The following is a 121,896-nucleotide window of genomic DNA, read 5'->3' as shown; positions in this document are numbered from 1 at the left end:
GTCCTCCTCCTGTCCCACCACTGTTTTTCCATATGGCCTGGAGCCTTCTTCCCTCTCTCAAATTTAGCTGAAATGAGCCAAATTCAGAAATCACGGCAGGGAGGGAGGAGGAAGAGATGGCACTGGGCAGACAGGCAGTGCGATTGCGTAAGCTTCACTTCCTAAGGAAATGAGGCAAAAAAAGATTCAGACGCCCTGGTCGAAGCGATAGAGAAATTTGTATTCCCGTTTCCCTTGGCAGCAGCGCTGTGTTGTGACAGGCAATCTTTTATCACTTCTCTAAACAAAGCACAGCTGGGACCGTGTGATAAATCTTCCACTTGCCCAACACCGCTACTGAAATAACTCAGAAGTGTTAGTTCAGAAAAGGACGTGCTGCATTTCTTCCCCTTATTAGCAGAAACAACAAGCCTGCGTTTGATAATCTGGCCTGCTTGGAAACGCCAACCCTTCCATTTTCCATTTGAATGAACAAATGGAGCTCTCTTGTGCTAATCTCGCAGCGTGCCAGGGAACCCAGGCCCTCTCTGGTAGCTCCGTCCTATAAAGCACTGAAGCTTGTAGCATAATAACACAACTTCCAGGTGCATTTGGCTTTTCAGGAGGTACATGCTGTTGCCTGATAAGGGTGTCTGTTGTACTCCGCCTTCCCATTAAGCGCATCACTGCAGATAAAACTTGTTGCAGAAGACATGAGCGCAAGGATTGCTTGAGAAAACAGGCTGGAGGGAAACCTGACGGGAAAACAAAACCGTTGGTACCGGCACAAGCAGAAGCTGCGCGGAAAGGGGGCAGCAGGGGCCAACGCTACATTGGGAAAGGAACCGTGAGCTTTTAACGACAGATTTGTGTGTCCTGGCAAAATACTTCCTCCCACTCGCTGTCCTCGCCTCACTGCGACTGCAAGGCTGTTGGTAGTGCTGGTTTCCCCGGGTGGCTTTGTAGGCGAAAACTGGGCTGGTTTACTTATCCAGCTGATATTTACTGCAGGAATGCATGCGTTAGTTCGCCTTTTTCCCCTGCTTTTGTTCGATTTAACAGCTCGACGGGCTTTTTGCCGAGAGCCCGCGTCCCGCGGGGCCGCCCCTGAGGCCCGCACGGGAGGCGGCCCGGGCCGCAGGCTCCAGCGCCCGCCCGTCAGGCTGGAAGTCCCGGAGCAGCCCGCGGGTCGCCTCGCCGTCCCCTTCCCGACTGCAGAGCAAGGCTTGCCGCCCAGCCAGACGCGCCGGGAAGGACGGGGCTCGCTGCGAGGCGCCCGCGGGGCCGGGCTGGGCCGCTGACGGGGAGGGCTTCGGCCCTGCCGTTACAGAACGCGCTGCCTCCCCCCCCGGCCCTTCGGACGCCCCGAGGGGGAATCTTCGCCCCGGCACAGCGAGGCCTGCCGGGATCGCTGCTAGCGAGGGGCCAGAGCTTCTCCCCGCTGGGCTCCGGGGCTGCCGGACCGGGCCGCTCCCCTCATCCGCTCAGCGCCGCCCCCCTCAGCGCCGCTCCGCCCCTCGCCTCGCCGTGTCCCCGCGCGGCCGCCGTAGGGCGACACGTGGCTCTCTCGCGCCGCGGCCGCGCGGTGGCGTCGCTCGGCAGCGCCCGCGTAAGTGGCGGCGGCGGCGGGAGGCGGGGGACGCGGGCCGGGACCGGTGGTGGTGGCGGCTTCTCCCGCCCGGTGTCTCCCGCCGGTCGCGGCCGGCGCTCGGGGACGATGCTGCGGCTGCGGTGGGGGCTGAGGGCCGTGAGCCGCGGCCTCTCGGCCCCGGGGAGCGCGGCGTGCGGCGGGCCCTGCCGCCGGCTGCGGAGCGTACGTACCCGCCGGGCCGCCGCGGCCTGCCCTGCCGCCGGCCTGGGGGAAGGGGGGGAGGCCGCGGGGGAACCGACCGCCTCGGCTCGCCCCCTCCGCACCCCGCCCGCCGGGTACGGGCTCGGGGCTGCCGTGCGGGCCAGCGCGCGCTTCCCCGCTCCCTCGGCGGCCGGCGGGGCCCTGGGGAGGTGACCCCCGGCCTGGGTGCCTCCCTCCGCCTGCCGCTCCGGGGTCAGCTGTCGAGGTTTGCCTCGGGGCCTTGCTGAGCCCTGTCTGCTGCTCTGTCCCTTGCAGTTTCTCACCATGGCCGAGGATTTGAGAGCAGCGGTTGCCAGCCAGGCGAAGAGACTGAGCAGCAGCAGCGAGGTGCTGGAAAGGCTGGAAGAAAACGGACGTCAAAATAAAAGGTTGAAGAGAGATGCGGGTGAGGAAGATGCGGAGGATCAGAATAAAAAGTCACCCAAAAGGAAGATTGTGTTGTTGATGGCATATTCAGGGAAAGGCTACCATGGGATGCAAGTAGGTGGTTTGGCGAAAGAATGTGGCCTGCCTTTTTCTCAAGTCTGTTAGGCTTATAACTGTGGTCATCTATCACAGGCACCATCACAGGCTTACAGCTGTGGGCTGAGTAGGGAGGCAGGAACAGCGCATGCCTGGGTTCACATGGTTTGGTAGTAACTTGAATAAAAAAAGTCAGTGGTACATCTCTGATACTTGGTGATTCTAGTGAGTCTGCCTTTAGTGCAGAGCGTCAGCAGAAGGTCTTTCAGAGACTGTGCTGCAGACAAAGCTCCTGGGGAGACGGAAAACATGGGCACTGTAGTTCTGTGAAATGCTGTCTTGTGATCTCCTTCTGACCAGTGCTCCAGCTGCTGGTCGGATTTCAAAGCTGCTGGGCTAAGTTTTCTTTAGGTTAGACCTCAGGCTGTCTCACTGTCTTGTGCAAAACACGCAGATTCTGGAGCGCTGAGCTGCGTATTTGAATGAACCAAATTTGCATCTATGTTGCTGTCTCTCTTTTAAAAAGATTATCTGTACTTGAAGACGTTGTAAATTGCCCTTGTCTGATTCACTCCAGTGGGGTGGCTTGTAACAGTTTAGAAACAGGAAAACTGTTGCAAGGGCACAGTGTTCGCGTGGGGCATGTCGCTTCGTCGCAGTGCCCCAGCAGCAGCCCTGCCCGCGCAGGGACGGCCTGGTGGCACGCGGTGCAGGGTGGGCAGCGAGAGGATGGTGATGCTCCATCTGCTGCTCCTCTCGGCGAACTGCACGCTCCACGCCCGCTCCTGAGGCGTACTGTAAAAGCTCCACAGGGTAGTCGGTAAGACTGCACATAGAGAGGGAAGGGAGTCTTCCATGCTCGTGAAACAAAGTCGATTTGTTCAACAGCAGTGAACCGTAGGCTTGCGGGCACACCGTGTGCGTGCCTCTTGGCTCTACTGCTCTCGTAATCGCATGGAGGTGTCGGGGGTGGGGTGTGCCTTACACACAAGTGGAGCTGCGTGTTTCTGTTACAGCTCAGCTGTGAGTTTAGTGCAGAAGTCACTGGAGAAAACAGTACTCTGCGTTATACGACCGCTCAGGTGAACTGAGTAAAAGAACCCCATCTAATTTGTGGAAGCAGAATCTGCAGAGGTTATGTTTGGAGCAGCGGCTGTTAACTTGCAGGCACTGGAACAGCATGTCATTGGTGCTGCTTCATGCAGTTGAAGGAATAGTCAAATACCCTGTTGCTGAAGTATTGCAAGTGAAATTAGGAATGATCCTTTACTTGCAATAACAGTAAAAGGTAGATCAGAATGTAGATGTTTTATTAACACTCCGTGGCAAAGTATAGTCAGTTTTGTTAGAGAATGGCAGTTCTTGTAGGGCTGTAACAGGAAGACTTTGAAAGCATTTCACAACAATGCTCAGTTAACAAAATTTTTCAGTTATTGTCTGCAGTTGTCCAGTTATTACTATTTGTTCTATTTATTATTTTTACTATATATCCTCTTTCAGAGAAACGTGGGATCTTCACAGTTCAAGACAATTGAAGATGACTTAGTATCTGCCCTTGTTCAGTCAGGCTGCATCCCAGAAAACCATGGGGAAGATATGAAGAAAATGTCTTTTCAACGGTGTGCTCGAACAGATAAGGTATGTTGGTTCGGGCCTGCGCTCTCATAAACTCTGGTGTACCCCTGCCAGGGCTACTGGGATTGACTGGTAAAGTGTTGTCTAGAGTGAGATCCAATAGCAAATACTATTCACAGTGAATGTTGCTTGAAACTTCTCCTTTCATCTACTACTAAACTTCAGTACAAGAAAATATTTAGAAAGTGCAGGATATTGATTAGATGTTGTTTGTAAAGCTGGTGCTTCCTACCTAAACCTTGTCTGTTTGCATTTCCATCACATTCATCTGCTCCAGCCTCCCAACCTGCTGCTGCTCCTCGTTGCTGTGGCTGCCTGTCTGATGTGGTGCTTGAGAGTTTAGCTGCATCTCCGTTGTTTTTAAGCCTGCCACAGTGGGGTTCCAAGTCTGAACTGGAGTTCGTGGCTGATCTTACATATAAGTAATTTCTTTTCACTTGGTGCTTTACTTAATAGCAGTAAAATACAGTGAGATGTCATGGAAGGGAGTGCAATGTTCTGCTGTCTAACATTGCTAAGCTGCTGTATGGCTATACAGCACGAGCAGGTCTTCCAGGAGTACTCTGACTTGGATTTCTGCCTGTGGCCTTGCCTTTGCCTCACTTCAGCCGGGAATGACCAGTGAGAAAAAGGAATAAACTTGTGCTTCAGCTATTTCAATTCTGCAAGTGCTATCCCAGAGCTTCCAAGGTACATAATTATGCGTGTGTGTGTGTGTTTTATGGTTTTTATAGGGTGTGTCTGCAGCTGGACAGATTGTGTCGCTAAAGGTCAGGCTAATAGATGACATCTTAGAAAAGATCAATAACCATCTTCCTTCTCACATCAGAATTCTGGGTAAGGATACTGCAATGGGCAGAGAAAATGTTTTCAAAGCGGAGCTTTTTCCTGCAAAATGTCTCTCCCTTACTGTTATAATTTTACTCATGAACGGTTTAGTTTTAACACAAATCCATACATTTCTGTTAGTTTGAAATTAGAGTCCTGTAAAATAAACCTATCTTTTAATTGTATTTTATTTAAAAAATATTCTTATTGGTAGGAGCAAGATCACAATCGGGTTGTAACCTACTGATTCAAAAACCTAATGTAACTTTTAAAACAAGGTCTGAAGAGAGTCACCGGGGGATTCAACTCCAAGAACAAATGTGATGCCAGAACCTACTCTTACATGCTGCCAACATTTGCCTTTGCCCATAAAGATGATGATGTGCAAGAAGAGGTTTATCGACTGGACAAAGAGACCCTCGAAAAAGTCAATAAACTGCTTGCATGTTATAAAGGGACACACAACTTCCACAACTTCACATCTCAGAAGGGACCCAGGGACCCCAGTGCCAAGCGGTACATAATGGAGATGTACTGTGGAGAGCCATTCCTGAGGGAGGACATAGAATTTGCAGTGATCAAAGTGAAAGGTCAGAGTTTCATGATGCACCAAATAAGGAAGATGATTGGCCTGGTGATAGCTATTGTGAAAGGTTATGCTGCTGAGTCTATCATAGAGCGCAGCTGGGGAGAGGAGAAAGTAGATGTCCCCAAAGCCCCAGGACTTGGGCTGGTCTTGGAAAGAGTACACTTTGAAAAATACAACAGACGTTTTGGAAATGACGGGCTGCATGAGCCACTGGAGTGGACAGAGGAGGAGGAGAAGATAGCTGTTTTCAAAGAGCAGTATATCTATCCTACCATTATCAACACAGAAAGGGAGGAGAAATCCATGGCAAACTGGCTAAGCACCCTCTCCATTCATGACTTCAGCTCTTCCGCTGTTGAGATGCAAGCTAACAACAGAAATTCAAAGGTAACGATCGAAGCCGTTATTTTATCAAATGGAAGGTGTCAAGTTGAAGTGGCTCTTCCCTTAGTAACATTTTTGTTTTCCAGGAATATGTCATCTGGAGTATGAAATGTGTATTACCTTTTCCGTCTTTGTGCACTTGATAGTGGAATGAACTATACGAAGCGTTATTTTTGCAGGGTTTTGCATGGGGCAGTGGAGGGAGGGAGGAAGGAGTGCTTTAAAGCACAGGCCAGTTTGCAGAATCGTAAACTGGCAATAGAATTGTGGACACCTTACCAGCCTTTGCTATTGTGAAGCAGTTTGAGAGACTAGTTTTCAGGTTGACAGCTTCCCTTTAAATACGTGATGGCTCTTTGTATTCTCTGATTTTGGGATAATTCTCACTTTGTGTAATGCCCTGTTCACTACATATGGTTTGGCATGGGGGGGTGGGGCGGGGAGGAAATTTAGGATCAGCTTTCTTAAGTAAACCTGCCATGAACTCAAAATGGGTCATCAGAACAACTCCTACTGAGTGAAATGGGATATTGCAGAATCTGATTTCTGACAACAGGAACTGCTGTCAGCTGTAAGTTGCAATCAGACAAAAGGTGTAGAATACATTTTTAACAAAATTTCAATTCAAGTTAAAGATACTTTTTTTTTCCTGGTTGGCATGTAGAATAGTGTCACAAGAAAAGAGTGGAAAGATGTTTGGAGCGTGCTAGAAGTAGGTTGGAAATTACAAGAGGAATCTTGAGTCAAACTCACAAAGTATTTCTTCAAATTGACAACCACTTCAGTGACTTAAAATACAACAGTGCTTGGCTGGACAAGTCCCTGAGCAATCCGATGTAACTTTGAAGCAAGCCCTGCTCGACTGGGGAGTTGGACTTGATGACCTAAAGATACCTTACTGTTCTGTATGTAATCCACATTTTTGTGGTCAGAGGGCTGGCAAATCCTCAAAGGACGAATGATGGACAGGGCTAAAACTTCTGTGTAGTGCAATTCAGAAGAGAATAATGACCTTTTTTCTCTTCTGGAGTCCTTAAAATTAGCTTTATTTTGTGTAGATAATGATCCTGCTCTGAAGAACATTAGGTTTAATCCTGTCTCTGTCATTTTTTGTGTATGAGAAAGAGTTTCAACACAGAAAACTTACAGCCTCATTGAATAGTACAAGCAAGATACCAGAAATTTTTCAGGGTTATTTTTGTACTCATGGTAATTGTTTTTCTGAAGTACTGTGCTGTATGAGGACATTTGTGACAGGAGGTTATGACAAACGCCACATTAGTTTGGTTAAATGGGACCCAGAGAGACCATGTGGTGCAGGGAGTCCTTACCCGGCTCGGGGGTCTTGATGGTGTTGACAGGACTTGGCGCTGACTGGTGCAAAACCACTGATGTGTTGCTAGCAGGAGGCCGGTCTGCTCGCTTTAGATAAACTCCACCAAATACAGTTTCAGTGTCAGAGTTAGCACAAGCTGTCTGGAGAAGGATAAATAAGGGATGGTATGACAGACTGCTTTGAGATTTTGCAGGCTGTTTGCACTTCAATGAGCTGTGCTTGCTGTTATGAACGCAACTGTCCAAGTCTCTTGGAATTTGTTTTGTACTAGGATATTAAATTGTCAATGTTAAATTCATGGGGTTTGGAGGTTTGTATGTTTTCAGCAAGTGGTGGTGAGGGGAAAAAAAAAGGAGTAACTACAGGCATATTGTCATGTTAGCCTTTTGTTATAAAATCCTTTGATGACAATCATATATCAGTCAAAATACTTGCTTCAAAAAATTACGTAAACTCTCCAAATTTATTGCACCATATTGACTTACTCCTGAAGGAGTAGCTTCCAGTTGAGAACTCGGACTTCAATTTCCTTGTAAGTTGCTAACATTTGTAGTGTTTCCCTCATTCATTTTTGAACAAGTGTTAGTGAGCCCTTGCATATTTCTAGTACAGTTTGGACATAAATTCTCTGCAGCAAAGTTCTCAAATCTGGCTTTAGACAATGTAACAAACTTAGCTTTTGAGAGACTTCCATGAAAAAAGCACTTGTTAACTTGTTTCACCTGCATTTATTTTAAACATCAGTATTTCACGCTATTATCCCACTTCAAAGTTTCCCACATATTGCAGGTTGTAATCATGCAGCTGTAAATATAAATGGGAATAAATTCATTCTGCTGGGGAGTGTAATCCAATGTACAATTTTTTTGCTACAAGCACCGTGATTTGCCATCGCAGAAGTTTGTTACAATAGATAGGTCTAAGACATGAAGTTGGGATCTTGCCCCATTTTGTTGTACTTTTGGAGAAGTTTAAAGCCAATGTCTTTGATTTAGGTCAGTCTCTAGGTGTAAATGAAATACTGGCAAACCATTTTCCATTTTACTTTACAGAACAGCAGCGATCTTGAAGGCAGTGATGGTTGTGATGATGATTCCGACTGAGCCAGTACATGGCTGGAGATGGGACCCTTACTGCTTGCAATTCCCTTTGTCTACAAAAAAGTGGCCTTTTAAAATTCAAGAATCCAGTAAAGCAGGGGGTTGTGTGCATGCAGAACAAGAACCGGACACCCAGGAGAAACTGGGTGGGGAAGACAATGCAGCAGAAAAAGTAAAAGAAGCTTTTTACACCACTGACTGATTCACCTGACTGATATACTTGAACATAGTGTAACAAGAAAGGAGCTTTCTAAAAGAATCTTGTAATGCAGGATATCTTAATTGCTATTTGAATGATGTTTTTATTGTATGTTTACCTGGAAAATAGTATTTTAAGTATGTATAATCTGTACATAAAGATGGGGCAAAACATTTTTATATACTCTTTTTTGATTGTTATTATGAAGTTATGACTCCATGAACGTTTGAATTTTATTATTATTTTCTTCACCTTTACTTAACCTGACCTCTAAACACCATTAAGCTTTTATTTTCCCTGTCATCCATGACTTTCCTGTGGAGTAACACGCATGGGTTAGGACCTCATTATCATGCTGACTGCTGTGAATTCTTTTGGTATTGAAACAAATTTTCTGTGTTTTCTAAAGCTTTGCAAGTCTAAAAGAAATGATTCCTTACTCAGTAAGAGGTCTTAATTTTGGAATGTGGACTGAACCACATGTGTTAAGACCAGACCTTTTCTTTGGGAGATGTCATCCTCCCAGTATTGCCCACGTGCCTGGGAAGACTCGAGAACACAGAACCGCAGCTACGTGTGTAATTGGGCTTCTGCTGCCCAAGGTGTTGTTTCACGGACCTGTACTCGAGATGTGAGAAGATGTAAATTACTTCTTAGGGCTGCAATTCAAAGTGTGCAGCTGTGAACGTTCTAGTGTTGCCTGTGGTGGATCACGAAGTGTGTTGCTCCTGGTTTAGTGTTTCTGGTTTTAGCAGAAACTATCTAGCCATCTGCTAGATTTGGGGCTGAATCAATTTAGCATGCGTGGAAGCAATGGTGCTGACATCCTCTGGGCTGTAATCAAGTCTGCACTCACTCTGTGTCTGTGGATTCTTGAATCCCATCAAGCTGCTCAGAACAGAGGAACGTGTGCAGTGGTACAGGAAGCACATGTCTGAGGACTGTCTTCCTTTGGGAATCAATTTTAATTTTCTCTCTTTTGGGGATATGCATGCTCTGGAGTTCTTGCTCTCCTTTTGCCAACTGTGGCTTGACTTCTTGTTTCCAACCCTCTGCGGAGGTGGTGGAAGAAGAAACGAGTAAAGGCAGCAGTCTCTCTGCCTGCAGAACACTTCTGGAAGGGGTGGAACAAGACTCTCCCAGCATTCAAGTGTGAGTACGAGTACTTGATATGCTTCCATCGCTGGGTCTGTATGGAGACTTGCTTTGTAATATGGTAGTTATTGAATATGAAGAGTCACCTCTGCCCCTTCATTCAGTGGTTTCCGGCCAAAGCCTCTCATTTTTTGGCTTCTACTGGAATTATATTTTTTGACCACAGCACAGCTGTCCCTTAAAAAGGGATTTGCTTGTTTATTCTATCAGGGTTTTAATTAGTGCTTTTTGTTTTATGGTGAAGGCCTTCATCTGTTTTATCAGAGCGAGTATATAAAAGTGTTCTGGAGATTTATATTCCTTGTTGGTTCATACTTTTGACCTAATCTGCATTAGTCTTCTATCCAAAGCTCTATCTTTCTATCCCTTTCAATCTGAAAAAAAATACCTTTATTTGCTTATAATAAAGGCCCCAAAACTGACACGTATTTCAGTTGAAATCAGTGAGAATTTGTATTTATAGCCTTGGGAGAAAACAAAATAATAATAAAAAGGATATTTCTTCCCTCTTGGTATGTGTGCTTTTATTTCATGGGGGTTATTTATTTGGTATTTCAGCTCCCATTTCAGTGGAGGACCCGAATTTAAAAAATCACAGAGGTGGCGTGCACTCCGCGCCGGCCTCTCTGGAAGGGCGCAACGCTGAGCCGCCCCACGGGGAGGAAGATGGGGGCGGCGCGCCGCGCGGGGCCTGCAGCGGGGCCCTTCGACGCCTCCGCCCCGACGGGCCCTGTCACGGGCCCGCGCTTGGCTCTTCCCTACGGGTGACCCTGCGTGGGGCTCCGCGGTGCGGCTTCCGAGCAGCCTGAGGAGAAAGATGAGGTTTTAAGGCAAATTCTCCACGGCTGCTCGCGCTTAAAGCGGCCATACGGGAGCAGCGCTGCCTGCGCATGCGCCGGGCTCGGCGGCTCAGATTTCGCCCCCCCCTTCGCGGGTGGGACCGTCGGGCGGGGGCTGCCCCTCCCCAGGTCAGAGGGGAATGGTATCGCTTAGCGCCCGGCGGGGCGGGGCGGCCCGAGGGGGCGGGCGAGCGGCGGCTGCCGCCTTGGCCGCGGCCGTCAGGGGGCGCCGCGGTGGCCGTGGCGCGGCAGGGCCCGGCGGCGGGGGCGCGGGGCAGCGCGTGGTGCGAGGGGCGGGCGCCCGGCGGGCCGGAGCGGTGGCGGGGCGGTGGAGCGGGACACCGAGCGGTGTCAGGGACGGTCCGGGTGCGGGGGAGCGGGACACCGAGCGGTGTCAGGGACGGTCCGGGTGCGGGGGAGCGGGACACCGAGCGGTGTCAGGGACGGTCCGGGTGCGGGGCAGCGGGACACCGAGCGGTGTCAGGGACGGTCCGGGTGCGGGGGAGCGGGACACCGAGCGGTGTCAGGGACGGTCCGGGTGCGGGGCAGCGGGACACCGAGCGGTGTCAGGGACGGTCCGGGTGCGGGGGAGCGGGACACCGAGCGGTGTCAGGGACGGTCCGGGTGCGGGGGAGCGGGACACCGAGCGGTGTCAGGGACGGTCCGGGTGCGGGGCAGCGGGACACCGAGCGGTGTCAGGGACGGTCCGGGTGAGGGGGAGCGGGACACCAAACGGCGCGGGAGGTGGGCGAGCGCTGGGGGCGGCGGCGCGGTGAGGCGGCTGAGGGAGCGCTCTGCGCACCCCGGGGCCGCGCCGGGGCCGCTGGGCTGGGCGGCGGGGTCCGGCTTTCTCTGTCCTGGCAGACGGAGGCCGTGAAGAGAACCGACCGGGGGTGCCGGGGCGGGGGGGGTCGGGCGCTGCCTGCAGCCGGCTGGGAAGCTGCGGCGGGGAGGCTGCGGGGGCACGGGAGGGTGCTCGGGAGCATCGCGCAGCCGGGGAGGTCTGGGCGTGCGTTGCCCTTGTCCACTCAGACAACTTCATCTTTGCCCTAAAGCTTCTTCGCAGCCCGGCCGGGAGCGCCGCGGACGCTGTCAACGTCTCCAAGGCAGCGTTCGGCCCCCTCCTGTGTTTGAGTTGATGGCACGCGTGGCTGTGATACCCTGCACGCTCAGGATAAATCGTTCTGCGCCTCAGCCGGCGGCGCTTTATGGAACGGGAGACGCGGGAATTGCGTGCGTGATGCCAGGCGTTCCCCCCAGTCATTCCAGGCTCCGTCGTCGCCGGTGCGTGCCCGGGTGGGTCGGAGAGCGCTGGCCTCGCTGGGTGCGCGCGCGGGCCGGAGCGCCAGGCGACTCTCCCGAGTCCTCTGCGAAGGACGCGTGTGCCCGGCCGAGCCTCGGCGTGTCCTGCGGGAATCCTCTGCGCCGGACTGCTGGAAATGAAGCAACTGGATAAATCGACTGGAATGATAAAGAATTCAAATGGTGAAATTGAATTAAAAGGTCAATGACCGTTGAGATGAACTCTCTTTATAAAAGTTGGGCAGGAAGCAATTCTGTGACCATAAAAACCATTTCGTAGCAAAATAAAGAGAATGTAAAAGTGAAATCAAAGGTAAATGTGGATAGAGCTTTGGAAGTGGTAGACCGATGCACCATTTTATTGATAATGAGATACTTTATTAGATTAACTTTAGTTCCAGAATGGTACTTCACATAGAGATTCATAATTAGTTTTGATAACAGTTTAAAAAAAAGTCACAACCTTTAAAATGACATTGGTACATCTAGTACATATATTAATGATAAAGTATTTATGATCAAATCTTAAGTTTCAAGCTTTGTAATTAAAGATAATTGCTTTAATGAGCTTTTCTGTAATTGTAACATTATATCTAATACCAATTATTACACAATTTAAAAACCCTCTGGGGAAAACCTTAGAAATCTTAGTGAGTGCTGCACATCTCATTTTCCATGCACTGGGCTTAAATTTGTACCCTCTGTGGCTAATTTGTTGTTTTCTTTAATTGCTGTTGTTGCATGAAATTTTTCCTTTTTGGTCATTTGATACCCTGATAGAGATTGGTTGCCTAGCTATCACCTCTCTGTAGGATGCTGTTAAAAAAGATCTTTGTGTTGCCAGGTTAAAGAGTGCGTAAGTACATTCTAGACTGGCGTGCTGATTGATTTGCGTCTTCATAGCTTTTAGGTATGCTATTGTATTGTGGTGTGATAGAAAGTTGGTTTGACCGACTGTGTAACAGTCTGTATTGCCACTTTCTTTGGTTCTTTTTGATATTTCACTGTTTTAATTACTGAAATTGCAGTTTTTAAAAGTTTCTTTGCAGGTGGAATGCCTCCTGTTCCTCAAGTGGCTCAACAGATTAGTCAGGAGCAAAACCAACAGCAAAATGGACCAAACTTATCAAGTTTGCATAGTTCCTTACCTGCTCCACAAAGTGGGAACCCAGCTTTTCTTCAGCAGGTACAACCAGCGGGCTGTGATAAGCAGCATGTGATTCTGGTCCCAACTCCAGTTCCCGTACAACAACAGGTACCAGATTTGCATATTATATTGTATGCGGCTTTGAACAGTTGGGTTTTGTGTATTGTAATTGCTGTTGTCATCTATTCTGCACCATTCAATAGTCTGTCTGAATACTGGGAAGAGATTTTCCTCAGAAACAGCGCAGTAACATCTGTCTCGTTAAGAAAATCTAGACAAGATTAATTTTTGGCACTTTACCGTTACTTTCCCGTGAAATGTTTCTTCTGTGAAGACCATATCTGTTCATTTATGTCATTTGCGGCATCTACCCAACTCTCAGTTTAAATATGCTTGCACTGGATTTTCCTTTTCATTCCATCAAATTCATTTCATGCTTCAGAGTAAATTTCAGACATGTGTGGAAGGTCGCAGGTAAATGTTACGAGGTGCAGCAAGAGGGAAGAGCATGCCAACCTCTCGCTGTGTCCTGGCAGTGTTGCCCTTTGTGTTTTCTGTTGAGAATTTGTGGATGACAGAATTTATTACTCCAACCTGTGGAGAAAGGAGCAAATAATTTCAGTTTTTGCAAAAGACTTTGCCAAGCACTAATAATTTGCTTCAGATAGCTGTTGTATAGCACAGCTGGGTATAAATTTTTCTTTACAATAAAACATTGTGTTCATTTAAATTTAGAATGCTCTCTAGATAGCTGTATCTCTCTTTTGGTTTTAATTAGTGGTGCAGACATGCTGTATGATTATTCTTGAAGAAAGAAAAAGAATGAGAAGGAATCGGGAAGATTCTCTAGGGGAGCAGAATTGGTTCCTGTAATGAAATCCTAGAAGGAGATTTAATTAAACAGAATCAATTATTTTTAATTTTGTGCAGCATATTTAGAATAAGGGGAAAGGAATCACAATGAAAATTTGTGCTGCTTGTGCTTACTTGCCAGCAGTTGCAGAGTGCTTACATGTGTTAATAAAAATGCCATAAACTAAGCATATTTTTATATGAAGTTTTTCAGAGAATTCTGTCCATCTGCCATCTGGCAGAACATTTCAGTTCTGTGAAAATTCTCTCTAAATCAGCTCTGCTCTTCTGATGAGATGTAGAGGTACTACATTTTAGGAGGAAAAAGTAAAGTTCTCAAGACTGAGTACCACCGCATCCCAAACTTCTCTGCTGATTTTACATAATACCGCTGCATCACAAAGTCCTTCAGAGACTTTATGTAAATCTGCACAAGACGTGTTGTTCATTATCTTTTAATAAAGTGCAACTTCAAACAGCATGGAATGTTTCCAAGGACTGAATAATCATTTGCATTGGTTATTCATGCAACATTTTTTCACAGTGTCTCTGTCTTGTTTTTGTGTTGTGCAGTAGGAAACATAAGTTTAATTATGTTTACTTGAAGGAAAATGAAATTCTGCAGCGAGTAACGGCACTGAGGAAAGAAGGTTTATGGTCTCCGAAACGTCTGCCCAAACTCCAAGAGGCTCCACGGCACAAATCACACCATGATTATCTTTTGGAAGAAATGCAGTGGATGGCAACTGATTTTGTTCAAGAAAGAAGGTGGAAGATGATAACTGCCAAGAGAGTAATCTGAATTTGATATTTTCAACCAGAAAAGGGGGGAAGAATAGGCTACATTTTCATGGTTAGGATGGGATGACTGAGGATGTGTGAATTTTGGTTTGCCTCTCCACTGTGTTTGTGAAGTTTGGGCAGTACTAAAGGGACTGTGCTTTTTTTCCTTCCTTTAGGTATATGCTTTTTAGATAGAACAGAGTTAAAACTTATTTTTGCGGTTTTATTCAGCTAATTTTAAGCGTGGCTCGTCATCATGAGGATATGATATTTTATAAGGAAACATGCAAGAAAAGAGAAGAGAGACAACTGAGGGCTGTCGCTGCTTTTGCTGCTAGAGAAATTGAACATTTCTGGTCCACCATTAAACAGGTAAATGTAAAAAACTAAAAAACAATCTAAAGAGGTACAGAATAAAAACCTATGGGACCATAACAGCGAGAATCTTACAACTGAGCTTTGCTCAGCCCACGTGCTGAATATTATCAGTTGGTAAAGATAGCTTCACGTTATGGTTGCATGAATAATTTCAGGCCTTATATGTCATGAAGGAGAGTGCTTCACCAGTTCTAGCTGGTGCAGCTGGCTCGCTGCAGACGTTGAAGTTTTGATGTGAGTTATTCTTGGGTAGCTCTTGCTCATTATGTGAATGGCATCTATTCATGGTCAGTTTTGTAGACACCGTTCTTTTCTTTGAGTGCTCTGCATTGTAGCTATGTCTGATGCCTGTCTTACTGTTGAAATGTTAAGTAATTCATAGCTGTATTTGAAGCTAAGTGCGTTCATGTTTGTCAGTTCCTTGTGCTCTTTTTTTACCCCACTCTCTCTCTATTTTAGGTGGTACATTTAAAACTGCAAGCAGAGTTAGAAGAGAGGAGGAGGAAAGTATTAAGCTCAGAGAACATCTCAAAAAAAGGTAGAACCTAGGACTTTTTTTTTTTTTCAGGACTTTTTTTTCTTTTGCATACTGGTAGTAGTAGTATAAGCTTACCAAAAAAATGTTTAGGAGCTGGTATTTTGGTCGTGGTTTTGAGTCATAAATATATCTTTTCTCTAGCTCTAACTTCTAGTAGCTTACTAAAGCTTTGATGAATCCAGTGTAAAGCGTTTTTGTTGCTGAGCTCTTTTTTTGTATTAGGGTTTAGTTTTCTGTCCCTCGGGGGCCACGCATGAGACTGAATTCACTGAAACTATCATGTGTGCACCTGTGTCCCACTGCAGTTTGCCCCTGTTTATATAGTCGTTTGACAAACTGGATTTTATGTTGTTCTTATAGTGTAGAATTCTTGTGTTCTTTAGACCCTGGCTTAGCTGTAAATGGCATCAAATCTGTTGATGAATTATTCATCTCAGATATGGCAGCACCATGATTTTTATTATTTCGTGCAGAAATAAAAGACTCTTTGAATAAGAAAGAGAGCCTTCAGAAGGAAGGGGTGCTTCCAGGTCTTCTCTCATCTACTACGAAGAAATACATGGCAGATTTAGCAGACGCTGCTGCTGCTGCAGAAGCATTGTTACCCAAAGGCAGTGCTGAAATCTCAACAGCAGTAAGAAGTGATACTCTGTCTTTGTTGTGTGGCACTCTTAGGGGGTATCAGAAGACTGGAGTAGAGTGGTTGGCAAAGCTGTATGAGATGAATCTCAATGGCATTCTGGCTGATGAAGCTGGTCTTGGGAAAACAGTGCAAGTTGTTGCTTTTTTTGCACACCTGGCATGTAATGAAGGTATGAAATATTGTAGATATTTTATAAATCTATATTTTTAACAGTTTGTTAGTGAATGTGTTTTCAGTAAGAGAAAAAAAAAATTGCTTTCAATATGTATAATTTAAAGAAATGTACCTGGAATAAATTTTATAAAAAAGCAGACACAATTCCGTTTGTTGTTAGTGCATGTGTATGTTGTTTGTGTATACACAGTTGCCTTTTCTTGCAAGTTCTGAAGTGGTACACAGTCGTTTCCAGTCATGCTGTACCTTTTTATCTCTGTAGGTAACTGGGGTCCTATTCTTGTTGTTTCACAAAACTTTAATGTGCTGAAGTGGGAGACTGAACTGAAATGCTGGTGTCCTGCTTTGAAAATTCTTCTGTATCTTGGAAACCCACAAGAACTTTTTTTAAAAAGACAGGTATTATGGAACACTGTTTCATCTACACGTGTACTGGGTAACGTAAGCATTACACAGAACATACCAGCCTGAGTCATGTTTATCTTCAGTATGGTGATACCACAGCCTGCTTCTTTTCTCTCATATGACGTGGCATACTGCAAGAACGAAGATAGCTCCTCATTTCGTGAATGCTGGTTCATAAGCAGAGTTCGATATTTACCAATAAAATCTGTTTTGATGACCAGCAATGCCTGGCTCATTTTTGTATGTTGTGTGCACGTAGTTACCAGCATGATGTCCCTTTGCACAGATGTTTTTCACTAGTGCCTAATCTCTATATGGGAAACTTGTATCTTTGCTCCAGTGACTGGTACTCCATCTTAGTATTTACAGAAGTTTATGAAGAAAATCTGTTGAATTTAGCATTTGTTTTGATGAGAAATTGATGTGTAATCCAGAAGAAGGAACGGGAAGTTTGGTGTGTATTTTGTAGCTTAGAAGCCATGTATATGTTTCCAGGCTTCAAAATGTCACTAAACTTATTTGCAAAATAAGCTTCTTCCTTCCCCCTCTCTAATTTTTGTATTTTGAACTTCCATAGTTACAAAGTACTTCTTGGGTTCCTCCATTCATGCTTTTAAAACATACAAATTTTATCCCTCCTTTTGGGATGATGTGTCTTTTCCAGTTACTTTTCAGTTTCTTTCTGTGTTGGACTCCTTCATATAATCTTCGATTTACTAGCAATTTTTCACTTCTCTCTCAAGTTTGTAGAATTGGGCCGTATATATCATATAATAACTTTTTCTTGCCTTGTGACCTGAGCAAAGCAAAAGAAAATTAATGAAACTTCCATAGTTTTGATCATTTTTATTCCTTTAGTTCAGTGACTTTTCATTCTTGCAATTTTAACTTTGTGTCTTGTGTTTCTAATTTTTTTTATTTGCCTTTGAAAGCAAATAGTAGGATGCTAATTCACACATTGACAGCTTCTGCAATCAAGTCCATAATTTTGATACTTCCAGGTAGAATTTACCTAAAGACTGACACGTATGAATCTTAGAGATTAGAATTTATCCATTAAGTATGAATACTATTGATAACCTGTAACAACAAGTGTGGGTATTCTGAAACATGTCCAAACTTTTCAAGGAACAATTTAAAAACATGTAAGGTAAGATGGCTTTTCATTGCCAATAGTTTGTGGACAACTAGGAGACTTGGTCTACTGTGTTTTGTGGGAAATGTTTTTTCTTCATTAAAAAAAACAGTTTCTGTTAAAGATGTTTTATGTAATGTTTCAAACATCAGAACTAGAGAGTTAAATTGAGCGTGCTCTTCCCTTTTGGGACTTTGAAAGCTTTGAAGAACTGCACTGGGATAAAGCGAAAGATAATCTATTTTAATCTCAGAAGAAGAAACACTTAATAATCTTTGCTCTGAAATCCACCAGAAAAGCCTTTAGTATTATTGTATTTTTATGTTGCAGGAATGGACTGACCTCAACAACTTTAATGTATGTATTGCCTCCTGCAAGCAATTCTTTGAAGACTATGAGGCATTCATGAAAGTACAATGGAAGTACCTAGTTTTAGATGAGAGGCAGAATGGTAATAATCTGACAGAGGAGCACTGGGATAAAATATTAAATCTCCGGAGGTGTGGAGCATTCATTAAAGATTTTCTTCTTGCTTTTGTCTATCGGTTACTTTCTGAAATAATTTCAGTACTTATAACTGCATGGGTTTTTTTAATTTTCTTGCTGTTATATAATTTATATTATGAAATAGATCTTGTTATCTTCATTGTTCACAGTCATCATCGTTTACTTTTGATGGATATGCTTCCACCTGCTGCCTTAAAAGATCTGTGGGCCATTGCCTGTTTCCTGATTCCAGGGATTTCCGAATCCCATCTGGATTTTACGAAGGTACCATCTGCAGAAATGAATGAAGATCATCACCAGAGAGTGGCAATGAGACTGCAGAGAGTACGTCCCACTTGGGGATAGTGTCTTAATGCTAGTATCTCTTTCTCAGAGGAAATACAGTTAGGAAGTTATTGTTTTGTATTCTTTTAGGTAGTGCAGTCGTTTATTTTGCGGAGGTCAAAAATTCATGTTGAGAAGCAGTTACCAAGGAAATATGAGCACGTGCTGACATGTACTCTTTCTAATCGGCAGAAGTCAATGTATAAAGACATCTTGTCTCAACCAAGGTACATCTATTAAGTATTTCTTAATTGTTCATTCATAGTTGCAGTTAGGAACCATTCCAGTTACGGAAAGAGAGCTTGTTTGCTAGTATGTTATTTTTAAATGAGTCATGGGCAAGCCTAAAGATTAAAGCACGTGGCATAATCATAGTGCTGCGCAGGGTAATCATGTTCTGTGCTAAGTGGTAATTGTATTCAGCAATTTCTTCTTTCCACGTTTGGTTTTTTATGTCTAATTGTTTTACAAGGTGAAAAGAAGCATAAATAAACAGTATTTGCAGATTATGGGACAAAACACTGTATTCTGTATTTATAACTTAGACAATCAAGCGTGTGTCAGTTTTTGTCTAAATTTAGGTCTTAAGTTATTTAGGAACTGAACATTCTAGGTTATATTTTAGTTTGCTTTTCTGATGGGTCTACTTTGTATTTTCCGGTGAATTTGATAATTTAAAGTGGTATTTATCCAGGCATTAAAACACAGCCATAATATTGGCAGTATGTGTTCCATATATTACCTAATGTCATTTTCATTTGAAATAGAGCGGCTGTTTGAGAAACTCAGGTTTATGATAATGTGGGTTTTAAAATCAGAGTTTATTCTATAAATTATTAAAAGTTTGTGTGAATTTGTGAAGCTGGAGGAATGGAAGACTGCATTTTTAAACTCATACGTTTCTAAGTTTGATAACTTGGTGTTATCAGATTGATTCAGAAAAACAATTTGAGCATGCAGAAAGACCTAAGCTCCTAAAAAGCCCTGTTTTTAAAAGATAATTTAAATTATATTTTAATTTTAAATAACAGAAGTCAAGAATGTCTTAGAAGCAGGCACTTTGTCAGTGTCCTCAACATTCTGACACAGCTGCTAAGGGTGTGCAACCATCCTGATCTGATAGGTCTCCGGCTTCCAAGTTCTTCCTTTGTATTAGACACACTGGAGTTTACAACTGCTTCTCTAGTGCTGAACGCATTAGGATGGGATCTTTGGAAGGTGAGTAGGGAAGTAATTCTCTTGTGCTTGACTTGATTTGACTGGGAGAGCAGGTGGCTTAGGACATAAAATTTCTTCCACATAATTCATGTTCCAATTAAATTTCAAAATCTGAATTGCTAATTCATTTATTTTTAGAAGCAACTGCTAAGACTATAAACAATAACCACTGACTTTATGATAGTACTGAATTTAGTAGGTGTCCTGGGAATTCGCTGTCTCTGTCAAAGAAGGTCAGACTGTTTTTCAACATTTTCTGGTTCTGCTTAAAGTTCCCAGTTAACCAATTCTGGTAGGTCTTGGAATCAAGGGAAAGGTGCCATTCTTTTCCTGTCCTGAGGAGCCGTAAGGGAGTAGTTAAGCTGTGTACAGCTCTGGAGATGAGAAGCTGTATCAGATTCCACAGTTTAGTTATAACTGTAGCCTGTTTGTGAAAGTTACATTGCAAGGGATTTAATCGTTTTTATTCTAGTGGTTTCAGCAATACTAGAGGCTTAAGAAAGACTGGACAAAGCTAAAACAGTAGCATTATGTGTCCCGGGAAATTTGAGTAGTTACTTCTTTACGCCTTGTGGAAAAATCATCTGGGGCAGGGGGACAGGGTGAGTGTCAAAGGCTTGTGGAGGAAATAGGGTTTATGTGTCCAGGCAGGAATGGATGAGTCTGGAATGCCAGTTCTACAAAGGCAAATGTTTTGATTACAAGCATTGAATTAACTGCAGGGCTTGTAACTTGAGGGTGCTGTCCTGGTTTTGACTTTTGGTAACATGAGCTTAATGCTCTATTTTCGTGGTGTAGGTTGCTGAAAGCTTTTAAAGTAACGGCAGCTGCTCTCTGCACAATCCTGTGACACTTGGCTCTTCTATGTTTTGGTTTAATTGTGGTATCAGCTGTAAGCTTTTTAATAATTCTCAGATAATGTGGTATTATAGATACTATTTTTTTTTTTTTTACTGCAAATGAATGGTAGTAGAATATTTCTTTAGGTTGTTTTTTTTTCTTCTTTTCTTTTTTTTTTGTCACTTTAGCATACAGACTGGTCTCTCTTTGATGTGATTGGGATGGAAAACCAAATGACTTGCTACGAAGCACAAATACTGCCAAAACTGAAGGTAACTAGGAAGCTTATTGAAGAGATCTACTGTTCTCCTTCGTCACACGGACTTGAGCCGGTGAAGCTCAAACCAAATAGGTATGCAGTGTTCCAGTGATTGATTCATCGATTTTCAGTAACAGGGGAATGTGAGCAATATTTGTGGGGGCTGAGAGGGTTCATTCAGAAGCGTCTGTTTTTCTTGCTGTCTTTTATTTCCAAACTGATTGCTGCTAAAGACTGTGTGCCAGTCTCCTGAGGGAAAGCAGGCTGCTTTTTACCACTTCATAGTTCTTTTCATTTATGAAGGCTCAGTTGTGATCTTTCCTGCCAAACTCAATAGAGTTGAAGTCTGTTGTGTTTTTGATCAAACAGTGGAAGTGACTTCTGCAGGAGAGTTTCCAAAGCAGAAGAATTAAATCTTCTCCTTCTAATTAATTTTAAGTCTATGATGTGCTTGCAAAGCACTTAAAGAAGTCTTGGGGAGGGTTTGAGGGGCGGAGGGGAGGGAAAAAAGGTGCTCTGCTAAATTTTGACCTTTTGTTTCTGCTAGTGACTCTTCTCTCTGAAGAGCAGTTGGGAGGGTTCATTTTTCAGTCTTGGAGCAAATGTAATTCTGCTGTAGAATACCTCAGAGCAATGTATACTTAAATATTTTACAGTACATTAATCTGACAAAAGCAGAATATGGTTACTGAAGCCCAGGACGGCTTGTGTAACAGGTGGCAAGAAGGATGTCCTGCGGTACTTCTATTAGGCAGTTCTGCCAGAAGGGAGCTTTGTCAGATAATGAAATGTAGGAATTGGGAGCTATAGCTAAAATATATATATGTAAAGCAGAAAAAGAACTCATTCTTTTGCCATTTAGACAGCTTTAGTTTCCCTGAAGTAGTATACATGAAATCGTTCCTGTGAAGTCAGCCTTTACAATTGCAGTATGTTTTTAAAACCAGACTGTCTGAAGATGCATGGAAGTAGAGATCCCCAGCTTTTCGTGCTTATGTTGCACCTAGCCATAGTTAAGACTTAGCTCCATTAAGAAATTTGATCCTTATTAGCATCTTTTGGGGAGTTTTCCTGCTGTCTCCAGACTCCAAAGATGATTAAGCAGTATGGGAGATTGGTCATGCTTGTACTGCCCCCCCCCCCAACAGTCTTTCAGAGAAGACTGGAGCCTCAGAGCATTTGATGTACTTTGCATTTTACAGTATATTGTCTCTCCTCTGCATGTTGAGAGAAGCAGAATCCCTCCTGCTGTGTGCTCTGCAGCTGCGTACCTCTTCTAGCTCAGATTACTGACTAAAGTAATTAGTAATTTGCTTTTTAACTTGATTTCCTATTAGAACTTTTTGTACTGTTGTGTAGAAGAAGGGCTTAACAACTTCCTCATGTATGTATTTTTATGTGTAGAAAGATGATTTGTTAATTTTTAGGTTATTTACACCAGTGCAGTATGGACAGAAACCCGAAGGTAGGACTAGAGACTTCTCAAGGTCTCAGCTGCAGCAGGCAGTGAACACAGCAACAGTTATGGGAGATCATCATGTGAAAATACAAAGACGACGACTTGCCATGTTTTCAGAAAGTCAGCTTAAGAAAGGTGTGTTGTACACATAATAAACCAAAGCAAAGTTTGTACATTGTCAAATCAAATGAGTACACATGTGAAATACCAGTCAAACTGTATCTAGGAAATCATCCTGGATTTTTATAGGTCTGTCAGTGATACTGAGGGGAAGAACATTTCATGTGTAGTTTAAGAACACCCAGTATCAGAGGGAGACCTAGTCTGTTTGCAGTTAAGTGCAACCTAAGAGTTATGTCTGGAGTAAAATTGCCCTTCATTGGAAATATGGCACACTAGATGCGTGGGATAAGCATTCAAATCCTGCAGTGTACAGTGAGGAAATTCTTACTTTTAAATCTTGTACATTTTTTGTCTTCTCTTAACAGCCAACAAGATAGTACTTGACTCAATGGCTTCAACAACTGGAGCACAAGTGAGAACTGCTCAGCCAGAGAAGCCTGTAACATTACAGTTTAGAGGGAAAACATTTACATTGTCTTACAGTCAATTCTGTGGACTGATTGGTGGACAGTCTCTGAAGCATCAAGGTAAGGTGCTACATGTTTCTGTTTGCATCTTTCTCTCTTTTTTTTTCCCTTCCCCCCCCCACCCTTTTTTTTTTATAGAGTGAATCTTTTGCCTGTCTTTAAGTTTGTTTCTTCCTCGAGGAGCATGAAATTCAATAAAACTCATTAATGACCTCGATCTCAATTTTTTTGGCTTTTCCATTTCTTAACTATTCAGAAATTGAAATTCTAGAAGCTACAATATCCTTATATTGTAATATCATGTGTCTGTGAAATTAAATTATTTTTCTTCATTAAAATAGTTTTCTTGTCTTGCTGCTTTCCTGGAAAATTGAATTTATTAATGTGACAGTGGATGACTTGAGCACCAAATCTAAATCAATATCTACATTTTCGTGTCCAATTCAGGTATTATGCTAACTCTTTATATGATAGAGTATATACTTGATCTTGAACAATGTATAGTTTACAAGATTCATGTGTGCATATCTGTTCACTGAGATAGTCAAAGCTTTAATTTTTAAATCGCATAGAATATTGTCATCAACTGGTCTCATCCATCTGTACTACTGGACTCTACAGTGGTAGTTTGAAAGTCCCATTATATTTTTGCCAATAGGCATGAAGTAGGAAAGCAGATTTATTTTTTACTAAAATACCAAACCTAACATCTGTCCTTGTATTACAAATACTAGTTTAATTGTCAGCTTTTCTCCTGCTCACTTCTCCTTTCAAAATCAGTCATAGGACTATCACATTAACCAAATTAACCTTATTTTCAACTTTCTTTTGCATTAATTTCTGTTTTGCATAAGCTTTATCTGGTCAAAATATATTCAGAAAATAATTTTTAATTTAAAGGGTATCACAGAAGAAAAAAGACAGCTAAAAGAACACCTGGACAAAATATATTTTGTGAATGAGCGCCGTTGTTCCAGAACCCCCCTGTATGGCAGAGACTTGTTGGAAATTTGCGCTTCGATCAGTGAAAGAAAAATCTCTCAGCATTGTTCTGCCAGGATTAACAAATGGCGCTGGGCTGGCTTTGCAAATTGCCTTCCGTATTCAAGTACTTCGGAGGTTCTAAAGGATCCATTGCAAGAACTCATTCTGACATTGAAGCAGCAACAGATCGCCCTGAAAGATGTTGTTACTAGGTAATTGAGATAAATCCGTCTGCATTCTTTGCACAGTTTTGATGGTTGTATGCTACCATCCAAACCAGGGTATTTATATAAAGTACTGTAAAATGCTAAAAGTGATACATTAGTTGCCTTGTTTTATCCTTATTGCAGGCTAAATGTCCTTTATGCGTACTATTTGCATCCCTGATGTATAATTTCAGATCATTCTAAGATTTTAAAACTCTTAATAGTTCCATGGCAATTGTTATTAGTTATACAGCAATTCTACTTTATTTTGACATGTATTTTTTGTGTGAATGCTTCCAAAAAAGCAGGAGTTGTAAGTCAGCTTATCTTGGTAACTTTACGGATAGTTGTAATTTCCTCGTGTCTTGTTCTGATCTTGAGTGTTTTTGCATTTACTTGATGTTAACATAAAACTTCATCTACTGATTTACTTTCAATTACCTTTAGCCAGGTCCTTTATGCTTCCATAAAGCTTCTCTATTACTGTTTTTGAGTAGTTAATAGCCCAAGCTGTTAAAAATGGTATGTTAAAGTTTTGGTTTGTTTTATAGAGATCTGTGCGTATTGCCAGCTGTAGCTGTTGCTCCTCCACGTTTGTATGTTGCAAATCCTCCTTACACATACACCCATGAAATGAAGGTCTTGAAGTTCAGTCTAAAGGAACAGATGCTTCCCTACTTCCATTCAATGCAGCAGATAGCAAGGCCTCATTTTCTACACTTTCCAGATCCCCGACTGGTGCAGCGTGATTCAGGTATTAAAAAAAAGCCACCTGTTGTAACTGTGTGAATGTGCTTTCTCTAATTGTTGAATGCTACCTGCAGAACCTTCAAGTTCTTATTTTATATAAACAGGCAAGATGGAAGTTCTGGCTGTCTTGCTGGGGAAGCTGAAAGCGAGAGGACATCGTGTGTTGATTTTGACGCAGATGATTCCAATGCTTGATATACTGGAGCTTTTCTTGAACTTCCATTTTCTCACATACATAAGAATTAGTGAGAGTGATGCTCCCAGTTGGCATTATCTGGTAAGAGGACCTCTTACTTAAGTTAATAGAGAATATATGCTCTTATTGGGAGGGAAAATGCTAAAGGGATACATTTAGTACAAATACATTTGCAAAATTCATTTGCATAATTTCATTCATTCTTTAAGCAAATTATATATGTGGCTGTAGCACAAAATATGTAATTATATATGAAATATGTCAATCATGTTACTATTTGATGAGGCATCCAGGGCGTTTCCAAGAGGTATGCCACGAGTTGTCGTTAGTAATGAGCAATTTGTGCTTGAAATACAAACATTTTATTTCACAACAGCATTTCGATTAATTGCTTTTGCTTTCATTATCTGTAGCTATCTACATTGTTAGGTCTTTAAGGGTAATTGCTGTTTTTCTGTTGGCATTTCCTCAGCCTTACTCCAGGGGCTTTGTTTTTTGTAGAGTGCCCTGGCATTGCCTGAGGATAAATTGAAAGTATGCTCATTTCCCTCCCCAGTAAGATTCTCAGTATCCTCTGGGGCCTACAATTTGAGCAAACATTAACAATGTACTTAAGTTATTATTTTTAAAATTTTATTTCAAATTGCATTGTTAAGCTTTCTGTCAGATGCAGTGTAAAACATAAAGGAATACTTTGCCTTAAAGCAACACAAGACAGCACAATGGAAGGGATTCAATTTGGTCAATAGACAAGGCAAACGATGAAGCACGCACAGAATGTCATAACCTGATCAGGTGTACTTGGTCATAGGCCATAATGTGACTACTGTAATAGATCTTTAGATTTTTGTCTGTTTGACTGCACCGCAAATTAATAGTTTTAATGGTACACAAATTAATTTTGAATTGTGTAGATCTATAATGTGGGCAGGCAGATAACTTAAAATGTTTGCATGCTTAATGTAGGTTGGGGAAGTAATAAGAAAGCAATTTTTCTGATCTCATTCTGTACAAAAGTTTGCTTAGAGATTTATGCTTTATTAATATGAATTTGTAATTAAGTTGCTTCTCTCCTCATTTTAGGAATCAATAAAAAACTTCAATCAGGACAAGCGATTCTTCTGTGCTATTCTTTCTTCCCACACCCCTTCCACAGCTGTCAGCCATGTAGATGCGAATGCTGTTGTCTTTTATGACACTGATTTAGATCCACTGATGGATACAAAGGCTAAAGAATGGTGTAATAAAATTGCAAGAGACAGAGATGTTCACATATACAGGTGACTTTTACACTAAGAAATAGTATAGGTGGTTTAAAATCAAAAATAGAGGGAAGATGTTTTTAGGTGAAACTAGGATTTTTAGTTGAGCTCGTCCTTTTAGTTTAAGTCATTTGGTCTTTTAAGACCCCTTTAAAGATTGGATCAGTCAGACATACTTCTTCCCTCCAGACTAAAGGGAAAATGAAAACCCTGCCCTGTCCTTTCCCTTATTGTATCCTCCATTCCTGTCTTTCCCTCCCACTTCCTTCTTGTAAGCCATCTGGATTTCTGTGTTGGGACAATCAAAACAAACATTAGTATCTGTGGGTGTTTTCTGCTCTTGATAAGCAATAAATGTCTTTCTTGATGGTCTATCATTTGATTTCAAATCCACCAATGATGAGATGCTGATGATCATGTAGTTCTAAGAAGTATTTGAAAGCTTCTTTCAAGTTACTGTTTCTTTTTCTGGAAGGACGTGCTGAGAGGAGAGGAGATCTCTTGTTTCCCTTACACCACTGGCCAGGTATGCATGGGTGGTGCTGTTAGCAAATACCCTGCTGTTGTAAGGATTTTTAAAAAATTCAATTGTATAGAAGACAATGCTGTGTATTGTTCATTTTGAAAATAAGAACTTAAAAGAACATAGTGTTATGACAATATGAAATCAGATGTAAAAAGAAAGCTTTCCTTTAAGAAACTAAAAAAACAAATACAAAACTTCCTATGAAAATACCTGATGGACCCTAAATGAGTGTTGGTGCTCACTGCTGTAGGCAAGGAGCGTTAGATAATGCAGCAGTTGAGTTTCAGAAAGTGTCACCATTTTCCAGGGAACAGTATTTAATGAATTTCTTTGTTTTACAGGCTTATAAGTGGTAATTCTGTCGAAGAGAGGCTGTTGAAAAAAGGTATCAACCATTTGATTCAAGAAGTGGCAGCTCAGGGAGATGATTGTTCAACAGACTTTTTAACTCAGGTACTGTAACCTTACGCATGTGGGTGGTTCTTTAATGATATGTGAAAAATCAGTGGTTTACTAGATCAGAGTCAGAATTTTAAACATTATCTAATTTTATATTTATTTTCAGACTTGTTTTGGGGCCAGTGGTATGTGATCACATTTGAAATCAGTAAGAAACCTGAATTGTTAACTCCTATAGAAAATCAGAAGATAAAAATATCTAGAAAGGAATCTGTGTTTTTTTCAATGATAAAATTTCACTATTTTTGGCATTGTTTTAATCAAACCAGAACATCTCCTGCAGCAAAAGGTGTCAAATGTATCTGTAATCTGACTTTTCTAAACTCAAATTCAGAATGATTAAAAAACTTTTGACATCATACATTGTCTTACTGAATACTTGAACACATGTTTCCATAATGTCTTTAGCTCTGAAAATGGAGAAGAGAATTCCAGAATGTTTACTGAAGAGACACAATCTGAGATAAGAGATGACATAGATTCAGAGTTGCATGAGTCAAGAAATATGATGGTTCCTTCACCGTTAGAAGAGCTAGCTAGCTTTGTGGATCAGGTACGATGATTTCTCCTGCTTAATGTAAACCTTTAGAAATATTTGAAATTTACGTTCCTATGCAACAATTGAATGGCTTTCAGAAAGTGCCTCATTTCCACTCCATTTACATGAAACTGTTCTGTGCAAACTTAAATACTGAAAAACAATCCTGGGAGTTATTCTGAGCTTTTTGATATATCTGTTCACGTACTGAAACATTTAAGTCACCAAATGTTCTCCTCAGGATTGTGAAGTGCATTGAACTAAATTGTATCCTGTGATATAAAACTGTTTTATAGTCCTGTGCTTTGCCATATACTTGTGCTTTTTCTTAAAGGCCTTGGGTCTGTTTCTTCTTAACAATGAAATTACTATTCTTAGCATTCCCTAAGTTCTGTGGGATTCTGAGTATCTCCGTTTCCCTTTTGCTAGTTGTGCAGAACCCAGTTAGCAGCTTGCTTATTAACAACCAGTCAAGAGTGTGCATAATAACTCAGATGGGATTCTCATTTATTTTTTCGGTCAGGAAAATGGAAGCCAGTAATTGGAGCCTATTCTTGGTGAGGCTGGTGGGACGTAAGCAGACTAGCTAGGGACAAGAATGTCAGATTTTTGGTCCTTAGGTCTCTTTTCTACCTTAATTATGGTGCTATTACTTGCAACTAAAGTAAATAAATTTATTAGTTGGGGTTTTTTTCCTGCTTGTTTTTAAGTCTCTTGTTATTTATGTGTTTCTAATTCAAAAGCTAAATAACTAGGAGTGTGTCAAAATGTTTTTCTGAACAGCTTAAGCCAATTGAAAAGTATGCGTTGAATTTCTTGGAATTGTTTCATACTTTGAATGATCAAAAAAACCAGAAAGTCAGCAAGGTAAGCGACTATATTTCATTTCCCAAGTAATTAATAAAAATGAAACAGAAAACCCCAAATGTTGTCAGGTTTTCTTTTTTGTTTGTTTATGTGGGGTTTTTGTTTGGTCTTTTGTTTATGAGCACTGAAATTTTGCCTGAAATGATCGTGGCCTAAAAACACACTGTTTCCTAATTAACAGGTAGACACATTTCCCTCTGTCTCTACTGGCATGAGGCCTTACCCAAGAATGAAAACTCCATTTAACTAACTTTGCTATGACTGCTGGCCTACAAAATGTGAATTTATTATGTAGTCATTAGACTCAAATCTGTGGCAATTTACTGCTGTTAGCGTATTTATTGTGAAAAGCAGTAATATTTTGAAGTGTACAAATTTTCTTCCTAAAAGGAGTCAAAAACTGCAAATACAAAATGGGAGTATCCACATGCCAAGGAGCTGGAAAAGGCAGAAGAAAAATTTCAGCAGGAAGTGAAAGAGGAACTCTTAACCTATACCAGAGAGGATGCTTATAACATGGTAACAGAAAGGGCTCTCGAAGTCTCTGCTTTTCAAAGAAGTTGCGTGTTGTGACTATGAACCATGTCTTCAAGGATGTCTGTTGGGTTCATATGGCACTGGTCTTGTACCCTTGCACAAGTATTGTGCTCTTGAAATTGAAGCTGTCACTCTGGACAGTTTTAACTGTGGAATAGCAGGTTGCTGTTTTAGCAGGAGGACTGTCGGTTTGTAGGTTGACTTGGAATTGCACAGTTATGTATCAAGGTATATAATAACTGAAGGAAGAGACTGAGAAAAATGTGCTGCCTTTTGAAAATTAAGATTAATTCCTTAAAATATGTGGGTTTTTTTCCTAACTGTTTTTTAATTATAGTTATTGCAAACAAGCTTATATTTCTAAATGTGGTGTTCTGGGCTGGATGATGTATTGAGGTGTCAAAAATTCCTTGTTTCTCACACAGGAATTTGTCTGTGAAGGCCTGCATGGAGTAACAGAAATAATGCCTGTAAGTCAGTAGCCTTTATTTCGTCTGAAGGAAACCTTACCTAAAATACTTTAATTAATGGCAAGCTATGGGTTGGTTGTTGTTGTTGATCTTTTGTGTTGGGGTTTTTTTTTTGAAGCTTTGGACTCCCCTAGTTCCACCTGAGAATCATGATGATGTCTACACTGACTCTGTTGTGTGCCTGATGTACAGTAGTACTCCGATTCCAGAGTCCCAGCTTCCACCTCTGTTTGTCAGGAGGGGGAATAAGCGGCAGAGAACAGATTTGTCATGTAAGTTGGATTCGAAATTTCATGGGAAAGTGTGGTTATGTTTTTGTGCGAAACCATATGAAAACTCTTTTGCAAGAACATCTTTAAGTTTGTTTAAAAAAATTAGTCATGCATGTACCATTATCTCTGTTAAGCTTGAAATTGCTCAGACAAAATGATCAAATGTAGAGTGAGAACAGAGGGAGTGCACTGTGGAAACTTGCTATTGTCCTTATGAATTGGAAATACAGGTGAATTAAATGAGCAGGAGTAAAGCAATGAGACTCCTCTGTGTCCATTTGGTCTGTTTTAAAGCTTATTTTCTTAATGAAGCGAGAAGCTATGTAAAAATGACTGATCCAGTCAAATACTGTACTAGGGCACCATAGGTTGAAGGCACCTGCATTCAGAAAAGTACTGCAAAAGGCTTATCGTTAGTCAGATGATTTTCAGCAATCATTTTTTTGACATGATCTTGTTGCAAAAAGTTCCTTTCTCACTGAAGATAACAACTGTCTCCTGTCATTTAGCTTCAGGTGAGAGAAAGAAGAATTGCCATAGAAGGTTGGTTGTTCCTCCACCTTCGCTTTTCGATCGAGTGACTCCAAGAATATTGAAAACACGACAGAAGAGCAAAGCTCAGAAGACCCTCCTCTTGGTAAAACAGCAAGCCTGTTTTGCAAGACCTTTGTCAGCTCGCATCAAAACAGCTGCTGATGTGGGGCGAGACAGTCCCGCATGGCTGACTGCTGAAGACTTGACACTGTTAAAAGTAAGTTGGTATTTTGTTTTTATTGACTACAAAATCTTTTTACTTGGAAGTTTATTACAGCATCCATAGACCTTGATTAATACAGGATTATGCATGCTTGTGCACGTACGAAAAGCATTTATTTGAAACATTGCATTGGTTTGATTTCTCTCTGCCTCCTAGGCGGTGAAACAGCTACGGGCACCGCCTTTAAACCTTGCTATTGTGTCACCAGCACAGACAGCAAACTGGGACTTTGTCAGCGATCTTGTTAACTCTTGTAACTATGTTTATCGCTCCCCAAAGCAATGCCAAAATCGCTACATAACAGCATTTGCAGGTCCAGGAGAAAAGGTGAGTTTAAGTTGAAAAGGGCATTACACTATGAAGACTTCGGTGGGGTTTTTTGGGTTTGGTTTTTTGTTTTGTTTTGTTTTTTAAATTCCTTATTGCTGTTAGTGGACTTACACAAGTGTTTAGTAAGCAGAATCATAACTATATTTTAGAATTTTGAATAGCTTGGTATACAAGCAAATGCTAGTAAGTATCTTCCCCTGTCAGTATGACTGCTATGGGTTATATTTATTATAGTTTTCGTACACTTAAGAAAATGAATTTCACCAATGCTGTGACAATGATATGACCTTGGATGTATCACTTATCACCATCAGTATATTAAAAATAAGTAAGGGGTGCTATTTATTTTAACTTTAAGTGTCAGGATATGAATTGTCTTCAGTCAAGACTATTGCAACCTATGATTTTCGAGACAGGTCACTTATGACTGCTTATTTTTGGTAGCTAAGCCTTCAATTTCTATTTATTCCAGAACATAGGTGGTTATCCTCTTCGTGTTAGACAAGCCTATGCTAAGGACCATATTTCTGAGCGTACTCAAATCTATATGAATCACTTTGAGTTGATGACAATGACTGCTAGAAAAAGAAGTTCCTCAAATAGGTTTCTGTAAGTTTACGTCTACTGTCAATGATAATTTTTTCCTAGATTTAACATTTAATCAGTTTAGTGGCCTGATTGATTAAATCTTTTTCTTTTAAGCAGAAATGTATTTCACAGTGGCATTTCTTGTCAGAGGTGCTCTGATGACCTTCAGCCTTAAGTTACAGTAGTGCGTGTACCACCAAAGAATCAAACCTGTGCTTGTGCTGATGTAAAGAAAGGCTTGAAGGGCTTCAGTATTGTTCCCTGTGATTTACCAGGAGGGTCAGCCCAGGCTTTCCTCAACTCTTTTCTCAGGTCTAATCATACAGCTGTCAGATTTGTAGGTAAAGAAGGGGCTGGAGTTCTCTGCTAATCACCAGCTTTGTCAAATCTTAATTGCAGAGTCCTTTCACAGAATTTTAAAACTCTTTGTGTTAAAATGCCATCAATATTAAAAAGTTGCATAAAAATAAGCTAGCTTAAGCTACTTCATTTACTTTCAGCACAGACAACTATGAAAAGCTGCTACCTGTGTCTGAAGGTGTTTCCATCTGTGCAGAACCTATGACGATGCAGGAAAAGGTCCGTTCAGTTTTTCCAGATGACTTCCATTCTGTACCTTTTTCTCAATAACTTTTCAATTCTTTCCAGTTTCAAATACTTTTTAATTACTTTTTCTTGGAAAAACAATGAAAAAGGCTGGAAATAAGGAAAAATTACCCAGGTTTTGCAAGACTCAAAATTTTTCAGTATGGTTTTTTACTGCCTAAGCCCCTTTATCAGTGCATCAAAGCTACCAGCTATCAGTTGTCCCTGCCAGATCTATTCCCTTACTGTATTGTGGTTGTCTCATTTTTTGGCATTTTAGCCACATCAGAAGCAGGCAACCGTGACATAGAATAACTTCTTGTCAGAATTTTCTGCTGCAATTATTAGTATAGACAATTAGGAATTCATTTCAGGAGAAATATTTACATGACTTCATGGCAACAGTCATGTTTTTGTTCTATTCAGAATTAAAACAATTAAAAAGAAACCTATTGCTGTGATTTCTGCCTCCCTTCCCTTCCTCTGCTTCTCTTGTCATAGGTGTTGACTGAGGAACAAATAGCTCCACAACTGCAGGAGCAACAGCCTGGTCAGAAGCAAGAAGAGGAACAAACAGTGGAGCAAATTCAAAGCCAGTGTCGGCCACAGGGGGAAACGCAGGTGAGAAACAAATCCGCAATTGTGTGGTGTGTGAATTCCATTCACTCCTGCAGTTGCAGGCACAGAAATATGTTCCTCCCCGCCGAAGGGATCTGTAAGCCCAGATTCATGTGCACTTACGGCATCTGTTTTGACTTTGCTGAGGCTGTGTGTATCAAATCTCAGCAGATCTGGAGAACTGAGTAACAGGAACATTTCGTTTTATCTGAGCTCAGCTGAGTGGACTTAAATGTTACTTAAAAAATACGGTCTTGTTGTTCAAGGATATGATAATACTATTCAAAGAGTAATTATAGACAAGCTCTTTCTTAAAGATACAGGATTTTGGGCCTCATTCCAAAGTGGATTTTATGATGCTGAAAAAGGAATTCCGTGTAGAGAGAGGAACAAATGTAATTTTATGGTACTAATATGATTGTACTTGTTCAGTGTATTTACCTCCCTCAGTGGAAGACATAAAACTTCACACCCTCTTTTGTCATCACTTTAGAACGCTTGTAAATGTTGAAAATACATTGTGTTTTATGACATTTCAGGCTTCAGGAGGTGCACTCTCTCCAGCCATAGCTGCATTTCAGCAGGTGCCCGTGGTACCCACTATGCCAGCACAGCTGGAGCCCACAGCCCCTGGATGGTTTTTTCAAGCAGAAGCGTTTGACAGCAGCAGTTGTAACGGTCACTCTGACAGCTGTGCAGTGCTTTTTGATGACTCCGCTTATATCAGGTAACCTTCTACTTCTGATTTTCAGTTCATTTTTGCTACTGAAAATAAATCCTCAAATCTTTGTTAAATAGCATTGCTCACTTTAGAATTTATTGACGGTAAGTGAAAATGATGGGAGAATAGCCTTTCAGAAGTCCTTTACTGTTTAGAAAACAGTATATCCCCAGCTGCTGTGTTGTTTCAGTGTAATTAAATTTTAATTACATAGAATTTTGAACAGTCATCTTTGTGTGTGTATATATATATATATATAACCAATATTAATCTAAAATTTAATTTTAGATTCAGTAGCAGAAAGTTCCAGGACCCCATGGTCGTGGTGCCAGCGCCAGCGTCATCCCCGCGGCTGTCACCGTGATGGCGGGGTGCAGGTCCCCGGCAGCCTCCGACCTCTGCGCTCCGCGAGCTGGGCACCTCCTGCGTCAGAAGCCCGCGGTGTGAACGGGAGCCGAGTGTCGTTACCGAGCAGGTGCCAGTTGGGTTTGCTTTGTGGCTGCCCTCTGCCCAGCTGTTCTGGCAGTGTTCTATTGCAATCCAGAGCAGCACTCGGCTGCTTGCTCTTCTCCCTTCGCGCCGTACGAGGGCTGTAGCGCCGGTGCTCCAGGTCGTGCCCCACGCAGGCAAGTCGTCTTTGTGGATTTTTACACTGAATCGTGAAGAAAAGTGTCAGCGCGCTGCCTGCTGAAGGCCGAGTGGCCGTCACCTGCCCGGACCGAACCGACTCCCGGCGGGGCTACGCCACCCCCGTCTCTGCACGACAATAAAGGCTGATGTTCGGCCCTGTCCCCGAGTCCCCTTCCTGCGCGTGCTGTGCCGCGTTCCCGCCCGTCTGTCCCGACAGGCGCCGAGAGCTGCCCGCAGCTCCCGCTCGCCCGTCCGCCAGCACGACCCCGGCCAGCCGGGCGGCGGCAGGGCCCGCGCATGCGCTGTCGGCGGCGCAGGCGCAGCGCGCACTCCGGCGGGCGGGGCGGTGGCGCAGGCGCCGGGCGCGGAGCAGCAGGCGCGGTTTGTCTCCTGCCGGCGCTGGTAGCGGCTGCCGCTCCGGCCGCCCCCCGCCCCCGCTTCCTGTGAGGAGCGAATGGAAAGTCCGGCCCCGGCGCCCGCGGTAAGTGGTGCCCGCCGGGCGCGGGGGGTCCCGGGGGGGCGGCCGGGCCTCGCTCCGGCCCGCCTTCCCCCCTCCCCAGCCCCGCAGGCCTCGGGCCCGAGGCCCGGCGGCACCGGTGCTGGCGGCGGGGGGGGCGGCCGCGGAGGTACGGGCCTTCCCCGCGCCGCCGTGCCCGGGGGCGGGCAGGGCCGGCCGCGTCCCGCCGCGGCGGGAGGGAGGGGCGAAGCGGCGGAGCCCCGCGGCAGCTCGGTGCGTCTGGGCCGGGCGCTCTCCCTGGGCCGGGCCCGGCGCGGGCCGCCCGCGCGGGTCGGGGCTGGCACACAAAAGGCGGTCGCCGCTCCCCGGGCGGGCGGAGGCCGGCGGCGGCAGCGCGCTGGTGACGCGTCCCTATCAGCGGGCAATTAATGAAGTGTTTTCACTTGGGCCGTAAGCGTTAGCGAAGTGTAGGTGATTAAAATAATAAGAGCTCGTTCTGGCGATGGGTGATACCATCTGAGTGCTCATTATTTGGTGTCAGGGCTGCGAGAGAGCCACAATGCCGCGGAGCGGGGAGTGTTGTGAATTCCGCTGGAGGGGTGCCCGTGAGGAGCGGAGCGGCCTCCCCCTCCCCTCGAGCTCCGCCGTGCCCCCCCAGCAGCCCCGACCACCGCCGCCGCTTCCCGGGGCCGGGCAGGGGCACACCGGCAGCCCCGGACCTGCCGCCGGACCCCGCGCTGGGAGGGGGGGGGATGCTTCGCGGTGTGGAGCGGAGGCGCGGACGTGTGCGTGGGTCTGGCCTGGAACGCCAAACCGAAACTCTTGTCTTCAAAACAAGAGAGAGATTTGAAATGGAAAAAAAAAAAAAAACCCACAACGAAAAAAATCTGGTTTCATTTTTCTCTGGCTGCTCCTGCTGTGTGACACCCAGCACTGAATCTGCGGCTCGGTGTGTGTTGGTGGAATTTTTTTTGTGTGTCCATAATTGAAATACAGAACCAGAACTTTTTGGGAGTTCTGGATAGCTTGGCTCCATAAACAGCTTTTCAAATGAAATGCAGATTTGGATTAATTTTCGTCTCTGTAAGGAATTAGTGTTCTGAAGGAAAGAGAAGGCAGAGTTAAGTATCAGGTTCGATACTTTTTCAAACATCCAGATGACTTGGTAGGAAGACTTTTCATGATGCATTTTTTTCTTCAGGAGCTAGAACAATAAAGTTGAATAGTTTGTGTCTGTTTTTATCATAGTTTTAGTTATTGAAGAAACCTACTGCACATTTTAAGTAACTGTCGTGGTCTTGAGAACATCTTCTTAAGTGTTAAAAAGCACCGAAACACTGGGAATAATGAACCCGAAAAAGAGTAGATACTGTTGATACTAGAGACTGTTGATTCTTGAAGTTGCACAGAAAGGGAAAAAGTGTGTTTTTTCAAATTATTTGAAGTCATTCTGACTAGTAGAGTGGAACATATTACTTGTAAAACTACTCGATAGCACTAAGTTAGCTAGAGAAATGTATGAGGGGTTTAAGTGGGCTTTTGCGGTGATGAGAATTTCAGATAATTTGACTGCTGATGTAAAGCATTTGAAGTAACTGCAAAGACAGGATAACCGAGTTCTTACTGTCAGGTAGTCTTTTGAATAGTGATGAAATAGTTGCAGTTACAGAAATATTTTTACTTTCCCTGAATTTCTGTTTTTGTGTATTTCTTTAGAGTGTACTGTAAAAAACCTAGAGCAGTGAGAATGCACCATGGTAGTGGTCCTCAGAATGCCCAGCGCCAGCTCCAGAGGTCCAGGTCCTTCACGGGCAGCGAGGGAGAAGAGCAACAGGCAAATTTACCCCAGTCCCCCGCAGCTTCTTTTGCACCTTCTGCAAGTCCGTCTGCGCCCCAGTCCCCCAGTTACCAAATCCAGCAGTTTATAATGAGTCGAAGTCCAGTAGCTGGGCAGAATGTGAACATCACACTGCAAAACGTTGGACCGGTGGCTTCAGGAAACCAGCAGATAACGCTTACCCCATTGCCAATTCCGAACCCAACATCACCGAGTTTTCAGTTCAGCCCTCAGCAGAGGCGGTTTGAGCATGGATCCCCATCGTATATTCAAGTTACGTCGCCGCTGCCTCAACAAGTTCAATCTCAAAGCCCTACGCAGCCAAACCCGGTGCCAGTGCAAACGTTACCAAACGTTCGAGCAGGCACTCCAGGCCCTGGCTTGGGTATGTGCAGCCAGAGCCCGACCAGAGGATTTGTAGATGCTAGTGTGCTTGTGAGACAAATCAGCTTGAGTCCCTCAAACGGTGGACACTTTGTGTATCAGGAAGGACCGGGAATTGCACAAATTGCTCAAGGAGCTGCTGCACAAGTACAGCTTCCACCTTCTGGGACATCTGCTACGGTGAGGGAACGCAGGCTTTCACAACCTCATTCGCAGTCTGGTGGCACCATTCATCATCTCGGTCCTCAGAGTCCTGTAGCTAGCGGAGCCAATATGCAGTCTTTGACTAGCCCGGGCCACATTACGACTACCAGTTTGCCTCCCCAGATCAGCAATATTATCCAAGGGCAACTCATGCAACAGCAGCAGCAAGTGCTTCAGGGACAGCAGCTGGGTAGACCCATTGGATATGACAGGACTTCTGGTGGATTGATCGCAGGAGTTGGAGGACCTACTGCATTTGGAATGACGTCACCACCTCCTCCCACAAGTCCTTCACGGGCCACTGTACCACAGGGGCTGTCGAGTCTTCCTCTTACTCCTACGGTTAGTACGGCGGTGAAAAAACAGGCCAAAAAATTGGAGGAGATTCCTCCTGCCAACCAAGAGACTGCTCAAATGAGAAAACAGTGTTTGGATCATCACCACAAGCAGATGGAAATTCTTAAGGAAACTTTTAAGGAATGTTTGATAGAACTGTTTTTCCTGCAACATCTTCAAGGAAATATGATGGACTTTTTGGCTTTTAAGAAGAAACATTGTGTTCCGCTGCAAGCATACCTGAGGCAAAATGACTTGGATCTGGAGGAGGAGGAAGAGGAAGAACAATCTGAGGTCATCAATGATGAGGTAAGAAGTGTGCTGGTTAATGTTTTCCAATAAAATCGTAGATGAAGTTGTGGAACCTGGATTGTGAAACGTTAGAGAGTGACAGTACCTGAAAAATCATTTTTACTTTAGGAAGTATGTCAGGTCTGAGGGACTGCAGTTCTGCTAGGTAGTGTGATTCGACAGGTCGGTTTGAGCGTGCTGTTGGATGTATGTATGTACAAGAAAAGGACAGAGAGGTGAAGGGAGCTTTTGCTGTACTAGTTAGTAAGGAATCCGGCATGCAGATAAAGGTGGTCTTGGTGTGGAAGCTGTTTTAAGCTATCAGGATGAATATGAACAGGAATCATAGGTTAAATTTTGCTTACTAAGACGTGCACAGACCAAAAAAGAATGAGCAAAAAGTCTTACAAGAGGTTAACCTTTATTTGACTTGTGTGACTTCTAAGCGTAGATGTTACTGAAGTTCAACATTGCTGTGGCAAACAAAAAAACTGCATTGATCTAGTTACTCAGAACATATGAATCATAATGTATATGGGTCCATAGTAATCAATCAGGTTACTTAGGCTGTCTGAGCGCTCTGTGCATGTGTTGCTCTCTGAATGGTTAAACAAATGCACTTACAGACTGGACATTAACAAGTTAGCTTTGCAATTTACTCAAAGGTTTAAAATTGCTAATTTGAATTCACTGTTTATTAATGGCGAAGGACTTGAAATAGCTTGAAAAGCTTGCCACAGGCAGATGCTGCGCGAATTTTGCTGCGTGTTTGTACCGACTTGTGTGGCTCTGGAGCTGCAGCTCCCCGGTGGGTGCGGGAGCGGTGCCTGTGTTGTGCAGCGCCTGCCCGCAAGCCTACATGGCGAGGGGTTGCAACAGGGTGGACGTAACTGATGAGTGCTGCATCACTTGGCACTCATAAGTACCGTTTAAACATAGAAATATGTATGGGTGTATAGTTGACAGTTTGTAAAGAACCAAACCAAACCTGTTATGTAAAGAAACTCGTATTTCTTTGAAATATCTGTCAGAAATTAATGTCTTCAGTGAAAATTGGTGACTCTCTTAGGTGTGAATCATTAGCAATCATATCTTCACCTGGAATTTGTGGGGAATTTTAACAGTATAACAGCAGAAGTTCAATTTGTTCATTGCTTTGTGGTTGAAACTTCTTGACTAGGGAAGATACATTTCTGCCTGTGATAGTTATTGATAATTTTGAAGGAATCACTTCTATATATAATAACGTAAAAGCTAGCCTGTTACTGTAATTTATTGACAATGGACATTAATTTTTTTTTTTTTTCACCTGGTTTGTATTTTGTCAAATTGTTTAGGTGTTCTTGTTGGGTTGCGTGTTTGTCAGCTGAAATACCAGGTATTTGTAACTACAGTACGCACCTTTTTAGAGATCTTTAGCGGTGTAAATTGTACAGGTTCATTGAAGTCAGTGGTGCCACTACAATTTACGTCAGCTGAGGCTCTATCCCTTGGTCTTTCGGGTTTGGAGTTTGCTGTACTTCGCTGCCTTCTTGCAATGGATTGTCTTTGGTTTGTGAAAGCCGCTTGTCCGTCTGACTGCTGGAGAGTTTTGCAAAGTGCAACAGCAAAAGTCTTTACTTGTTTTCGAATGATGAATCATTTTGAAAGATTAAGACATCTTTTGAGTATGTTCTTTCTTTGTATTTTTTTGTTTTCTTTTCTTTTATTTCCCCCTCCCCCCTCTCTCTCACTTTCTGCTAAAGCAATGCACTTCATCCCTTGCCTGGAAAGGCTGATCACTTTGGGAATTCAAGGGGAGAGCGGATGGTGGCTGTGCTCATTGCTTGAATAAATGTTGGAGCTCTCTTAAGTTCAAACTGTCTGTCATGCTAATTTGTTGTCCGTTAGAAGCAGCAATCGTTAAATTTAAAACATGCTTTTATGCTAACTGGATTCAAGAAAAGGTTTCCAGTGACGAAAAGTCACTGTAAATAGTCAAGGCTGTGCTCTGTTCTGCTATTAAAAGTGAGACAGAACTCTACAAAAACGGCCTGCGCTCAAACCGAGCCACACTGGTGGTGGTTTAGTTATAATCCCCTCTTCAGTGAGGCACCATCAGTACGAAAGGAGTGTGTTGAACAGTTCAGAAAAAGAAAAAAAAGAAAAACCTTTTAAAAAGAAAATGATTCTCCCTTCTTTTTTTTTCCCAAAATATTTCTCTCAGGTAAAGATTGTGACAGGAAAGGATGGGCAGACTGGTACTCCTGTCGCTATAGCAACCCAGCTTCCTCCAAATGTTTCTGCTGCTTTTTCATCCCAGCAGCAACCATTTCAGGTACTTTTCAATGGTTCTAAAATGTAGTTTCATCCCAGATTTTTTTTCTTCATTCAGATTTGGTATTTCTTAGATGAATTAGAATTTTCCCAAGAGCCCATCCCTTATCATCTAAACAAAACAAAAGCCCTTCGCAATCTTCAGATGCATCAGTAGTAATAAAGCCTTGAGGAAGTTAAATCTCTGTCTCCAGGTTGCTGGCTTATTTCATTAACTTTCAGCTTGAATGTTTTCACTTTAGTTTGTTTGTCTTTTGTTTCCCTAATGCATTTGGTTCATTTGTGCATTCTGCATAGTGATAATATGGGTTCTTTTGTCTGTGGCATTGTAATTGTGGATTTCTTCTAAATTTCTTTTCTTTTTTTCCTTATCTATTAAAGGTTTTGAGTATGGCTGCAGAAGGTTTCGGATTTGCCATCCCTGAAATGTTTTAAACAACAATAATAATGCTCCAACACAGTTACTTTTTAAATAACTGCCTGCTTTATTTTAGTTCTACCGTAAATGTTGGGAAGAAGAAACTGAAGTTCTTATTTTTATTATATAAGTATCTTTCTACAATTTTTTTTGTTGTTCATGAGCAAATACTGAACAAAGTAAAGAAATTAATCATTTAAAATTTTTGTGGATCAGTGATGATGCAGCTTTTAAATTCAGGCTAGTATGGGTTTATGCAGCTGCCTTCAACTCTGTGTTACCCAGACACCATTGCTTATCTATCCTGGGAAGCAGCATACCCTCATTCCTCTGCAACTATAGTATTTACCTTTTAGCTCAAGTATATTCACTTAAATAGCAGGTGTTACAGGGTGAATTACTCTGCTGTACCATGCAAGCTGTACAGTCTGCACTGCCTTCATCTAGGTTTTGCAAAATGGGGAGTTAAATGAAATGTAAAACGGGTTGTATTCCTGTGTGTATCAAATGGGATGTTCGCTGTGATATTTTACAGACGAGTTGCAGAGTGAAGGGTCTTGCACTGAGAGCTCTTTGTTATGGCCTGTACTGACGTGTCTTGGAAGCCTCCTTAGGTAGTCAGGCTTTATTGAAGCTGTTTAAAATGTGTGATAGTGTATCAGGTGATTTATTCTAGTGATTAGGATTATCATCAACCTCTAGCTACACCAGGGATGAAGTACTTCTGAAAGTATTATACCATTTCAGAGCTCCTTCAGAGAAACTAGCATGTACATGCTAAAAACATACAAAACTCGCTGTATAATTGTGATAATACCTTTAGCACAAACTGCTAACAGAAAGTATAATCTCTTTCCATCAGTCTTTGTCTTTGTACCTGATGTGTCCCAATCAGCATCGTCATTCAAATTTGAGTGTGTAAGTGCAGCACTCAGAGTGATTATTGTGGGCATGCTGCATAATCATGACCTCCAGAGAACTACATTATTTTAATTAAAGTTAGGAGAGTTTTAGTCTAATATGACTGGTATATGACTGCAATTTTATAAAGACATAATATCTTTGCTCTTTGAAGTCTCTGGCCTAAATTATGTGGTGATAATGCAGACAGCTGGGAGGCATACTCTTAAGAAAATGTCAGTCAAAAATAGTAAAGTAGAGATGCAGCCTGGAACTGTGAGCATGCAGTCATCCAGAGTAAGAGTGCAGGTGTCATAAATGGCATTTGAAGCAGAGTTTGGAGAACATACTTGCTTAAGTTGATGTCCCAGAAAGCATTTGATGCCAACAGGACACAAGCTGAATTTGTTAATTAATCCAGTAGCATTGCAGAGAAGAAGTTTTTGTGACTTACTTTGAAAATTCTATAAATGTCTAACTGTATGATGCTCTGCCAGACACTGACCATTGGAGTTGAGATATGCTGCATGTCTGCCTTATGAGAAGACAAACATTTGAAAACTTCACCCATATCGAGAGTGATATGACAGCGAACGATGACCATTAGGGATGAATACGAGTTAAGAGAGTCTTAAACCCAAAATTCACATCTCAAGGCTACAGCTGTACTGCTAGAGTGGCCGCAAATGCTTCACAGCAGCAAAGAGAGAAATGTTATTAATTCATAGCTATTGATTTAACATGAGTGTCATGAGGTGTATTCAGCTCACAAAGGAGTGTTTGAAACCCAGTCATTTTAGGTGATGATGGCTATGTTTATTAATACCGTTCGATGAAGCATTGGAGGTGCAGGGGTTGTGACTGCTACGGTGCATTTCAGTATAGACTGTGTTTACTTCCTTAGGCTTAATTTACGTTGGTAGAATTTCTATAAAAAATCAGAGAAGAAAAGACCTGTGAAGAAACTGTGAGATTCTTTGGGGAAATTGCTGTCTTTGCTTTGTTGTCATAATAAATTTTCACAACATCTGCAAACCCTTACTGTACATCAATATCGCAAAGGCTCTTGCCATCAGAAGATTAGATGAACCCGAGTGCAAAATTAACTCATTTTCTGGGACATAGAGACTGCCATATATAAAGTCTGTGTTTATGTTTTCTGTTAGAATCTCCTAAGACGTTTCTTGGGATAGTCCTTATTTTTTCTCATCTTGAGTTTCATAGTAGAATATTGGGTGTAGCATGGCTAAATATTGAGGAGAACTTAAAAATATGACTTGGAAACTCACTGAAAAGATTGGGCTTGCACAAACACTGACGGACTTTAAGAAGTACTTGCCAGTAGTGCTGAGTGCCCAAAGAGCATGGAAATGGTCATATACACAAAATTGTTTGCGTGAATAATCCTGTATGTAAGTTTGCCATCTGAGTTTGATATTGAAAGGATTATCTAGGATGTATTCTCCACCAATGTTGCCAATATTAATTGTAGTAATTTTAAAGTGAAGTTTTCTTGTGCTTTGTAATCCTACTGAAGCTAAACTCCAACTTGCTGAATCAAACCCCAGTGATTTGTTTCCCATCTCAATATCAGTAGTATATATGAAAGAGGTTTCAATCTTGTTAATTCATAATTGTGTGATGCTTATCCTCAGACAAAATGTCTAGTAATTTCTGATGAGCTCTGATGTCCCATTAGCCTTATGGCAAAATCGTGTTTCTCCTCATGGAGTTTCTTCATGGTACTCCTTTGGCCACCTGTGCAAACAAGTACGAGTCTAGCATGTGGAGAACTGGAATTGGAACTTGTAACTTGGCTGAGATTCTTTTATTCCATCTTCTGAGTCTTAGCAGTTCTTCCTGGAATATTTCAAGACTATCATGGAGCACTATCCTCAGAGTGACAGTGGTGGAGACACAAGGAAGCTAAAGTGGCCTTCAGGATGAGGGTTCATTTGTGTTACAGATGTTTTACACAGAATGAAAAGGATTAGATTTCACAAGTGTATTGACTCTCTTTTCTTATTTTTGTGTCTTATCAGTTATGATACAATTTATGCATAAACTCTCTTTGCTCATCTAATTTCCCTTCTAATTAATCCTGTAATGAAGTCGCAATATTTCATTTTTGTCATGTCAGCATTTTATTGTAGCTATATACTGCATGAATACGTCATTTTGACTTCATTGCAGCATTATGCAAATAATGAAGGGTAATGCATTAATGAAAATTTCCATTCATTAAAAAGAAAAAATATTGGACAAGTTTATTTTTTACGTATCCCATTTTCCTGGGTTTGATATCACTTTTTTAAAAAATGTGGACATGTTTTATATATAACCTAACTTCATCAATTTAATTACTGTTTTAAAATTTAAACTCAACGGTGACTATCTGTGCATTATGGACAGCTACAACTTTATACCAGATATTGAATGTCTGGTTTTCTTCATTGTACGACTGTTCTGAAGGATTTGTTCTGTGCTGGCCTCTTGAGATCCATTTGTAAATGACACCTTGGTGTTGTTTGACTATCTACAGACTGAACTGTTGTGATTTGTTTTCTTTTTCCAATAGCAAACGCATACAGGGACTCCAGTAACACCGACTGTGAACACCATAGAAATTGAAGCTTTTAAGAGACAGCAGGCACTTGCACCAGCAGGTATGTTCCACAGACAGAATTTCACTTTGGTTCTTTATTTTTCCAAACAGTTATTGGAGCCCACTCTTCTGTAACTCTCGAAATACAGTTTTGCCTCACCTTGGGAAATGGCGGATCCTTAGGACTATCTGTTGTGAATGGTGCTGTGTGAAGAGTGCACTCCGCTCACAATATATAGGACTGGATTTGGCAGGCATGGAGACATTGTTAGGTTGATTGTTCTGGCTAAGAAGATTGGAGATGGCCAACTTGAAGTTAGAGAGTCTCTGCCCATGGAACATGTTCTTCATAAATGCTACACATGTATATTAGTCGTAGCTTTCTGAGCTGATGTTGGAACCATGTGTAGTAGTTTGCTTTGTAAAATTGAACCCATTCCATTATACCATGCCATAAATGGAATTTGAATATCACAGATTCGTCTAAGAGACCACGAATTGAAGTGGGCCGTCATGGGATGGTTTTTCAGCACCCGGGTGTGGCTTCAGGAGTTCCTCTTCAACAACTAATGCCAACGGCACAAGGTACTGTGTCACCACATGCCAATTGCACATTAATTTAACAAGGAGATGTTAGTGATGGGACTAGAAACTTGGGCTAACAGCCTTCCAAGATCCTAGTTTCACCACAGACTTCTCCATGTAAATTAATACTTGGTATGCAATGCCTGGTTTGTTTAAGGAGCTGAGTGACGGGCTCCAAAAGTGCATGTGGGCATGGAAATACGTCACAGGTGCTGATGCAAAATGGTTAATCTGAGAATTCTGGAACTGAGCCAATGATTTCTGAAAAGGAAACCTCCTAATTTGCAACATCATGACAAATTTTTGTTTGTTAGTCATGCCAACCTTTAGAATATGTGTTAGACTGACTGTGTTAAGAACTAAATATTATTTAGACTTGATGCTGTTATGTTAGGTTAAATTCCATTAGCTCACTAGTCCTTTTTTTTTTTTAAGTGTAACAAATTCAGAAGACATATAATGACTTTTTTTTATAGTTGCTGTGCTCCAAATTTTAGTTGCAGTCCTGTGCATGAAATACGTTGTTGTTTATTGTAATGGTGATTTATTTTGTGATTGTGATGTGATATTTTCAAGTGATGGTGTCTTGTGGCAAAGTAAGTAACAAATTAGTCTATTGGCAGTTGGTTTCCTCTTTATATTGGTAAAGAGCATTGGGAGTTTTAATTTCATCTGTGTTGTGTTTCCTCTTGCTTTGTAGGTGGAATGCCTCCCACTCCTCAAACCGTACAGCTGACGGGACAGAAGCAGAGCCAACAGCAGTATGACCCATCTAAAGGCCCTCCTGTGCAGAATGCAGCAAGTCTGCATACGCCTCCACCGCAGCTGCCAGCGAGACTGCAACCTGCCAATGTCCCCATGACGTCCCTCCCAGCTGCGCTGCAGCTTTCACAGCAGCAACCGCAGATAGTGGAATCTCCAGCTCAGCCCCAGATTCAGGTGAAGATCCAGGCTCAAAGCATACCCCTGACTTCCCCACCACTTCCAGCGCCGCTTCAACAGCAGGTGCCACCAGCAATCCATGTGCAAGGACAGACACCAAACCAAGTGTCACAGCCACAAGCTACAATACAGCAACAGGTACGTGAGCTTTGTTGGGATGAAAATATGTTTGTTCCAGTGCCCAGTAAAATTTAGTAACACTATCTTCTTGAAAATATGTGAAATACATCAATGTTTTTAATTCCACTGGACACTTAAATCCTTTCCTTATAAAAATGCAGGTGTAAATTTGTTGTTAAATTAAATTTAAGTCCGCATTATGTTCTGTTGTGGTGTAGACTAAGACAGTATTGAATCCTAAACTGATCACTAACAAAGCTGTTTCTTGGGCAGACTGTGACTCTGACACGACCGTCTGCAGATCCTGCTCAGACTTCTCAGCGTCTTACGGCAAATACGCTACCGCCTACCTCATCTGTTGCGCCAGCAACTATCTCGGGCACAACACCGCCTTCTCCATATCCAGTACAAACAAACAGAACCTCTCCAGCAACTAACAAGTCCCTGTCTCCTATCGCATCAAAACCCCCAGGCTTAGCAGTAGCTGCAGCACCTAAAACACAAAGTCCAGCTCAGAACGCAGCAGTATTACCACAGGACAACTCTCAAGACAAGCTTGCTGAGCAAGTAAAGCTGGTAAGATTTTTGGTTTTCCCCTGAATCCTATGAACAGTTAACACACAAATAACACCTAACACGAGCTGCGTGTTTGGTTTATGAAAAGGGGCTGTTTTTCAGGGTGGGTGGTGTGTTCGGGTTTGTTTGTTTTTCTTTTTGGTGTGCTTTACATACTGAGTTTTGCTTTTGTGGGCATTCAGAGAAGTTGACGATTTACTGGTCTTCGTACGGTTGTTGTGTTCTTTTTCTATTACATTGATTTCTATCTACTCATTTGAGGTGAACTGCAACCTTATTTATTTTTATAGCTAACTGGAGGTGGTGTTTTGCTTATTTAACAGGAACATCATAGAGAACTGTTTTTTTCCCCACAAAATCAAGCAGTATTAGCAGTGAAAATATATTTATCTTCTGTGGATAAATACATTAGCGATTTCAGTTTATGAAACACAAAGGATTATTTAATTGCAGTTTGCATGATTTGTAACTTGTTTTTTGTGATGCCCAGTGAAACTTTTTTAATTGTGTTTTCTAACAAAGTACCTCTTGTAATAATACAGGTTGAAGTACTGTGATTCTCTTTACGCATAAGTTGAATTTAGTCCTGTAATTTTTCTTTGATGCAGTGTTCAGACTTGATTTTTGTAATGCCTGTGTCATGCTGTTACACCTTTTTTTCCTGTCAATGATTTTGACCAAATGGGAGCAATTATTTTTCTGTTTGGCTACTATTTTAGGTGGATTCTGGAGTTTTGTTCTAACTGTATATACTTCTTTTTAAGGAAAATCAAATCCATCAGCGAATAGCGGAACTGAGAAAGGAAGGTTTATGGTCCCTGAGACGACTGCCTAAACTCCAAGAGGCTCCAAGACCAAAATCTCACTGGGATTATTTGCTGGAAGAAATGCAGTGGATGGCAACTGATTTTGCCCAAGAGAGAAAGTGGAAGATGGCAACTGCCAAGAAGGTACTTGGAAAACATATTTTTGACTTGGAACAATCACTCAGCGTGGTAGCAAAGCTATTTAAATGTTCTTTTTCTACAGATAGAGTGATGGGAGTGTAAGGCACTGATTTTTAACTTAAAGGAGAGGCCATATTGTCAGCTTTGGATATTCTAGCATTTGAAACAGACTAGATAATTGTATTGATTGTGGATGCAAATAATAGTTTTGGATTTTGTGGATGTTGACTGGGTCCCCTAAACAAGCTATTTATTTCAAGAGGAATAAATACGTTGACTGGGTCGTACTTAAAAACTACAGCTGCCGTGCCTGTCTCACAAATATTACTCCCTCTCAATGAAGAGTAAATACACAATTTTGTAAATAACCTCCATTGGGTGTGTTTGTCTAATTCTTTCTTAATCTCAGGAAAAGATGGAGGAGAAACCATGGAGTTCTAAGGACAGCCGTGGAAACATGGCAGAGAACTGTTTCCATAGGGGAAGGGAACAGCACTGTGGGAAAAATTAAACCAGTGATGGAATGAAAATTGGGGTGGTGTGAGATGAAATGTGTAAAATCTCTTTGTTTACAATAAGCAATAGTTTTCTATGGATTCTAGCAATGTTGCACCTTCTTTTGATACATTTATGACCTGTTTGGGCTAATGAAGAGAGCAACTGAAGGTCGTTAGTTTAAAATGCCATATTGTTTTCATTTATATATACTGAAATGATGGAAACTCAGAACTCTGTTCCTTATAAGCAAAGTACTGAAATAGGTGTATCATTTTGTAAAATGAAGATCTACATTTTGAATATAAATTACATCTGAATTTGAAGCACTTACTCCATTTGTGGCCAATGATAAGTATTTAAGAACAGGAGAAACAGGAAGGACGAATAGGAAATGATCCTTCCCCTGGCAGCATGCTTCAAACTTCTGGATGTCAATGTTTCAGAGACCTCCTGGGCTAAAGGTTGCAAGCAAGTCAGTCTTTAACAGCCATTGACTGATCTTTCGCTCGTGTATGTACACTCTTTTTGAACTCATTTTACCATTGGTCTCTGACATTTTGTGGTTTGATTTCTATGACTTCATATGGGCTGTCTGAAAAAATAGTTTTCTTTTATGTGTTCGCTGCTAATTTCAGTAGATTCTTCTCTAATTTTTGTATGGAGAGTAGTGAATTAAGAGTTTTCTACTTGATTGCTTAGTTATAGTTCATGTATTTTCTTTTTTCCTTTGAGTTTCATGTCTGTGGTTTTACTAGCATGGTAAAAATTAGAAATATTAGAGGTAAGTGCGATGCGTGTAGAACTATGGTCAACATCTGGCTGCTAACCACTGTAAGCTTAAAAAAACGCAATGATGTGTATTTTGGAGTAACCTAATTCTCTGTCTCTCATGTTATTTTAGATGGTAAGAACTGTGGCTCGTTATCATGAAGAAAAGAAACTTAATGAAGAACGAGCTAAAAGGGAAGAACAAAACAAACTAAGGCGAATTGCTGCCTCAATTGCTAGGGAAATAGAATACTTCTGGTCTAACATTGAACAGGTAAAAATACTGACTTACTAATACTTGTGCAAATCATACTGTTTTTTTAATCTTCTGTAATTTATTATAAAATGTAAGTGCTTTATTGGATTTGATTTACGTTTCAGGTTGTTGAAATAAAACTGCAAATTGAATTTCAAGAGAAAAGGAAAAAAGCTTTGAATTTAAAGAGAATTTCAAGGAAAGGTAATTGTATTCCATTTCAGAAGAAATCCAGTCTAAATCCTGATGCTATTGTTTTACATAGTTTCACTCAGTGGGTATTAATCATATTGGTGATAGAATTGTGAGATGCTAAATAATAGGTTGTGAACAATTCTGAACTATGAGTTATGGGATTTTTAATGGTTTTGTGCTAGATTTTGCAATATTTCTTGTGTTCTACGTTGAATGTTTTATGTTTAAAAGTTCACATAAGAAACATAAAATTGCTAAGTGGCTAAAGCATACATGAAGTATAATAATTTTCCAGGTAGGGATACAAAACCTGTAGAAGACCTTTTATTGGAAAAAGGAAGTGAAATGGTAAGTCTTCCTGTTTCTTAAAAAACACATCATATTACTTTAAACATGACTACCCGTGTGAAAAAGTTTTGATAGACGTGACAGTTTCCTTAAATACACAGTGATGATAAGCAGATTTCTGTGTTGTCACTGACAATTGAACATATTATCATAAGCACAAATATATATTTTTTTCTGGTTATGAACCACAGCTTTTAATGGGGAAGTGGACTGCGGTTAATATGTCTTTTAAAGGAAGAATTCATACTTACTCAATGGCTTTGAAGCATTCATTCTGAGACTGCAAGACAAAGACATGTACAAATTATTGTCAGGCTTCATTTTGGGCAGGAGTTTCATCTGCTGTGACCAGGGGTAGACCCTGTGGGGCATGAAAGCATGTCTTCAGTTGTTCAGCTGTGATTTATCTGCTGACATATGTAGGTATATATTCCAGAATGGATCAAACCAAATGAAACTTAAATATCTTTTGCCATAGACGTAATATGTGCTAGGACTCCTTGGCTACATCTGTGAAGTTGGAAAAAAATGGATGAGGGATTGTTCTAAGGCCCTGAGCCATCTGGCATGGCACAGCTGATGCCCACTTGCTGAAGTGCTCCCCTTTCACCAAGCAGAATGCCTGTATCTGAATTTCCTGTTAGGAACAAGCTTTAGTATGTGTTATCAGCCAAACTGTGGCCTAGCACTGTCTGCGAGCATTAATTTGCGCAGGCTAAACCATGCTGGGCAGCTGAGAGTGAAATACTGTTGGCCTGTGCCATATCCCTTTTTAAATGAGTAGTAAAAATTTAGTCCGTGATTCCAACCTCGTGGAGAGTTTTGTGCCTTAATGATGTTTTTAAGGGAAAGAGTGTACTATGGGTCTGTGCTACAGCTGGACCCGAGTAATTTGAGCCACAAACACTTGAAGTGGCTGATTGCATGCTACTTTCAGTACAGAAGCAGAGTATCTGTTTTTGCATGATCAGGAAAGTGCCAATAAGTGTTGTATGTCTGTTAGCATATACTGTTGTGATTGCAAGGCATTTGTTGCTTTCTTTAAAAAACAAACAAAAAACCTCCCTAACTTTGTTTTCTATTATTTTACATATTTTAAATATTTAATGCTAGGGTGGTTCATCATCTGGAAGGAAAAGAAAGGCAAGCACATCTTTGACTGATGAGGAAGGTAAGTCACCTCTCAAAATTGTGCATCTGTAGCGTAGTATGTAAGTTGTATATTAAAACCCTGAAACCACAGGTTGTTGGTCTGTAATTGCATGGATGCAATGCTTTTCACAAACCAAGTACCAACCCTCATTCATTTCTTGGAGAGATTAGATAGTGAGATAGTAAATTTTCCTTAAAAGAGCTGCAGTGAGAATTTGAAAATATCTTCCCTGAAAACACACTGCCATTATTGTTGGTGGATTTTAATTCTTTCTGTTCTCATTCCTTTGTTTCTCAAACTTTACTAGTGGTCTTAAACTTCTTATGAGGATTTCAGACTGAATAACCCATCTACATTAGTTCCTTTCTTGTGATGACACGTGTCATGTTTCTGACAAAGAAAATCCCCTGTTTAATGCTTCAGAATAACCTGTCTCTGGTGACTGTTGTCCACCAATGCTTAAGAGTTCAAGACTTCCTTTTGTCCTGAGCAGAGGTGCTTCTCTCCTTTTCGCTTGTCTTTTAAGTTCCATGTGTAGTTGCTCTCGGATTTTCTTGTTTTCCATACATGTCTCAGTTTTTTTGAATCCTGCTAGCTTACAGTATTCTGTTCTAGTACACTTCAGAGGCATATAATTACAAACTTCCCGATTTATTGTGTAGTTTGAATGCCAAGGTTAGCATTTGTTTTTATTTTAGTTGAAGATGAAGAAGAAACAATTGAAGAACAAGAAGCTAGAGAAGGAAACATAAACCATCAAACTGAGTTGTCTAATCTAGCCAAAGAAGGTAGGCGAGTAGCTTGATTCCTCTCTGTGCTGGGCTGTGAAACAGCAGGTGAAAACATGCAGCGGTTATTATATTTGTAAATAGGGTTACAGGTGAGAAGTTGAATGCGTTCAGGTGTTCAGTCATATGTAATCCATATTTATTTTTTTCTGTTTGGAAAGTGGTAGTGATTAGTTTGTTGTGGAATGATGGTGGACATCTGTACTTTATAAAGCAGTCCATATACTTAACTAATTATCACAAAAGGTGGCTTGAGAAAAAAGTATTTCTCTGCTGAAGCACTGCATTTCTTTAAAACTTCACAAAAAGACTCAGCCGAAGTTCTAGGGATGCATGATAAATACGTAAAACCAGAAGTGTATCAGATTGAACAAGAACATTTTATCATCAGCTGTCTTGAGTATCTCAGAAGGGTTTTGTGACCCGCCTGGTAAGTCTGAAAGGGCCCTGAAGTGCTGATCTTGGGGGTTATAAATACCCAAAGATACAGAGCTTTTAAAAACAATACTCTGGCTAGCAGCTCTTTCATTAGCAACATAACAATAACTGCTCTGCTGAGCTTGATGTATGCAAAGTATCCCATAGGGATCACTTCACTTATCATGGTAAAAACCTTGCTGATTTTTAGAGGCAAGCTTCCCATTAAGCTAAGCTCTCCTGGCAATTAATATGCAGTTTCCAAATCCGTTTGTTTGGTCTGTTTGGCAGCTTAGTGGCTGCAACCAGCTGGCCAGTTGGAGGGATTATAACTCTTGGCCAGTCAGCCAAGTTCCTAATGAGGATGTTTCCTGATTGATTGGCCACTGCCAGCATGCACATTCCAGCTTCAGTAGATCGGACAAGGGATCATGGAGATACTCTTTAGTGGGGTTGAGGTACAGGTCAGTTTTGAAACTTTGAAGTCGTGAATTGTCTTTCAACCGCTCGGCTGGATTTGATGCCCCTACCTCCCCAACCAGTGGTTTACTGTCCGTTTGTATGGTGGGTTTGTAATGTAGTAAAAAGCAAGCGGGGTGAGCAGACTGCTTGGTGTAATGCCAAGTGTTCTCCTTAATCGAGGTCATTAAATAAATATTGCCATCATCCACCTAATAATTACCTCTTCAGTTAACTTCTGATTAGAGAACTGGCTTTATGCAGTTGTGAAAAATGTAATGAGATTAAAAGCAATGGTATTGATTGTTACAAGTTTTGATATTTTTAAACTTACATCCTTTAATGACCTTCAGCTGAATTGCCTCTGGAAGATTTACTAAAGATGTATGAAGGTGCCTTTGCTGAGAATTTTCACTGGCCCCAGCCGAAGCCTGACAGTGAAGAGGATAGCAGTGAGGAAGGTAAATTTTTTGTTTTTTTGGAAGACGTTGTGCTGACTTATAAGGTGAAATAAGTTGATTGGCTCTCCAGGTCTCAGTTAAAAGACATTTTATGCTAGGGGAAAACATATATTGAGTGAATCACATTTGAAATGTTTTTTAAGTGAAGAAGAATGTTATGTACAAGAATGAATGGAAAGTATGATGGCTTTCTTGCTAAGTATTTGGAATGATCATCAGAAAATTTAGATTTATTCCTGTTATTACTAAATATTTTTGGTCTGTAAAGAATTTCTTCCTTTTTTTCATTTCTCAGCTCATGAAAAGAGGGCAGTGTTTGCCTGTCTTAAAGACAAGATGCGTGAGATTCTTAGGAACAATAGTAAGCCATAGAAGAGTGTCTCTACACTGAATTAAACAGCACACTGCATAGCTAGCTATTATTACACAGTTGCCATCTGTTTGGTACTAAAGTGATGATAGAATTACATATTTGAGGATAGATTTTAGGTAGTATGAGAGGACCTCCCTAGAAGTTGTGAAAAGCTAATGGTCATGTTAGCCTAGCTAGTGTGAACATCCAGAACGTGTACGTGATCCTGAGCTTAGGCTATTTTCATTTTAGCTTCACTAGCCTGAAAATCATAGGATTGCTTTTAAAAGTTAGCTGCCTCCTTTTAGATCTCTGTCTGAGTTCTAAGCATCTCAATTCCTTTGTGTAATGGACACTTAAGTTAATTTTAAATGCCAGTGTAATTTTTCTCTCTCATAGAAATGGAAGACCATATCTCTGATCGGGAAGGTCCTCAGAAAGAAGTTGTCCTCATAGACTCTCTTCTCAGTATTGACCAGTACAAGGGTATAGACAGATCAAGTCCTCCAAAGAAGCATATGCGAGACATAGCAGAAGTTGCTGCTGCAGCAGAGATGCTGTTACCTAAAGGCAGCTCTAGGATAACAACAGCGGTAAGACTCCTTTTCTGCTAACGTGTGTGCTTACTTTTACATAAAGAATGCATTTTTCTTGATTTCACAGATTTTGAAAGCAAATTACCATAAATATTTTCTAGTTATTGAACTATAGAATGGTTATGCTTTATGACATGCTCTGTGAATTTAACTCGGGGAAAAAAGTGTCAAATCATTCATATTACAGGTAAAATACAATACTCCGTCACTATTGTATGGGCCTCTCAGAGAATATCAAAAGATTGGGCTTGATTGGCTAGCAAAGCTGTACAGGAAGAATCTCAATGGCATTCTGGCAGATGAGGCTGGGCTTGGAAAAACAGTACAAATTATCGCCTTTTTTGCCCACTTGGCTTGTAATGAAGGTAAGTTCATTTGCCTAACAAATTTAAATAGGTACTGGGCCAGCATTATCTTTGTGAATTGTAGCCTAGGGACACATTTTTTTTCTGCTGAACCATATCAGACTTTATTTAATGCACAGAGTAAGATTATGTCAGAAAAACTTCCTTAGATTGTGTGACATAGGGGTGCCTTCTTAGCAAGTATACTGTTTGATCAATCTGCTGTTACCTTCTAGGTGATAAAATTCTTCTGAAGTCTAGTTTAACAATATAAAAAAACCTCACAAATTGTTTAATGACCGGATGGCCACAGAGAGTTAAATTCAAGGAGTAAATATGAATAATTGGACAAGTGTGTCTTGTATATCATCTCAGATATTACTAATAGTGTTATACTGAGGATGGTTGAAGAGTATAAGTAAGGCAAGCTTGTTTGTGGAGGTAGTATGTCTTATTCGAGCAGTTGATGTAGTTGAGGGAAAAATAGACATTAGGTGCACAAGGGGTACTTGAGGTCTGAAAAATAATAAAGAATAGATTAGTCATTAGCATACCTCTGTTGTTATTCGATCTCACTTGCAATGACAAGTTTAGTGCACTGCTCTTAAAAAATCAGGGGAAAATATAAGCCATGTGAATCGTCAGCATTCTCTTTCTACTGTTAATTGCTATGTTTCCCCTTCTGTAGGTAATTGGGGCCCTCACCTTGTTGTTGTACGGAGCTGCAACATACTGAAATGGGAACTGGAATTGAAACGCTGGTGCCCAGGGTTGAAAATACTTCTCTACTTTGGCAGCCAAAGGGAACTTAGGGCAAAAAGACAGGTACTGTATTTTGCAACTCTTACACTGTTGTATTTAGCATTTTAGACGTCAAGACTCTTCCTTTGGCCTGCATTTATCTATATGTTCCTTACATTCTGATGGGATATGAGAACTTTTTAACACTACAGGTTGGTTTACAGAGAGATTCAACTTAACAATTGTAGATTTTCAAAAGCATTCTTGGAAATCCCTTGGTATTGAGCAATACATGCTTTCGCAACTGACTACAATTCAGAGATCAAGACTGTCTTTTAGAATGCTTTGGGTCATAGTATCTTGCTGTTCTTAGTGAAGAACTAACTGCTTGAGTGTTCTGCCATAATTTTTCTGTCTCGTCCTCTCTTTCTATTTCTGTAGGAATGGACAGAACCCAACAGCTTCAATGTGTGTATCACTTCCTACAAACAGCTGTTCAAAGGCCACCCAGCATTTATGAAAATGCGATGGAAATACTTAATAGTAGATGAGATGCAACAAATAAAGAACATGACTGAGAAACACTGGGAGGCACTTTTCAGTCTCCGCAGGTATGGAGCAGAGAGTTGTTTTTCTGCTGGCAGTGGGTTTTTCTCTCTTCATGTCACACGATTCTCTTCTTAGCAGGAAACTGATGAAAAACCTCTTGATTTGGTCTGGTGACATTCCTGTGTGACATGCACCTGCAGAGGTGTCTTTAGCTGAAAAAAGCAGGTTTCAGAGACATGCTCAGGATCTTTTTGTTGCCACTGTTGTAACACTATGAGTCACCTTGGCTGATACTCTCTGCTACCAAACAGATGCCCTTGAATGTTCTGATACTCTGCAATGAGGAAGCTAGTTTGGTGGTATATTCGAGATGAATATATCCTAGATTTAATTTTATTAAAACTACTTATTTCTTTTGTGTATCTGACAAACCTAAAGCTACAGTGAACAGCGTTTGAATATTGGTGTAGTTTTCACAATGATGCTCGCTAAATGCTGTATCAGTTAAAAGTCTTATTTTGTTATTCACAGCCAGCATCGTTTGCTTCTGATAGACACTCCTTTGCATAACACATTGATGGAGTTGTGGACCATGGTACATTTTCTGATTCCGGGAATTTCCAGACCTTACCTAGACTTTCCAGTAAAAGCAGCTAATGAGGAGAACCAAGATTATTGCCATAAACTGGTCATCAGGTTACACAGAGTATGTCGTCACTTTTTCCTCATCTGTCCTACTACAGTAGTTAAGCCGTTGGGAGTGGGGAGAAATGAGAAGATGTGGTTCAGCTTGAAATTTCTGGCCTTTCTTAATGCTTTGTTCAGTCCAGACAAAAGTCCTGCTGAAAGCAAGGGTTTCTGCTACCTGAACAGAATAGAGATTTCTTTTAAAAAATAATACAAGACTCAGATTTTGAAGCATAACATGCAGAAATTAAAGAACAAATTAGTGCCTATACAACTGTGTGCATAGTAATATAATTGTGTTTGGCATATGAGGTTTACCACATCAAATGTGTTAGGTGTGAATAGGTTTAGCTTCCTGTTGTAAAACTGCATCTTTGAAGTGAGAAATTTTTGTTTCCCCTAAATTATGAAATGTTTCAGATGATTCAGCCATTTATTTTGCGAAGATCAAAGAGAGACGTTGAAAAGCAGCTAACAAAGAAATATGAACATGTGCTAAAATGTCGTCTTTCTAGTCGACAGAAAGCTATGTATGAGGATGTCATATTACAACCAGGGTAAGAAGTTAAAACAGTAAATAAAAAAATGCTGTCATTTGTGGTGCTTAAGCAAGGTGATAAATAATTGTCATGACAGGAAGCATTTTAGTTTCTTTTCTGAGATTTTCTGTTATGACCAGCGAATAGAATGTGATTACATTGTAAACTAAAATTACAGGCCAGTGATGCTATGGGCCTAATGAAAACCATATATTTACTTCTGGAACATAAAAATCAAGTTCTAATGGTCAGGTTTGCTGCTGTTTTGTTTTTTGAAGATTTGTCTCTAGTGAGTGGTTCTTTATTTCTTAAAGCCCAAAGTGTTTCTTCTCCCGCCGATTTACCTGTGCTGTGATACCAAGTGGTTATTGATAGGTGCAGGGATGAAACAGAAGCAAAGCAGGCAGAGGATAGGGAGTTGGTTAGGTCATATTTGACTGTAAGGTAGCACTGGTCCTTAAGTTTCATTTTTCCAATTTTACATTTGGTACAGTGCTACTTAAAGTGCTGTAGAAAGGCCTAGGTAAAATCTAACTTTATTTTAAGAGCTTTGCATAACACTGCATTGCACGTTCTCACCTTGCTGATTTAGGGACATCTCCATAAAAGCTGTTTCTGTGTAAATTATTTGGTAGAACCCAAGAAGCCCTCAAAAGTGGACATTTCATCAGTGTCCTGCATGTCCTGATGCAACTGCAACGGATCTGTAATCACCCTGATCTGATAAACCCCCGGCTTTCAAGTACCTCTTATGTATCAGAAACACTGGAATACAGAACAGCATCTCTGGTATTGAGTGCACTACAAAGGGATATTTGGAAGGTGAGTAGAAAAGTAAGGTGTTTTTTTCTCTTTTAGTGCCCTTGTGCCCTTGTAGAATTTCGGTATTTAATATTGTTTTCTAATACATCAAAGTCTACTTGAAGTTTATAAATAGAAGGAATTCACTATTCCATAACTATGCCTACTGTGTGCGTACTTGCTGCATCTCTTTCATAGTAGTAGTTTGAGCTGTTCAGGTGGTTTGTAATCAGTAATTTTTCATGAACTACTTGCTTAAAGAGAAATTAACTTTGCTTTCATCATACTCATGTTTGCAGGAGTTTTCCGACGCTGAAAACACTCTGGGTAGCACAGTGCTTATTTACAGCATTCTGTGATTTTCCTTCTGCTTTCAGTAGCTAAAGGAGAGCAAGACTTACTCTTTTTCACATAAGAGTAAACACTGTGATTCAATGATTAAATCAGTACGCTTCTGTCAATCCATTTGAGGTACCACTATTTGTGTTATCATTAAAGAAGTGATCTCCCTCTGAGATAATCAAAAGAAATAGTTGCGTTAGAGAGAATTGTGAGTAGTGGAGCAGGTGATGTGATCTTTTCTTCGTCCTTCATATTTTTCTACTCCTAAATTATATGTGTGCCTTTATAGTTTGGTGGTTGAGCTCGATAGTTAACAAGCACCTTCTAAGAGTTCTATTTAAATGCTTGGAAATTATGGTATATGAATATGGTATATTGTTAAATGTGACTTGCTTTGATTTCCGTAAATGGCTAATGATTTCAGTTCTTTTTCTACCAACGTTGATGCTTAAAATAGGACTATCAGCTTAAGACATATTTCCAAGTGTTCTAGACAGCTTTGGCTAATAATAGTTTACTTTTTAAACTTGCAGCATTTACTTCAAGCTAAAAAGTTAAATAGAGAAAGTGAATTCAGCATAGAATGTAGAGAGAACTTAACTGTTTGGGTCATCACATAAAAATAAGCCTTATTTTACAATTTCCCTAGGAATCAGACCTGTCTCTTTTTGATCTCATTGGAATGGAAAACAAAATGACTCATTATGAAGCACAAATGTTGCCAAAACAAAAGGTTACTAGAAAGCTGATTGAAGAAATCTACAGCTCCCCTCCACCACCGGCTAGGCCCAACCCAGTGAAGCTCAAACCAAGCAGGTATCTTCAACTGCCCTTCTTTTAAACTAGAATTGCAGGAGGAAAATGCAATTCTGGTGCGATTTTCTGTCTGCATCTCCTGTAATGTGATTCACACAAAAACTCAGACTTGACTTCGGATTTTATTATTCTGTTGCTTTCTTGTTTGCCCTTTGAAAACAAGAATTTTATTTTAATAGTTTTTTGAGGCATGCAATTCTATCTGAAGTTTGTTTATGGATTTTCCATAGTTTTTACTTCACCAGCAGATGCGTTTTTTTCTTGGGGTCCTTGTTTATGGCAAGTGACTGTTTTGCAAAATTAGCACGGAGATAGTTCTTCAAGACTGAGCTGCGCTTGTAGTGTTACAAGAGACATGAAGTGTTACAGCAGTGATTTTTTTTTTTTAAGAGTATTTCTCTCCTAGTGAAGTCATGATGTCAAAGTAATGTGGAACTGTTTTTCTGATGCAAAGGAGCTGCCTGATGACCTGGTGGCATGATGATGTCCCTCTGGAAATGATAGGGGAACACCATTCTTTTTCCAGATACAGGACTAGACTCTTTAAGCTGTTTGCTGTAATTCTGATGCATCCTGCATTAAACTGGATGCATGGCAATGAAAGTTTTCTTCTTTCTTGGGCTTAGCAAAATGACTTTGTAGAACGTCCACACGTGAAGTTTGCTGGAGTCTTGCCCGCTTCGGCCATGTGCGAGAAAGAGATCAGCATCTGATGTGATCAGCTTATACTTTCCTCAGATGACAGAATTTATTTTTAAAGGCCAAACTGTGGTCTTTCCATAGACATTGACTTTTCATATTCTTTTCAGGTTGTTTCAACCTGTTCAGTACGGTCAGAAACCTGAGGGTAGGACAGTAGTTTTCCCAAGCACTCAAGTACAACGCACAGTGACCACAGCGACAGTAACGCAGCAGGGACAAGTACGAGGAAGATCACCCATAGCTACGGTGTCTTCAAATCAAGGTAAGAGAGTTAGTGCTGGGTTGGTTACCTTGAACCTCTGCATAGATGGTACAAGTCAGTTGGTTAATAGAACTCCTTTTCCCTCTAGCTTAATGGTCTAGAATACTAATGGCTTAAAAATACCAACAGACTGATTGCCAGTAAGTTTCCCCACTAGTTTCTACAGTATGATCTGCCAGTATAATGCAAAACTAAGCTTTGTGTAACCTAACTGTTAGCGTATGGAGTAAATATGGCACAGTTGCTATTTAAATCCTGATCACATTTAATGTTCTGTCAAAGATGGGAATTTACAGTGCTGTTATGTATTTATTTAACCTTTAAACAATGCTTTCCAAATATATAATGTTATAAAAATAGGATGGAGTAGAAGGTGTGGATAGAAATCCCCGTCTGTAAGGACAAACCGTTCCTGTAGCCATTTTAATATCCTGTTGGAAGGTTTCTTTTTAATGCAGGTTGTTTAAAAGAGTGGAGTTAAAACCTCTAACAGCTTGCACAAACAACCCTTATTGATTGCAGCTGCAGCAGCCCAGTTTCAGACAACTCAGGCTACCACCAGTGCTCCAAGACACCAGCCCGCAGCGACCTTCACCACAGCAACTAGCACAGCCAACCCTGTGAAACCGCGGGGCCAGACCTCCCAGCTAGGGCAGGCTCAGCCACAGCCCCCCTCGCACACCGTCCAACAGAGTGTGCTGCCCCAGAGGCTGGTACTGACCTCCCAGGCCCAGGCACGGTTGCCTAGTAAGTGGCCTCCCCTTTCGAGGTTTCTCCCACCTTTGTACTACAACGAGGTTAAGTTACTAGGCACCCTAAAATGTGTACAGAATCGTTGTTTTTTTTTCACTCTTCTGATTAGCCTTGCTCAGTATGTTGCTTATGACCAAGGAAAATCGAAAATTGGATAAGAAACAATAGAATTGCTGTGGACATACATTAGCGGTGTCAACTTAATCTCCTATTTCTGCATGTTTCTTCTGCTGGCAAGACTTCCTTCAGACCAAATGTTTTTAGCTCTATCCTAATTATTCCTTTCGTATTAAACACTAATCCATCTGCTAAAGGCCTCTTGCAGAGAGGGACGTTGCAACTGTTAGGCAGAGAAAAGCGATGAGGCTTTGCTTTAAGGTTGTATGTGCACTGCCTATTAGCATGTGTATAGAGTACTGAGCACTGATGTATTAATTTTATCTCTGGGGTATTGCACTGCCTTTACAAAAGCTAAATTTTCATGCCAGTATTTTCTCAATATCATAAAACAATGCTAAATGCCTCTAACCTTTCTACATTTAAATCACAAAAAGCTTGGTCCTTGTCGCTTGAAAGCTTTTTGGTTTGTCCAAGTGCAGATCGCTTAATATAAATCATATTTGATCAGCAAATTTCAGGCCATTTCAAATGTGTATTTACAGGGCCATATGTGTGAATTTTTTGTCTCTTAAATCTTCCTTTGTGCTCTTGAAAAGGCAGTGAAAATCACTTTAATGTCTGTACTCGTTCTGTTACAAAGTGTCACATGAGTTTTCAGGTAGCTCTTAACTTTTTTTGCTAATGGAAGTGATAACTTCTAAAATGTTGATGTTCTTACCCTTTAAACAATCAGCTTTTTTCCAGTTTGTCCAACAAATATAGAAAGCAATACCTGCTTAACTTCTGTATGACACTTTTGATGCACTAAGTATAATTATGCATGGAAGGCGCTTCAGCACCAGTTTACTAACCAAAACTTAGAATTGTGAATATTGAACAACCCACTTCCCACTTTGTGTTTTGTAATGCCTGTTTCCCTCCTTAACAGGTGGTGAGGTAGTAAAAATAGCCCAACTGGCTTCTATAGCAGGAGCACAAGGCAGAATCGCTCAGCCGGAGACCCCAGTAACACTGCAGTTCCAAGGGAACAAGTTCACTTTATCACATAGTCAACTTCGCCAGCTCACTGCAGGGCAACCCTTGCAGTTGCAAGGTACTTATTTCAAAATGGGGAATTTTCCATTATTTGGAATTTTCATGCTTTGATACAGGCAGTGCGTTGGCTGTTGCTGTATGTTAAGGAGATTTTTCCATCCCTACTGCTTGTACTGTTCTGCTCTACCTGATTTCTGTGTGAGACAGGGATAACAGGGTAGCTCTATTTTGAAAAACAAGTGCCTGTAGATGAAAGACACAGTTACTTTCTTTGTCTGTGTTGTATTTCAAGATTTTGTTATTGAGTTTGTTTTCACGTGTATGCCATACAGCTAAAGGAAGGTGAGGCATTGTTTCACAGAATGGTCGGGGTTGGAAGGGACCTCTGTGGGTCATCTAGTCCAACCCTCCTGCCGAAGCAGGGTCACCTACAGCAGGCAGCACAGGACCTTGTCCAGGCGGGTCTTGAATATCTCCAGAGAAGGAGACTCCACAACCTCCCTGGGCAGCCTGTTCCAGTGCTCCGTCACCCTCAGAGGGAAGAAGTTCTTCCTCATGTTCAGACGGAACTTCCTGTGCCTCAGTTTGTTCCCATTGTCCCTTGTCCTGTCACTGGGCACCACTGAAAAGAGCTTGGCCCCATCCTCCTGACACCCACCCTTCAGATATTTATAAGCATTTATTAGGTCCCCATAATAATTGTAGAAATCTTACATCAATTTTCATTCTGAACTGTGGCCATATTAGGAGTACTCCTTTCCTCATAACAGTGATGTTCCAGTCCCCTCATCATCCTTGTAGCCCTCCGCTGGACTCTCTCCAGTAGCTCCTCATCTTTCTTGAACTGGGGAGCCGAGAACTGGACACAGTACTCCAGATGAGGCCTCACTAGGGCAGAGCAGAGGGGGAGGAGAACCTGCTTCGACCTGCTGGCCACAAAGTTTATTTCAGATAAACTCCCCGATGAGCAGAAACAGACAAAATTGAGGATGTTCTTGATTTGTTCTGGAATGGTGTAAATGATACTTGAAGATTGTCGTGCTTCTGAATTTTCACCCAGCTGCTACCCTGACCTGAATGCTCTTCCTGCTGTATATTTTGTCCTCAGAATTCCCTTGCTGGTGGCGTGTGTATTGCCAAGTTCAGGAGAACCTAGATATCTTGATTCTCTGTGGCCAACAAAATAAGTAGAGGGAGCGCTAAGTGAGGATTTTTTGGTTGATTGGATTTTGTCCGAATTCCATATAAAATACCTAGATTTAGAATGATACCCTGACGACGGGAAAGCTCGTCTTTAACTATGAAGATGTAGGTGTTTCCCTCCTATCCGGTATTACAGAACTTTAAATCAGATCGGTGTAATGAACTTGTCTGGGAAAATTTAACATAGTTTGAAACAGCAATGATCAGTTTGTAACAATAGTATCTGTTGCTAGAGAACACTATTCTTTTTCACTCTATCCAGCTTACTTTTTTTAAAATCCTCCATTACAGGAAGCGTTCTTCAGATTGTTTCGGCACCTGGCCAGCAGTATTTGAGACCTCAGGGTCCGGTTGTCATGCAGACGGTTTCCCAAGCTGGAACTGTTCAGAATGCTCTGAACGCTTTAGGAAACCAGCATCAAGCAGGTGTCCCAACTTCCACAGCAGTGACACAGCAAGGTAGGTTTTCTAGCCTGAGGAAATATCTCTAGACACTCAGTTACTAAAATCACGCTGATATATAGCTCCAAATTGTTATAGATCGTAATTCTGTAAGTTGAGTTCAGAAGCAGGTAAACTGTGAAGTAAATTCTTCCAATTTGTGCCTGATGTGATACTGGAGTTTTAGATAATTTTTTAGTACAAACTTGGGAGAGCTTGAAACTGTATGAAATATGTAGATTTTTTTCCACCAGTTGTATCGTCGGTTAGATTTTTGTGGGAAGAAGTGAGTTTGAAATACTTTGTTACTTTTTTCAAAGAAAGATCAAGGTTGTTGTTTTTTATACTGGTGGATGATGTCCAGCAATTCTTTCCTTTTTTCCTCATTGATTTTGCTTTTATCTAATTTTTTTTGTTTCTCTATCTAATCAAGCTGCTGTTTTCCCTTTTCCTCTACAAATACTGCTTTGATGTTTGGTCTCTTGCTGCAAATGTGATCAGTTCCTTGCTTAAAAATGCAATCAAGATGTCAATCAAAAAACAATAGAGAAATTGTTGTCTAGGCTGCATTTACTACAAAACAGCAGATTGTTAAATGATGATAAATGCAATGGTAGGAGTTCATTCCCTGGAAATGGCCATCTGCTGTATTTTTCTCTGGATATAACCATTCCGTTAACACAGATTGTTTCCTGCTCCTTTTTGATGTATTAATGTGCCCTTGAAGTTCATATTTTGACTTTCTGAAGAGTAAACATCTCATCACTAAAAGGGGAGAGGAAGCTTCAACAGCCTCCCAGTTGCTGGGAGGTAAAGGATTTCTGTCATAGTATGGAAGATCTGTGACTTGAATGTTTCACCCTCCAGCTCTGATTACATTACAGGTACTCAATATGGCCACAGTTCAGAACGAAAATTGATGTAAGATTTCTACAAAAACTTCACACATCTTAACTACTCTCATGATGGTAAAAAGAGAGCTCCGTTAAAAGCGATAATAAGTAAATACTGTTTCCAAGTGATAAAAGAGAGGATTATTATTTTTACTATTCATCTTTGGAGGAAGGTGTAAAGCATATTGAAAATACTTGTTTTGGCTTTCTGAATTTTGGAGAAAATGCCAAATAAGTTCCATTGCCTTGGGTGACTGGAAACTATAATTGCTGGGCTCATGTGTAGCCGTATAGTAAAACTGGATTTATACTGGCTATGTGTATTAGATTGTTTGTAAAAAAAAAAAAAAAAAAAAAAAAAAAGTATTATTCTTAATGTGAAGGCTGGCGCCTGCTTGTTAACTTGATTGCAGTTCTTCATGGGTGTATTGGCTTGCCACTAAATACAGCTTCGCACTGGCTAATGGAGGGTTGTGCTGCTTTTCTAATACAAATAATCAGTGCTGAAGAGCAATGCATTCTGGCTGAGACAGAAACCTATATATCCTATCAAGAAAGTAACTGCTACACAGTGCCTGTAGTCCACTGGTACGTGATGGGTTCTACTGCAGTTTTGAACAGTTTACTTGTGTGTAATGTTCTTATCGTTTAGTTAGCTGTCTGGGAGAGTGTATGCTAGCAGGTGAATTCCCTAGACTGCTGCTGTGAGATTCCATCGAACAGTTTTGTCACTTTGTAGATATACTGTATTGATATGTTTTCTGAAAATTTTTAACATGAATTAGAACAATATTTTGCTGATTTAGTGTAGAACTTCTAAATGTTAATACCTATTGCACTATACATGACATTTTGAATAAACTATGAATGCAGCAGGTCTTTGTGCAAAGCAAAGTACAATTCCATGTACAAATTTGCAATACCCAAGGGACATTTAGCCTAAAAATTTGTCTGCAGTTATAATGTGTTACAGGTATGGAATGTCTACTTGTTGAAAAGCATAGATGAAACCAATTCTGGGAAGAATAAATATATAAACACAAGGTTTATCCTCAGTTTGTATTCCAGGTAGAACTGCAGTTACTAATTTGTCATCTGGTGACATAGGAGCAGTGCTAAAACCAGCATCTACACATGGACAATCACAGGTACTTAATTTTTATTTTCTCATGGAAACACAGCATTTCAGGACTGATAGCAAGTCCATGTAATAGTTGGAAGCTATTATTTACAAAGCTGGAATTAATTAGGAACTTTGATGATTGCAGAGTAGGTAAAAAACCCAACTTTTTTCAGTGTTCCAGGTTGACAGATCTGATATATTTTCATCCATAATCCACAGTTTAAAATAAGTTCTGGTATATAAAAGGAGCTAACAACTTTCTTCTGCTGTGATAGCAGGCAGGTTCTTATAACTAATATATTGTATTATGTAGTAATGCATGAATAAAGGAATCATAAGATTTTCTGTGTGTTTTGAACACAAAGGCAATTGGGCGAATTTTTACAGATTTTTAATCTGAAGTTTTTAGAAAAGATACTCAACCTATAAAGCATAGCGAAACATCAAGTATATGCTAAACTGTGCAAGAACTTGCACCTTATCAATATTAATGTGTTAACTGAAATGTCCCAAATATAAACAATTAATTTGGTTTTCTTTCCAAAACTATGAAAATGTGCTTTAAAAAAAGCAAGAAGATACTAAGCTAGGGTAGAATTGACTCCTTAATATGAATTGAATTTAGCCATAGTCTTCAAATTTTATCCAAAACTTACACCTGGTGTGATTGGTCTAAGTATTTGTTATAATCTAGGATGTTGGTGGTATAAAACACACAATTCTCTGATCTTGGTAGCTTCATTCTAAAGCAACTCAAATTCCTAAGCGATTGTGATGAGTAGCAAATGTGGTTTTTTCTTTTTTTTTGGCAAAGGAAACATATGAAGAAAAGAACCGTCTTTTGAAGGAGCGCCTGGACAGAATATTTTCTGGCAATGAGCGCCGTTGTTCACGAGCCCCCATGTATGGCAGAGACTTGCTGAGTGTTTGTTCTTTGGCTGGTGAAAGAAAGCCCTCTCAGCTGTCTTCCAGTGGAGACAACAGCTGGAGGTGGGCTGGCTTTGTGAACTGTTGCCTTTCTTCAAGTGCCTCTGGAGGCCCAAGTAACCCATTGCAAGAAATGATCCTGACTTTGGTTCAGCAACAAGAATCTCTAAAGGATATTGTTAACAGGTAATGTGTGACTCTGCCTTGTAAGCCTTCACTACATTTAGTTTAATGTGGTAAACTCCTTAAGCACTCCTTTTCAAAAAAGCTTTAAAATCTTGTTTCTGTTCATGAGCTTGTTTGGTTTAGACTGATTTATTTAACAGTAAATGATGTGCAGTATGAAAGTGAAAATAACAGTCGCTTCTGTTTCTTTTAGGATCTTTATAATAAGAGTTTTCAGTACCTCATTCATAATTTCAAGCCCAAATTCAGCTGACCATACTTCAGCTTACATTCTTATGCTTTGGGTTTACTTCTGAGTAGGTACCTCTTAGAGCCAATCAACAAGAGTTAAGACACAGAGAAGTAGGCAGAAGCTAGTTTAGCTAAAGCTGACATTTAGTGGATTGTGTGCAGAGCAATAGCTGCGATTTTCTAGAAACATGAAATGCAAGTAGAAGAACTCAAACTTTTTTGAACTGCTTGTAGTAAGTTTGGTGTGGTGGGTGTTTCTTGTGTTGGAGCTGCAGTGACTGAATACAGTGGTCACAGTGCAAACACCTTAACAGAAGCTATCATCAAAGCAGAAAAAACAACAAAACAAAAAAATATAGGGAGACAGAGAGTATTACCACTTTGAAGGTATGCAGCACTTAGTAAATCGCTTTAACAAAGTGATTAGATAATAGTGTAAAATTACATGGTTGACAGGCTGAAAATTAAGCTGCAGATGATCATTGTGTATGTAACTTTTTAAACGGGTATTCCCTTGTTCTGGTGCTTTTCACAGGGCTCTCTTTGTATTGCCAGCTGCAGTTGCTGCTCCCCCATGTTTGTGTGTAGCAAATCCTCCCCCTTCATATAGTCACAGATTGAAACTCCTTAAGCACAGTCTTAAGCAGAAGGCAGCTCCACACTTGCATCAGTTGCAACGGATTACAACTCCTCACTTGCTGCAGTTCCCTGACCTCCGGCTGGTGCAGTATGACTCAGGTAAAGGAGGACATTTGGTGATAATATTTCAGTAATTTCCAGTTTCACAGTCTGTATAAAACCATTATTGGTTTTCTTGCTTGAAATACAGGAAAATTAGAAGCTCTTGCTGTCTTGCTTCAAAAGTTGAAATCCGAAGGGCGCCGTGTGCTGATTTTGTCACAGATGATTCTGATGTTGGACATACTGGAATTGTTCCTGAATTTCCACTTCCTCACGTTTGTGAGGATTGATGAATATGCTAACCACGAACAACGGCAGGTAAGTTTGCCCTAAAGGCTGTCCACATCAATATGTGCTGCTCAGGCTTTTATATGCTACAAGCGGGGGAAGGAAATTTGCCTTGTTTCTTGCTCATTTTGGAACACTTGACTTGTTTTTGTCTATTAGGCTATAGTGAATTTGTTGCGGTATTTTATTCTGGTTTATGGTTTATTTACTCCTTTCTTTTATTCCGTTTCTGTAGGAGCTGATGAAAATTTTCAACAAAGACAAGCGCATTTTCTGTGCCATCCTTTCCTCTCACAGTCGTTCCACTGGAGTCAATCTTGTTGAGGCAGACACCGTTGTGTTCTATGACAATGATCTGAACCCGGTGATGGATGCAAAAGCTCAGGAATGGTGTGACAGAATTGGGAGATGTAAAGATATCCATATATACAGGTGATGGTTACAGATCGGTGGCCGCTCTTTAATGTGCTTTAATGTAAGGTTAATTCAGATGGTGCTACTCTATATGATCTGAAATAATGTGGAAACTGTGCTGAAAACTTCATCTCACTTCAGTAAAAAAGCTGCCAGGTTATCACATGAAAATGTGATGTTTCTTAACACCGAATGAAATGAATGCGTCATACCTGCATGGATTTGACTGTTAGTCTACATGGAGTTTTTAAAGTGAGGTGTTTTTTGCTTATTTTTTTTTAATTGCAATAATTGTTAAAGCTTTAAAGTAGAGGTGGTAGTATGTGTTTTGGTTCTGGGCCATAACAAAAAACCCCCCCACAAACCGCCACATTTTAATAGTTCAGTGTTATTGTTGAAAGGCAATTTCTCTTTTTGTTTCTGAAAGCTGTTTTGGAAATGACTGACAAGATTCTTTTTTTTTTTTTTTTTTTTTTTTTTTAGGCTTGTCAGTGGTAATTCTGTAGAAGAGAAGCTTTTGAAAAATGGCACAAAAGACTTGATCAGAGAAGTAGCTGCTCAGGGAAATGACTATTCAATGGCCTTTTTAACACAGGTAAGTTAATATTCAAAATACATTCAAACACCTGTGTTGCAGTGTTCCAACAAATTCAAGCATCTGTGTTGGAGGGTTTAATAACAGTTTAATAGAAATCTGTTTGGGCTACAATTGATAGGTGAACATATTAGATTTCATGGTTGCTTGAACTCTAGGTGTTAGGGCCACATACTCTCAAATACTGTCCATCTGCTTTTGTTCTGTTACTTTACATAATGATGCACAGGCATCCCCTGTGTGACTTAATATATTCTGGTTTCTTGCACCCTGCTGCAAAATTCTGCAGAGCTTGTAAGGATGAAGGTTTCAACAACTTCAAAAATGTGAAAAATGAAGTTTGGGTATTTAGTGAGATAGGCCCTCGATTGCTGCTCTGAAGATGCAGAAGACAGTGGCTGCCCTGATGAAGCTTGTCCTTCCCCTTCTGGCACTCCCAATGCGGTGCTGCACAACGAGACTGTGTGTGTTTCTGACTTCCCTATAAATGAACTGTTAACACCTTATTCTACTCTGTAGTCCTAAGGGAGAAAGTTACAGGAGAGAAAATGGACAATTTTCCAGAAATACTAGATAGAGTTTTATTTTTTCTTTAGTCAGTCCACAGTTTATAAGGTCGCTTGAACCTGAGCTTATTCAAAGTTATATAAAAAAAGAGACTGGTCCCAAAAGCTGAATGTACTTCTCTTTTTTTCCTTCTACTTACCAAGCAAACGATTCAAGAGTTGTTTGAGGTTCATTCTCCTATGGAGGATTCTGGATTTAGAGTGAAAGCAGAAGAATTTGTAGTACTTTCTCAAGAGCCATCTCCAGCAGAAAATATTTCACCTAAAGTTGCAAGACCATTCATAGAGGTAATTATTAACGCATACATTAAAAATACAGCTGTGCAACAGTAGCATTAAACAGCTGCCTTACTTTTTTTTATTTGGGTAAACTCTGTCAATCTCTGTTTCTGGTAGTTTAATGTTGTTTTGTCGTTTTCCTTGTATCAAAACTTCCAGGAGCCTACAGTTGAGTGGTATACTTTCTGGGGACTGTGTCTCTTACCTCAGCAGGGACTTACTCCAGAAATTTGTGCCGTATTTCAGTGAGCTACTTCTGGGGTTTCTTTACGTGTTTTTGAAGTCTTCATTATTTTTAAAATATGTCTTTCTGAAAGGCCCTCAACAGCATTGAGCGAGAGGATGAGGACTCAATTGATCGTGTACAAGAAGTAGGACCTGAGTCAAGCATTGAACCTTTAATCTCAGAGCTCTGTGAGACAAAATACAATGAAGAGCCCTCACAGCTGCAGGAGTTAGTTGCTGTTGTGGATCAGGTACCATGACTTTCCATGAATATTTGGTTAAAAAGTAATGCTTAGTTCAAATATTTCGATTTCTTTGCATTCTGGCCTTAAAGGAACTTTGTCTATGGGATTGATACTCCCTTGAAATGGATGGTAGATCTCCTACTGATTTAAGATGTTAAGCCATAAGAGAAGGAGATTAGTTTTAAGGAGAGTTTTGATACACTCTCCTTCAGTTAACATTTCTTTTATTATCCTCAAGACTAATTTTTTTTTTCTTTGATACGTTTTCTCAGCTGACTCCAATTGAGAAGTATGCTTTGAATTATTTAGAGCTCTTCCATGTTTCAGTTGATGAGAATGAGCCACGATTGAATGAGGTAAAAGAAGTCTTTCTGTTCCATGTTGTTTTGTCACAGCATGTCCAAGAAGGGTTATATTTTCAATGTGAATGTTTCTCCAGTGACGTGGAATGTATTGTAGGCACTTCTGTGACCTTCTGTTACTATACTGTATGAACATGGAATGCATTACAGAGAGCTTATTATTTTGGGATTCTCTTGGTTTAAGTAGGTGTTAGTTCTTAATTTCTTTTTTATAAAATGGGAATGACATTCTTCAGCACAGCTCAGCAAATATTTGTTGTACTCCATGGACAGCGGGAGAAAAAATTTCATTAATTTCAATGAGCCTGCTTATTTGGGTAAAGGAGCTGTGTTCTGGTTTTCTTGGTTGTTTAACTGAAATTCTGAGTTTGCTTTATTTTGGTGATTTAAAGACCCTCAACAGAGACAAAAAAATCTCTTCTAAATGATTGTGAAAGTATCTGTTAAAAAATTTCTGTAAGATTTCTGTGCCTGAAAATGTCAAAGTTCAAGGAGCTTGTCCGTAAAAATACAAATTGATAACTTTTAATCCAGTGTCTGTTACTTCATAAAGTTTATAAGGAGTCTAACTTTCATCTAGATGGAATTGAAAACTGCAAAGAAAGCATGGGAAGTACAGCATATGAAGCAGTTAAAGGAAAAAGAGCAAAAAATGCTTTGGGACGATGAAGAGGAACTTCTAACCTACACTCGGGAGGATGCATACAACAAAGTAATTCCTGATTAGTCCTGTTTTTCTTAATAGTGCATTTCTTAACAGTTATTCTGAGAATACCTTTTCCTTCAGGGTTCAGTTGGATCTTTGACTTGTATTCTCTGTTTACTGTCTAGGAGTATGTGTATGAAGGTCCAGATGGGCAGACGGAAATAATGCCAGTAAGTACAAGTAACACCAGGCAGCCTGAACAGGCTTTTTATTTTTTGAAACATAAAAATCAGTGGAAAGTTAATATTGCAGTAACTCCCAACTTTGTTCTGTGCAGCTTTGGACTCCTCCCACTCCACCTCAGGATGACAATGACATCTACATAGATTCTGTTATGTGCCTGATGTATGATACCACCCCTATTCCAGAATCAAAGTTGCCTCCAGTGTATGTCAGGAAGGAACGTAAACGACACAAAACAGATCCATCTGGTAAGTGTTTGTTCAAAACTGTTCTAGATTTATTGCTGAAAGTTAAAACAATCGGGGTTTTTCAGACCTCCTACATGTCTGATCCAGTAAAGATCAAAAGTGCAGATTTGAAGAGATGAAAATTCTCATCTCACTGTGGTCTTGAAGCAACAGAATCACTGGAAGCCTCAGTTCTTACAGTGTGTCTTTCTATTCAGACATACGGGTATTTCTAAAAGGACAATTTTAGAAAACAGACATTCTGCTATGTCAGTTAGGACAAGGCTGATCTTACTTTCTACCAGGCTTTGTTTAGTTACGGACAATATTCTTTTAAGAGGCAGTGGGGAATACTCTGTGCACAAGTAGGAGCATTTTACAGCTATAAATAACAGAGGAATCAAAGAATGGTAGTAACTGCTTACCCAGAACATGGGCTTTGTCTTAGCTGCAGGTAGGAAGAAAAAGCAACGTCATGGAGAGACAGTTATTCCACCTCGTTCCCTTTTTGATCGAGCAACCCCAGGAATGTTGAAAATGCGCCGAGAGGGCAAAGAGCAAAAGAAAAACATCTTGTTGAAACAGCAAACACAATTTGCAAAGCCTTTGCCGACTCTTGTCAAACCAGCTGCTGAGACTGGACAGGATAATCCAGAGTGGTTGATCAGTGAAGACTGGGCACTTCTGCAGGTCAGATGATACCTGCACTTTCTGCTGTTATTATTTGTTGTATTTTTTGCCTCTAATTTCAGAAATGACTCTTTCTGCCCTTTGTCTTTTTCAAGGTTATTTCTAATTCTTAATGGCTAGTTTGGCATTCTGCTGGCAGCATAACTCGGAACAGATTGTCTATCATTTATGTTCCTTTAAGGATAAATTAAAGGTTAAATTGCGGAACGCATGATTAAGTCCTATTTTTGTTGTAGAGACCACTTACTATTATGTTCCAGATTAGTTGTGCTGGCTGGACACTGCATAATGCAGTTAAGGTTCTCCCCACCTTTGAGGAGAGAGCGGTATTTGAATGGCAGCTTTCTGTTCCTCTTATATCAATCTCCAAATGTTTTCTTGCACATCAGTCTGCGTAATAGCATTTTACGCTTATTTATTCTCTGTGAATGTAGGTGAACCCATAGTCTGAGCCTTGAGCTATCTGTATCATTGTAGTAACAGTGTGTGGACACCTGCAGATAAGGGGAGGCTTGGAAGATGGGAGTGATTTGTCATCTGAAGCTTTTGTACCTTTATCTATTGTAGGCGGTGAAGCAGCTGCTGGAGCTTCCTTTAAATCTTGCTGTTGTATCGCCAGCACACACTCCCAATTGGGACCTTGTTAGTGACGTTGTTAACTCATGCAGCAGAGTCTATCGCTCACCAAAACAATGCCGAAACAGATATGAAAATGTCATTATTCCAAGGGAAGAAGGAAAGGTGAGTTTACATAGAATGATGCGTCTTTTTTTACCTTAAGTTTGTAGTTTTTTTTCCATACTCCATAAACGCTTGTTTTTTTGTTAAATGTTTCAACAGTGTAAATAAATAACTTAAAAGATTATAAAATTATCCTCATCAGGATTTCCACTTATTTTATGTGATTTCTTTGAAAAGAAAAAGCACCTGAACAAAATCTTCCACAAAAGATCATCTAACTTTCCTTCTTATTTTACAGCTAATGTACGAAGCTAATCCTAAAAAGAAGACAAAAAGTATTTATAAGGTGTGCATTGGTATTCTTTCAAAATCAAATCTAGACACTGTGGTATTTAGCAGCAATGGAGGTGGGCAGATAATTCATATGAGATCCATGTTGAGTGTTACTTGAGTTCTGAAACATCAATTAAAATTCCAAATTCATTTTTCCTTTCTTTGTTGATACAGTGGATTGACACCAGACTTCAGCTTTTGGATTTGGTAGATAAATTTTAAATCATGCAAGAAGTTTGTGGTTTCACTTAAACTGTAGTGGGTATTTTTCCACCGAACAACCACCATGTAACTTACCCTGATTATGATGATGGTACTTAAGATCTGTAAGAACGTACTTCGTGCTAGGGTCTAAGTGGATTACAAATACTTAGTAAATATGATGCTTGAAGCACCTTTTAGTGAATGAGGATGATAGTACACTACAGAAACAAAAATAAGTTCCATGATTGTAAGCAACTTCTTCCAAACCATCCAGCAGTTTAGTGACAGAACTGGGTAGTGAACCTAGACCTTCTGACTGTAGTCCCATACTCTGACTAATAAGCAGGTTTGTCCCTGACTGACAGTTTCTACTTAGGAGAAGCCAAATGTTAGAATGGCATGGTGTGTTGAACGTTAACATAGCTTGGTTGGGAGAGCAGTGCAGTGATGGTTTTATTATATTATGTGTGCGCTGTGCATAACTGTAAACTAATGGGCTCTTGGTTTGGGTACTGAATTAAACTTGCAACATCTAAACTAAAGCAAAGATTCTTTTTCAAATTAGAGTTTGCCATTTTGTATGTCCCCAAGTGCTGATGCCAGTGTGACCGTGAGAACTGCTCCTTATTTTGCTCTTTTCTTTATATATTTCCCATAGAGTTTTGTGTAACAGTAAGTTATCGGTGACACGAGGCAGAAACCAGTCTGTGATAGATATGTTGGAGTACGTTTTTAAATAATCTACAAGCGCACCATGTGTTTATACATAGACAAAATGCCAGGTGGGTGTGTTCGCCATTGAAGGTTGGTTTGTTTTCATTTTTTAGACTAAAAACAGCCGCCCACTTCGTACCAATCAGATCTATGCTCAAGACGAGGGTGCAACCCACACGCAACTTTATACTAACCATTTTGAGATGATGAAAATGATTGCAGGGAAGAGAAGTCCGCCTATCAAACCTTTGTAAGTTTAACTGGGATCATTCGATCTCCCTGTTGCCACAGATCTCCTGGAAACCGTGTTCTGAATTGCTCTTGCAACCAAGAGTTATTTTATACTCTGGTTAAACTGCAGTTTTCCTTCTCTGTTCTTGATCTCCTTCCTTGCGTCCTGGCGTTGTGTTACTGGAAGACCTTCATATTTCATGTGTTTGGGTTAGCTTTTACTTACTGCATGAGTTTGTGTGATTAAGAGCAGAAGAACACTCAAGTTGTGTTTTGTTTGTTTTTTTTTGTCTACATTATAAACTACATTTTCCATTTGCCTGAATTGTAAACATTTTGATGTCTATGCTGTTTAGTAGTATGCTGTTTTCTATATATATTCTGCAGAAACTTTTTCTGCATTCATTTAATATTTACTCTGACTCTTTCTTAAAATGTCTGTTTGTGCGCAGGCTTCAGTACTGGTGGGAATATCGTGAAAACTTCATCAAAACTGCAGTGTCATCTGCTAAAACATGTGAAATGAAATACTGTTTTAAGTTGTTTTTTCTGTCTCCAGTAATACAGTTTTGCTCGATTTCAGACTTGGCATGAATCCTTTCCAGAAGAATCCAAAGCATGCATCAGTGCTTGCAGAAAGGTGGGCACTCTCTGTCTTAAAGGAGTTAAGAGTTGCATAAAATAGGGTTTTTTTCTCTGCTTTTTTTAACTTTAAGTTATTTCTTTTTAATGATTGTGTGCTTTGTCTTATTATTTCTAGTGGAATCAATTATGATAAGCCACTTCCTCCAATTCAAGTTGCATCCCTCCGAGCGGAACGTATTGCAAAAGAGAAAAAGGTAAGGTCTCCATCTCAGCGGTATGTATGACTGCAGCAGTTAAAAAATTGGGCAACAGAGAAAGTATGAGAAAAGCTTCCTCTGGGAGAAGTTTGGCAGTATAGTAGATGTTATGGGCGGCTGCAAATCGTTCACGTTTAGATATCCAGGGTCCAAAGTGGAACCTTTCCTTGGGCTGTATGTCACTCATTGTTTAGAAGCATCTTTTTGGAAAACATAGTAAAAGCATTTGAAAATCTTGTTTTCTTCTTGACCGTTATGTAGCCTCCTTTCTTACATTATTCAGAAAGAGATACTTGTCCTTGCTTGTTGCTGGTAAATCGCCTGTTGTGCTATGCTGTAAGCCATATAACCATGGATATAGCTTGTAGTTTGAAACTAGGTAGGGCATGTAACTCGGAATTAGAGAGTTGCAGTGAAGATAGATTTGTATGCTGTCTCTGCACACACGTATGTGTTACATGCCTAGAATTAAAGCGGGTTTTTTGTTGTTTTGTTTTTAAAAAAATACATCCTGATTGTTACATGCGCTGTTTTGAAGACAGTGAAGCTCATGCTTTGGTTTCCTAGGCTTTGGCTGAGCAGCAGAGGGCACAGCAACAGACGGGTCCGCAGCCTCAGCAGCAGCAAGCCAGCCAGCAGCAAGCTCCACAGCCGGCCGTACAGCAAGCGCAAGCCCAGCCGCAGCCGCAGGCTCAGGCACAGGTAGTTCAGCAGCCACAGGCAGTAGTGCAGACTGCAGTAACCACAGTGGCCAACACAGCAGTATTGGTAAGAAAGGCAGGGCTTGGTGCCTCTGGTGTAGTAAATTCAGTTCCTTTGTGTGTACTATATTTGCGTGTTCTGTTTTCTCTGGAATGTGAGAATTTTAGGTCAGCGTAGTGAGATAAAAGCTATTTCTTTCTTTTTTTCCTCCCCTGAGTATGCTGGGTATCTTCTTTTTTGGTTGTTTATTAAGACTGTGTTCATACCATTATAGCAATAGGTCTTGGCATTCTGAAGTGGAAAACCACCACATCCTTTGCAAAGATTTTTTTGCCTTTTGCAGTTTAGAATTCAATTTCATTTAATCAAGTCTGAGCAAATACATTTACACAGTCACTGAACAGAGTTTATACAGAGCACATGGAGACTGAAGAGAATGTAGCTGTAAGAGCTACTATGTTAAAGTAGTTTAAAAACCAAAGCTTTATTGACCTTTGCGAGACAAGTGGAATGTTGCATCCTACAGGACCGGCCGTGGTTGGTTTATTGCCAATCTGTGCGGTGTTTTCGTGGCTTCCTTAAATCTAGAGTCTGTTTTAATGAATCTGATGACAAGTCTGAGGCTTTTGTTTTTAAAGCAAATCCAGTTTGCATACTGATGTGTACAGGCAGTGGTGATTTTATTTTGCTTGTTGAAGGGCAAGAATACTACAGCTTTTACAGAAAGAGACAGAGGATGTGTTCTGACCCACAAGTATTGCTGTGTATCTACTGCTCAGTGATGTTCACGTGTGAGTGGTTGCCTGTGGCATGCCAGAGTAATATATTGCTCCCTTCTTCTGCTAACAAGGATGTCAAATGACCGGTACTTACCAAACATTTGGCTGGTCTCCAGTTGCTTGTTAGCATGGCAGAATCCTAATATATACATCAGTAGTTCTTGATGTGTGAAATGAATGAACAACTGCAGAATTATCTGCGCATTTTATTACGTTTTTCTAATTTTGTCACTTCAGGAATACAGCATTGTGTTAAACAGCATAATAGCATAAGTGCTATATTCAGTTTTCTTTTATTGTTTTTCTGAACTGTTACCTCAATTGTCTTCTAAATAGGCGGGCACAATCAAAACAGCAGTTACGGGAACAAGTATACAGACTGGTAAGAAGACTTTATAATTAGGCATTGGAGATTGTAGGATGTTTGGATTTTCATTTTTAGCATCTCATATTTAATCTTGGCTTGCTTTCAGCTACAGTGAGTGGAAATGTCATAGTGAATACCGTTGCTGGAGTCCCTGCTGCTACCTTTCAGCCCATCAATAAACGTCTGGCTTCACCTGTTATACCTGGAACGTTGACTGTGAGTAAATCGCATCACTAGTTGTGTCCCTGAACTGATCTTGGTTGCATGTTTTCTCAGTGTATCTGTTTTCTACTTTAGCTTTCCATGTTATCAGAAACTCTGCTTCTTGCAAATTTCATGTGGATCATGTGATTCTGTATCAAACCCCTCTCCCTTACCAAGATATCAGAACACACTGGGACAGTTTATCAGAAGAGAGTGCCTAAACTACTGTTAAAAATAGTTCATAGACGAGTGCTGTCATAGGCAATGTATTATGTCATTATAATTTCCAGCCTGTAACTTTTGTGCTTTGTTAATTGTGATCTTTATTATTATTTTAACGATTTAAGACTATGGAAGATAAAGCAAAAAATTAGAAGGTAATAAAATCAAATTTCTGTAATATAGTTAAGGTTTTGGTGATTAGCCTGTTTGAGGAAGATGTAACTGGATGCTGATTATGAGGCATATCCAAACAGATAGATGCGTTAGAAAGATCAGGACCTTCTTTGCTTTTACAATGCTTTCGCATTTTTGATGTTTGCTTCTAAAATTGTATAGTCCATTTCCATAAGGTTCCGTAGCTTTATATGAGGTATGGAAACTGTGAGAAATAAGGACTTTGTTCTTTTCAGACTTCCGGAGGCACTGCAACTGCACAAGTGGTACATACCCAGCAGCGGACTGCAGCAGCACCTGCTGCTTCCACAGAACTGGTGACCATAGCATCTACCCAGGGAGTTCGTGCGGTGACATCAGTGACAGCATCAGCTGTAGTAACTACAAACTTAACACCTGTGCAGACCCAGACAAGATCTTTGGTGACTCAGGTCACACCAGGTAATAATCACGTGTTCAGGAATTTTTTCCTAGGATACATACAGAATCCCTGTAGTTTGTTTGACTGCTGTATCCTCACAATGTTGAAAGCCTCGATTTGTTGGCAGCACAATTAAACAATGCCGTGATCTTTAACTTGCTTATTCTTGGTGCTCAGATTACTTTCTTCTCCAGTATGTCTGGATGAAGTGTTGCAGCAAAGGAGCTGCTTGGTCGCTGGGCATTACAACTAAAACAGATTATTAATACTCTGGTAGTAAAATACTAGAATTGATTGTCTCAACTAAAAACCACTGTGAAGAAAACAGTGTATATTTTACTACTTACTCTGCATATACATCATGTTTATGCTAATGTATTGTTATTTGTAGTTAGTCCACAAACTGGGGCAGGAAAATATGCCTGTAACAGCTAGGCTTTTCAGGTGAAATCGATGAATTAAATTGAATGTTGAAAATCTTTCTTCGGAGCATTTTGTTTTTTCTTTATTCACAGCTACACCAACAGTCCAGCTGTCCGGCAAAACAATCACCCCTGCTCACTTCCAGCTTCTGAGGCAACAGCAGCAGCAGGCTGCTCAGGTGCAGGTCCCACAGATTCAGGCTCAGGCACAAGCCCAGTCTCCAGCTCAAATAAAAACTGTAGGGAAATTGTCACAGGTAAGGAAATGCTTCTGAAGTAACATGGCATGTTACTGTCATTGTTACTGTAAGCATCATGTGTTGTACCCTGTTTTCTTGGGCTAGAGAGTGAAATGCAGGTATTTCTTAAATTTGATCCTACTAAAATTTCACGAGGGCTGAGTGTCTGGCAGCCATTTCAAACAGTATCACTATCGCAGGAGGACAGGATGTAAAGCGTTTAGTATTACTTACTCACTGGTAACGCATTGCATAAAGGATTCTTAGCTCTTTGATCTTCACTAAAGTCTGGCATAGAATGTTTCTTCTTTAAAGCTCCAAGTTCATCTCCATTTTTTTTTTCCTGTAGCCATGTAAAAGATTAGAGATGATGGAAGTGTTTGATTTTTGCAGGAGCAGCTGATCAAGTTGCAGAAGCAGAAGCTGCAACTTCCCCAGCAGCAGGCAGCACAGCAGACACAGCAAGGGGCACAGCAGCAAACAGCACAAGTACAAGTGCAACAGCAACAGCAAACTCAACAACTCACTGCTGTTACAGCACCTCGTCCTGGCGCGGTTCTCACAGGCACTACTGTGACAAACCTGCAAGTTGCTCGTCTTGTAAGTTGTCTTTGACTTTGCAAGAACAGTCTTAAACACCTTGTTCTCTTTACTGGTTTAAATGAACTGGACACTGGTCATTCAAGCACACAAGTGCCCTTTGTGTTACTTAGTACAAAAGACAGCTGTAACATAAATAAATTGCACTTAGCCACTGATACCACCTCTAAAGTGTGTTACTACAAAGGAGCAGTTGTATTTTAAAACATTTATAACTATCACTTTATAGTGACCTGTTCTATGCAGCAAATATTTTTTGTGCCAGTGCAGTAATCTTCATTCCTTACTGCTTAGACTCGTGTTCCTGCTTCCCAGCTTCAAGCACAAGGACAGATCCAGGCCCAAACTCCGCAAGCAGCGCAGGTTGCATTGGCAAAGCCTCCGGTGGTGTCTGTTCCAGCTGCTGTTGTCTCATCTGCAGGAGTCACTACCCTGCCCGTTACTGTCGCAGGCATTAGTGTTGCCATTGGGCAGCCACAGAAAGCAGCAGGTATGTCGACAGACTTGCTAAAACGTAATAAAATTTTAAATCCCAGTGTTTTAAAGGTGGGATGTTTCAAAGAATGTCTTCTGTGGGACACTCACTTTTTTAAAAACAGAAGTGATAGACGTTGCATTCCAGTTTGTTTCTAAAATGAGGTCAGAGAATTGAGTTTATTCCATTTCACCTGGAGGTTAGCATGATTCTTTAGCCAGATGTGGTTGTTTGTGAGATTTTTTTTAAAAATCTGTGCATGAGAGTAGGCAAGCAGATATAGTTTTAAAAATAAAGACATAGTAATCTCTCTTTTTTTTTTTTGTAATGCAAAATGGAAATAGGAAAAGTTGTATTTCATAACCATCTCCTGTACTGTGGACAGAATTTTTCCTGTAGGAAGATTATTGTTAGAAACGAAGTTAGCTTACACATTCCCCTGGATAACAGTGGTTTTTTTTCTCCACTGTCAAAATCATGTGTCTTAATCCCATTAAAATCAGTGGGTTATTAGTGCTCAGACCTTTGCAGATGTAAAAGTCTATCAAGTATAAGTATCAACGCTACAGGCTTGGGGAGGAGTGGCTGGAAAGCTGCCCAGCAGAAAAGGACCTTGGGGTGTTGGTTGACAGCCAGCTGAACATGAGCCAGCAGTGTGCCCAGGTGGCCAAGAAGGCCAACAGCATCCTGGCTTGTATCAGGAATAGTGCGGCCAGCAGTATTAGGGAGGTGATCGTGCCCCTGTACTCGGCACTGGTGAGGCTGCACCTCGAGTACTGTGTTCAGTTTTGGGCCCCTCCTGACAAGAAGGACACTGAGTTGCTGGAGCATGTCCAGAGAAGGGCAATGAGGCTGGTGAAAGGTCTAGAGAACAAGTCTTATGAGGAGCAGCTGAGGGAACTGGGGCTGTTTAGCCTGGAGAAGAGGAGGCTGAGGGGGGACCTTATTGCTCTCTACAACTACCTGAAAGGAGGTTGTAGTGAGGTGGGTGTTGGTCTCTTCTCCCAGGTAACTAGCAACAGGACGAGAGGCAATGGCCTCAAGTTGCGTCAGGGGAGGTTTAGATTAGGTATTAGGAAAGATTCCTTTACTGAAAGAGTGGTCAGACATTGGAACAGGCTGCCCATGGAGGTGGTGGAGTCCCCATCCCTGGAGGTGTTTAAAAAACGTGTAGATATGGCACTTCGGGACATGGTTTAGTGGGCATGGTGGTATTGAGCGGGTACTTGACTTGATAATCTTAGCTGTCTTTTCCAACCTAGGATTCTATGATTCTATACAAAGCGCAACCTGTGTTTGCAAGCTGTGATTACTGGGACAAAGCAATAAAATGAAGACTCTTACAGTTCTAATGATTTATGTAATTTTCAGGAGGCCAGACGGTAGTTGCCCAGCCACTGCATGTCCAGCAGCTTCTAAAACTCAAGCATCATCAAGCAGCACAGCAACAGAAAGCTATCCAGCCTCAGGTTGCGCAGGGTCAAGCTACTGTGCAGCAAAAGGTACTTATTGTTTGCTCTCCCACTCAGTGACGTAAAGCTTCTGTGATTGTAAAGCTTCAGCCCTGAATTACGAGGACGCTCCTAGAGAGTCAGTCAATATTTCTAGGGGTGGATCTTAAGTGGATCTCAAGAGAACAGCTTCTTATGTGCCTTGTCAGGTGCTTAATGATTTTTTCAATAAGGTGGTTGTTTGCTGTGATTTCTCATGCCCCAGACTGGGTTTTGTCCATTTTAAGTAACAAAGATTAAGATTCTTTTTAGTCACTTCTAATATAATCAAATGTGAAATAATCCCAAAGATTTTCACTTTTTACAGTATATACTGTTCAAAATGTACTTTTTCCTGAAATGTCATCTTCTCGTGGGCTTTGCTGTCAATCAGACACCAGTGTGGCTTTTTGGAAGTGTGTTATTGTATAAAGTGTGTGTAAGAGAGAACCATTTCAGTAAATACTTCAGGTGATTCAGAATATTTGTATAAATGCGTAAAAGCTTTCTCCCAGTGCTCATTTTGCTATTATTAGTAATGGATTTAGTTTCAACATTTAAATGTAATTCGTCTTGTTAACTACCTACCTATTCTTTAAAATACACCTATATTTTGTATTCACTGATGCTTGTTTCCTCTTCTGCAGATAAATGCTCAGCAGGTTACAGTCCAAACCCAACAGCAGACGTCACAGCAACAAAAAGTAACTTATGCTACACAGCCTGCCATTAAAACACAGTTCTTAACAACTCCAATTTCCCAAACCCAGAAACCAGGTGGAACCCAGCAAGTGCAGGCCCAGATTCAGGTACAGGTAACACGGGTTTACACCTTTAAACTCTGCAGTGACTGGAGAAAGGTGGCGTAGAATTTAGCAGCCACTCATATTAATTCTAGTCACACAATTGTTTAAATTGACTTTATAAGAAGATTTAGTTTAGCTGACCTTGTAGCAGGTCAGAGGAACCATCTAAGCCATAAATTCACCTTTCCTCTTTGAAAGAAATACATTGTCACTCATTTTTATTAAGCAAGGGATTCCGTACTGTGTTTACTAAGGAAAATTCAGTCAAGAGCTCTTCCTGTTTTCTGATGCTGCCTCCCAGCCTAACCTCTGGCATCCAAGAGTAGCTGGCAGTCATCTTCTTTTCTGTATAACTGAATCAGTCTAGCCAAGGAAAAGGAAGACGGTTAGGAGTTGGAAGCCTTACTCTCTTTCAAAAGTACATCTAAGATAATGTAGCCCAGTAGAACTTCTGCCCTTCCTTCGATTTTGCATATAGTTAGGAGGAAACAAGTATGTTTTAGTTAAAATAGAAAATACTACTTTTCCTCTTCCCCTCCTAGCTAAGTTCTTCAACACATTGATCTGTGAAGTTTCTTTTTACAAAAGTTCAGTATCACCGAGAATGCCAAGCTGCAATTCGCCATGAACAGGACTTTGGAAGGGTTTTCACTTAGTAGCGGTTTTGATAGGCATGGTGTGTTGCTGCTGTTAGCAATTTTTTATTTTGACCAAAGCTTCTCTTTATTTTGTGTCACTAAAGGTTGCAAAACTTCCGCAAGTGGTCCAGCAACAGGCTACTGTTGCCAACATTCAACAGATGGTTTCAGTTTCCCAACAGGTAGGTTTTGCACTTGTCAAATATAGCAGTAGAACTATGATCCTATTGAAAGCTCAATTTATTTGGAATATGTGTATTTTTCACCTTAAGTGTGTGGCATAGGTACCATTTTTGAAGGATATAGCATGTTCCCTTCTACAAAAATGATCATGTGAATACTGAGTCATCTGCTGTATATTCTCTGGTCCAAAACTTTGGTAGATGGAGCAGTGTTTGTTCATCACTGTAGATAAGCTGCAAAACAGATTTTAAGAAATATTTCCTAGAGCTGACACAACTTTTGAAAATTGGTTTCTTGTGATGTATAGTCAAGATAGCAAATAATTGAACTGATGAGCACCATATGAGTTTGTTATATAAAATTTAGGGCAAATCATTTTGTTCTGGTTCATAAAGCTGTGCCAAGTGTTTTGTCAAAGTCAGGATGGTGTGGTATCTGTTCTAAATGTGGCATGATAACAGACGGGACTAGGGCAAGAGAAGAAGGTTGAACAGTTTGGTCTCCCCTCCCCTGAGTACCAGGCAGTTGGTTTACACTGTTTAGAACAACCTTGTTCAGACCATTAGCAACAGGCATAACGCTGCCGATTGGCAGGAAGGATTTAACTTCGGATGGTGGATGATGTTGCCTTCAGTGCACAAAAATCTGAGCCAATCAGCTCTTAATCTGTCACAGTTTATAGTGCGGTTTTTTAGTGCAATCTAAAATCTGTGACTTTTCTCTTAAAATGGTGATGAAGTGGTGTAAGCTGGGTGATAACCACCTCAGATGTGAATGCTTCGAGGGCAACGTAGGCAGCAGGGAGCAGAAACCTTATCAGTCAACACAAGTTAAGTTGTCCTCTGTAGTGAATAAGAGCTCCTAGATAATTTTTCAGAGGACATTAAAAGCTAGATTTTCAAAAGTCATTGACGTTGGCATAACTCTGGGACTGCTGAAGTCCGTGGTAAAAAGGTAAATAAACAACTGCCACACACGCCAGTGACATCAGTGGCAGTAGGATTAGGCCATGCTAAGTATTTTTAAAACTGTGGTCTTGATGTGTGTGTAGCATTCTTTTTACCTGCATTTTGAGTGCTTCCCAGTGGGTTCCCCTTGGGTTGGTCAGGAGTTAATTTTCCCCTGGAGAAGGCCTTGTAACTTCATTTGGCTTCTGCCTCTGACAAAGGCAGTGGAAGCTGTTCAGTTTTTCATTGCCTTGTTCTCTGAACAAGGAGACGTTGAATTTTTTTCTCCCTTGCTCTGGGTAGAGCTATGAAAATTAGATTTCTGGATGCAGTTCAAGCTGTTCTACCCTAAATTGGCGATAGAGATTGGCAGCTGTAGTCTGACAGGGTAATGTTAGAGACTGGTAAGAAGCCTCAGTGGCTGCATTTATTGTCACAGTATGGGTGCATAGTGGGCATTTTCCCTCCTTTGATCGTACATCTATCCCTCTGTTCTTTTCCCTGTTCATTTGCTTCTGCTTCTGTAGTACAGGAATTTTCCTTTTTATCCAGTGGGGTTTTTTTTACCTTCCATCTATCTTCATTAAAGGGTCTGGGGGAATGTCCTTTGATTTGCACTGCAGAGATCTGAGTTACAGGCATCTTGGCTCTTAGTTCCAACTTATAAGGCTCTAGAAAATGCGACAGAATGTTATTTTTCACTGAAACCAAAGTCTGTGTTACCAGAATCCTTCCCAGCCTTCCTACTTTGTCCAAGATGCTTGTCACTCAAGAGAGCAAATGCCTGTCTAAGTGAGGTGGAAATGTAATGAATGCTCAGTTTAACGCCAGACTATTCTTTTGTAATTGCCTTGTCATCCTAACACCTAGGTACAAGCTCAACCCCAAACGGTGACACTTTCTCAGACGACAGCCGGTCAACAGCAGGTTCAGGTGATTCCTGCAACAACTGCTACTGCTCAGGTCGTCCAGCAGAAACTGATACAACAACAGGTCGTGACAACAGCATCTCCCCAGATTCAGGCTCCGGGTGTACAGAATCCAGCCCAGACACCAGCAACATCTGAAGCCCAGAATCCGCAGGCAAAAGTACAAATGAGGACGCCTACTGTCAGATTAAAGGCCCCTACTAAACCGAGTTGAACTAACGCTTAAAACGCAGTAATGGGGAAACACAGCATTGCTTGTTTGCTAAGCTGAGTGAGAAGCTACTCCAAACATGCAAATGAAGACAAACCACCTCTCTTTTTTTTTTTTAGTAGAAGGATTTTTGCTGGTGAACATTTAAACATGGAAGCTCTCACGTAGCTTCAATGTATTAGCAACAGTTTAGTGCTCAAAATCTATACAAGATGCAGTCTGCCAGTGTTCTCTGTGCTCATTCAAAGCAGATAAAGCAAACATTACTTATGTTTAAATTCTGTCCAGCTTCACAAAAGTAAAACTTCTCTATGTTAGCATACCATAAACTGCCCGTGGGAATATGCAGTTGTTTGCTGTAGTTTGGCTGTGTGCTCAACATCCGTGGTGAAGCCAGTCAAAGACCCAAGCGTGGCTAATACAGCAAGGTATTTTCCGTCTGTATAAAAGCTGCGGGTTGCTCTGGCTTGAGGTAAATACCTCTGAAAGATCGAACTTATGTTCAAAGTGCTCCCTGCAAAGTTTAGCCAATAAATGTGAAAACCTGTAAGTATATGTAATTAAAAAGGAAAAAAAATTTCATTCCCCATTTTTGTAAGTCTTTTAAAATGTTTGTTAGTAGTTTTGTGTACAGTTTACTGAATCACCCAACCTGTGCGCTCATTCTCATACTTCACTTCAACATAATGGGTATTTTAGGCATGAACTGAGTAAATACTGTGTTGATAGTAGATGTGTATTAAAGTGTAGCCCATTTTTTTTTTTGTAAAGGAATTGTTTGGTGGATACAGCTAAACGAATGATCCATAGCTGTTTCTCATGGGACTTCCATCAAGGGAACTCTCCAACTGATAAAATTTAATCTCTCAGTTTCATTCTGCTCCTGCAACATGTTTAAATGTTCAGTACTTTCTACTCAGCTTTCAGCTCGGGGGGTGGGGGGCTGGGGAAAGGGGTGAATAGTGAAATTAAATCTAAGACTTAATTCTTCAACTGTGTAAAGAATAAGATCTAACTTTTGTACTATTCTTTTACTAAAGCTAATGATGAATGTATCTTCAGGTGGGTATTTTGGATGTGAGTAGAGCGTGGCCTCTTCCTCCAAATGAGTTTGCCTTATTGTTATGGGGGGGTGGGGGGGGGAACCCAAGCAAAAAGCTGCATAGAACTGTGGGGGTTTTCTTCACTTACATAAAATGAAAAACAGACATTGTTTGCAAACAGCACTGAGTGACGAATTCAGAAGCTCTTGGTGGCTTGAATGGATTTATTTTACTTTGGCCATAAAACCGCATGATGTGTAAAATTCAGACAAAATTATAACATTCCTTTTCTGAGATGGTTTTAAAGTTATTTTTCCATTCTGTGATCTTTTTACCGTTTTAGGAGGGGAGCCTGTTTAAAGGCAAGGAAAGCGTATCTTTTGTTCTTATCTCTGTGTGTACACACCAGTCGGCACCTAGCAATCCAAATGGCTTAAACAAGGAAGAACACCCGCCCAGCTCCTCTGGTTGAAGCAGGACAGATACAGCCCGGTTCTGTTAAGATCAAGAATGTAAACACGGGGTCAGGTGGCATTCCTGATTTTTTTTTTTTTGTTTTTAATCCATACCACTTTTCTCCTGCCTTCTCTTTTTCTTGGACCCTCAGGTTTGCAAATACGGGGCCGTTGTTGGCTTTTTTTAAGCGGTTTGTGCGTGCAGTGGTGTTCCCCTGCCCCTGCTGAACCACTGCTGCGTGCCATGACCCGAACTTCATTACTGGCTGCCAGGCTGGTGGTGTCAGCAGAGTTGGAAACGCAGTGCTAACGGATAACTGACAGCTGTATACAGTAGAGTGTTGCTCATCCGAAAATATTGCTTAGTTAGCCCCAGTTTTACTTTTAAATGTTTAGCTCTTCTTATGTGCATGAAAGTCGGGGGGGGGGGGGGGGGGGATGGCACATCCAGCAGTGGGAAAGCTGCTGGCTGCATCATTGTGCTGGTCCGAGTTGGTGTCTAAAGAGGCGATTGTTTCATGTTTAGGTCAGTTAATGGAGATAAAAATCACCTTTTGTTTTCTTCTTTTTTTTTTTTCTTTTGATGTGTCTTTTCTCCCCGGAGTGTGTTAGGAAGTCAGCCTGTAAATAACGTGTGAGCATACGCCTTTGTACTCGATGCAGTAGGACTGTGAGGAGTAGTGATGTTGTATCCTACCTGAAGGTGTAATAAAGTGTACATTTTTATAACGCCGCCTCGCCCTTGGCCTCTGTAACGCGCGGGGAGGACGCGGCGGGGGGCTCCCTCCGCGGGATGGGGGGGCTCCGCCCGGTTTTCCTCCAAAGATGGGGTTTTCCTCCAAAGATGGGGTTTCCGGGCGGGTGCGGGTCCCCGGCCCCGCCTGCGGGCGGAGCGCAGCGAGGCAGTGCCGGCTGTCCCTCCTCTTCCTCCTGCTCGTCCCGCCGCCCTTCCGCCGGCAGCATGGCGCGGGCCGCCGCGCTCGCCTCCTGCCTGGAAGCCGTGCTGGGGAGCCGCGGCAACGCCAACCGCGTCTTCGAGATCCTGGAGCCGCTGGCGGTGCGGGGTCGGGCGGCGGAGGGGAGCGGGGCCGCGCCGCGCCGCCCTGCCCGCTCCCTCCCTCAGCAACGCGCTCTTCCTTAGGGCCGGGAGGAGGAGGAGGTGCTCTGCGCCGCGCGGGCCTGCAGCCGGCTCTTCGGGGCGCTGCTGCGGCGGGGGGAGCTGCTCGTGGGCCCGCTGCCCGCCGAGGAGGCCTCGCTGGCCGGTGAGTGCGGGGCGGCCCGGGAGAGGCGGCCCCCCGAGCGCGGGGGGCGGCTCGGCCGCTCGGAGCTTTCCAGACCCGTTTGGCGCGTTTGGCCCCTCAGGCACCGGCAGCGCCGAGGAGAAGTACAAGGCGTGGATGAGGCACCGCTACCGGGACTGCGTGGGCGGCTTGGCGGAGCTGATGGGGCACCCCGCCTTCCGGGTCAAGGTAGGGCCTGGCCCTGCTGCTGGGATGCGGGACCGGGGGTCCGCTGCGCTGCGGAGGCGATTGCCGCGTTAGTGTTTCAGCGCGGGAGGGCGGGCGGTGCCGGGAGACAGGCTGGGGCCGCGGCTCGGCCGGCGGGGAGCGTCGTAGCTCGTTCTTCCTCCTTCGGGTCTCGCCGCCGCTGTCCCTGTTGAGGTGGGGCTTTCTGTGGTGGCTTTTTTAAAAGGAATTGTCACTCTGCACCCTGATGAAGTTTGTTGAGTTGGAGGCGCGGTATCCATTGATCAAAGTGGAGTGGAAGGGGACTTTAACTTTTCCTCGGGAGCTTCTTAAGGTAAGCTGAAGAGTTCCTCCTGTCGCTATCCGGTGGCGACCTCGTGTGCTCACCTCCTCCGGGACTAGGATTTGGAGGCGGGCGGTTTTCAGCGGGGCGGGAGAGCACCGAGACCTAGAGCTGCTGTCCCTGGTGAGGGGACCCTGCGGCTGGGAGCGGCTGCCGTGTGCAGGCTCAGGCCGGGTTCCCCAGCGCTTGTGAGCTGCTGGTTCTGGGTGGGGGGTGGTGGAGTTGCTCACCGCACTGGCGAGGACTGGGAGGTGAGAGGGAAGGTCCTGCCCCTGGTTCAGCCACCGCGTTGTTTCTAAACGACGTTGTCTTTGGGAGAAGGGCCCCATGGCAGAGGTTAGGAGGGCTTGTCAGAATGGCTTGGGAATGTTACTCTGGGACAAGCGGCCGTGCTAGCTGCCTTTTTCTGAAAGAGGGGGTGCCCTCAGCCGTCACAGCTCGCTGTCTGCTCCAGTACCGTGAGAGAATGACTCGCTGCTCTCCTCTACAAACCTTTTGTTAGGTGGTGGTTGATGGCTTACTTCCCTTAACTGAAGACGCTTCACTCCTGATCTCTCGCTTTCAAGAATATATGGAGTATGATGACGTTCGGTACTTTGTCATGAAGGCGGTCACTGAAAGCATTGGACAAGTCATGCAGAAGACAAAAGAGGTAACAAATGGTTACTGTTGAGACGGGTCTGGATAAACTGCTCTGAAACCTGCATCCTGTGTGTGAAGCAGGGAGGGGCTGGTGGCATATGGACAGACTTTGGAAGCAGGAGAAATGGCTGTGCTCACTTGAAGGCATTGGATTTTTTTTTCTTTTTTCTTGTTTTGTCTTGCTCACAAGACAAAGTTGTGCTAAGACTGCCTTCAGTTGGAAACTGGAAGTAGGTCAAGACACTCGTACTGTTGCTCTTGCAAAACCTGGTCTGGGCTCGAGCTTTTGTTTTGCCCAAGTCTCTGCAACTTGGGTGGCACATGCAGAAGTTTTAATTCTGTTCTCTGTCTGGTGCAGCAGAAGAGTCTGTTTTCTTTAATTGGATCCACCAGTTTTGTTAAACCAGAATTACTTCAGAGATAGGTTTTGTGTTAGGCAAACAAATAACGCTCCAGAATAAGGCAATAATAGAGAATATACCAGTACGTAGTTCAGCCATCAGCATTTTTCCTTTTCTTTTTCTTTCCTAAATAGATTCAGTGCTTGGGAAATAGAGAAATATGGAAGTCCAGCATCTTGCCATCTGTTGTGGAATTTGCTGCATGTTTGATTATATGCTTTTTTCTCAGAGGCCGCTGCCGTTTTACCAGCAGAATGTATTTTCCCTCATTTCGCCCATTAACATGCCAAACAAGGAGTGTGACATGGTCAAATTTATGGTGAAGCAAGGTTAGTAAACTCCACGTGATGAACTGTGTATGAAAGGAAAATCAGGTTTAGGATTTTTATTGTGCATAGATGCTATTATTCTTTGCTAATGAAAAATGTCTGGTTCTGTGATCACAGTGATTCCAAACAATATTACAAAACTCACATTCCTCAGTCTGCGGTGGGGACTGTCATGGCCTTGTGTCAAGACAAGGACTTCAGCCCTAAAAATTTTTCTTAGGGTATCAAAGGACTAAGTGAAAAAGGGTCATCTTAATTTTTTTAAACATCCATTTCAAGTTCAACATCTCCTTTCCCGTTCTTCTTAGATAACTGGGAGGAGTTGAAAGTGTCGAAGCTGCAGGTAACTGTTCATTTGGTGCTTCAGAACTAAAATTTTACCTACTTTGACCTGTGTCTACACCGGTGTGTTTAACTCATTCTTTGCAATTCTGTTTTAAGGCACATAAGCAGGCGTTTCAAAAAATGTGGCTCACTTTTTTAAAGCACAAGGTGAGTGTTACTTCTGCCACTGCTGTGCATCGCTGTTTGATTGCTAACCCTTCGAGGCTGTGGCCGCCCTTGCATGGAGCTCCTGGTCCGAGCTCCCTGTGCTTTCAGTGTTGGATGAGAACAGCCCAGTCACCCTTTCTGTTGAGTCATTCTCCTGCCAAGAAACATGACCTCATATATGGTCTGCTGCTTCTCCTGACTCTCTGCCTTTTATCCCGCTTTAAACACATCTGTGTGTGGTGAGTGATCTGCAGCATAACAACCTCTGTTCAGAAGTTGAAGGTTCCCAAGCCTTTTTGCTGGTGACTTTCCCCTCTAAACTGTAATGACACTTCCAGTTGTGAGCACCTGCTTCTTTGTACGAACTTGATTGTCTGGTGTCACTTGTAAACTCTCCCATTTGGGAACTGTTGCTGCAAGCCGTTCTGTATTGTCCTGCTGCGTTCCCTTTTGCTTGTGTGTTGCCTTTTTGAGCCATGGGTTGCTGGTGCCCTTGGAGTTCTCCCTGCAGTGATGGTTTCACTATATTGTTTTGTTCTTCACAGCTACCCACTGGCCTTTACAAAAAAGTTCTTGTCATTCTGCATGACTCCATCCTGCCCTATATGAATGAACCCACCCTCATGATAGACTTCCTGACAGTGGCCTATGGCATAGGTGAGTGAAAACAGGCTTTTAATCCTTTGTGATGCATACATGTGATGCACCATGCAGCGTGGTGCGTATGGACTTGGAAGGTCTGCTGGATGCAGCGCCACGGCCTGGATGATGGAACAGAGGTACTTTTGGCTGGGATGAAGCTGAGGAACTAGGGTGAACTCCATTGTCCCTGAAAGTGAGATGTTTTTGCCTGTGCTTGTCAGTGTTATTGCTCCTTGTATGTAAGGGGATTCATACATAAGGCTTTGGGATGAGTGGAATACTGGAGTGATTTATTTTAAAGACAGAGTTCAGCCAGCACTGCTGATATGTGGGCTGCATCCAGACACAGGGTGTGCAGGTTCCTACAGAAAAATGTCCTTTCTGAGGAGACCTTTGCCTCTGCAGTGTGGCTTTCTGGCAGGGTTAGAGCAGCATGTTTGTGTCTCTCAGTCCTTCAGAGTCTGTTATGCTAAACTACAGCTTCATCTTTGTAAGTAATTTGTGAGCCTCTGGATGGTTTCAGATGAACCTGTGCCACCATACCATCGTGCTGGCTCTAATTTCAGGTACTCATATTTTTGTGTGACTTCTGGGGAGGTTTTTTAATATAAATAAGTTGAAGCTGACATTTAGTCTTTTATTGTGTTGATACCTGTCTGCTTTCTTACAGGTGGAGCAATCAGTCTTCTAGCCTTGAATGGATTATTTATTCTGATTCATCAGCATAATCTGTAAGTAAGAAGAGCGTCTTGTTTAAAGGAACATGGGGTTTTGCATTTATATCTTTATAGAAAGAAATTGAAGTGGATTCTGTACATCTTCAGGCTTTACAATTCCTGCATGAGAAAGCCAAACACTGCACAAGAGGCTTAGCTTTTTGGATGCTGAGCTCTTTTGACAGTCTGACCTTCTTTTCAGCTGAGCCTAAATATCCTCTTCTCCAGACTGTGGTTGCTCAGCACTTGAAAATCGATTTCCATTGATCTGATTACATAGTGAAGCCGTGGTCTTTGGTGTGTCTTTCACGGGATCCGGTACCATGTGCAGTCAATGGACATTGCTTCGCATCTTGAAAATGGGCACTGCAAGAGCCAGAAATTCACCTTACAGCTTGTTTTCAAGTGGTGGCTATGGAGAGAAACCAAAGAAAACTAAATGGAGCACAGCAGTGGTCTGGGGTCGTTTATAACGAAAGCACAAAAACATGTAGAGACCGCATAGTCCCATTGTACATGACTGATGGTTGCTGTCCTTTTGCATTTTTTAACAGGGAATATCCTGCCTTTTACAAAAAGCTGTACAGTCTTTTAGACCCTTCTATATATCACGTGAAGTACCGAGCCCGCTTTTTCCATTTGCTTGATCTGTTTTTGTCTTCATCGTAAGTAGCATCTTTATTATGTATGTTCACCTATTTTCCTCCTGCTTTTCTGTTGGCCAGAGACTGTTCTTGAACAGTCCCCCACATGTCTGGATGTAATGTATTCAGTGTGCCTACTGGAGCAGATTCATTTTTACTGAGAAAACCAAATCCAAGAGTGTTACTGTAGTGTTGTGAAATTTTTCGTGTGCTATTTTTGAATATTTGCCACACAGCCGTCTAGTGTCAGAAAGTAAAAATGCAGTTAGTTATCCGAGTTTGATCTGCAAATGATTATGGGTGTATTTTGATCTCTGTTCCACTTTGGCTGAAAGTGGTAATTTTTCTGTCTGTCTTTATGAATATGGAAAAGTAACATTTGCAGGCTTTCTATAGATCGTAAAACTGTTGGTAAATTGATGACCTTTTGCACACGTATAACGTTGAAATATGAAGTGTTTGACAGTCTGCCTTGATGCTGCCAATTCACTGTACACAGGAAAGAAACTAGATAAACAACTGGTCATATAGTTGCCATCATATGTTATAAAATAAACCAAGAGTAATGCTTTACGGTTCAGCACTAGGCACTTACTATCAGCCCCCTGGTATTCATAGTGTACGTTGGAGAGAGTAACAAGGTCTGAGGGGTGGTGTCCTGTGGGGTGGCTTTGCTGAGCCTTGCAGGTGTAGTGGGCTGAAGGCGGAGTGGCTGAAAATTGTTATCTCTCATCCCGGCTCTTCTGACCTGAAGAAAGTGCCTAGATGAGCTGATTGCTGTTAGAAATTTATGTTTCTACCATAAAAAAAATAACTGTTCTGCACGTGTACGTTACAGCAGCTTTATGTTCCCATTAACAGCTGCACTGCTTGCTTTAGTCCTGGAAGTATTATGTAAATTTAATACCATGGCCCATGTATTAATTAAACCCACAAAACGACATTAGAAGAATATAATTACGGTTGCCTGACCAAGCACTCACAGGTTTCTAAAATGACTGAATAAAGACTGCCATGTGAGTGACCACGTACAAGAGCTGTGCTTGGCTACGGTGAGTGCCTGGAGTGGTGCCATGCATCTGCATTGAATCGCAGAGTGATTTGAGATTATTGATGCCTTGAATTAAAATGCCCCCTGATTTGTTCCAGAGAGTGCACAAGACCCTCTATTACTGCTTGAAACCAGGATTCTTACAGCTTCTCGTTACCCCATAGCCCACAAAATCTGAGGAGCCCTGCTGGTCTTTAGCCTGACTTGGGTTGGTGAGACTGCTGGTTCACGTTGTTTGGCAGTTTTACATGCCAGTTTCTCCCGTCTCCTTTCCAACAGTCACTTGCCGGCGTACCTGGTGGCAGCATTCATCAAGCGTCTCTCCCGGCTGGCCCTCACTGCTCCTCCCGAGGCTCTGCTCATGGTCATTCCCTTCATCTGTAATCTCTTTCGGAGGCACCCCGCCTGCAAAGTGCTAGTGCACAGGCCCAGCGGGCCAGAGGGTAAGGGGAAGGTGGACAGGGGAGCCTTATGTTGACATCATGAAGAGCAGGATTCGTGGGGAGGAGGAGGGGAGATCCCAGCCCCAGTTCTGAGGTTTAGAAGGACCCCTCGGTCCCTTGTGCTTATGGAAAGCCGGTAGGCTGCTCCCGCAACTTCTCAGACTGTGAAGACCCGTCTGCATTGCTGCTCTCTGATTTTCGGCCTCGCGGTTGGCTCCCCCACCTCCGTGGTTCCCCAGGAGAAGGCTGCTTTGAGCGTGGCACACTGACCCGGGCTGCTTACAATTGCTAAGGGGCTGCGGGGACCTGTGCCAGACACAGAGCTTGTCTTGTTCACCTCAGGAAATGAGAAGAAAATGAATGTGGAAACCAGAGATCTCTTCAATTTCAGTCTGTAGTGGTGTTGTGTAGGTGGCCTCACTGGGGCTTCAGCAGTCTCCTGAGTTTTTACTTCATCCCTCCGTGTTTTAACGGATCAGTGTTGAACATCAGTAGTGAGCGTTCGAAGTTGTCTGAGATGCCCTTTGCATCAGACTATTCCAGTCCTTTGTGCCCTACTTCCCAGGCTCTTCAAAAGTAGTGTAATTCTGTAGTGCTGCAAACAGTGACTCTTGGGTCGTGCTGGCATGTGTCAGCTTGTTCCTGGACCTTAAATGTCTTGGGAAGGAGCAACTCTGGCTGCAGCATGGCTCTGGGTCTCTGCATTCCCTTGGGGGTTACGTACATCACGCAGAAGGTATTAGCTCTCTATTTCTGTTTCCTCAGATATGTCAGAAGATCCATACATTATGGAGGAGGAGGAGCCATCTGAAAGCAGGGCTTTGGAGAGCTCTCTCTGGGAGATGCAGGTATGTCAGCTGAAAAAGGACATCTGCATCTAGGAAGGGCTTCTTCAACCCTTGTTGCTTCCTTGACACATGTTGGTAGTGGGCAGTCCCACTTGCAAGAACCTGCCGGCACACGTCTTGCAAATGAGATGAGTTTCTGGCTGATCATTTATTCTGCATCCTTTTCTGTCCGAACATAAGAGGCAAAGGATTCCACACACTGGAGAAATTGTGCATGCTAATTAGTGGGTGACTTGTGAGCACGTGTCTGACTGCACAGCTGAAAAATGTGTGGTTAACAGCTGAAACAGACTAAATAGCTGCAAATGGATGAGGCTTTTTATTTGCTTTGGAGGCAAGAGAGGAACTTGCTGAGCACTGATGGAAATTAATTGGGTACAGCTAGGTCATCCTATAGAAATGTGTTTAGAAATGCTAGGGAAGATTGTAACGTTCACCTTTCACTTGGATCGTTTGTAGCACGGCGTATGAAGGTTGAAATTGGTAAAATTACTCCTGAGGGTTCTAAATCCTTAATGCCAGGACGATCACTTTCCATTTAAATGCTATGTGGGTTTTGTGTAAGGGGCTGAAGCAGCGCTAAGAATGTTGTGCAGGAGCAGGAAGCCCAGGGAGCAGTGGCTGGGGTGCAGCGTCAGGGCTGTGGGAGGCAGGAGGACGGGGTTACGGGGTTACGCGTTGTAGGCATGGTCTGTGGAGGAGTCTGTCTGTCTTGAGCTGGGTGTGGTGAGAGGGGCCTTTGGTGTGTTTGAAAAATGTGTGAAATCAAGATTTCTTGAAGCTCTGCGGTAGCGCCGTACAGCAAACTTGCCTCTGCCACATTTTGATGTTTGCTGAGGATCTGACCAACAGACCATCTGTGTGGGAATGCAGATGGGTTTGTGTTACCCTGTGCTTACGAGACCATCTCCTGTTTGTCTTGCTTCTGCAGTCTCTACAAAACCATTATCACCCCGAGGTGGCCAAGGCAGCTGCTGTCCTGAATCAGTCGCTGTCTGAAATGGAGGATGACATATCAGGGCTCCTGGAGCTCTCAGCTTACGAGGTAGCGTTGCTGTGCCTTTGTGGGTGACTGGAACCAGAGGAGAGGAGACTGGATGCTGTAGCTGTGTCCTGTTCATCAACCTTGCTGCTGGGGAGGGAGCTAGGCTGACTTGGTTACCCAAAGACAGGGAGAACGGGAAAATGTCTGTTAAGTAATGGAGCATGAGACAGCAGTGGTGACAGGCATGGCTTTTATATAAAAGGTTTAGTGCTGGATCTGTTCAGAGGTTGAAGTGAGCAGTGGTATCAGCCAGGGTGAAGAGCTTGTACTGAGTTTTGCCAATATCTTCTATTTTTTTCTTTGTAGCTTTTTGATAAAGAAGTAAAGAAAAAGGCCGTTGATGTGCCCCTGGAGTTTGAGCAAGTGCGAGGTTTGTTTGGGAAGAAAAATGATATCTTTGCAGAGCACTTCGCTTTAGATTGACATGATCTCTTATAAAGACATCTGCACAACTGACTGATCTTAGGGACGTGAACAAAGCTCACGTGTTGTGCCTCAGCAATTCTGCCTTTGAAGTATCTCCATGTGATGAGAGCGGGACTGCTTGAGAAGGGTGCAGCCTTCTTCAGTGACCTTTGCCGCTACCCGTGGATGGACTTTCCTTTGTTGCTCCTTGTTTCTAACGCTTGCATGTTGCCACCTGATATTTGGGAGGGATTTTCCATCAAAGCAAGTTTTTCTGGATTTGTTCATTGCTGGGATTCCAACCCTTTTGTCCAAGGCTTCTGGTGCTGGCTGCGATCAGTGACTGCATTGACAAACCACCTTGCTGCCATTCGATGGGACTGAGGGGAATTGTGGTCTCAGGCTACTGGTCTTATTTCTCAGATGTGTTACTTTTCTATTAGACCTGATAACCTTTTTGTAACAAGTGACTTCAATACATAGCTGTAAACACCTGATGATGCTCTAAGTATATTTTTTATATACACTTTTAGACTCATGTCTTCAGAGGGATGTTTAGCTTCTGTGTACTCATCTTAACACTCTCACATTCGAGGCATTGAAAGCTCAGGTTTGTCAAAAACGGCTCAGATGATGCTCAGTAATTCCATCTATGAAATGTTGCTGATGTTCCTTCATCCATCTTATGCTGTGAGGTTGCTGAAGTTAAAATACTCATGACTTTTGGAAATGAGCGTAATCCTGGTGACTGCGGTAGCTAGGGAGGCCAGCTGATGTGCAGTGGGAGGTGTGTCTAATCCTTGATTTTTGCTTCAGAATGATAAGCAGCTTTATGTAGCTTCGCTTGCAGCCTGCAAGCATTGTAGGAGCTCTGGCCAGTGTGTATCCAGGCGCTAATCAAGTTTTAACTAGTCCACTGATACTAGGTGGTTTTGTTAATTTGTTTTCTTCATGTAGTTCCAGAAGTCATGCAGAAATTCCTTCTGGTAGGTTTGGTTCTTTTTTCCCCAAGGTTTTAAGTTTGAGATCTGCTCCTTATTAAGAACACAGATAAATTTACTGAAGACTTTTTTTTTGTAATCGTTTTCAACAACTTACTGTCTCATTAGACTTTAAATCATATTTTGTGGAGGAGAAAAATAGAGGCAAGAAAGTGGCGGCTAAGAAATCTAATTTCTGGCAGACAGGTCTGTTCAAGTCAAGGAAAACTGCAGCTGTCTTGGAGAGACAAAGTGTTATGTTTTCTTCATCCAGTTTTCTTCGTGCTTTCCAAACAACGGGCATGGCCTCAGAGTATAGAGCTCTGCCTCTTCTTTTTCTGATGCTTCTGAATTCAGATGGGGTGTTTTTCAGGATGCTTTTGTTTTTTTTCCTTTAAAGGAGAGAAGTCTCTCTCTTTGTCGTTCTCTGGTGAAAAAGCAATTCTGTCTCCTCCCTGGCCAACCTGCTTTTCTTTTTTCTTTGACTTCTGGTATCTGGGGTAGGAAGGCGGAATGGCTGAGATGGTAACTTGCAACTTGAGAGACCTCAGTTCAGGTTCACCTAAGCTTTGCATTTCAGCTCTGAAATGTGTTTCCTTACATCGTGTGTCCGTTGTATGTGTGTGTTTTGTAAAGATTTTGAAGTGCTCTGATGCTATAGTAATGAGGACCACAGAGCTGCCTTTGAGAGAAGCATATAAGCGTGTCATCTTTCAGGTGAAAAGAGTGAGTATACTGAATAACAAAATAAATGAATATATGCATTGAATACCTTTCTCTGCATCTTTTTGTTTTACTCAAGTTGGCCCAGTTATATCTGTCTGAAATTACTGATGGGCAATATCATTCATATCTTTCATAATATTGACACTCCAGGATTCTTTTTTTAAGGTACAAGTATTAAACCATTTGGGCATGGGGCAAGTCCAGGTCTCATGGTGTGGAGAATGAGGGAGTTTGGTTGGGTGCTTGTATCTGGACAGAGGGTGAGCAGAGTCTGTCTGTCGAGAAGGCGTCCAAGTGGCTGCGCAAGCTGTGTGCCTCTGTCTGCTGTCCTGGGGTCTGCTGGCACCAAACCAGCATACCCTGCACACGGGGCGGGTGGAGTTGCTGGGGAGCAGTGGAAAGCAGCAGCTTCTGCCCTGTGGTACGGCCTGGTGCTGCCTTGTGGGCTGAGCCTTGTGGCTCCGAGACCAACTGACCACGGACTAAAACGTTCTCGATACGCTTGGAAGAGGGGTGCTGCTGGGAATGGGGGTTTGCTTTTTCCCAGGAGGAAGGCTGAAGGTACTAGCTTCTTCACTGTTTCACCAGCCGTGGATCCTAAGCGCCGTACTGCAATTAATGGTGACTTGATTGGAGCAAGATACTATTTTTTCAAGTGCGTTCTCAGTGCCCTGGGTGCCGACTGTTGCAGCTCCCAGTGACGCTGAGATGGAGGGTTCGGCTGACACAGCGTGTTGTCAGCTCTCGGCATGCTTCGGTGCTGAGCTGGAAATGCTGCTAGCACTTCCCGTAAAGCATGTGCAGCTAACCTGATGCAACTTAATTGTTTTGTGGCGGTGCCTAGCAGTGCCAGGCACAGCCCCACTGTCCTTGGTGGAACGACAAACTGCCGTCGGCTCAGAGGAGCTCACAGCTCAAAGCCTGGGTGCTCGTTAGACGAGCCTTGAAGGTCTTCCAGAGACTGCATCCCCCGTCGCTGAGGCTGCCCTTGCCTAAGCAGCGTTCTTAAACCACTCTTGGATGGATATAGCTTTAAGCCCCTGCCTGTCCTTGGAAAAACATTCCACCTGGTCTTTCATCAAGCTTTTATCTTTAAACTTTCACCTCCTTCCCCTCGATAGGAGGCATCAGGGAAAAAAATCAGCAGTTATAAATATTAAAAGTTTCGTCTGCACCGAGTGAACAACCCTTATCAGGCTGCACACCCGCTGCTGCTGCTGCTCTACAGGTCTCCACAGACTGCAGATTAGAGATGCTTTAATCATGGTGCGTATTAACTGGGAGGCCAGACTGAAGTACCAGGCAGAGAGTGCAGAAGTCACTTCTGTTATTATTTGATTTTTATCAGATGTGAGGAGCGGGGAGAGGGCTGTTCTGGGGTTTGTTTTTGTTGTTGTTGGGTTATTTGAGTGAGCATAGAAGATAGTTTTATGAAAACATTGACATAGTCCCCCAGCCTCCCCACCCGCCTCTGGCTCCTTCCCCCACCAGAGGACAGTGGTAAGGCCTCTCCGTGATGATGCCACGGCCTGCCCGTGGTTTATTTGCCAGAGCTCTCATTCGTTTAAAGGCCGTTCAAAGTTATCCGAGCCAGAAGGTAAAAGATAGAGCTGCTCATCGAGACCATGATGAGATTTATCTTGGGAGTCCAAGGTCCTGGTGACCACAGTGGTTTTGTTAAATCAGCTGAGATTTTTACTTTTAAGATATTTGTTGGGGGGAGAGAGGGAAATGTAAATGTGATGTACTTACACCTGTAAGTAAATGGAAAAGTGCAAATGCCAGCCAGAGGCCCGGGGCAGGCTTGCCCCAAGCAGGGGGATCTCTGCGTTGGGGCAGTCAGTGCCTGCCCTCTTCCAGCACAGTGGGCCATAAGTAGGCTTGGTTGCTGGCTGGCACTGGTCCTCCAAGAAATTAGGCTTGTATGTGTAAAATAACTCGCTTTTCACAGCATACATTCAGGTATCTCAAGTGGGTATTAGGAACTCCTAACTAGCATCCCCTGCCTGTCATCTTAACCACCTGGGAGTCCACTTCTGCTCCTCCGAGTTGCCTGCAAGGTTCTCTCAGCATTCAGGAGCTGGGCACTGAGCCAGCTGATAAATCCTGCCTTAGCTCCAAAAGGGACAGGTCCACAGGCTCCCGAGGGCTTAAAAAACCCTGGTAAGAAATGCCTCGCCCTGCTGGCCAGCTGCTGTTGGCATGAAGATGGTTCCCCAGTGCTGGGACAGTGAAAGCTGTGGTGCAGCCATAACCACTGTTTTTCCTGCTACCTAATTTTGAAAAACAAATGAGCTCTCGAGTAATTTACAGCCCTGCTCAGACAAAGAGGGGCGACAGGTCCTCAGTTCGACTGACACCGGCCTGTTCCAGCACTATCATAATCAATATTCATTAACTGAAGTCTGTTGGACTTGGAGATTTACTGCTGTTCGTAAGCCAAGAGTCTATCTTAATGTAGTTTATGAAGGAAATTTTAGGTCTGTTCATAAAAAGAATTGCTTTTCAGCAGTTTGTTAGCCCTGTCCCTGGCCGTGCTTGCATCGCTAAAATGATAGAACAGGAGCCTGTGGGTAGAGCCAAAAGAGAAAAACAGAGCGAAACTTCTGTTCGGAGCCGGCGGAAGGCACCTGCAGCTGGGTGAGCGTATGGCCGGCTTCAGAGAGAACTGTCTTGGTCTCCTGGAATTTTCTAAGCGGCCATCCCGCAGGCACGTGAGAGAAGCAAAACGCGAGCTGTGTGGGAGCAGCACCCGCTGGGCAGCCAGCCTGAGCCCTCTGGCCGCTCTGCTCGGGTGCCCGGAGCGCTGCCGGGCGGGAGCACCCCACCGGAGCGCGGGAGCTCGCCCTGCGGTTTGTAGCTGGGGGCTGTCTGCTGGTGCTGACCAGTGGCTGCTCCTGGGCTGCAGTCCCAGCCTTCCTCCTCCTGAGAAACAAACCCTGGCAGCCAGGACAACCAGGGTGCTCCGACTGACAGCGCACGCACGGAGGGTGTGGATGCCAGCTCCGTCCTGACAGAGTTAAGCCTGCCGGCTCCGTGCCCTGCCGGTATCCCTGTTTTGGTGACAAATGAACAGAGCGAACCTTATCAAAATGAGCAGACTGGATTCTGGCTAATGTAGCTCCGCTTGCGCTAAAGATAATTGATGCTTTAATAACGCTATGCATTATCCAGATAGTGGCTGGAGTGCTTGTGTGAGGAGAAGCATCGATCACAGGTGGCTGTATGTAACTTTTATCAAATACTTAGGTGGGTGGCAAGGCGCATTCTTGTGCTGCTCTTGCAGAAAGAGTGTCGGGCTCCGGGACATGAAGTGAATGAAACATCGCATCCCTTTTGCCCACATCAATTTCCTGCAGATGGGGAGAGTGGGGATTTACATTTTCGTTATCTCAGCTGGAGATGGGATATACAATGTGCTGGGGTATTGGAAACAGAGGCTTGATGATGAAGGACTGCAGTTCGCAAGCAGAAGGCCTTCAGTCTCGTCTGCTGGTGAAGGGACGGGTGTCTCTGCCGGGTGTGCTGCTCTGCGCAGATAAGGGTCCTCCGGCAACCCGGGCAATGGCTCCTGGAGTCGAGGGAGCCTGGAGGGAAGCTGTGAGTGGGGTTTGTGGCTGTGTCACACAGGCAGACTTACCGGGGGAGGCCGGGGCGAGGGATGTAGGCAGCGAGTGAAGTCCCAGCACTCTGCCAGCCCTGTGGGCAGGCAGCAGGGCTGTCTGCAGCGATCGTCGCTGCCGCTGGTTACCCAGCGTGTGCCACGGGGCTCTGCTGTGGAGCCCGGCAGAGTGGCCCCAGTTAGCCGTGTGCCTGGGTGGCTCCGTGGGCCGGCACACAGTGGTCCTGTTTGATGCGTGCCTGAAGGGTGTCTGACCACTCACCAGCCGAACGCACTCCATGGGATGGCTCCAAGCCTCCGTGCAGCCAAAGGGAACTGGCACGGATCCACTGCTGCATCCTGTCGCAGGGCTTGGCTTCCTGCGCTCCGTGCGTCACGTCTAGAGCTGTAGCATGGGGCTCCTTCCAGAGGCACGGTCCTCTCCTGTGGAGCTTTTCCTTGTTAAGATGACTCCTGAAGCATCCTGCCTGGCTGAAAGATTTCCTCTGGACCATGTCTGCCTGGAGGCTCAGTTTCTCAAAGGTATTTGGTAAATGAACTCCTCTTGTCTTTGAGGAGCTGAGTATAAATACTGATGGGAGCTTTTATTCTCTTTCAGCTTATCAAGAGATTTATGGCCTGATTTATTCAAACTTTTCATACTTGGCAGCAGAGACTGGTTTTGCCAGCAAAAATCCTCCCCGTTCTCTGTGCCCAAGAGCGGGAGGCTGGAGCCCCCGTCTGTCCCCCTGGGGTCACTGCTGTCACTGGCAGCTTTTGCCTGGGTGCTTTGGTCCTGGTAGTCTGCGCTGGTGATGTGGAGCCTGCCAGGCTGCGTCCTGCAGGCCAGCGAAACTGGGAGCCATCCTGCGCGGTCCTCTGCAGCACCCAGCTCCCTCCTGCATACTCGTCGCCTTGTTTAGAGGGCAATGCCGCCCTGGGTGTCTGTAATCTGGGTGTCTTGTATCTTTGTGAAAGTCACGTTCGCATGACGATTGGCAGGAGCCACTGACTGCAATCGAGGAGCCCCAGCCCTATGTCAGTGCCATAGAGAAAAGGAAGGGAGAGGATCTTCTGGTGCAGGTTTGTTCTTCTGCTGAACAAGTACTTTACCCCAGCAAAATGTGCGTAAGACTATGTAAAAATTGGGGTAATGCCTGATATTCAGCCATGGGCTCAAAGAAGAGAGTCTCATGGTCCCTTCAGGCTTTGAAAGTGATGCTGGGTGAGAGATGCACACACAGATAAATAACGAGGAGAGCAGAGCATCCGATTAAACGCTCATCCCAGCCAGCCAGTCGGAACTACCCCTTTATCACTCTGTAGTATATCATAAAGGCTCTCTTGATCATTTTCTACTGAGTATAGCAAAACAGAGCTGGATTCTGTTTTAGCTGTTTCTAACACTATTCATCATTGCTGTATCTAAACGTGATCTCACTTGGATAATAGGGCTCCAAGCAGTGATAAAATAAAGTGAGATTAAAATAACTATGTAATAAAATTCCAGATTAAGCTGAAACTATGGTAAATCTTTCAGAGCTGTAGAAAGGTAATAGCTAAGCTGCATGGACTCAGTATTTCGTTGAAAGTCTGTGATAAAATGTGTTGATCCACGTTATAGCTTTATGTCTGTTTCTGTATAATAACCATAACTACAGTTCAGCTGTGGTTTAGCATTTAAAAAGATCTCCTTGGAATTTATAACTTGTTGCATGTCTTTTGTTTGGCTTTTATGGTCTCCAAATAGTAAAAAAAAAAAAAAAAAAAGACTTGTGCAATAATAGCTGATGAGTATTGACTGAGCAAAGGGGCTGTTAAGAAAATGGGAAGGACAAATCCCTTCTCCCCTGGTAGCAGCTCTTTGGTTTTCTGGATTCAGCGTGGTCCCACTGCAAGTCCTGCATTTAGACTGCAGCTGGAAGGTAGAGGGAAGTGAGGGGTCGCCGGTGCCCCTGTGCTGTGTGAGGGGCCGGGACTCCTCTTTGCCTCGTCTCCAACACGCGGAGCTGCGTGACACGGGTTTTGCAGCCAGGCAGCTGGTCACTCATCCCCAGATGGCAAGCTGCCTAATGGCCCAGTCAACCTCCTGGCCACCAGCTCCCATCTGCCAATGATGACGAAGTGACCCTTGGCTTTTGGCTGAAGCCTTGTCATGGCTGTAGTGGCACTTGAGAGCTGTGAATCGTCTCAGCCCTGTTCACTAATTGCTGGAGGAGTCTGCTGCGTGTCTGGTGGCAAATGCTGCTTCCTGAGGGAGGAAGCTGTGGAGCTGCCTGCCAAGCGATGCACCAGCCAGCTGCAGGGACCTTGGGCTGCTGCTTGCATCCAGCATTTCTCGTGTACCATCATACGTTTTCAGTTCATCAAGAAGAGCAGAATCGGGCCAGGTAAGGCGAACGCAGCATTGGGAACTGGGCTGGGGCGAGCTGCCCTGAGCCCTGTGCTCCGCTCAGGCTGCCTGTGCTGAGCCTTTCGCCAAGCAGCTTACAGAGAGCTGCGGTTGTGATCACCCGCAGCAGCAAGCAGGGCTGCGGTTCCTCCTCGGGCTCTGCACCTGGTGCGGGAGGAGAAGTGCCTCCCTCTCTTACCATGCTGAGCTCGCGGAGTGGGCTTGCAAATCTGGGAATTGCTCGCAGAACAAGTTGCAGATCTTCTTGCTTTACATAACTGGTGGTGCTTTTTTATTCTTTTGATTTACTATTTATTCTTTCAGTTCAGATCAGTGATCCAGCTCTCGGCTCTGCTGAGTGTATTGATTAGCCCAGAATCTCATCCGCCACTTTGCTGCAACATATTATAAAACTATTGTAAAGCCCTGAAACATTTCCAAAATAATATCAGAGTTTCGTGCTCTCTTTGCCGATGAGCATCTCACGGAGCCGCTTTGAAGGTGGACAGAGGAGGAAGGTTACTGCAGCAGGCTTTTAAAAGGAGAACTAGAAATTATTTAGCAGTGTGGTCCAGCCAGAGACCCCCCTCGACCTGGGTCCACGCAGCTGACTTGTTGCTGGAGTTTTGCTCTACAAGACGAGTCCCGATGAAGCCGCTGCTACGGCAGAGTGCCACAGCACGCCGTGGGGCTCTGCCGTCTGAGAGCGGGGCTGGCAGCGTGTCCAGCGTGCTAAGCCCGATGCCCTTCCCTCCCGTGGCCGTGCCATATAGCGGCTATACAGTGAGGGGACAGTGGGGACTGTCCGCTGTGGGTTCCTTGACGTCAGCAAGGCAACCTGAGCACTGCCAGAAAGGGGGAGACTTCTGCAGGCTTTGAGGAGGGACAGGGAGGAAAGGAAGATCAGACTGCAGCGCTGGCTCACAAAGGGGCTTTTCTCCACCCACCCAGGAGTGGGGGTGTGTGCCACGAGAAAGGGCTCTGTAGACACGTCAGATGCAGAGCTTTGAATCCCGTGAGTGGCATTAATAGAGCAGAGGTATTTTTCCCCCTGCTCTACATTGCTGCAGGGCATTGACTCTCATCCTCTGGGATGGACCTGAGGGGTGTTCAGGCTGCTCCTAAAAGCCCCTGCATCAGTGATGGACGACATGTCTGACAGCTGCCTGTCCTCCATCTCGAAGGTCAGGTGGGTGGGGGTAAGGCACAATGGTCTAATGCTCCCCTCAGCTCCCTCTCCAAGGACCTCCCTTCCCTCTGGCCTGCGAGCTGGTCTTCAGCCCCTCCAAACTGGCTGATGTTAGAGAAAGAGACCTTGAGTTTTGAACATGCAAAAATTCCCTCTGTAGGCTTGAATTACTTATAGAGTGTAAATGGTGCCTGAACGTTAACGTGGTACGTGAACGTTGAGGAGTGGGTGATAGCTTCACTAAGTGCAGCGACGTTGCACCAAAGATGAATTCAGCCTGGGATGCTTGCTGGCAAACGCATCACCATCAGTCCCTGCTTATTCCCCCCAAACCCTCAAGTTTTCATTGACTCATGAGCCAGGAGGACCCCAGAGGAGAGGCAGGGAGCAGGAATCAACCAAGATACATCAGTACATTAGAAAGGTAGGTTGCTCCCTCAGAAAAAATGATCCTGAGTGTTAGCAAGTCACCAGTAAATACAGCAGAAGGCTTGAGCTGAAGAGAGTCCCTGGTAGGTGAGAAGATCAAGCCTGGAAGGCTGCTGTCAGTGAAACCAGCAGGACTGAAGTCTCCAGTGGCCTGGGACTAATTCTGACCCTGCCTGTAACAGGCAAGAGCAGTAGTGGGTATAGCGTGCCTGGGAAGGAAAGGTTGATTTGCCTGGCAGAAACTGCATTTTAATTGCTCATTTTCTTTCCTTTTTTATGTGATTTGATTGTGAATTATGTTTTCTGCATTTGTAATTAGAGTGTAGAGCAGATGGTGAGGCTTTGTCTGAAGTGATGTAGCCATTGAAATAATTCCTGCGACAGGCTGACAGTTTCCTAGGAAAGGGTGTGCTGTGCCAGGAGGGTACCCTGGGAGCTGCTCTCACAGAGACCCACTGTATAAATACTCTGGGACAGATCTTGAAGTGATAGAAAGCAGCATTGCCCTGCTGAAATCTGTATCCAGGCTGGTTTACACCACCTAAAAAGCTGTTCTCTGAAGAGAAACTCTTTCGTCCTTACACCTAGAACTGCCTGCTGTCATACTGAGTTTGCCGTCAGCTCTGCTGTATTTATTTAGAATCATAGAATCATAGAATGGTTTGGGTTTGAAGGGACCTTAAAGATCATCTGGTTCCAACCCCTCTGCCATGAGCAGGGACATCTTCCACCAGACCAGGGTGCTCAGAGCTCCATCCAACCTGGCCTTGAACACTGTCAGGGAGGGGGCTGCCACAGCTTCTCTGGGCAGCCTGTGCCAGGGCCTCACCACCCTCATGGTGAAGAGTTTCTTCCTAATATCTAATCTAAACCTGCCCTCTTTTAGTTTACAGCCATTGCCACTTGTCCTATCACTACACACCCTTGTGAAAAGCCCCTCTCCATACTTCCTATCAGCCCCTTCAGGCACTGGCAACTGCTCTAAGGTCACCCTTGAGCCTTCTCTTCTCCAGGCTGAACAGCCCCAACTCCCTCAGCCTGTCCTCGTAGGAGAGGTGCTCCAGCCCTCTGATCATCTTCATGTCCCTCCTCTAGCCCCACTCCAACACATCCGTGACCTTCTTATGTTGGGGGCCCCAGAGCTGGACGCAGGACTCCAGGTGGAGTCTTACGAGAGCGGAATAAAGGGGCAGAATCCCCTCCCTCGCCCTGCTGGCCACGCTCCTCTTGATGCAGCCCAGGATATGATTTGCTTTCTGGGCTGCAAGCGCACATTGCCGGCTCATGTTGAGCTTCTCATCCACCAGTACCCCCAAGTCCTTCTCGGGGCTGCTCTTGAGCCACTCTGCCCAGTCTGTTCTTGTGTTTGGGAGTGCCCTGCCCCACATGCAGGACCTTGCACTTGGCCTTGTTGAACTTCATGCGGTTCACGAAGGCTCACACGCCGCACAGCCAGCCTGCAACGTGCTAGCTGGGTTTCTTTGCTTGTGAGTTTGAGAAGGACCGGATTATGAAAGCTGCTTTAGTGCCTTACAGAGCCCATGAGCTGTGGTTTTCCCAGGAGCAGGAGGAGGAGGTTGGTGAGCTGGATCTAGGACCCTTGGCAACCTTTCGAGCCTCACCCTCGTGCTCTGGCACCTTGCGCCATGCAGCTGCAGCACACCCCGATGCAGCCTGCCGGGGACGGGGCGCAGGCAGAGCATCCCTCTCAGCCAGCCCATTCGAGGGTCTTCACGCCCTCTCGAGATGCCCAGCTCTGCTTCGTCCCCATATCCTGCACTCAGAATAAGGATTTTGTAATTCAGGACTTTTGGCAGAAGTTACGAAGTTGGACTTTGAGAGAGAAATCTTGGAAAGCTGCAAGAGTTCAGTGAAGGGTGAAATCACTTTGTCTCTCGTTGTGTCAGCCAGACACTTCATTCATCAGCTTCCCACTTGGTTAGTGATTTGCAGTGAATATGTTGGACTAGAATCTCAAAACAGTTGTGGATCCTAATCATATTTTTGAAAAAGAGAGAAAATCCTTCCTAGAAAGTTGCTTAAATATATTTTTGACTTTCATTCGTGTCTTCTTTTATAAGACACAAGCTTTTGGTGATATGCCAGTATGCAGAGCAGGGAGCAGAGCTAATAAGTCTTTTTCTTGGACCTGTCATTGAACGAGCCTTTTCCATTTCTAATTTCTGTATCTCTCCCATAGGGCTTGGACAGCTCTGTGATACTTTTGATGTAGTATTTTAGTGAAAATAATTGTAGTGTAAAACCTGCATAGTTCATGTGCATCATTTTTCCATAGTTCTATTATTAGGAATGCAAGCATCTGCTGCAAGTGCTGGGCAAACTGCGTGCTGGCTTGAGCCCGCTGGAGGAGGAGGAGGAGGAGGGAGGAGTGTGACCTGATCTGTGTCTGCAGAAAGCAGAGGAGCAAGGCTTTGAGTGGGGGCTGAGGAAAACTCTGTTCTTAACTGTGCTGGGGATTTGGTGCCTTGGGGACTGTACTGTGCAGGGCTGAGATTCCCGGGCAGAGGGCACGGCACCCCGAGGGCACATACGCTGTCGAGGGAAGTTAGTTGTGCATTGGTGATGTTGTCCCTGTTGGGAATGTCCTTCATCTCATGCCTGTGTAGACACACCTAGAGCAGATTAAAGGAAAAAAAAGAAAACAAGACTGAAGTGTGATGTTACCTTCCCTACATGACTGAACTCTTTCTGAAGTGCAAACATTGTGATTTTTTTTTTTTGGCGAAGTGCAGACTGCATTGCGTTATGGTGAGGATAAATAGCTGTGTGGGCACCTTCCCACTCTGCTTGCTCACCGAAAGGTAACTTTCACTTACAGGTATTTATCCTTTGGCACTTAGCTTCAGTAGGGTCTGGGCTGCAGTTTGTTCTGATCTGAGTCGAGTGAAAGGATTGGAGGTTTGGATCCACAAGAAGATGTCTGATGGTGCAGAGGGGTCCATCTGTGAGCTGGAGAGCTCGTTCTTCTCATGTTCTTCCCTGCTGGGACCTGAAGAAAGCAGGGATCACACGAGCTGGCTGCGTGGGAGACGGGGCTGTCCCAGGGGATAGCCTGCGGGTGCAGGGATGGCTGGTCTCACAGCAAAGCTAGAGCACTGGTAAAAACTGTCCTGCCCCTGCTTGTTGGGTGCGTTTAGAAAATGAGGGAAAAGGTGGAAAAACCTCAGCCCAGTGTGTTCAGGTAAAGCTGGTTTTTAGGTCCTTGTTCCCAAGTCTGTGCGAGCCTGTGGGAGCTTTTCTGTTAACCTGAAGCAAGCTGTGAACTCAGCCTCGAAAGCAGTGCAGAAAAAGCTGTCCTGGATGCTCCCTGGCAAGGGCTAATTAATGTCTCCTCAGAAGTGCTAAGAGCTGTGGAAAATGCTGCCTTACCATGATGGTACTGGCACAGGGCTTCCCAGGTCCCACGGTGACCTTTTTCTACCTGGGCTCCACTTGCTTGCGGTCGGTACATGTGGAGGACGGGCATCCCCGTGCATGGGTCTTGACATGAACCTTGACAGGGACGATCAGCCCCCTACGAATGAGTAAGGAACAGCTCAGACCAGGCCCATAAACCCACTTGTGCCTGTGTGCAGGTCCCTAAAGAAGCTGTTCTTCCGCCTTCCAGCCTCCCACCTCAGCAAGACGGGGTGGTTCCCACTGCCTTTCTCCATGCAGTTGGACCTTCTGCTTTCCTTCAGAAGTCCTTGACGCAGAGTGAGTGTCTGATTAACGAGGCTCAGGGAACGCTGTCATTTTAGTTCCTTTCCAAGGCTGGCTGGAGGACGCTTGTTTATGGCATTTAATTACGATAGATGGCAGACATGTGGAGTTTAACCCATGTCAGCTCTGTGGAGCATGTGGCGGCCTCCATGCTGAAAAGCACATGGATGAAGGCTTTACAGCCCTGGTTATTGCCGTCTGCCTTTTCGGCTTTCTAGGAAAACTGAGCTGAGAAGGAGATCCGGGCAGTGCTGTGTTAAGCAAAGGCTCATCCCTGTGTGGGATGACACCAGGCAGTGCAACTTCAGGTGAACTTTGAACTGCTCCTACACACATCCCTGAGGACTTCGGGTGCTCCACAGAGGCAGCAGAAGGCCTCCACCTGGGTGCATCTTCCTGACCTCCCTGCACGCCCTTGGTCACAACCAGCCACCCACACCTCACTCTTCAGGCAGCTCCGGTGCAGCTTTTGTATGTATTGATGCATAACGGACCACTGAGAAGGTCCCAAACCAGATCAGACCTACTTGTGGGGGTAAGTGCCTGCTCTGGCAGGGCTCTGGTGGCTTCTGAAATGCAAGAGAGGTGCGGGGGGAGCTTTTCAAAGAGAATTTCACTGACCCAGGTGGCCGCAGTCAGACGGATGGGCTGCTGTGAGATAGCATCCTTCATCTTCTGTAGCGATGCGGTTGCTTAGCCGTACTCACCGGCTGCTGCTTGTACACACTCACAGACTTTGATTTTTACTCTAATACAGCAACACTGTGAGCGCTTCCATTTGTAAAAGCTATCTAAAAAGAATTAAAGAAATAGATTTACAAATGCACACACAGGCACACACATATCATTTAAGACAACAAATAACTAGGAAAGACAAGACAGTAGTAATTCACTTTCATTTTTCCTCTGATGTTTTTAAATGCCTCAAGTTTTCCTCTTATGGTTTATGATCTTATCACGCTCCTGTCTAAACTACTACCTTAAAATACATTCCACGGGGTTATTTTCTCCATAAAACCCTGACAATAATAATTTCTCCTGTAAAACCTTCAGTTCCTACTTGCACTGTAATTTGGGATCTGCCAAGCCATCCACAGCTATTTGATGGCTGGCAAATTGCAGGGCTGCAGGTACCGGCGATCCGCGCCGGCGCCGCGTAGGTCACCTTACACCACGCTGATGACTGATTCCCGGAGCTGGCAGGGGTGGGCTCGGATCAGCGGCGAGGATGAGAGCACATCAAGAGGCACATTTAATGGATTGTTTCCTTTTAATATCGAGAGTGCTGCCCCAGGCCAGTGCGTGCTGCGTCTGAACACGATGCTGGTGACCTTGGAAGTGGACTCGGAAGGGGAGATGTGTTGGTACGCGTGCTGGCTGTCCCGTCTGATCCGATTTATCCCTTTATGTGTTTTTCACACCTGCACCGCTGCGAGGTGGGTCATGCCGGAGCTGCAGCAGCAGCTTGTGCCTGGCCTGGCTGGTCCTCGCCCCGCTCCCTCTTCCAGATGCTGCTGAGTTAAAGCGCAGGCAGGGATTTCGGCTTCGGCAGGGATTTTGGCTGAGAGCTTCCCAGCCTGGAGCTACTCCACATCTGTCTTTCACACTGAAATGGAAACACACCATTTAATGTGACAGTGCTTTTCTGGGAGCAGTTGCCTGCTGCTCATGCTCCAGCGAGTGCCTGGTAACTGCCCTGGTAACTACCCGCTCCTTGAGCTTCTCTCCTTCCCATCCTGAGCGGGCGAGAGGAGGCCGTTAGAGCTTTAGGAGAAGGAGCAGGATGGTACCCCGCCTGCAGTTCACAGCCACGGAGGTGCCATCTTCATTGCCTGGTGTGTTTTGTTGAGCTGACAGCTTAATTTCTGGTCGCAGTCCTCCCTCCCTGCTCCAGCATGTCCCCTCAGTCACCTCGCATGTCTTGTAATTTGTGCTTAGCCAAACCAGAAGCTCCTCGGAGAAGTATTTATTGTCTGTTGGAACCTCGTAGGTTTGTCTTCCCTTACCATTGGAAAGCGTTCCCACATTATCCCCGTCCTGGTTAGGTTTGAAGCAAAGGCTTTGGCTCTGAGATTGTGGCTCTTGCCAACTCATTTATTGCAAGGAAAGGAAAATGTGGGATATTGCCAAACCATTGCACATCCTCGCAATGCTTGACACTGTGCTTCAGTATCGTATTATTTTTCCTCTATCTTGTTTCAGATCATCTGAGAAAAGGGCAAAGTTATTTTTAGTTCTTTTTTTTTTTTTTTTTTTAAGTCATGGTTTAATTTTTACTTTGAACTTTCAGCTTACTTTATGGAACATTTTTGGATCATCTGAGATACTACCTGTTCTTATCTTCAAAGTACACTGTCGAAGTGCCATCAGGGTCTGGCTTAAGCAGGAATTAAGTGGCCCTCTGGATTTCAAGACAGAAAAAGCGTGGCATCCTGTTGCTTGCATATACCGTTTGTTTTGTCCAAAAGTTGCTTCGATCTAGCGCAATGCAAACAGCGATCCATCTGCTGGGAGGCGTTCAGAAGCTTGCCATGTATTTGAATCTGTCACTGGCACATTCGCCTGCGTGCAACGGCACCTTGCTGAAACACGTCGATCCACCGAGAGAGCCAATGCCTTTCCCAGCAGGTAATAATTATGAAATGCGGAGTCAGTGCTTATGTGTTTGCCAGCTCTAGGAACCTTGCTGCTTCTTGCACGCTGCTGGAAATCCGAAGTAGTTGATATTGCTCCTCCCTTGCTGCCTCATGGCTGAGGCATTTATTCCTGTGTAAAGAGCGGAGGAGGCCAGCGGCCAGTGCCCTATTTACCCCATTTTTAAGGACCATCACAGCAGATCAGACCCTTCTTGCACAAAGGAACTCAGGAAACATGGGCTGTGGGGTTTGTAACCCCTGGCCCTTCACTGTGCTGAGCTGGTGTAGAAAAGACAACATCAGCTGGGCGTGCAGGACTGCTGACGGGCTGCTCTCTGCTGAGCAAGCAGACGGGTACAGGTTAATTAACGAGGACCCCGGTTCCCTGGAGTTATGCTAACGCTGCTGGTGATGCAGATAAACAACCAGCGAGCAGCCCTTGGCCTTTGGAAAGGCATGGGGGAGTGAGGAACAATGGCTGTGGAATGACAAAAGGCGTTGGAAAAGAGATTTGATGGGGCAGAAGGGAGCATAAGCAAATTGAGTGGTAAAAATAATTAAAACTATTAGGAGAAGTAATGATTTGGCATTAGTCTTAGAAGAAAAGATACTTGTATAGAAGTACCTGCGACTTGTTAATGGGGCCTGTTCGTTCTTTCCCATAAGGAGCTCAGTACCCACCATTTGCTGCCAGCGACTGCCAGGACCTGGGGAGGCATCGCCTCTATGCCCTGTTTGGCCTCATTAAATGACAATTAGCGAGGCCCTACTCCAGTGGCAAAAAAATCCATTTGCTGGAGTGTCAAGAGCAATGTCAAAAGGAAGACCTTTTTTCTTCCAGGTGACTTAACATGGTGGAAATCGGATGGTAGTCTCCGTTCCCCGAGGCGATTTGGCGGTAGCGGTTGTAGCCATCCCGGCAGCGGGCTCTGACCTGCGCTGTGGTCCAGCGTTGGCCCGTCAGCGGAGCAGAAGGCGATGATGTTTGTGGAGGTGCGAGGTCGTGGCTGAGCTGGGCAAAACCTGCGTGTGCCGGCTGCGCTGGGATCCCACGTTCCAGGATCGGACCCGGCACTCCAGCATGCGGGGAAAGTGGGAAGGCAAATGCAACCCTGCTCTTTTCTAAAGCAGTGGGTGTGTTTGCTGGGTTAGGTTACGGCAGGAAAGGTGACCCCTGGGCTGAGTGGTTGTAAAGCAGCTCATAAAAGCGAGGGGAAGGGATGAAGGCATCTACTGCAATGGATAACAGACTGATTTGAGCATGATTTGGGGATCTATATGTTAAAGCCGCTGCTTTGCCTCAGATTAACTTGAATTGTGCTTGTAGAACTGAACTGAGCAAGCCTTTCTGCCTCATTTTGTCCTTGAAATGCTGACTCAAGGAGATAACGTGCCTGCTGCACGCTTTGGGCCCACTGCACTCAGCAGCTCCTCTTTGCTGTGCTTGCTTTCTGGGGCAAACTGTCTGTCGCTCAGCAGGGCCCTTGCTCATGTTCCTGGTTTACTTTTTTCCTCTTTCCCTCTCTCTCTTTGTTTTCACAAATAAATATACTAGCAATAGCTAAATCACACACCGGTAAAGTTTATCAGTATTTTGGAAGAGATGTTAGTAACGTATTTGCTATGAAGTCGATGAGGGGTAGTAAATTAGCAGGACATCTCATGGGTGAACGCATGTATTTTTTTTCCCTTGCTGCCCAGCTGGCTCTTAAATTTCTTTATAAGAAAGCTGATGCTGAATAGCAGAGACACACAGTTTCTTCTGCTCCCTTCCCTTTATTAGATATATAATATATATATCTTTATATATGTATTTTATGTATATAATATATGTATTTATATATAATACAAGTTTTAAGCATAAGGCCAAAACTATTGTCCTACTCTAATCACAGTTTACATTCCAAGGAATGTGTTGCATTTTTATCCTGGAAGTGCGATTCCAAAGAGCAGTACAGAAGTAGTGGTAATAGAAAAAAATGATACAGTAGGGCGGGTTTTTTTTGTTGTTTCTTTTTAGCATGGCAATAGCATTTGCATTTCATTTTTCTGCTATAAACATTTGTACTTGTCACTATTTAACAAGCATATTAGCAATGAAAAATGTGAGCAAAAAAGAAATACAGTGCGACCATGCTGCAATTAGCCCATTATGTGTATAATGATATAGCTTGAGGAGTAGAGCAGTGCTAGTTTCAAGAACTAATTATAGCAACTGCATTACAAACTGCACCGTTGCTATCTGCTGCCTTCGCACCCAGCAACTGAGTGCAGTTGTTCAGGCCTGGAATTGATCTGAAAGCAAGTGCTGCATTAATGGGGGGAAGGACGAGCGGAAACGGGCGCTCTCTGGTCGCACGGAGGCAGTGAGGGTTTATCCTGTGGCAGCTGCTTTGCAGGAGCATTGTCATGACAACTGAGTCAAGGAATTCCATTTCCTGCCCTTGTTACAGCTGTTGGTAGGTGAGAATTGAATCATAGCATTCGAGTTGCTGTTTAATTTTTGTCTGTGCTGTGGATGTGCTTGATTTCATGCCTTACACGAGATTCATGCTGTAAGCATGAATTCTTGGCATCTTCTCACAGAATCACATCATGGCAGGGGTTGGAAGGGACCTCTGTGGGTCATCTAGTCCAACCCCCTGCCTTATTGTATCTTTTCAGTGTTTTCCAAAACACTTGGGGGTGGTAGTGGTGGTGTCTCTTTTATTTTCCCTTTGTTTGGTTGGTTTTGTTGGTTCCCCACCCCCCCCATGCCCCTGCTGGATTGGGTGGCGTTACCGTGATGACAAAGTGAACAGCCTGAGAATTCAGGTACTTTATTTAGACAACCATAAATGAGCTTTTAATGCACCACCTCACACCGCCAGCTGTAAAACAGCAGCACGCCTGACTGGTGTGGGGTTTCACACAGCCACCTCGGCCAGCTTTGTCTGTCTGTCCATGCGGGCTGAAGGGTGCAGCTGGAGCCTGGGAGCATTGGGAAGGGTCAGGGTACAGCATGGGGGGGTTGTGGGGTGGGTGTGTGAGTGTATGGTCCTGCAGCCGCCAGCAGCCCCAGCACGCTGCTGGTTTATGGTTTGTCCCACTTACAGGCAGAGCAGAAAACCAGTCAAGGGTTTTTACAAACTGCTCAGGCATTGACTTGTTTATTGGCAGCTTGAATTAATTGGGCTTAAAAACTCCAGCATGGCTTGATTTTATGTTTATCACATGCAAGAGGCAAAGAGAAGATTTGAGGGATGAGGGTGTCACTCCCGTTGCTGTAGCATCAGTAGCCCCGCAATGTACCCAACTGGTGCGTCAGCTCAGCACCATCCCACCCTCTCCCACCGCGCTGTGGCCTTGGCTATGGAAAGGCAAATAAATACACATGTGAGTTATCACCTCTTGCATTCGCTGAGCCGGGGGGCCCATCCCAGCACAGCTCTTGGCCAAAGCGTGGGGTGGACGCTGTGATGAAGGTGGATGCTGCCAGCGGCGTGGATGCTGCTGGAGGGAGTCACACTGTGAAGGGGTGCAGGCAGAGGTGTCGGCATCTGTCCAGGAGCCAGAAATAAGCACAGGCTGTGTCTGCCATTGAAGAGGGGCTAATGGGGTGCCACAGTGCCGGCAGCATAACCCAGATCCTCTCCAGCACACACTGAGCCTGGGCAAAATGCGCAGGCATAGCTGGAGTGGGAGCATGGCTGCAGCCCAGAGCCAAACTGCCCTCCCGGTGCTCTGCGCTGGGACTGTGCTCCTAGGTCACAGAATCACAGAATCACAGAATGTTTGGGGTTGGAAGGGACCTCTGTGGGTCATCTAGTCCAACCCTCCTGCCGAAGCAGGGTGACCCAGAGCAGGCTGCACAGCACCGCGTCCAGGCGGGTCTTGAATATCTCCAGAGAAGGAGACTCCACAACCTCCCTGGGCAGCCTGTTCCAGGGCTCCGTCACCCTCAGAGGGAAGAAGTTCTTCCTCATGTTCAGACAGAACTTCCTGTGCCTCAGTTTGTGTCTGTTGCCCCTTGTGCTGTCGCTGGGCACTACTGAAAAGAGCTTGGCCCCATCCTCCTGACACCCCCCCTTCAGGTATTTGTAAGTATGTATTAGGTCCCCTCGAAGCCTTCTCTTCTTCAGGATGAACAAGCCCAGCTAAAGGGCTGTCGTGGTGCTGTAGCTGTGCTAACTAACCCCGCAGCAGAGGGCAGGATGTCCGAGCTGACTCAGAAGGTGGGAAGGAACAGGCAAAGACCTTCGGTTTGTGCCAGCCCGCCTGTGAGTCAGCACTAACGCTCTGTAGCATCATCCTTGCCCACAGACGACCTCTGTGCTTGTCTCCTTTTTAAAACTGTTTGCTTATGTATTTATTTAAACTGTGTCTGAGGCTTCATTCTGAATAGCTGACAGAGCAGAGGCAGCCTTTGCTTCCCTGCTAGCTTGCTGACGCGTGCTGGGGCTATTCGTGGCTCCCAGGAGTCCGAGTGACCACGACAAACGGCCGAGCATCTGGAGCTGCACTGCTGGCTCTGCGCGACACCTCGACTGCTGCCTGGCCAGCCTGCACCTTGCTATACAATAACAAAGGGTCATTTGCAGAAATTGTTTTTGTTTCAAAAAAAAGAAACAAAAAAGTTTGGCCAGCAGTTTGTGTCAATCCACCCAAATATGGAATTCAGAAACCAGGAGCAGGACGTGCTTGCAGCTCACGTTGCTTTGGTGATTGAGGAGGCTTCTTCAGAGCTTTGCCCCTCACTGCAGGCTTTGCCGTCAGGAGGAGGCTTTTGCTCTTTTCCTTAAGCACCCCTGACCGGTATAGCTTGGGCTACAGCGTTGGAAAGCCAAAAGATGATTGTGGGGTGGCATTTTATCCCTTTGGTTTGAGAAACTTCATTTTGGGTGCAATTGCTACTTTATTTTGGTTTTGTTTTATTGCTTGCTATGTGCAGTGACCCGATCAACTGGTAAAAGCCCACCTGATGAGACTTTTTGTATTGACTCCTAATGCAGCAGATAAAATCCATGGCTGCCATCTCCCGCCCCAGGCAAGGGCTGGGTGCTGGGGCAGGCAGGGCTGGTGTGAAGCCGAGGGCCACCGGGTGCTCTGCAGATCCCTGTCTGGGTCTGCAGTGCCCCATTCCCTGCTCATTTGTAAATGAGAGCAACACGAGCAGAGGCAAACACAGCAGAGCAGCAGGAGAATCAATCCTGCTGCACAGTGAACCCCTCGGCACCTCCAGAACAAAGCCACCAGTCACTGTGAATAAAATAGTACCAAAGGCAAAACAGCGAGGAAATAAGGCGAAAGGGAGCTAATGGGCAGGGAAGTGCTGCCTGTCTTCACTCAGCCCACAAAGCTGCCACAGAGACAGCAGCCTGGGAAGTCATCTGCAGCACGGGTTGGAGCAGGGCTAGGCAGCGACGTTATTTCTTCCCTGGGCTAGTCTAGGTTTCTTTGCCATTATCGTGGTAGCTACAGCAACCGACTCGCATCCTATTATCTTTGGGAACAGCAGGACCTGCATATTAAAGTGGCATATTTATTTTTATTGGAGTTGTACATTTAATTAGCTGCCTTTGTACAGGGGGCCACAACCTTGACCTATTTGCAGCACCTCAATAAACAAGCTCCGTGCAGCAGTTCCCTGGGGAACCTGCTTTTTGCAGGCGTGCAGCATTGGCAGGTTCACTGTTGCAGGGCTGTTTTGAGAGAGGAAAGATTTCTGGCCAACAACTTGGTCATTTGCCAGCCAGTGAGAGCGCCCAGCTGAACGTCGGCTGTGGAGCAGGAGCAGGCTGTGCACTTGGAGCCCAAGAGGCACCAGCTAATTCAGAAGAGCTGGCACACAAAAATTCGCACCTTCTCCGGGCTGCAATGCTGCCGAAATTTCTGACTTTGCGAGGTGTGCAAGCAGAACTGGAGGAAAGTCATCAGCCCCGTAATCCTGACCCTGGCAATAGCTGCACTGAGTGCAGCCCATGTACAGCCCCGGTGGGATTGTGCAGCTGGTGATGGTTGCGTGGCCACTGGGCAATGCTGGGCAGCATGGTCCATCATTTAGGGAGGTGATCGTGCCCCTGTGCTCGGCACTGGTGAGGCCGAACCTCGAGTCCTGTGTTTAGTTTGGGGCCCCTCACGACAAGAAGGACACTGAGGTGCTGGAGCATGCCCAGGTGCAGGGGCTAGAACACAAGCCTTAGGAGGAGCAGCTGGAGGAACTGGGGCTGTTTAGCCTGGAGAAGAGGAGGCTGAGGGGGGGACCTTATTGCTCTGTTCAACTATCTGAAAGGAGGTTGGAGTGAGACAGGTGTTGGTCTCTTCTCCCCAGTAACCAGCAATAGGATGAGAGGCAACGGCCTCAGGTTGCGTCAGGGGAGGTTTAGATTGGATATTAGGAAAAATTTCTTTACTGAAGGAGTGGTCAGGCATTGGAACAGGCTGCCCAGGGAGGTGGAGGAGTCACCATCCCTGGAGGTGTTAAAAAAAACGTGTAGATGTGGCACTTCAGGACATAGTTTAGCAGGCAAGATGGTGCTGGACTTGATGAGCTTAGAGGTCTTTTCCAACTTTAATGACTGTATAATTCTATGATTCTATGCTCTGGGGACTACTGGAGAGGGCTGCTGTTGCCAGTATGGCTTGCATCTTGTATCAGACACAGTTGGGAATGCTCTACACTGTGATTAACTTCCACCTGGGCTCATTGGTGGCTTCAAATGCCAGATCAGTTTATTCTTGCAGGCTCTCCTGCTGCCTCATGCTCTGTTATGTGGAAGAACAGGGAGTTCAATTCTAGTGTGAACCATAACCTTGATGTCCTGCACATCAGGAATAACAAGTTTCATGCCCAGTGTAAAGATATTCCTCAACTTAATTAAAATGAATTTGTCTTGCTAAAGATGAGCTTTCTGCTAGAAGAAGAAAGAGGAGGAGGGTCTTGTGTGCTACCAGCCTTCGGGGTTCTGATGAAGGCTTTTTCCTGTCATGAGGCAGCTGAGGATTTTTTATGGAAAACAATAAGTTTTGAATCGATCTCCTAAATCTTGAAATTGTGTGTGAAATGTCTAATGAAATCTCATTCAGCTGCCTGCAGATAAAGGCAATCTTTGTTCTTGACATAGCAGCCTTTTCTCTGCCCTAGATTTGGAGCAGTTTGAATCTAAATTTCAAGCAGGTGGCCGAAGTGATGTGGGCTTGTAATGGTAGGTGATGGGTGCTGTGAGACACACAGCTTCCTGGTCTGTTATTGTTCAGTCCAACATCCTCAATACCTGCACCCAAGATCTAAGTGCAGGAGGAGACCAAAAGATGGGGAGGGAAAAAGTGTGCGAGTTCCTAGGCAAAGCTCCACTGGCATCAAGAGTATTTTGAAAGGAGATGTGAATGAGAGAGGAAAAATTATTTCCATGAGGAGTGATTTGATGATCATTATGTGATGGCAGCGTGGCAGCCCTGGGAATCTTGGCACGAAGTGCTACTCATTTCCAAGATCCTTACAGTCAGACACTGACTTCCCATCAAAGCAGGGAACTGTCAGTGTCCCGTGACACCTTGATGGCCGGCACTCTAATAACCTCCATAATTGCTGCCTCGGCAGCAGCCAGCACTGACTCGTGTGATGGATGCTTCAGAGCCGATTCGGACTGTGATCATCGCAAGCCTTTTCCAGCAATATGCGTGGGTACTTTCAGGGGTGAGACCTGCTGGGTTTGCTCCTTCCACTCCACTTCCACTTGTGCTGGGGCACGAGGAACCTGCCTGCAATCTCCAGCACCATGTGGAAGATACAGAGCTCTCCCTGCTGCTCCATGCTCACACCCTGATGCATTGAGGTTAATGCTTTTGGCAGGACACAGCATCCGAGCTGTTCACCAGCAGTATTGAAGCTCTCAAGAGTTTGTTTGTGCTGAGCACAACTGCGCCAACTTGCAGAGGGATCAGGAGCTTCGTATGTCTGCAGGTAGTGACAGTGCTCAGCACTTCATCGCATGAGGCCTTGGAAATGCAAGGCAACATGAGGCAGAAAAGGGTATTCATAGCCTCGATTACTTAAAAGGTACAGCATAAGCCCTAGACACAAAGCAGCGGTGCGGCAGACACAGAAGCAGCAGCCTGTGAACGTGGGTTTGTTGTCTGAAGGGGCTGGGAGCCACTGTCCTGGGAGCGCATTTGATGCAGCAGCCTTAAGCCAAATCGCCCCCGAGGCAGCACAGCACCCGCAGTTCTGGAGAAGACTTGTCAGAACTAATGTATACAGCAGATTTAGGGTGAATCCAAGGAAATGGGTGACAGAAGCACCGTGAGTTAGCTCTTGCGCTTGGTGGCATGTACTTCAGGGTGTGCTTCTTTCATCCCGCTGTTGCTGGGGTAAATAACCCCAAGCCGCTTTCCAGGCTGTAGCTCACCTTTGGCAACATTCCTCCTGAGAACACGGGAATTACTGCAGCTCCTCTTGCCATGAAATGTATCCGTGCTCCCAGTCTGATACACGGTAGCCTGCTTTTCTTCTTTGAAAGCTTACCTTTCTCTTTGTTTTTAAAATAAAAATTAACTTGCTGTTGATCTTTTATTTCCTTTTCATCTGAGCAGTGAATAATTAGAGCTGCATCACACAAGAGACTACAACAATATAATATTTCTACAGTTAAATCTGCATAAGTATAATATCTTTGAAAAATGACAAGCTGCTCTAAGGGAAACTAATTATCCCATTGGGACAGTCATTATTCTGAAACAAAAGCTCTCCGTTTTCTTTTCTCACTTTCGTTTTGAACATTTCTTTCATTTTAAGCAGTGGCCACGTATTCCAGCCCTGTTTTCTGTGTCTGGAACACAAAGAATCATATGTTTAAAGCAGTGTAAAGTCTGTCTTGGAACCTTTTACAGCTATCATGAGCATATTAAGCAACTTTAAAATTAAGTCAAAGTGCCTTTTGCAGCTCTGTTTTGGTGGCTATATATCATTACTGTTCATCAAGCCAGTTCAGCCCATCAAGTCTCTTTTTCCTTGGCTATTTTTTTCATGATTTGTTGCTTCTTTGAGGAACATGACTCCATATATCATAATAAGCATTTATTATCATCATATTCTCTACCCAGGCTCAAGCCATTGCTGTTAAGATGAGATTTCTTTTTTCCGAAGAGGATGGCACTGCTGTATATGTGTACGCCAGTCTTTAACAGCTGCACACAAGGCTTCGAAGTCAGCCTCTGGAGCTGTAAATACAGTAAAGTGTAACATCTGTGGCTTCAGTCACCAGCTAACTGCTGCAGTTGTGTGAAGGCACAGAGGAGCAGGCAGTGACGTTGCAGGGCTGGCCTGGTAGAGGGAAAAATCCGTGCTTTGCAGGCACCACGCATGGCCCTCGGTGGTCTCCCGCAGGGCTGGGAGAGGGCTGCGCAGGGCTGGGAGAGGGCTGCGCAGCCCTGAATCCAGTCTGCATGCCTGCAAGCCAGATGTTTTTGCAGGATACAGACTGACTCGCATCCACTGCTCGAAGATTTTGTCATCTCAGTTTCCAGTGGGAAGCCAGCCTCAAACACAGCAAACTCCCTGGCAACTGGCTTAAATAGCCCCAATTTTTAATGGTGTTGAAAAGCTGCAGTGTCACATTTGTACTTGCTTGGACAAGTCAGGAGGCATTTCTGCTTCAGCAGCAGCAGCTCCTATGCACCAAATTAGTGCTACTCTGCATTCCTGGCCAGGACAACATTCCTGTATTTTAAAGCAGGCTAAGATCTTCTGTGCCATCTGCCATGTATCGGTCAGCTCGTTTTAAAATTTTTTTGGTCATTATGTGACATTCGCACGAGGTGAGCTGCTGGGTTTGTGTCGTGAGAGCAAACACCGAGTCCTTGAGCTCGGCAGTCAGCTGTGCCCCCGTACGGCAAGGAGAGCATCGCAGTCCTCCAACAGCCTTTCCCTGGCGGATAGCAGCTCTCTAGGTGACCCTGCGAATTGTGAGCATTTCTTATTCTGTTTTCGCGTTAATGTGCTGATGTTTGGCTGCCATTATCTTTAGAAAGACACTTTCATTTTACAGGTCACAAACTTTGAGTGAATATTTGGATATTTGAATTTAGGTGAAAATTTGGATATGAATATTTCTGCATTTTCTACAATGTACTATGGAAAATCAGAGAAGGCTTTGTCACCATGTGGCTAAGTTTCCAGCAGTGCAGACTCGGAGAAACCCCCTCTCACCAATACCCAAAACCTATTATCAAGTCTCACGTGCGTTTGTAAGAGCTTTTGCAGTCAAGGTGAATTACAAGGATTCTTTCTGAATGCCTGACAGCTACAAATGCTTAGTTATCCTTGGCTTTTCTGCTGAACCTAATCAAAGATACTGTTTATTAAAATCCTATTGTCTCTGCAGTGAAGAACAAGGACAAGCTTCTCTGTAGTGATTTAATACTTCCGACAGTTCAGTGTAAAGATTTATTATGGCCAGCAGAAAGTGCAAACACGCAATGCCGAAGTCATTACTTTTAATTTGCCACTTCTTTAAAAAAATGTATACACAAGGCTAAAACCTGAGTCCTTCTTTACAGTTCAGTGTGATCTCTTCTCAGTCAGGGGAATAAAAGCATACACCCTCACCCTTCCCTTCAAACAGAGGAAGGACTCTAAGGTTTAGCCCCGCATTTAAAGGCAAACTGCCACGCTGTTGCAATACGAGTGTTTTTAGACTACATGCTGGTCTAAAAAAAAAATAAATTAACCAGACTTAATGGTTCAAATTACCAGTTTAAATTATCCATTTATACCTGTGATCCTCTCTGAAAGGATCTGTCAGAATGGAAAAGACAATCTGCTTCATACAGCGGGGCTCAACCCCACAGTCCTCGGTGCACACCGACAGCTCTGAACCTCTGCGCCACAC

The 121,896-nt window shown here is 43.3% G+C and overlaps 5 protein-coding genes and 1 non-coding gene across 27 annotated transcripts; all 6 read left to right on the top strand.

The window, feature by feature from the left end:
- The first annotated feature begins 1,524 nt into the window (after positions 1 to 1,524).
- PUS1 (pseudouridine synthase 1) lies at positions 1,525 to 10,025 on the top strand. Of its 2 annotated transcripts, none has more exons than XM_075434873.1 (6): positions 1,525 to 1,588; positions 2,087 to 2,311; positions 3,794 to 3,931; positions 4,663 to 4,765; positions 5,035 to 5,732; positions 8,118 to 10,025. In XM_075434873.1, exons 2-6 carry the CDS (start codon positions 2,096 to 2,098, stop codon positions 8,166 to 8,168), a joined length of 1,206 nt encoding a protein of 401 aa, XP_075290988.1. In that variant the 5' UTR covers positions 1,525 to 1,588; positions 2,087 to 2,095; the 3' UTR covers positions 8,169 to 10,025. The 2 variants fall into 2 exon arrangements, with proteins under 2 accessions (XP_075290988.1, XP_075290987.1); XM_075434872.1 differs by lacking the exon at positions 1,525 to 1,588 and adding an exon at positions 1,621 to 1,792.
- Positions 10,026 to 10,588: 563 nt separating this feature from the next.
- Positions 10,589 to 16,756, top strand: LOC142363021 (E1A-binding protein p400-like). Of its 6 annotated transcripts, none has more exons than XM_075434812.1 (8): positions 10,589 to 10,642; positions 11,414 to 11,861; positions 12,710 to 12,915; positions 14,267 to 14,452; positions 14,674 to 14,814; positions 15,280 to 15,358; positions 15,832 to 16,170; positions 16,438 to 16,756. In XM_075434812.1, the coding sequence occupies exons 2-8, from the start codon at positions 11,798 to 11,800 to the stop codon at positions 16,644 to 16,646; spliced, it is 1,224 nt and encodes a 407-aa protein (XP_075290927.1). In that variant the 5' UTR covers positions 10,589 to 10,642; positions 11,414 to 11,797; the 3' UTR covers positions 16,647 to 16,756. The 6 variants fall into 6 exon arrangements, with proteins under 6 accessions (XP_075290927.1, XP_075290925.1, XP_075290928.1 ...); XM_075434810.1 differs by lacking the exon at positions 10,589 to 10,642 and adding an exon at positions 10,679 to 10,724; XM_075434813.1 differs by lacking the exon at positions 10,589 to 10,642 and adding an exon at positions 10,679 to 10,724 and having other exon boundaries at positions 11,414 to 11,973.
- Positions 16,757 to 19,707: 2,951 nt separating this feature from the next.
- LOC142363000 (E1A-binding protein p400-like) lies at positions 19,708 to 34,369 on the top strand. Of its 4 annotated transcripts, XM_075434678.1 has the most exons (22): positions 19,708 to 19,764; positions 20,793 to 20,956; positions 22,291 to 22,457; positions 22,811 to 22,972; positions 23,813 to 24,108; positions 24,654 to 24,856; positions 24,957 to 25,129; positions 26,132 to 26,328; positions 26,786 to 26,836; positions 27,178 to 27,289; positions 27,704 to 27,848; positions 28,617 to 28,700; positions 29,091 to 29,219; positions 29,663 to 29,707; positions 29,826 to 29,979; positions 30,489 to 30,730; positions 30,893 to 31,063; positions 31,539 to 31,675; positions 32,155 to 32,233; positions 32,741 to 32,860; positions 33,397 to 33,584; positions 33,867 to 34,369. In XM_075434678.1, the coding sequence occupies exons 11-22, from the start codon at positions 27,732 to 27,734 to the stop codon at positions 33,940 to 33,942; spliced, it is 1,542 nt and encodes a 513-aa protein (XP_075290793.1). In that variant the 5' UTR covers positions 19,708 to 19,764; positions 20,793 to 20,956; positions 22,291 to 22,457; positions 22,811 to 22,972; positions 23,813 to 24,108; positions 24,654 to 24,856; positions 24,957 to 25,129; positions 26,132 to 26,328; positions 26,786 to 26,836; positions 27,178 to 27,289; positions 27,704 to 27,731; the 3' UTR covers positions 33,943 to 34,369. The 4 variants fall into 4 exon arrangements, with proteins under 4 accessions (XP_075290793.1, XP_075290795.1, XP_075290796.1 ...); XM_075434680.1 differs by lacking the exon at positions 22,291 to 22,457; XM_075434681.1 differs by lacking the exon at positions 26,786 to 26,836.
- On the top strand, positions 25,512 to 25,649 carry LOC142363075 (small nucleolar RNA SNORA49). Its single transcript, XR_012765464.1, has one exon. It is a non-coding gene; the product is annotated as a small nucleolar RNA SNORA49 (small nucleolar RNA).
- A 231-nt stretch (positions 34,370 to 34,600) lies between the features above and the next one.
- EP400 (E1A binding protein p400) lies at positions 34,601 to 85,510 on the top strand. 13 transcript variants are annotated; one of them, XM_075434408.1, is made up of 54 exons: positions 34,601 to 34,689; positions 36,382 to 37,735; positions 43,930 to 44,017; positions 44,434 to 44,541; positions 45,242 to 45,621; positions 45,877 to 46,179; positions 46,944 to 47,129; positions 48,526 to 48,666; positions 48,774 to 48,852; positions 49,139 to 49,191; positions 50,305 to 50,362; positions 51,043 to 51,132; positions 52,362 to 52,469; positions 53,221 to 53,414; positions 53,605 to 53,782; positions 54,450 to 54,586; positions 54,944 to 55,113; positions 55,583 to 55,757; positions 56,159 to 56,295; positions 56,913 to 57,099; positions 58,070 to 58,236; positions 59,046 to 59,200; positions 59,723 to 59,947; positions 61,002 to 61,166; positions 62,603 to 62,770; positions 64,702 to 64,793; positions 65,583 to 65,881; positions 66,648 to 66,850; positions 66,942 to 67,111; positions 67,317 to 67,513; positions 67,979 to 68,090; positions 68,801 to 68,944; positions 69,253 to 69,411; positions 69,678 to 69,761; positions 70,348 to 70,479; positions 70,599 to 70,643; positions 70,751 to 70,904; positions 71,332 to 71,573; positions 72,141 to 72,314; positions 72,553 to 72,600; positions 73,619 to 73,755; positions 74,320 to 74,376; positions 74,497 to 74,575; positions 75,146 to 75,280; positions 76,396 to 76,441; positions 76,533 to 76,642; positions 77,263 to 77,467; positions 77,963 to 78,126; positions 78,502 to 78,708; positions 79,003 to 79,198; positions 80,555 to 80,685; positions 81,321 to 81,488; positions 82,222 to 82,299; positions 84,118 to 85,510. In XM_075434408.1, the coding sequence occupies exons 2-54, from the start codon at positions 36,413 to 36,415 to the stop codon at positions 84,388 to 84,390; spliced, it is 9,216 nt and encodes a 3,071-aa protein (XP_075290523.1). In that variant the 5' UTR covers positions 34,601 to 34,689; positions 36,382 to 36,412; the 3' UTR covers positions 84,391 to 85,510. The 13 variants fall into 13 exon arrangements, with proteins under 13 accessions (XP_075290523.1, XP_075290520.1, XP_075290518.1 ...); XM_075434405.1 differs by having other exon boundaries at positions 75,146 to 75,346; positions 79,024 to 79,198; XM_075434403.1 differs by having other exon boundaries at positions 75,146 to 75,346; positions 81,321 to 81,482.
- Positions 85,511 to 86,831: 1,321 nt separating this feature from the next.
- NOC4L (nucleolar complex associated 4 homolog) lies at positions 86,832 to 95,849 on the top strand. The gene is made up of 15 exons (XM_075434809.1): positions 86,832 to 86,942; positions 87,027 to 87,147; positions 87,248 to 87,354; positions 87,578 to 87,685; positions 88,197 to 88,346; positions 88,967 to 89,066; positions 89,375 to 89,409; positions 89,508 to 89,558; positions 90,104 to 90,215; positions 90,871 to 90,931; positions 91,471 to 91,581; positions 92,891 to 93,054; positions 93,820 to 93,902; positions 94,834 to 94,947; positions 95,254 to 95,849. Exons 1-15 carry the CDS (start codon positions 86,847 to 86,849, stop codon positions 95,368 to 95,370), a joined length of 1,530 nt encoding a protein of 509 aa, XP_075290924.1. The 5' UTR covers positions 86,832 to 86,846; the 3' UTR covers positions 95,371 to 95,849.
- The last annotated feature ends 26,047 nt before the right edge of the window (positions 95,850 to 121,896 follow it).

This window comes from Opisthocomus hoazin, chromosome 13, assembly GCF_030867145.1.
Source record: "Opisthocomus hoazin isolate bOpiHoa1 chromosome 13, bOpiHoa1.hap1, whole genome shotgun sequence".
In the NCBI taxonomy this organism is placed as follows: Eukaryota; Metazoa; Chordata; class Aves; order Opisthocomiformes; family Opisthocomidae; genus Opisthocomus; species Opisthocomus hoazin.
Note: the sequence above shows the minus strand (reverse complement) of the source record. Positions and strands in the feature narration are given on the sequence as shown.

What these genes read in the sequence shown, in the direction of transcription:
- PUS1 (XM_075434872.1), top strand. Translation starts at nt 1,697, where the DNA reads ATGCTGCGGCTGCGGTGGGGGCTGAGGGCCGTGAGCCGCGGCCTCTCG. An exon ending in AAGGCTACCATGGGATGCAA is followed by an intron (nt 2,312 to 3,793) that starts GTAGGTGGTTTG and finishes ATCCTCTTTCAG; the next exon opens with AGAAACGTGGGATCTTCACA. An exon ending in GGTGTGCTCGAACAGATAAG is followed by an intron (nt 3,932 to 4,662) that starts GTATGTTGGTTC and finishes TGGTTTTTATAG; the next exon opens with GGTGTGTCTGCAGCTGGACA.
- LOC142363021 (XM_075434812.1), top strand. Translation starts at nt 11,798, where the DNA reads ATGAAGCAACTGGATAAATCGACTGGAATGATAAAGAATTCAAATGGT. An exon ending in CAGTTCCCGTACAACAACAG is followed by an intron (nt 12,916 to 14,266) that starts GTACCAGATTTG and finishes GTTTACTTGAAG; the next exon opens with GAAAATGAAATTCTGCAGCG. An exon ending in AGATGATAACTGCCAAGAGA is followed by an intron (nt 14,453 to 14,673) that starts GTAATCTGAATT and finishes GGTTTTATTCAG; the next exon opens with CTAATTTTAAGCGTGGCTCG.
- LOC142363000 (XM_075434680.1), top strand. Translation starts at nt 27,732, where the DNA reads ATGTTTACTGAAGAGACACAATCTGAGATAAGAGATGACATAGATTCA. An exon ending in TAGCTAGCTTTGTGGATCAG is followed by an intron (nt 27,849 to 28,616) that starts GTACGATGATTT and finishes TTTTCTGAACAG; the next exon opens with CTTAAGCCAATTGAAAAGTA. An exon ending in GATGACTCCGCTTATATCAG is followed by an intron (nt 33,585 to 33,866) that starts GTAACCTTCTAC and finishes ATTTAATTTTAG; the next exon opens with ATTCAGTAGCAGAAAGTTCC.
- EP400 (XM_075434402.1), top strand. Translation starts at nt 36,413, where the DNA reads ATGCACCATGGTAGTGGTCCTCAGAATGCCCAGCGCCAGCTCCAGAGG. An exon ending in CTAACCACGAACAACGGCAG is followed by an intron (nt 67,112 to 67,316) that starts GTAAGTTTGCCC and finishes CCGTTTCTGTAG; the next exon opens with GAGCTGATGAAAATTTTCAA. An exon ending in GGGAGGATGCATACAACAAA is followed by an intron (nt 70,480 to 70,598) that starts GTAATTCCTGAT and finishes TTTACTGTCTAG; the next exon opens with GAGTATGTGTATGAAGGTCC.
- NOC4L (XM_075434809.1), top strand. Translation starts at nt 86,847, where the DNA reads ATGGCGCGGGCCGCCGCGCTCGCCTCCTGCCTGGAAGCCGTGCTGGGG. An exon ending in TCATGCAGAAGACAAAAGAG is followed by an intron (nt 88,347 to 88,966) that starts GTAACAAATGGT and finishes CTTTTTTCTCAG; the next exon opens with AGGCCGCTGCCGTTTTACCA. An exon ending in TGGAGCTCTCAGCTTACGAG is followed by an intron (nt 94,948 to 95,253) that starts GTAGCGTTGCTG and finishes TTTTCTTTGTAG; the next exon opens with CTTTTTGATAAAGAAGTAAA.